The following is a 107,911-nucleotide window of genomic DNA, read 5'->3' on the forward strand; positions in this document are numbered from 1 at the left end:
CCTAAATCAGAAGATGAGAATAATATATAATACAATATAATGTAACATCACATAAAGAAATATTATAAATTAAATTTGCCAACTAAATTTAAAAGAAACTGTGAAGAGGGTAGAAACTATCACAATTGGTGTAAAAGCTGAAATATCTCTAATCATCTGTTCATTTATTCACTCAACTGTCTTGGATATATGTTACCCCAATTCTTTTTCAATTCTTTATCCTCCAGTTACCCCGTGTTGATGTAAAATGATCGATATACCTAAAGATTTCAATGGGAACACTTCACTGGAATGGATGGGCAGTTAGGAAAATACACAGCTAAGGGAATACAAAGAGCTATAAACAACGGATTCGTACAATGTAATACAGAGGATGGCCCCAGAGCCTGCATCCTCTTACTCTTTTCAGCCTCAAGTCCTCTTTTCATGCACCAGCCCTGCTGAAATTCCATGCATTCTATCCCTGTGTTTCCATCAAGATTAACAACTCCCCTGGCGGGTGAAATGCACTTGTTTGTGCCTTTTACCCATCCGAGTCCCCTGGTTCTGCCTTGTAGATCAGTGGTTCTCAACCTTGGCTACACAATAGAATCACCTGGGGAACTTAAAAGTCTCAGTGCCCAGGTAACACCTCCTACCAATTAAATTAGAATCTCTGGATGTGGTACAAATTATCAATACGTTTTAAAGCCCCCAGGTGAACCCAATATTGAGAACCTCTCCAGACCCATTTTGTGACATTCCAGTCACTTTACAGCAACAGAGTTTTAGACAAAAAAGTAATATGCAAGAGCTCCCCAAGCCTCCCTTAGTTTTTTTCAGACAAACTTCCTAACCCGATCCTAACCTAGAACTTAAACATCCCCTTCTGTTTCATCATCTACTACATTCCTCAGCATCCTGGAGTTCCTTTAAATAAACTTGCGTTTGCTCACAATACTCCAAGGTGGTGCGACAGATGTAGCCTAGGTTTGGGGCTAACATTGCATATCACTTCTCTAGAGGTGCAGCAAAAGGAAGAGAAGGGCTGGTAGGAGCATTTTGAGGCCTTGACTTGCCTCACCTGAGACTACCTGCCGCTAGTAAAACCTCACCTTTGACAGGAAATAATAACGAAGGAATCTTCTTCAGGTTTCACCTGAACATTGTTCTTCATGGTATCTGTTATTTTCTGGCAAAATACATTTTAATTTGTAAACATATATTCACTCATGTAGCTATTTGTTTATTGCTTGTATCCCCTACTAGATTGTAAACTCCATCAAAGTAAGCATGGTATTGACTGCTTATTTTTTTTTTCAGTTTTGATCTCTAGATACCCAATATTACCACAGAGTAAAGCACACAGCAGATGCTTAATAAGTACTTTAAGAAGATAAATAAATATTGAATGGATAAATAGTGTCTGAAAGTTTCAATCATAATATCCTGTAATTTTCCCTTCTTCAGATTACCTATGCTAAATTCCTTTAGATATTCAAAGTACCTGATTTTTAATTTCCTTACCACACATCCTCATTTCAGGGTATCATAAGGATAGTAAATCTAATATGAGTCCACAATGTGATATGCAGCTTACAACAAATTAATTGGTTTTATACTTTGTTAAAAGTGGTATTTTATTCAGAAGATAATATATTCTGAAATGTCCATTTATAATTCTATGCTTTCTTTTTTTTTCCAGCTTGCATTGTCTTTCTCCTCCTTGTTAGCTTTTTGAACCCCTACTATTATTCATACTTAAAACTTTCATTTTATCTGCAGATTTTTCTAGCACTATTTAAGCAGAAATAATAACTTTTTGATCTATGACTTTACAATATTTTATATAGACTTTTCCCATTTTATTAGAATTAGATTTATACCTCTATTCTCTCTGCCATAGTTTGGGTTCTTTTAGGATGAGGCTTGTTTCTAGGTCATCCTTGCCTCCCCAGAATTTCATGATTCTAACACACAGACGTGATCAAGAATTCATGAATTAAAGAAAGCATGAACATGTTGTTCAGGACCATAACTGAAGTACATTCAGTTTCAGGTTACATACTCTGGATCAGAGTTAATCCAACTGGGACTCACCCAAAGGCAAGGGTGTCAATTCATATAAAGAGCATTGAAGGAAGCGGTGATGCTTTGTTTCAAGAAGAGGAGACTGTAGAAGAGATTGGTGGGGATGGTTGTAAGAGGTGGAGAGTGATAGGTGGAGAGAACATGGAGACAGTTTGGGGCTCAGATAAGGAAGATTTTTCTAAGAGTTAAAGCTGCAAACAAGATAATATCTCTCTGGTCAGTGGAGATGTTCAAGTAAAGACTGAACAACCCTTGTTTGGAATGCTGGAGGGAGAATTCCAGCATCTGTAGAATTGGGATTAAAGGCCCTTTCAACTCTCCTTCTGCCCCCCGCCCTGATGTTCCAGGCTGTCAGGGTGTCTCTTCTTCTGTGACACTGAGAATACCATGGCTGTGGATCTGTGTGGGACAGAACAGAGGCAAGCTCTCAGACCCTATTGTGTGATCATCATGTGTCTTTCACAGCTGAAGCAGTCTCTGGCAGCCCTATCTGAAGGTGTTGGGGAGCATACAAGGGAGGACACATATTGCTTTCTTTTGTAGAAAACCAACATGAAATCAGATTTGGAAATTTTTTGTCTTAAACTTCTCCATCCTAGGCCAAACAGTATTTATAATTTATTTGAGGTTGTAGAACATTTCAATAGTATTTGATAAACTCTGTAAGGGAGAAATGTCAAGAACCCAGGGTATCACAAAAAAGCTCAAGAGATTAGGAAGAGAATTGCATGGCAGGTAAAACTTGTAATGAGCATTAGAGCTGTAGGACTCACCAGGAAGAGTTTTAGGTGGCAGAATTCCCTGCAGAGGAAATACTGTGGCCAAAATCACAGAAGCACAAAGGTATGAAATGGAGTATTTGTTTGAGAATCTGCAAGAAGTTCAGTAAGACAGGTACAAATATTGTAAGGCTTGGAGTGAAGAGAGAGGACTGGAAAGAGAAGCAGCAAATTGTCTTGTATATACTCAACAGTTGCAATCCTTGCAGAGGGAATGGTTTGATGACAGAAAACATACAAATCCAAAATCGCATACTACAGCTCAGAAAATGGCATTTTGAGAGGAGAAATTTCAATCTGCTAGGAGTTCTGGATGTGCTGGAACAGAATTTTAAAATGGATTCTTCATATCTCAAAATGGCTAGTACATGAAGACAATGAATACTATATTCTGAATGGACAACCATGGGGAAATTTCGAATTAGTTTTTAGAGAACCGGTTAGCTGACTGTTAAACACCTTCTCTGAATTCAGTGGTTCTCAACCAGTGGTGCTTTTGCCCCCTTGGGGACATTAGGCAATGTCTGCAGGCATTTTTGGTTGTCATAACTGAGGTGGAGCATCTATTGGGTAAAGACCAGAGATGCTACTAGATATCCTATGATGCGCAGGACATCATACTACAATAAAGAATTACCCAGGGGCTGGCCCCGTGGTTGAGTGGTTAAGTTCACGTCCCCCGCTGCAGGCAGCCCAGTGTTTCATTGGTTCGAATCCTGGGCACGGACATGGCATTGCTCATCAGACCATGCTGAGGCGGCATCCCACATGCCACACTAGAAGGACCCACATGAAGAGTGTACAACTATGTACCACAGGGCTTTGGGGAGAAAAAGGAAAAAATAAAATCTTAAAAAAAAAAAAATTACCCAGCCCAAAATGTTAACAGTGCTGAGGTTGAGAAATTCTGTCCTAATTAAAGGCATAAAAGTTATGAGCTAGAGGATTTAAATAAACCTTTCTAAAGAGATCCATTGGAAAGAGCTAAGTCTCCCAAACCACATCCCCTACCCAAGAGAAAGAGTTAGGAGGTACATCTCGGTTTACCTTGAGTCAAAAGAGAGGAGACATATGTCCCATGAAATCTGGGCAAAGAGAGAGACAGCAGATGGGTTCCTTACTTATCCTTGGAAATCTAAATGGAGATATGAAATTTACTTTGCTGTTCTGGTAGAAGAATTGAATGAAAGACTATTGCTATTTTAAAGTAGTACATTTGTTTCAATAGAGGAAGGATGACCATTTCCTAAATGGGCTACATAGAGGAGCCGGCATGTGTTATCTTAGATCTTGTCCAGAAGAATGTATGGTTCTAGAAATGAGATTTTGACTGCAGATGGGATCATAAACAACCATATTGAGTAGGACAGTTTAAATCAAATGGAGAAGAAGAAGAATACGGGGATAAGTTTCTTTGAATAGTCTATGAAAACACTCAATGAAAGAAAGAGTCAGTTTTAAAAATTTAACACATTTAGTAACATGATAGTAGCTAACTAAACAACTAATGAGTTAAGAATCTTCCACTTCGCCTTCTCTCTCTTTCATGGAGGAGGAAACTGAAACCATGGTTAGCAAGTGAGGAATGAGAAAAGAGGAAAGGCTGTAACACTGAACACTGGAAAGTTTGAATGTTACATGAGGTTGGGCATTCTAATTACTCGCCAGAGGGTGTTTTGTTATCTAAATGTGACCGGAAATCTTAGGGAACTGAGTTTTCATCCATGAGTAAAGAAAGAACTAGCCACTTTCCATACATTCAAAGGAATAATAAAAATAAAAATAGTTGTTTTCTAATTATACTTTATTTGCTGGGCTTGGTTAACATATTACATAATCCAGTGATCTTTTAAAAGATAATGAGCTGCTCTCTTATACGCCTGCCCATCCATCACCAGATGGTGTCTTGCCTTCGGTAAAGAATTAGTCTGGCATATTGCTGAGTTATTTTCTGCTGAAAGAGCAGATGCTTTATCCTCAGGAGTCATTAATGACCTCAAGAGACTTAAACCTTCCCCATACATTTTAAAACACAAAGTCAGCATCACTCCTCTCTCTTCTGGGGCTTAGAGTGAGATATAAAAATGGCAGCATGAATTCACTTTAGCAGATTGAGAGGACATGCTGTTCTGTGGGTGTTGGCGTCTCTCATCTGTCTGCCTTCTGGTGAGTTGTGAAACCCTGCTGAGGTGGGCTAGTCAACTCTCCTGAAGACTGTTTTAAGTGACAGTAACTGAGAAAGGGGTAGAGTAAGGTGAAGAAGGAGAGCCTGGGTGGTGGATATCAGACAGCAGCATCTTAGTAGAGTGAGCAGAGTAGATGGAAAAGTCCCTGGACTTGGGGTTCTTCTTCTGGCACTGCCAATAACTGATTGCATAACTCTGTGTAATTCACTAATTCTCTAGATAGCTCACTTTCCAGAGTAATTTCCAAGGGATCAATGTGTCCATGATTCATTAACATTGTTGCAAGTTCAGGGAGGAAAGCAGGACTCAGAGAACAGGAAACGTTCAGAAATTCAGGAACAAAGTGATCACGCCTATTCCATGACTCAGACTAACAGCTCAGCCAGCACACATGGTCTAACTTTGTTCTCATCTTATGAAACCTGAGATACAGTATGTAAAAGTGCCCAGGAGATTAGAAGAGTAGGAGGAATCAGCTGGTTGTAAACTTTAGATGAACTGTCAATAGCTAAGCATTTCTAATCTTTTACCATTTATGAGGTAAAGTAAAAACTATGGTCATTAGATGGGCCTTTCTGTACATCCGTCCAACCCCATCTATACCTTATTTTTGCCTTCTTTCAGTACCACTGCACATCTTCATAGGCATTCTTTCTTTGACCAGAAATTAAAAACTAAAAGAACTTCAGAGCCATAAGGGATCTTTGAAAATATGCTTAAAAACAGTTATAAAGAAGATGACACCAAGGTCTGGAAAGAGAAATAGATTTTCTAAAGCTCACATGGCCAGGGCATGGCAGGACCAGGGTTGAATGACAAGACTACTGACCCCTAGACCAGGACCCATTGCCCTAAATGACCTTGGTTCCCATATGACTTCAGCTAAAGGAAAGGTTCTGGGTTCCAGGACCAGGAGAAATTGAGTCCAGCATTGAAACAGGTACTTTATGCATCATTTTCTCCACATGAATCCGCCTTTAGCCACTCCCTTTGTTCAAGCATACTTGAGAAATCTTTGTCCAGAAATGTGTACCTCTGTTTTCCTTTCAAATTCCTAACACCTTAGTGATGCCTCACAGACCTCAGTCAGATACTAGAGAGTCCTACAGCTCTTTTTTAAATTGAGGCTTTACTACTTACTTGCCATGTACTATGAGGCAACCTCCCTCTGTGGGACTCAATTTCCACATCTGCCAAGGATTAAATGGTGTACAGTTCCTTGCAGAATATCCAGCACATAGCATGTGCTCAATAAGTATTGGTTTTCTCAAGTTATTCTTTTCTTCACATGCATCCAAGACCAACCCTCACAGTCAGCGGCCACTGGGTTGCATAAAGAATGTGATCCTGGGACTGTCAGGCAGCCCTTTCCCCACAAATACTAAAGCTTGATTCTCCATATCCAGAATGGCTTTGGCCCTGCCCTGCAAGAAATCCTGCTTTCATTGACACCTGTTTCTTCTCTCTTCTCTTTCTGTCCCCTTTATATTGGCTCATTCTCTTCTGGTTTTGCTGGTTATCTCGTATAAGAGTCTGTGTGAAAAATGGGAATTGTAGTCAGGTGGGGGAAATAAGAGACAAGCAAGGTTGTTCAGTCTTGTATCCCAAGGATCACATTTCTGGAGGGGAGACAGGCAAGCATGGACTGAGCTTGAAGACCAGAAGGAATGCCATCAATCACCGAGAAGTGCCCCGGCCTTTCTGAGAACCACAGGAAAATCTGAGTTGCATACAGCCCGAGAAAATCCAGGAAAGTTTCCAGAGTGATAATGCTGTGTTACATACCATTCCAGCATATCTGTGGGCTTCAGACACCTATGGTTCTCAGGTTCCCTTCCTCCTCCATTCCCATCAGAAAGGACTCTGAGATTATGTTCTGACCTGGCTTTGTAAGATGTTGGAGAGGAGGAAGAGAGGGAAAATAGTCATATGTATTTTTGGAGTTCTTCTCCCAGGGAGGGTGCCTTATAAGCCTGAAACATGTCTGCCAGGTGAAAATCCCGCTAGCCTTCTCTGTCTTCATTCACTACGAGGGAATGAATGTGAAAGGATTTCCAAAACATCAGGATGATAGGAAATCAAAAAATATAATCACTCTCATGGAAAAGTGTTTGCAGTTTAGTCTCTAGGAATTGAGTAAGTAATATGTTAAGTGCTAATATAAGAAACTGTAGGTAAATGCCATACCTCAAGGAAAAATAGTGCCTGTGTGGGTGAACGGGTTAATGACCATGGGAAAGTAGGAGTGTGTTGTGTGTGTATACAAGTCTACACGTACAGGTGAATGTTATGCATATATAATGCTGCATATTTGTCCAAGTAGACAGAAATTATGAGCATGACAGGACACGTGCATGTTAAAGAGTATCAAGGTCAAGAGGGAGTGTCAAGTATATTTGCATAATAAGAGTGAGATTGTGAGAGAGAGAAAGAGGTGTGGGTGAGGCTTCTTATGAGCACGACTGGCATACAGTATGAGGCTAATGTAAAGATACATGAATGTGTCTAAGTGAATAATGGATATTCTGAGAGTACATATGATTGTGTGAGGGTGAAAGTCTGTATTTGGAACAATGCTGTCCCAAGGCTGAATATTAGTGTACCTAGAGAATAGTTAGGGGAGAATTCACAATTTTTCCAAAAACAGGAACAGGTTTGTGTCTTTGCACAAACAGATGGTTTCTTTGTTGCTTTTTTGCAGCAACTCTGCCAATGAAAGGCTGATGTCCACAATCAACTTCCTCACATCCCATCACCCCTTCCCCTCCCTGACCAAGCACACATCATAACTCAAACTACCTCTCGGGAATGCTGCCATTAATCAGTGACACATCAGAATTCAGCAACATTTTCAGGAAATATTTAAGTACTTCCAAGAGCTATTGATAATTCAAATTCCTGGTGTCCTTTTATAATAACTATCTATGAATTGTAGTTAACATATTTATATTCAATGAAGCTTCTAAAACACATTGAAAGTGTAGACAATATAGGTTAGACATTTTCTTTGTAGCTAATTGTATTTTTGAAGCGTTTCCCAATTTCTTCCTTCTTTCATAAAACAGTGGGAAATATTAGCCCAGCCCAGGGCCTGTTGATCATAAAATATGAAGAAGAGAAGTTTGTCTGTATTTTCCCCAAACCAGTGACTTCATGAATGCATCAGTTTCTAACTGTGAGACACATCTGCTATGTGTCTTACTTCCTGGTTTGTGGTCCTGCAGTAAGTACAACTCTCAGAAGTCTGCAGTTCAGGTCTGCCCCTCAAAAGTGCCCTAGCTTCCTCCTGTCATGGGATTGTTCAATGTCACTCACCCTGCTTCCTTCCTCCTGACTGGTATCCCTGGTTTGGAGAGCTCTCACTCCTGGCTAGCAGGGCCCCTCTGTCTGATGTATGCCGTGGCCCTGGGGGGCAACACAGTGATCCTGCAGGCTGTGCGAGTGGAGCCTAGCCTCCATGAGCCCATGTACTACTTCCTGTCCATGCTGTCCTTCAGTGATGTGGCCATGTCCATGGCCACACTGCCCACTGTGCTCAGAACATTCTGCCTTAATGCTCGAAACATTGCTTTTGATGCCTGCCTAATCCAGATGTTTCTCATTCATTCCTTCTCCATGATGGAGTCGGGTATTCTGCTGGCCATGAGCTTTGACCACTATGTGGCCATTTGTGATCCCTTGCACTATGCCACAGTGCTCACCAATCAAGTCATTGCTGGAATGGGTTTAGCTGTGACTGTTCGGAGCTTCATCATTCTTTTTCCTCTTCCCTTCCTGATCAAGAGGCTGCCTATCTGCAGGTCCAATGTTCTTTCCCACTCCTACTGCCTTCACCCAGACATGATGAAGCTGGCCTGTGCTGATATCACTATCAACAGCATCTACGGACTCTTTGTTCTTGTATCCACCTTCGTCATGGACCTGCTTTTTATCTTCCTTTCCTATGTGGTCATTCTGCACTCTGTCTTGGCCATTACTTCCCGTGAGGAATGCCTCAAAGCTCTCAACACATGTGTGTCTCATATCTTGGCTGTCCTTGCATTTTATGTGCCAATGATTGGGGTCTCCACGGTGCACCGCTTTCAGAAGCATGTCCCACGCTACATACATGTCCTCATGTCCAATATTTACCTCTTTGTACCTCCTGTGCTCAACCCTCTCATGTATAGCGCCAAGACAAAGGAGATCCGCCGAGCCATTGTCCGCATGTTTCACCGCATCAAAATGTGACTTTCACATTTGGCTTTAAAACCTGTTGTTTATTGTGTAGCCATATGCTGTTATCCATAGTGTCATTATCACCACTGTCATCATGTTGACCCTCATCATTATCATATCATCATCAAGAATAAGGTAGAGATATGTATTGGGAAAAAATAAGAGATCAGGAAATGGAGCTGCAAAACTTAAAACAAATGAGTAGCACATTCAACAAACATCAGTGGCATTATGAGAAAGATAAATATTGTAGATAAAGAAGTAATTAGACTGGACTTTAAGGAGAAGAGTTAATCTAAGACAGAAAAATCTTTTTCATAGTAACAAATATTACTAATATAATAATAATACATTTTGTCCTTAGAAGTGCTAGACTCTGTTCAAAATTATTTATGTGCATTAATTCATTTTATATTCATAACAATCTTATGAGGTGAAGAGAATTACGTAAATTGTTCAGAGTAACATAGATAATATGTGATCCAAGTGAGATTCAATATTGTTCAGTATTTGCACCCCATCATTGCAAATACTGCTTCTCTGTCTAATTGGCATCACTATTAGCATTACCTTTACTATCCTTGCACCACCGTTTTCATTCCCAAACATTCATGAGTAGTTTTAACTTCACAAATTGAAATGTGATGTACTCTCAAAATTTGCCAAAGCTGTATGAACAAATATGACCCTGGAAAGATGATGTCTAGAAGAAGCTGCAGACTCTTCTTCACTTCCTTTACCTGCCCACCACTCAGTCCTCTCCCAAGGAAAACAAAGTTGAAGAGCTGAAACATGAACCTTGTTTTTGACATTGTACTAGATGCATGATTTCTCTTTTTCTTTCCTTCTGGGTTTTTCATTTTCTTCCATACATTGATATGATAAGTGATGTCAGAAATTATGTCCTTCTAGGATTTCCAGCTCTAAAAAGGCCAAAGATAGGCAAACTAGAGAATCTATGATTTAGAAACTAGAAAATAATTCTTGAAGACCTTATCTTAGACTGATTTACCTTACATATTCTTTGTCTGATACCAGAGAGGTAGGGTACAATAGGAAATTCCTTGGCCTGATTTCAGTGCTCTCAGACTAAGTCTGAGCTTACATCTAGACTAAAATAAAAGAGATTCCCTACAAAGTCTAACCTAGCTCACCAGGGAAACTGGGCCAGACCTCATAGTATCAGAGCATACAGTTATCAAGCGTTTCTCTCTGTACCAAGCTCTATTGAGCAAACATCAAGGAGAATTGCCAGGTGCCAGAGGGAGGGAATTATTTCTAAATGGATATGATTAAGCAGTTGGAATCCAGATTTCCAAAAATGCCCGTAAATACAGTTAAGAGACTCAAGCTTTTCTTTGAACTCTACATTTTTCTTTATTGAAATGGTAGAATACTTGGATTTTGGCCTAGAAAAAGAGGAGAAAATAAATTCTTATACTTCTTTTGTTTTAGGTCCCTAAGGTTGCCTCTAACCAAAGAAAAGAAAATACTAAAGATGCTTCAGCTAAGCTTTCAAGGGAACTATTTTGGAGTTTATAAAAAAACAAAATCAGTGGGTAATAAAAGTCACACTTTTGTCTTGCTTTGTCATAGGTGCATATCTCATGCTCCAGGGCCCGTGTGGTGTGGGTCAATGAAGAGAGAAAGAGAAGAAACTAGAACAAGAGTCACCGTAGCATAAGATTATTGATCTCTGTGCCTTATAGTGAGAATCATAGAAAAGCCAGTAAAACTAGAATGTAATATGGAATGAAAAAACACAAACCCATGTTTCATGAACTAAAATGCTTTCAGGTTTGATAGAAACAATAAACAGCTTATGAAGTTGGTAATTACTTTGTAAACTATCCACTTCCTAACCTCAATTAATCAAGAGGCACTGCCAAGGAATTACCCTCTGCAGAGGAAGAGGAGGACTGCTAAGCAAGTAGTCGCTCAACATGAATGTCAGAAACCAAGATTTGGTCCCATGAATTTGTCCGAATAGGGGAAGGTGTATGTGGTTTGTGTTCATATTTATGAGTTAAGTGGATTTTTTGTCTCCTTTTCCTTTTCTTCCAATACCCATGGAAAACTTGTTTATCAAATACATGTAAAAAATAAATAAATAAAAGAGATAAATTATCAGTTAAGTGAGTATTTAATTTTAGGCTGTTTGCTTTGTATATCTGTAACTTGGGAGTCGGCTGACACCACCTAAACATTGGACATTTTCCTGACATTGGCACAAGCCTAAAACACTCCTCAGTGGAAAGTATAACCCCAGACAAAACGTCCATAAATTTCTAGAGTCATGTATCACTCATCCAAAGCACTGATGTGAGGCAGAGTTTAGTAAAAGTTTAGATGACAAACTAATCTCCACTAATATAAATGCAAAAAAGGAGCTGGTTATTGGGCAAATTTGTTCTTAAATTGTTTACTGCCAGTCATGGTGTTCATGAAAATTTCTCCCTAAAGTGTTTCTCAAGCTCTGCTCCTCATAGCAGAGACATATAGTCACTCTCCTGTACTCAACATCATGTTAAAAAAAATGTGGAGTTTTTCAGGAAGCATTAATATAATTCTACTGGCAATCTACTTTTCACATAAGCTTTGCTTTCTTTTAGTCTCCTTATAAAAAAACCCCAACAGTCATTTATTTGTTTATTCATGCAAGAATATTTATTGAAACCTACAACATACCAGGCACAGTGTTAGGTTTGAGAGTTGAGTGATTATGGAATTTCCTCATTAGCGTTTGTGAGAAAAACCTACCTGAAAAAAGATGGAAGATGTATGTCAAAGTCTCCAAGGACATGTTAACTAACTATATATTCCTTTTCAATACCCCTTTAGAAAGCTACATCACGTTTTCAATGGCTGCAGTGCAATGCAGGAGTGTTACTGCTGGAAACGTGGTCAATGTTCATGTGAAGTGTGTCAGGATAGAATTAATGCTGATAACCATGAGGTTATATATTTAAGGCAAATATCCCATATTACAAGCTAGGAGAACAAGTTTTCTAGGTGACAATCTGTATTTTCACAATGAAAGACAGACTATAAGCTGCAATGGCTTTCAGTCAACTTTAATCATTAGTCTTAACAGTCAAGCCAAATGTCTCTGACTGAAATAAATTCTTCCGTAAATGTTGAACAGCTTAGAACTGATAGAGTGCAAAGTGGCTTTTTCTATATTTGACATTACACTGTGAAAAGAAAATCTGTTGTGTGATTTAACACAAAAATCTCAGCGTCAGCAATTTGTGAACAATTCTTTGACTAAATGTAGAAGAGGCAAGCAAAATAAATCTGAAACTCAAAGAAAGAAATTCCTGCTAAACATATATACTCAAAACTTTGTATAACTGGGTGACAGGCACTAGATTGGAAATATGTCTCATGTCTATTATTCAGCAAGGTATGGAGAATGATGGTTACATTCAACAGGAAATACCACTCAACATTTGGAATTCAAATATCTACAAGAGGATTTTTACAAATAATGTGGAAAACAAGTGGATGGTTATTAGGGGAAAGTAGAGTATAAGACACAACTCAGGTATAAAATTAACAATTGGGCACTATTTTTAAAGAAATCCTGATATATTCTCAATGTAATTTCTTAAAGAACTCTCTTACCCTTAAGTTTACAGAAAAATATTATAAACAAGCTCGTAATTTACCATTTAGTTAGATGTCAGTGCATCACTTACATATATATTTTACCAATTTGAAGAAATACAATTTATCTCAGGAAGAAAAAGATTTTTTTTGCAAGTCTGTTAATTAGGAAATTCATCAACATTTAAAAGGCAGCAGTAAGACATACTTATGTGCATAAATATATATGTAATATGTTATTTTTTCTATATTAAGAAAATAAGAGCTTTGAATTTTATGCCTCTTCAAAATATGTTTCTATAATCTATAGTCAATATAAACCAGTTGTATTAGGTGTGTGTGCCCAGACAGGAGTGGCCCTTATCCAACTAAGAGCTGGAAAGTGAGTACTTCTCTGACGCTGAAAGAAATTTCCAGCACCGTTTTGTGCAGTGATCCCTTAGTTTTTCTTAACTTAGCTCAGTATATCCATATTCAACTAGTTAGACAGATGCAATGAAACATCTCCCTATGTCACACACTCTTTGTTATCAGGAACCAGGCCCCATCTATCTCTGCATCCCTGGTGCTTAGCACAGAGCTGGGCTCACATTAGTCATTCCATGTGTGTTTGATAGGTGAATAAATAAGGGAAAATTGCACAGAATGAGGAGAGAAATACTTTCAGTGATGCAGTGGTACTCATTCTTCCTGTTCTCTTGCCTTATTCTGTGACTTCTCAATTGTGTAGTTGAGACTAAGAGATGCATTTAAAAAAAAAAAGAAGAAGAAGAAGAAAAAGAAACCTAAAAGATGCTAAAGTCAGCAATGTGGTTTGTAATATCCCGTCATAGATACTGAAGCATTAGAATATAAAAAGATTTTTTTTTTTAAGAAGGAAGATTCTCGTTGCAAGTATGACTGTCAGAGCTGTAGGTTAACGTTTTTCCTTGATTGTTTTCTTTCACTTTTACTCTTAACTGCGCAGAGTGAGCTTATATTCAAAGTTTCTCCCCATATAAGGGAAGGGTGATTTTCCAGGGTGACTCAGAGGAGGATTCTCTGGACTGGGAGGGGATAACAGGGTAGCATTGCCAGCCTCTTGGCTCTCGGGCTCCCTCTGTTGTTGTGCAAAAGGTAAAGCAGCACCTCTCTTTGAGGCCATTTGTGAGTCTCAGAGGAAGTCTGTTTCTAGAGGATGTTTTGCTCCCTCCCTCTGTTCCAGCCCTGGGCCTCTACAGGCCTGAGGAGTTTGCTTTAGCTGCTGTAGCATTTCCTTGCATCTGCTTCCTCTACAGCCTCTTCCCCATCATCAGAAACTTTTTTCTCTCTTACTCAAGAGATCTTTGTTTTATGTGGTTTCCTCCAGGCTGATGTTCCATCCTTTTGGAAAGCTTTTTTGCTGAATATTTCTGAGATTCTCAAATGCTTAGGGCAGCTACAGCACTGCTGGATCCTCTTAAGCACACGAGAACTTAGACATTGTAGGGATTGTTCCCAGTTTCACCAGTCAACCTCAAAGTCATCTGCCCAGGTGTCTGCTTAGGGTATAGTGTCTCCTATTGAGAGTGAGTGAGTGTGATTTGGGGAGGTTTTAAATTCTTGTTGGATTAAGATTTGTTATTCATCTTTACTACATTGATCCTCACCACACAATTTCTAATCTTGTTGCCCTCAGTGGTTTGGCTATATCCTCCTGTTTCTAGGATACTTGAGATGTCCCTGTCACCTAGTACTGTTGAAGATGTTGCCTCTAAGTTTTTATTCTGCTTTTGTTTTGATAATAGTTGGTTAATTTGTCATTCAGGATGGGTTTGGGGAAGATTGAAATCTATACTGCTGCTATGTTTAGGTTGTGACCATGTCACTGGGTCTCTATAGATTTATTTTATAAAAGTTATATTATGAATAAAACATGGAAAATGTGTTTCTTTTCAAAAAAAAAAGATAGCTTTTTGCCCCAGTGTCTGTTTTCCCCAATCATTTAACAAGATTGAATTATGCCATGACCTGTCCACTGCCTGGTGAAGGTCACCACACTATTCTGCTTCCCTCTGTCAAGTGGTTGCAAGCCTGTGTGGTCTGTGCTGTATGAGCTTTGTATGAATTTGCAGAGGGTTTCTCTCCCTTTATGGCTGTTACTCTCTAGGGAATATGCTCTGTGAATTTCCTTATATCCTTCCTCTACCACCTCTCTTCTGCTCTAGCATGTGCTGAAGTCTCTGTGCTTGGTTCCTCACTAGAGGACATGAAACTCCACATTACAGCAGGTCATCGGCTAAAGTGACAATGCTACTGAAGTCAACTTGCCCAACATCTGTCACTAGTACCTATTAGCCTTTCATTTAAGGTGCTTACCATCTTCCTAGAGAAAATTGATCTTCACCTTGGTCATGCCCAAAGGATGCTAACATACGATATTTTCCACAAAATTTTTCTCCTGCTTTTAAACTTCTGAATTTCAGGTGTTACATGATTTATACTGCAGAATCAGCATAGCAAGCATGTAAGTTCCATTTATAGGACTCAGGAATGCTCTTATTTCAGAAATGTAAAGTTGGTAACAGTTATTGAGTATCTTTAATTTTTAAAGTTTAAAGATATTCGAAACTATTATTCCTTTAAAAGATCTTGAGTGATTTCTATGATCTTAACATAATCCTCAGTCATAACACAGTTTATATGTATGCATTAGCCTTTGTTTTTGAGACTTACTTTAAATCATAGATGGTACTAATATGTTGGGAAAAATAAAAGGGTCTAATTGGAGAACTTCTTCCTTGTCAGGTCTGAGACAAGTCATTTGTGGCAATCTGTGACATGGTTAATTACCAGTAGAGGAGCCTGATGTTTCAAGTTATGAGTTATAGCCAGGCTATTCTATACAACAAATGGCAGGTACCCAATCACAGATCCATGTGAAGAAGGAGATTGAAACCCTCCAATGGACTAGCCTGGTACACCAAAAATCAGCAACAACAGCAAACTCCTAGGGACCTGCCTTTCTAGGACATGTCACTCTGATTAGAATTTACTTCCCAATAACATTTGCATAGCCCCTTACAAATCTCCTTAGTCTTAATGGAACACATAATTCGGTTAAGCATTGGAAGCACAAAGAGGTACACCAGGGACATGAATATATGCACATACTCAAGGGCATGCTTCCCAAATCAAGGATCCATGGACATACTAAGCATGGGCAGATAGAAGATGAGCACAGGACAGATGTGTGACATACGTGTGTTGACTATCTTAAGCCTTTCCTCCTGGAAGGAAATGGCCAGCACAGAGTGCAATATAAGCAGATAGGAGACAAAAGTGAGCATTGAATCTAAAGCAAAGGCAGAGAGGACAATGAACAGTCCATACATGCTGTTGATGGTGGTGTGGGGACCTGGAATTGGCCACCCCAAGATATGTCTCTTTGGTATCAGGACTATTTGAGGTTGATCGCTTTTGATAAACTGGGACAGGGAAGGAGGTTCTGAGGAATGGAACTTGCCCTTTGTTAGGACACGTTTACATTTGTAAGGTAAATCTCTATCTGTAAAAGTTGCCTCCCTCTCTGAACCAGGAAGAAGAAAGGAGATGACCTTCTCTCTAAAAACTCTCAATCAGTACCAAAGGCAAGGACTTAAAATCTGCATTTTATTGTGCTAGTCTGGTAACCTCCTGTAACTGACTTCCCTCCCCCTCCCAACGCTGGTGTCTCCTTAAAGATTAAGCATCTTTCTTTAGGCTGGGAACTGATTGCGGTGCTCATCTGTGACCCCCACCCCCCAGCCCGAGGCAACACACCTGCCACCCCGCGGCGTTCACTGGGACAGCAGACCTATCTGTCGTTTCCATCGAGTTCTGTGCTGACAGAGTGGCCTCGTGACTATTGTAAAAGGGACATTTCAATCACATGTGAAACACCCTGTTTGGGGGTATATAACCACTATGTGCACCCCACTTCTTCGGTGCCCTTTCTTCCTTCGGGAAGAAAGGCCCCAGGCCATGGTTCCTCATAAAGCTTTGTTTAATTTTCTCTTGCTATTCTGTCTCATGTGAATTTAATTCGTTCTCCAGCCAGACGAACCCCCATTTGGGGAGAGGAAATGTCCTCCTCCCCTACAGTGGCATCTCCACAGGGCAGGCAGATCATGCCTGGGGTAGAAATGAATCAGCACATGGGATTTACAAAAGAGCAGCCACTTCAGAAGGAAAGGAAGTGGGAAGACCATACAGAAGCTTCAGATGATGATGGATATGCTCATGTGAGCCATACGAATATTAGTGAACACTGTAGAATAATGAAAGGGGTGACAGATGGCCACATAACAATCAAAACTCATGGCCAGCAAGATCTCAGACTCTGTCCAGGACAAAAAGTGGATGAAGAACATCTGGATCATGGAGACATCAATGGCAGACTCTGGGACATAAAAGCACAAGGCAGCAGTACGTGGGCAATGTGGAAAAAGACACACTCAAATCATTGCCAGACAATAGAGATAGGAAGTAGTACACTGGCTAGTGCGTGCAAGTTCTGCTCCTCCTTTATGATAAAAAAATTAGGATGTTTGCAAGGATGTAGATAGTATAAAGCAGCAAGACAGGGCTGCTAAACAGTGTTCCACGCCTTTCATCTCTGGGAAGCCTGATAGTATGAAGCTGGTAATGCTTAAGATATTAGTCCCATAACTTTCCATGAGGGTCTCTGAGGGTCTTTTGGGAAAATACAACCAGAGTAAAGTCAGATCAGGTAGTGGAAGATGTAAAGATCAGGAGTGGTCACTGTCCTCTGGATGGCAGGGAAAATGATACTTAGATTCCATATGAAAGATCATGAAAGGGTCAGGAAGGAACAGCTTAGGGGTCATTGGTTACATCTCAGGTCTTCTATAGCCTGACCATATCACCCAACTGAGATAGACCATGGGATCAAAATCCTTCTCCATGAAAATCCTTCGACTTTTTTGGGGGTTGGGGGGGTCATTATTCCTCATTCTTCCTGTCTCTACACTCTTTACAGACAGGTTAAAATCTTTCTCCAATGGCGGAAAGATTTTTCCCTTTCTCACTACCAGTTTTTAGCCACCACCTTCTTCCACAAGTGAAGTACAGTCTGTCTTCCGTGAATCTTTCCTAATACTCTCCACGTATTAATGGATTCCTTCTTTTATAAGTGATGACATTTGTTGCCTATACTCTGAACTGTGTCTCCCCTCTTGCCTGCACTCAAGCATCATTCCACCTCCTCAGTCTCTCTGTTGCTTGAGTTCCTCATTTATTCAGCAAGAGTCCAGAATCTCAGTGTCCTGCAGTCCTGATTGCTCTTGGTTTTTCTTTCCTGCATCTTCACATCTTTGTTGCTCTGTTTGGGTTAAGGATTGTCAAACTGTGCTGTCTGTTAGATTCATTTGAGGAGCTTTAATGAACTCTTTGCCTGGACAAAACTCATACCAATCAAATCAGAATCTCTGATGGTGGGACTCAAGAAGCAGTATGTTTTAAACTTTCTAGGCAATTCCAGTAGACAGCATTGTTTACGAATCAGGGATTTAGCTGACTCTTATCAGATTCAGATATGTCTGACACCCCATCTGCTTCTGCCTTACTGTGGATCAATTTCAGAGTCTACTCTCCTAGGAAACAAAGAAAGAAAAACAACAATAAAAACACTCTTTACTTCCCCAACATATTCTTCTAGTAATCGCTCCTTTCTCTGTTCTCTTTCATAAATAGTGTCTTCAAAACTATTTGCTACTTGTAATGTCCTTCTTATGTGTCAATGTTGCGTCAATGATGTCAAATTATGACTCTAGCTCAGACTTATCTTCTAGCTGTAGACTCAAGCATCCAACTCCCTATTGGATTACCAAATGTAACAGTTTATCAGCATCTCAAACATAACAAATGCAAACTAGAACTTTTTGTTAATCACTATACTTGATCCTCTCCAATATTTTTCATCTCATAAAAATGCATCACCATCTATCCATGTGCTTAAACCAGAAAAACTAGGAGGCATCTCTGATCCTTTCCCACTCCCAGATGTAATTAATCTGTGACTATCTTTTCAAAATACACTTAACACTGACTTTCATCTCTGCCTCACATTCAACTGTAATCCACCCCTCAGCATCTTTAGCCAGGATGGCTGCAGGACCTTCCTTGCTGATTCCTCAGTTTAAGGTCATGCACCTCTCTAATGCATTCTCTACCAAGCAGCCAAAACATTTGTTTATAATAAAAATAAAGTAATGTTACCCTTCTACTGAAAATCTTCCCATGGCTTTCCTTAGCTTTTGAAACAAGAATTCAAATAGAATTCAAACGTTCTCACCGTAGCATCCAGCAGCATCAGCAGCACGACTTCGTCATCTTCCAATTATTCTAATCACTCATTAATTCTATGCTCACAGTTGAATGGCCCTGGGGTACATCCTCACACATATTTTCTTCAAGACTCTTTTCACTTTAGAATTATAAGGAATTATTTTATATCCCTTCGGTTATTTGATTAGTTATCTCTCTCCTCATTAAGTTATAAGCTCCCATAATTGTCTATGTTTCTTCTCATTAGGGTATAAAGGTATGGACTAGGACCCTGAGGTTACCAGCTCCAGTTCTTATTAATTAAATAGACAAACTGTCTTAAGAAGAAGGTATTCTGAGCTACACATTTTTAAGTGTAAAATGAACTTAAGTAAGTTAAATCTATCCTAACCTCTAATAAGTGAGTTTTTGTCTCAGCTTTGCCACATACCAGCTATAAATTTAGTTTATTTCTTCATATTTTATTTTCATGTCTATAGTCTAGGGAGAAACATACAAAGTAAAACACTTAAAATTCATTTTCAGGACCCTGGTGTCAGATATACAGTGAATAAATGGGAACCAATAAATTGGTAATGAAGAGGGATATTTAGGGGCTGATGTCCCCTGATCCTCTTTCTATACCATCTTCCCACTTTTGGATCCCAAACAAAACATCTCTTCTTTTGCTTTTTATCCACCTCCCAATGAGAATATTGGAGTATAAGTTAATCACACTGAATCATTCACACTGGACAAGAGCTTCAGAAGATTCCTAGCTGGGTGTATACATGCTGGGAACCCGAGTTAAAAGCTATAAGAATGAGGCCAGGATAGTGGAATTTCAAGCACCAAGAGACACAGATGGGGAGTACGGATTTGGGGACCAAAGTGGAGTGCAAGGAAAATCTCTACACTTCCATCACAAATAGCCTCTTCTCATTAAAATGTTTGTACTCTAATCACTGTAGGATTTTGAAGCTATGAATGAGGTTCCTACAGACCTCTGGGAGGGAAGAATTGAAGTCCCAACTTACTTCCGCAGGGCAGCTGTGGTGGATGGGAGGAGAGAGGTAGGCAAAGTGTCTACTAGAGAAAAACTGAAGACTCTGTACACAACTTCACTGACACTCTTTACCCTCTTCTTGCCCTGAGCTCTGTAAAGCCGCCTTATAGGAGTCCCCTTGGCACAGCAAGTCCCAGGACTCAGAGAGGTGACTGGGACAGCAAGTGTGAAAAAATTTTGAGCAGGTGGCTCTTCCGTTCCTTAGCATCTCTCCCTTAGAGGTTTTAAAGAAATTAAGAGTCAGAACTGTGTTGTCCATTATTTTATAGAAGAAGAACTGAGGCCCAGAAAGAATCTATCCAGTAAGTGAAAAACAGAGCTGCACTGAAACGCAGATCCTCTCACCCTCGCTAATTCCTAGATTAAGTCTTTTTCTATTTACAATGTCACAATCCAAGTAGACGTCAATAATCAAAATAGCATAACCACTAGGAGCCTAATTATCCATAGACAGCAACTAGAGTGACCATCTGGTTTGCCTGGATCTATACTGGTTTTATCACTGAAAATCCGGCACAGGGTAAAACCCCCTGGTTGCTGCAAACTGGGACAGTTTGTCAGCCTCTGTTCAGATCTGGATTCAAAACCACTTCCTTCCCTGTCTCAGTAAATGTCCTTAAGAAAATATTTTAATTTGTTCAAGTTTCAAATTCCTCACTTGTAAAATTGGAGTACAAATACCCAATGACGCAGTTGACTGTGAAACATACTATCACGTAATAAGTGCTTATAAAACAAGAGCTACTTTAATTACTTGCCAGCTTTTCATCTGCCAAAAAATAATTTGAATAGAAGATGGGAGAGCCAGTTGGCTCTGGGGGCTCCGAGGGCTGTGAGGACAGGTTGATTCCTAGACACTAAATCAAAGGTCTTAAAACTAGGAGAGGCTTTGGGCCATTTTGTATCACACCCAAACTTTTATAATGAAGAAATTGAGGGTCTAAGGGGTAAGAAGCTTGTTGACATGGACAGAGAAATTGTTTACAGAATCAGAACTTGAATATAATTATCCCGATCCAGACCCCAGTGTCTATCTCCACTGACCACAGTATTTCTTATTATCAGGGTTTTGGGAGGGAGAGAATAAATGAAATTTGTTGAGCACCTACCAAGAGTCTGTGACCATCTAGACAATCTGGTTGAATGAAGAGATCAAGTGGGACTAGTCTTGACATCAGGCCTGCCATAGATAAATTTTCTGACATTTTGTTTTAAATTAATTATCTGAGATTATCCTTTAACTACAGAATAAACATTCTGCCTAGTATGGGTTTCTGGTGAAGTGGAATATGGTGAGTGAATGTTTGGTGTGTTCCCAATAAGCACCAGGGGAAATGAGTCTCTTGGGGCCCAGAATTAGGCCCCCATGGGTGATGATATTGCCCCTCCACAGCCCACAGCCACTCTGGAAGGGAATAGCTCCCCTAGGGAAAGAAATCTTTATCCCTTGAGATGAGCAATTGAAAAGCATCTTGGTACCAACACTCAAACCTCTCCTCTCTGAGGCTCACCTCCCAGGAACTCTCAGATTATCTCATTTGCCTGCATCTCTCTCATTCTCTCTGTTTCTCTCATTTTATTAAAAACATAATGTATATGTTTTATAGAAAGATAGAAAAGCAGATAAATAGAAAATTAGTCTTTCCCAGTTCTTACTAACCAGACAACTACTAATATAATTTCTTTATTTCTTCCAAACACTTTTTCATGCAGATGTATGATTGTTTAACAAAAATATTATGCTTTTTTCTAAGAAAAAATTGTCAGCATGCTATAAATACTACTTGATAAAAGCTTTTATTTGAAATATTACTTTATAGTGGTTTATACATTCTTCTAAACTATCCTAGGCTAAAAATCTGTCGCTGCTACCGTACCTTCTATTTTAATTAGCTTAGCTTTTTTGTTTTTTCCTTGATATTTTAACATTTGGGATATTTACTCTACTCCAGTGCCACTGCTCAACTTTTTAGAATTTTCAAGGAACAACAATCTCACTTGTACCAGAATTCTAAAACGATTTAAAAATCATGTTGTTGCATTCTCCAAAATGTTCAGAATTAAGTAAATTGAATTGGGAAGAAACGACAACTTCAATATTTTTTTAATCTTTCCAATTAGTAAACACATGTTATTGTGTCCATTTGTTCAAGTTTATTTTTAAACCTATGAATAATACTTGAAGTTGTCTTCCTTAAAATTTTTCATTAAAGTATTAGTGAATAGAATTAATTTTTTAAGTTTAAGAATTGGAATAATTATTAATCAAAATATTTTCTCTGTTTTTGAAATTACTTTGTGTTATTTTATTTGCCAAATTTTCTCAATTTTTGGAAAGCTTTCCCATTAAGAACTTTTTTGTGTGTGTGTGAGAAAAATCAGTCCTGACCTAAAATCTATTGTCAATCTTCTTCAAGAAAAAGAGGAAGATCATTGCCGACCTAACATCTGTGCCAATATTCCTCTGTTTTGTTCGTGGGATGCTGTCACATCATGGCTTGATGAGCAGCACACAGGTGCATGTCCAGGATCCAAACTTGTGAACCCCAGGCCACCAAAGTGGGGCATGCAAAGTTAACCACTATGGTCGCTGTTGGGTCAGCCCCACATTTGTATTTTTTTCATCCACAAATTATATTACCTACAAATAGTAATAATATGATTATATTCATTCATTTATGCAGTCATAAGTATTTATTGAAATCTACTATGTAATTAGTACAATGTTAAGTTCTGAGGATAATGTTCTTACTATAAAAGTTAATGTTCTCATTACTGAGTATTTATTATAACTCAAGCAATGTACCAACCATCTTACATACAATATCTCTGAACTTTATAGATACACAACCATCTGGTTATTTTTGTAGCAATTTTACAAATGAATAAATTGAGGTTCATACAGGTTGGGATCTTTTGAAGGCAATGTTCTGCCCTGCACAAATTTCACACTCTTTCTAATATTAGCAAACAGCCCATTCCCTCAAGTCTTAAGATTTAAATAGAGAGCTACCTTTAGAGAAACGCAGAATCATATCTAAGTGCTGTGGTATGATTCTAGACAAATACATTAGAAGCATAAAATAATAAATTTAATTACGCATTTTTTAAAACATTGTAGGGGAGCAAAGTCTGCTGCTCCAAAATGGGTCTCTTTGGCTTGATTATTTTTAAGAATCAAAGACTCAGGAAGAAACTTTTTGACCTTCCCCCTGGCTGTCTAAAAGAATTTAAGATAGAAAGCTTGTTCTAGGAAGGAGCGATAAAAATAGACCATTATAGTATAATATGAACTGAGTGTGGTAGACAAGGAGGAACCTAGCAAGCTCATTTGATCAAAGTCCTCTCCATGTCTCATTGTCTCTGCATGGCACGGCAAACATTTCTTTACCAAACATTTGCTTTTCTATCTCCATGTGAATTGCCTTCCTCCCCTTTGAAGTTCCAAACCACTAGCCCAACATCCTCCTTTATCTTTACCTGAAGATGGTATTTAAGGTGGTGGCTTTGGTCATTTTGGCAGGTTACCCAGTTTTCCTGGGTTTCTCCCTTGTACACATGCAAGTAAACTTTGTTTGATTTTCTCCTATTACTCTGTCTTATGTCAATTTAATTCTTGAACCAGCCAAAAGAACATAGAAGGTTAGAGGAATATTTCTTCCTCCTTACAGTGGAAAATGAGATAAAAGAACAGTAAACAATAAGATCAGTTTGGAGGATATTACCAAGATGAAGTGAGGGGCGATAATGAAGGATGACAAAAAGTAGCCACAGTGGTAAGGTAGAGGCAAAGATTGGATAAGTCAAAGTCTAATTAGAGTTGTCAGGATTTAGTATCCAATTACAGATAGGGGTATGATAAAATTGTTCATTTCTGTCTCAAATTTCACTATATTGCTCAAAGATTCCTTCAAAATAATAAGTAATGGTGGCCAAAAATAGCAAAATTGTTTCTCCCTATTTTAATCAGAAAGTATATTATCTAACACACTAAAAAGATATACAGAAACATTTTTAATTTATTTTTATGTACAATGCATTTTAGGTTTCATTAGAAACTGTTTCTGGAATCTACTATTGCTTACATATTTATCTTTTCATCATCTCACTCATTAATATAATAAATTTTCTTGAGGAATTTCTGAAAAATTAGTCATTCTTTTAGTCCTAGGAGATATGTCAATTATTCTTTGTCTCTATTGTTTAGTGGTATTCACAACTTTTAGTATTTACACGTATGTTTCCATTAGTGTGTTTAGTCTACCAGATTTTGCTAATATAAATATTTTCCATATCACATATCAGGATTATATTTGCCCTTTTGCATAGTCTTCCAATTTTTTTTTTTTTAAAGATTTTATTTTTTTCCTTTTTCTCCCCAAAGCTCCCCGGTACATAGTTGTATATTCTTCATTGTGGGTCCTTCTAGTTACGGCATGTGGGATGCTGCCTCAGCGTGGTTTGATGGGCAGTGCCATGTCCGCGCCCAGGATTTGAACCAATGAAACACTCGGCCGCCTGCAGCAGAGCGCGCGAACTTAACCACTGGGCCATGGGGCCAGCCCCTATAGCTTTCCAATTTTGTTTATGATTTAAATTACACAATATGAGAAGAATTATCTGTTTCTTGAAATTTTCAGGCAAAAGTAAAGAAAAAGACTTGTACTATAATATGTTGGAGATGGTAGAATTATGCTTAACTTTCAATTTCTTCCTCAATTACCAGTTAATTCTTCATTTATATATTATAGTTTCCCCATATCAACAGTTTATTCAAGATTTCAAATTATTTATAGACTGGCAATTTTAAAAACACCTCCATCTAGTAGTATATGTGATTCTGAAGCTTTATTTTCCATTTGAGTATATCTTTCAGAGTTTGGTCTATTTTCTGAGCTGGCTAAATGATTAGTTATTAGTTTATTTTCACTCTTTCCTATTCACCTTCATTCAGTGCTTTCATTTTAACCATTTTCAATCATTGTATGCACTTTTTTTTCTTTTTCTGAGGAAGATTTGCCATGAACTAACATCAGCTGCCCATTATCCTTTTCTTTTTAGTATGCGAGCTGCCATGACAGCATGGCCACTAACAGAGGAGTGGTGTAGGTCCACGCCTGGGAACCAAACTCAGGCGAGGGCCATTGAAGCGGAGTGCACCAAATTGAACCACTAGCCAACAGGGGCTGGCCCGTATTTTATATTTTTATAATGAATAAAACGAATGCTTCATTTCTTTTTTTTCCCCCTTTTGGTTATTTCTTTCTTTCTTTATTTTAAGATGTACATCATAATATATTTCAAATTCTGTGGAGATTACATCATGTTCACCAGCCGAAAACTAATTATAATCCTTCCCGTCACATGTGAGCCTAATCACCCCTTTTGCCCTCCTCCCTTCCCCACTCATGGGCAAAAGATCTGAACAGAGATTTCTCCAAAGAAGATATACAAATGCTTCATTTCTTAACATTCACTATTTTTTGTTTTAAAAAAAAATTATCAAAATTTACCAAATGTTAATGTTGTACTGAAAGTTACATCAGCTAATACAATTTATATGCAACTACATTTATTTCAGCTTAAAACCTGGATGAATCTTGTGTGTTATTTGAAATAAATATTGATGTGCATAGCTATGGCTATTATGTCATATATATATATAATTTTAACATGTTCTTTGACATAATCTCTTTATTTATTTTATTATGGTAAGAACACAACATGAGATCTATCCTCTTAACAAATTTTTAAGTATGCAATACACTATTTTGACTATGGTTACAATGTTGTACAGAAGATCTCTATGGCCCATCCATCTTGCTTAACTGAAACTTTATGCCATTGATTAGTAACCCTCATTTTCCCCCTCCCCCTAGCCCCTTACAACCATCATTCCACTCTTTGATTCTAGGAATTTGAGTATTTTCTGTGCCTCATATAAGTGGAATCATGCTGTATTTCTCTTTCTGTGACTGGTTTATGTCACTTAGCATATTGTCCTCAAGGTCATCCATGTTGTTGCATATTACAGAATTTTCTTCTTTTTGAAGGCTGAATAGTATTCCATTGTATGTATATACCACATTTTCTTTATTCATTTATCAGTTGATGGACATTTAGGTTGTTTCCACATCTTGGGTATTGTGAATAGTACTGCAATGAACTTGGAAGTGCTAATATCTCTTTGAGATCCTGATTTCAATTCTTTTGAACAAATACACAAAACTGAGTTAGATTATATGGTTATGACACCAAAAGCACAGGCAATGAAAGGAAAAATAAACAAACGGGGTGACATAAAACTAAAAGGCTTCTACACAGCAAAGGAAATCATCAATAGAGTGTAAGGTCAACCTATGGAATGGGAGAAAATATTTGCAAACTATATGTCTGATACTGGGCTAATCTCCAAAATATATAAGGAACTCCTACAATTTAGTAGCAAAAGACTAATAACCTGATTTAACAATGGCCTATGGAGCTGATAGACACTTCTCCAAAGAAGACATATAAATGGCCAACAAATATATCAAAAATGCTCAACATCTCTAATTATCAAGGAAATGCATATTGAAAGCACAATGAGATATCACCTCACACCTGTCAAGATGGATATTATCAAAAAAATCAAAAGATAAAAGTGTTGGCAAGGATTTGGAGAAATTCGCTCACTTTCACACTGTTGTTGGGAATGTAAAATAGGGCATCTATTGTAGAAAATTGTATGGAGGTTCCTGAAAGAACTGAAAATAGAAGTACCTTTGCCATAGTCTTCTAGAAAAGAATCCTTTGCCCATTATGACAGTATCTCCATAGTAAGAATTAATTTCCTTTGTGATGATTCATGTTAAACAAGGATAATAGTAACATATTGTCACAAAATGAGGGACTGATTATGAGGATGTAAATTTTGGGGTTAAGAAAGAGGAAAATTAAGAAAATAATTTTTCTAAAGTGTGACCCAATTTACCTCACCAAATCCTGTTGGCTTGAGTCTTAACTAGTACCAGGCTGTCATCAAACATCAAAATAAGTCTCAAATCTGTGGAGTAACAGTAAATATCATCTGAATCTTGGCCTTTCAACATGACTCCTGTTAGAACTTTGTTCCCAGTAGTATTTTGCAAAGCCTCCGACGAATCTCTTTGGTTTTGATGGAATAGATGACAGGGTTGAGCATTGGAGGCACAAAGAGGTAAATAAGGGACATGAGTGTGTGCACATACTGAGGGGCATGCCTCCCATAGCGAGCAGCCATGGACACACCAACCATGGGCACATAGAAGATGAACACAGCACACATGTGTGACACACACGTGTTGAGTGTCTTTAATCGTTCTTCCCAAGATGCAATGGCAAGTACAGAGCGCAGTATGAGTATATAGGAGAGGAGAATGAGTGCAGAGTCCAGACCAAAGGTAGAGATAACAATGAATAGACCAAAAATATTATTGACGGTGATGTTGCCACAGGGCAGGCGGATCAGATCTGGATGCAGGCAATAGGAATGGGAGAGGACATTGGCTTTGCAGAAGGGCAACCTCTTCAGAAGCAACGGGAGTGGGAAAACCATGCAGAAACTGCGGATGACTACAGATATGCCCATGCGTGCCACTTGGGTGTCAGTGAGCACTGTGGCATAGCGCAGTGGGTTACAGATGGCCACATAGCGGTCAAAGCTCATAATCAGTAGGATCCCAGACTCCACGAAGGAGAAGAAGTGGATAAAGAACATTTGAACCATGCAACAATCAAAACTGATCTTCCTTAAGTGTAAACAAAATGTGGCCAGTACTGTGGGCAGTGTGGAAAAAGACACACCTAGGTCGTTAATTGATAGCAGGGACAGGAAGTAGTACATAGGCTGATGCAAGCTCTGCTCCTTCTTGATAATGAAAAGGATGAGGGCATTGCCCACAATGGAGACAACATAGAGAGTGCCAAGGAGGAGAAACATCCAGTGTTGGGAGGTCTCCAGCCCTGGGAGCCCTGTCAGGGTGAAAGGAGGCAACTCTGAGCTGTTGTGGGGGTTACTTCCCATGCTGGGATTATTGCTTAGATTCTAGGACTATTAGCCTGTAAGGAAGACAAACACACAGTCTTATCCATGGCCAACACCTAATATTTTAAGACTCTCAGATACTATCCAGCCCCTCACTTTATAGCATTAATTAATCTTTTCCACCAAATCCCTCATCCTTGTTTTTCAATGTCACCAAGATTTCTGGAATTGTTTTAGTTTTCTCAATTTTTCCAGCTCACTAAACAGGTCACATTGCCTTCCTTTACACTTGTGCCTATTGCCACCATGCTCTTTCTCACACTCAAAGCTATTAACTCTTTTCTTATCAATCTATGAACATCACTATGCTCAAGACCTAAGGAAAAAAACTCTCCTGATCACTCCTTCCTTGATTATTCTCCCCTCTTTCTGAGTATTCCACCTATTCATCAACCCATCTAATTTTCCTCTTTCCATTCTTATGCTACTGAACATTTACCGCCTCATCATGACTCCCCAGCTTTCCTATGTCTATATAGTCTCTCAGCTCTTCCATTCATTCATGCAGACAGAAGATAGATGGAGAGAAAGATATTCATCCATGGAGATCACCTTCCAGACATTCATCAAGATGCTCTAGACTCCCATATTTCCACTCATCTTTTTATTCTTCTTTCAGTTTAACTCATGACACCACTTTTCTTCCCGAATAATTAACTTTACTGAAAGTCATTTCTTAGTCATTTCTTCAGAACTGAATAGCACCTACCTACTGAAAGTCACTGGATTAATAATCATCCTCTTGACCATGAAACTCCTTCTCATCTCTGTTCTCCATTTAATTGAATAATAATATCATTTTGCTTAATATTGAGACTCAAAATTAAAACATCACTTTGACACTTCATTTATTTTACTACTATGTTAAACCACATAACAATCGATGAAAATGTTGGCTCCAAAGTGCCTCTTTCTCTATTTCCTTCCACCTGCAGTCTCACACTTTGGCCTCAAGAAACTGCATTCTTGTACCATAATGACAGCCTCCTAATAAATCTCATGCCTCTCTCTATTTCATTTTCTAATCTGGAATAGAAATAATATTTTTTAAAGTCAAATCTAAAAATGGCACCATACTGTCTAGAAACCTTGCATCCTCCTTCATTACCAAGGAAACCATATCAAACTCATTAGCCTAGATTAAAGACCTTCTGCTTTCAGTGCTAAATTGAGATTTCTGGTCTCAGTTCTCAATATTTCCTTCCTTACAGCTTAAGATACACAGACTGGTCTATTTTCTGTTATCCAAACATGAACCACAGCTTCTCAGCTCCCATGGGTTGCCCAAAATGTGTGAACATACCCATTCGATTCATATTTCAGGCCTTATGGTTGATGGTGCCCTCCTCCGTGAATATTTGTCTGGTCATTGCCAGTGTTGGTAAATTCTCTCCCAACACTCTCGTAGCTATAGTTTTGTAACTCCTTCTGTGCCCATTTCTCTGCCTCCCCTACCTTATAGCTTTGTGAATCCTATCTTCCCTCCTTCCTCACCAGCTCCAAGAACTCAGCCCTGACCCTTATTCATTATTTCAGTCCCTGTCATGCTTAGTGTAAGGTCTTGAAGAGGAGATGCACTCAGTAAGTCACTGATCACTTCTGGGTTTGGGCTTTCTTTGTTGTAAATTGATATGCTAAGAAACTTAGCTAGTGAGGCTGTGAATCCCAAACTGCACAGTTGTGAAAAATCTTAATACCAAAGACTTAGCAAATCTGAGTTCTAAAGCCTGCGCTACACCCTCACTTCCAGGCTTTCATCAGCCTTTGCTCCTTCATCTGCATCCAGACTCCTCTGTCCTTTCTTCTCTGGATGCAGGTTTGTCTCCATTCTGTATTCTCAAGACCCCTTTGTCTTCTCTACTTGAAAACTCTTCCTAAACATTGCTGTTTGCCTTTTTATACATTATGCAGACATCTTTGATTTTAGAGTCTCTTAACGTATTAAGTAGGGTCCTGCCGAGTGGCTTCCAGAACAGCCAGTGCGTTTTTATACATCCCCTCATTCAAGATTATTCTGAGAAAAGTGTGGGGATGCTATTCACACTAATGCATCTACAACAGAAATATAGCTTGGTGGATTATCCCAGCTGAGAAAGTAATGTCTGAATCAGGAAGCGTGGCAGGATTTCAGAAAACAAAAGGAACAGATAGAAAATGTAAACTGGCAAGGTGACAAAGATGTAAGCATGCAGGAAAAAGGAAAAACTGATTGAGAATAGACATAGCTTTCTTTCCTTCAGAATGTCATACTGTAGAACTCAGATTTCTAAGATAGGGGCAGTGTGCCTTAGGGCTTCTGTCGGGAGTGTCTGACACCCCAGCTTACCTACCTGAAAGAGCTGTAGAAAGTGCAGAGGAAGGAAGGGCAGTAGTGGGGGCCCTGCATGGCCTGTTATCTCTGCCAACTGTTATCTCAGCCTCCTGTTATCTCTGCCAACTCCCTGGTCTGAGCAATATAAGGCTAATCCAGGAAGAACCTTGAGTTTATATCAGCTCAGGTGTTCATGGACTGCTGGGAATATGGAGCATCTACAGTGCTCCACACCCCTCTGACAGTATGTCATCACTCACAGGGGTAGGAATGCAGGAGTAGGAATGACCAGACCTGGAAGAGATCTGTAAGAATATTGTATTTAGCCCCTGATTTTTTAGAAGAGGTCATGAGAGCCAAAAAAGGAAAGCAGATATTTCATATTTATACAGCTTGTTACTAGCAGAATATTTAAACCTAAATCTTTTAACCTAGCTTATGTGAAAACGATCAATATCCACAAGAAATGTTGAATCCTATGAAGAATCCATAAGTCCCATAGAAGTTAATTTTAGCATTTGAATTATTGGAACATGTGAAATTCTCACCTGGATTATACATGCAATAGACCCTAAGTATTTTAAAAAGCACTGGTAATTTTGGCTGACCACACACATAGTATAATTATAGGTCAAATTATAGAAAGTATTTGCCCTGGTTTAGAAGGTGCCGATGAAAATAATCCATAACCAATCTATAAATGAAAATTTGGGTGAGTTTATTCTGAGCTTAAATCTGAGGATTATAACCTGGGAGAGTCTTTCCACAAAGGAACAGAGCACTCCAAAGAAGTGGGGGTATCAGGGTGGTGATATACCCTCAAAGAGTATGTTTCACAAATGATTGAAATGTCCCTTTTACAATAGTCACGAGGCTGCTCTGTCAGCACAGCGATTGATGGAAAGGCAGATAGGTCTGCTGGGAACGCTGCGGGGTAGCAGGTGTGTTGCCTCGGGCTGGGTGGTCACAGATGAGCGCTGCAATCAGTTCCCAGCCTAAAGAAAGATGCTTAATCTTTAAGGAGATGCCAACATTGGGAGGGGGAGAGGAGTTGCACCTTTATCTCAAGGGCCTTTGTTCTTGCCACAGGGAATCTCTAAAGCAGATATACAATGCATGCTCAACTGCCTCAGTCAGGCCCTTTTGGAAAGACAAGGTCAGGCCGAATTAGGTTTACACAAAATGGCTTCCTCATATACTCCAATATATCCTATTACTTGCCATTTTTATTTGTCAAGGGTGATGAGGACCCTGAGCTATGCTGCTTTTTTCTCAAATGTTTTTTCAGCACTTAATAGAGAATCAACCTAGTCAATAAGGATTAGCTGATAAAGTTTTGAGCTAAGTGAATCTGAGCTTGAGTCTAGGTTCCACCCCTTGCCTTGAGAAGGTTTCTAACCCACATACAGCTTTATTTCTTCACCTGTAGAATAGATTATACCCATACTTACATCATAGAATGATTAGGATGATTGAACAAGATAAGTCATGCGCAGCATTTAGCCTATTGGCTGCCATATATCACTTAATAGATGGTAACGGTTACGTTTAAATCTCAAACATTGGGTCTTGAAAGTAAAACAATTGGGAATGGATATTGACCTAAGTACACAACACAATAAAAATAAATTCTTTTTTTTGAGTTTGAACAACTCATTTCTGGGATAATACTAGCAGATATAGCCAGAAGGAATAGTGATTAGTAACAAGAGATACATACTGAACCAGATCAGGGACGACAGGAAAAGAAGCTGGGTTTAGAAAGAACCTCTCAGATACCTAATGTTTGTCTGAGACCAAGCAGGCTGGAAATGCTGTGGCTTTTCCAGAATCCCACTCAGACAAAAGTCAGACCAAAGAATTCAGTGCATCACCTAATAGACTCCTAGATCTTCTCACAGTCACACTGATTGTCATGGGAAAAGTTCAGGAATCACCCAAGCCCTGTTCAACCCACGTGGATTTATCTGAATTCTATGTCTATTGTTCCTTTGCCATAAGTGTATCTCCTTAAATTTTCCCGTACAAAAAAAAATATATAAACTGTCATTTCATTTATGACAAGGTCACAATCTCTACCCTAAAAGTCTATGGTATAAGGTGTATGTTAATAAAAGTAACTATAGGGGCCAGCTCCATGGCTGAATGGTTAAGTTCGTGCGCTCCGCTGCAGGCGGCCCAGGGTTTCGTCAGTTTGAATCCTGGGCGCGGACATGGTACAGCTTGTCGAGCCACACTGAGGTGGCGTCCCACATACCACAACTAGAAGGACCCACAACTAAGAATATACAGCTATGTACCTGGGGGCTTTGGGGAGAAAATGGAAAAAATAAAATCTTAAAAAAAAATTTTTTAAGTAACTATAAATCGAGTTATTCATTGAACATTAGACATGATCTTAGTCATGGGAATGTGTAGAGTTTTGTTGTTTTAAGCTGCTGGTTTGTGATAATTTCTTACAGCAGTACTACGAACTATGAAGTGAGCCTCACACAGAAGGGAAAGGACAGGGAGAGAACAGAGAAGGGTCATTCCTGGCAGACGTGAAAGTGAGAACACAGCTACAAGTGCTTGAATGGGAGCGCTGGAGGAGAGGGTGCCAGAACAAGGAGGGGTTTATAAGGCTTAAAGAATGAGTGGGAAATTAGTGAGAAATTAATCTACAAAGGCAGGACTATGAAGACTCTCAAGTATGGGGCCAAGAAATTTAGAGAAGAAAGATGCTTCCACCTTTGTTGTATGCAGGAGAAAGAAGTGTTAAAAACAAGAAGACAGGCCCCAAATTGAGTGACTTATGCTAAGCTTCATATCACCAAACTAAGACTCAATTACAGTTTTGCTTCTCCCAGAAATAGCACCTTAAACCAGTCGGTCAGGAATCCCATGATCAGGAGAAGTTAAGTAATCTGTCAGATAGACCCCTGCCATCCCCTAAAAGAAAGTAATCATGCAATAACCAACCTGCCTTTTTTGCCTAGTATAACTTCCTTGTTCCCATTGCCTTCTGCCTATGTCTGTTCCCTATCTGTCTTTCATTTCATACAGCTCCTTGTAGCTCCTTTCTATCTGCCAGATTGGATGCTGCCCAGTTCAAATCGATTTTTGCTCAAATAAACTTTAAATTTTTAATATGCTTCAGTTTATCTTTTAACAGAAGATAAGCCCAAAATTAGCTATAGGAAGTTGAGAGTTCCTGTCTAATCTTATCAACATTCTTCTGAAAAAAATTAAGGTCATTAGCTGGGAGTAAGAGGTTGGGGAAACAGACGTGAGTGATTTGAGAAGAAAGAAAGTATGAAATGGGAAACACAGAGGCATCTATGACCACTGTCGAGTGTCTAATACCATTTGGGCTAATTGATGAAACCACTGAGTTTATCATTGCCTCAAATTTGACCACTCTCTTAATCACACTAGTCTCAAATCAAACACTATTTAATTTTTTTGGTAACTGCTCCCAGTAGCCCTGTTGTCTTGCTTCAGTCTGGATCAGTTGCTTCCCAGGTCCCTTATCCAGCAGCTGTCAAGGAATTTGTCCTACGGCTCTCCTGAGTTAGAATCCCGTTTCTTGGATCACATGTCTTCCTTTTTTTCATCTTCTGTATTTCTTTCCTGAGGATCTTTCTCTTTCACACTTTATTTTAGGAACATATTTTTATTAAATTGCATGCCATGTTTTTCATTTCTATGCAATACTGTTTCCTCTCCTTTCTCCAACTATTTTTAGAGAAACTTTCCTATGCCATACACTATGCTAAGTGCCTTGAAGGGCTGGTACCAATTCCACTCTGTAGGCAGGTGGCGGATAGATGTGGATTCTATTATGTAACAGTTGGTTGTCCTACAATTCAACTCAATTCTGACACTAGCATCAGATCCCACAGGTTAAGGACTTACACAAGACTGTCAGTTTAGATGCCAATTGCAAGCTCAGGTCGTTACTGTGCTTCTGAATGACTGGCTATAAATCAGAGATTCACAGACCCCCCCCCCTTCATTTGACTACCTTTCTAGAGTAGCTCACAGAACTCAGAAAATCTGTTTACTCACTAGATTACTGCCTTATTACAGAGGATATTAAAGGATATTAATCAATGGCCAGATGAAGAGATACATAGGACAAGGTTCCAAACAAATGATCTTTGTCCTTAAGGAATTTGGGGCCCAGCACAGTAACACATGGAAGCATTCTGGTTCCCAAACCTGGAAACTCTCCAGACCCCCTCCTTTGGGTTGTTATGGAAGCTTCATTACATATGCATGATTGATTAAATCATTGGACTGGTGATTGATTCAACCTCCAGTCCCTCTCTGCTCCCTGGAATTTCGAGGATGGGACTAAAAGTCCTACCCCTCTATTCACAGTTGGTTCCCAAGGTAACCAGCCCCAATCCTTAGATGCTTTCCAAAAGTCACCTTATTAACATAAACCCAGTTTTGGTAGAAAGGGGCTTGTTATGAATAACCAGACACCCATTTCACCTTTATGGCTCGAAAATGTTTTTCAGAAACTGAGGACAAGAGACCCAATATTACAACAAAAGATGCTCCCATTGCTCTTATAGCTCAGGAAATTTCAAGAGTTTTGGGAGCTGTGAGCCAAGAACTGTGGGTGAAGACCAAACATATGTGAGAAATATATTTTTGTCATTTGATTTATATTTCTTATAAATCACAATATCACACACCCCCACAGGGTTCATATTTTATTTTGGGATATGTAACTATAAAATGATATTATGTAATAGTCATGACGTTCTTCTCCTTGGATGGGGACAAACTGTCACATGTTTTTCAATGGACTAATTATGAACATTTTCTCATCTGTGAAACAGAATATAGAAAGCAGATAAGACTGTGTGTTTGGGGTGTTTTCATTGCTCTGAAGTCATTAATTTAGACCTGACCTTTGTTTCTGTGTTTCTACCACTGAATGCATTAAAAGTAGGAGAATTAGAGGGAGTCCCTTAATGTATGTTTGAGGGTCCACATTGGAAGCACTTCTTGATGTGGAGTGAGGTGTGATACAACACCACATATCCTCAAACAGCAGTGTGAGATGTGCTGTGTAGAACCTGAGGGAATTAAGCACAGAAGTGTACCATGAGACCAGAATTGAAGATTCTCAATTGTGTAGATATTTAGTCAGAAAGGCAAAAAGTCAAATAACCCCACATAGGACCCAGATCTCATTCGTTAATGCTACCTATGCCCTATACTCTTCCAATCTCGTGATCTAGGAAATTCTTCATGAAGCAGCACCAACATGGAAGGTGTCCTATCCTTTTGTTCCATAGAGTAAATATCCTGGCTTCTCTTCCAACAGTTCATGCAGACACACAGATTGAATGGTCCCTGGACCCACTTCCAGCCCATAACAGGTGGGATGATCTAGTCTTACCTAAACAGACAAGCTGCAATTCATATTATAGTTCTAAGGGAAAGTTCTAAAAAAACCAGCAAGATGACCTGTGGAGTGGTGGTTGATTTATAAGAAAAGGTTAAAGAAGACAAGAACTCAGATTGAATGCATCTGATAACCTGGTAGACAGAGCCCTGTGATAGTAAAAGTATCATTGTGATCACAGCTCTCATCAGAGAACTAGGAAAACAGTCTGAGATTGATCTCCGTATTGAAAGTTACAGATCCAGACAGTGTCATGAACTTGCTATTTAACGGACTGAGTAGAAGAGGACTGTCACTAGCAAGTGTCTGCTGAGACCCTTTAAGACTGGGCAGATTTCTAAGGTCAAGATGCTAAGTTTCTTAGCCCAGAAGTTCTCAGACTGCTTTTTACAGGTACATAAAAGAGCCAAATCATTGTTTCCAAGTCCTTCAGATTAAAAGGAGCAAGCAAAAGTACCGACATTGAAAAAATATTGTCCATTTATTATGACAGTAACTTCGTTATAAGACACATACATGAAAGAGCCAAAATCATTAAACAGCAATATTCTTTCAAAAAATATTTATCTTAAGCACCTATTAAAGGCCAAACACTGTTAGCACTCTATTTAAATTGCCATGGGTACACTCTCTTTATAGTATATAAGGTCTGAGCAATACAAATATGCAAGGTACTTTTGTGACGTGCTTTAAAATTTCAGGTACAATTAATTTTTATTCACTCTGGTTATATCCATAATGCACATAGTATTAAACTATGATCAATATCAAAATATTCATATAAAATCGTTAGTAAAATTATCTATTTTAGAGTAAAACATTATAGGATACAGTAATTGATTGAAGTATACAGAGATAGCTGGTATACAAATATGTGCAAATATAATCATATATTAATTCATTCCCCAACTATTTGTGTGTCTATATGTCCGGTATATTTTAGGCCTTATGTTAAAGACTGAAGAGTGTAAATGTAAATGAGACAAGATTCCTGCCCATGAGTTCTTACAGTCCCTGTAGTCTAGTGGAGGAAACAAACTACCCAAACCAACTGATAGGATTAAAATATGTGCCGAGTACAGTGGGCAGTGAGCAGTTCTACTTCATGTTCAAGAAAATCTTACACTAAATAGTTCTTTAGCCTATGGCTTATGCACATGATATTTAGAAGCTAAACATTGAATTTTGCATTTATTCATGCTGAATAAAAACAAGATGAGTAAATTATCTATATGTATCATTATTTAATTTTTAGACCAGTTTATTTTATTCACTCTTCAGAACAAACATATGAGGTAGATAAATCAAAGATTGGTGTCCTATTTTAGAGATGAGGAAATTCAGACTCAGAAGTTCAGACCACTTACTCAAGATGTCACCTTTTTGGATGGGTTAAGCAACCTTATTGTGATAATCATTTTGAAATATATATGTGCTGCCAATCATCACATAGTATACATGAAACTTATACAATGTTATATGGTTATATGTCAACTAAATCTCAGTAAATCTGGGGGAATAAAAAGAATAAAGAAAAAAAGAAGGATGCCACCTCTAATTTACAATTCTCTCTATAGGGAAAGTTGTGAGGTACAGAGAGAGAGGGAATGTTTCCTGATATGTGATTCTGATTTAAGGAAATTCATTATTAATCCATATGTTCATTCATTAATTTGCTCACTCATGATTTCCTTCTCTTATTTATTCATTATTATTTATGAATTGTAAGGAATTGGCTCTCACAATTTTGGAGACTGAGAAGTCCAGACCCAGGAGAATGGATGGTATAGTTCCAGTTTGAATTCTTAAGAACCAGGAGGGCCAATGGTGTAAGTTTAGGTCCAAGCCTGAGTCTCAAGGAGGAGAAGACTAGTGTCCCTGCTCAAAAACAATCAAAGAGATTTCTTTCTTAAGTACTCAGATATTTATTCTTTGTCAGGCATTCAATGGATTAGATGAGGCCCTCACACACCAGGGAGGGCCGTATGCTTCACTCAGTTTAGTGATTCAAATGTTAATCTCATCCAGAAACACCCTCACAGAAATATCCAAAATAATGTTTAACCGAATGTCTAGACACCTCATGGCCAAGTCACATTGACACATAAAATTAATCATCATGGCTGTCAAACTCCAGAACTTAACAACTTTTCAAACAGCATGACTGGAAGAGCTCTGGCTCCTTGCAGCATTAGAAATCTACCACCTAAGCTAAATTTGCATATCAGTAATTATGTGCAGATGATACTCAGACCATAATTTCCCCATCTGTGTCTCTGCCTTTTTCGGAGTTGTGCAGTCCCATAACCAGAAATCCCAGCAATGTTACCATGTGTCCTCAAGTCAGCCCCTCCCTCCTCCAGAGAATAATGCCACCCTGGAGGGATGCTTGGCATTCTCCTGGTTATTGTTGAAAAGAGACATTTTTCTGTCTCTGGAGAACATAGACAAGTTGAGTTCTTGATCTATCCCAAGGTTTTACTGGCAGGTACAGGCTCAATATACTAGACTAAATGATTGACCTCATTGATCCCAGGACTTAACGGTGCATCACTAAGATCCTCCAGATGGATCATTTCCTCCTCTGGTCTATGGTTGACTATGCCCCCAACACCAAATCTCCAGGACGTCTAGATCTACCAAAGAGTCAGAACTTACTCCTGAAGAACATCTTGAGAAGCCTGTGGCGGATCTCCTTTGTCTTAATGGAGTAGATGATAGGATTGAGCATGGGAGGCACAAAGAGGTAAAGAATAGACATGAGGATATGGACAGCATGGGGCAGGCCAGCACCAAAGCGATGCACAATGGACACACTCACCATGGGCACATAGAAGATGAGCACAGCTAGGATGTGGGACACGCATGTGTTGAGTGCCTTGAGGCGCTCCTCTTGGGAGGAAATGGCTAGCACTGATCTCAGGATAAGTATGTAGGAAATGAAAATGAGTACAGAGTCCAGGCCAAAGGTGAACAGTACAATGGACAGCCCATAGTAGCTATTAAGGGAGACATCAGTACACGCCAGCTTGATCATATCCACATGAAGGCAGTAGGCATGGGAGAGGATGTTCTTGCTGTGGCAGAAGGACAGTCTGTGCAGCAGCAATGGGAAGACCAGAATGAAGGCAAAGCTTCGGACGACAGTACATAGGCACATTGCCATAATATGGGCATTAGTGAGAATTGTAGCATAGCGCAGTGGGTTGCAGATGGCCACATAACGATCGAAGCTCATAGCCAGAAGGATGCCAGACTCTGTCCAAGAAAAGAAGTGGATGAAAAACATTTGAGCCAAGCAGGCATTAAAGGCAATCACCTGGGCATGGAAGCAGAGGGCAGACAGCACAGTCGGTAATGTGGAAAAGGACACCCCCAAGTCATTGACTGAGAGTAGAGACAAGAAGCAGTACATGGGTTGGTGCAAACTCTGCTCCTGCTTAACAACGAGGAGGATCAGGGTGTTGCCCACAATAGAGATGGCATAGAGCAGAAGCAGAGGGACAGATAGCCATGCCTCCATGGCCTCCATTCCTGGGAAGCCCGTCAAGATAAAGGTAGGAGCATCAGAGGTATTGATCTTGAAGTTGCCCATGAGAGGCTGGGAACATTTGTCATCAGCCAGCATGACTTAGTGGATAAATTACTCCATGCGTCTAAGATTACTACTCTTCCTAGGGAGAAATAGCAACATTTATGTTTATAAATAGTAATTATATATAGATTTTATTCCTAAAATACTCTGGAAGAATGATCAGCAGGTCATGATACGTTAGCTGAGAGAAAGCCTTCTTTCTTAGACACCTTTCAGAAAAATATGTAGACTAGGACTCTTCAGGATGGTTATCTAGCTCACTCAGTCTCATTGGTAGCCCTCTGGACACCCTCTGTATGGTCATTATCACAACTCTCTTTCAACTGCCTTAAATTTCATAGTCATGATATTAGCTAATCCCTGAGAGATGTTCACACTTAGACCCAGTCAGACAAGTGAAGAACCAAATGCCCATGCAAAGAAAGGGAATTACTCTGGGTTGTCTTGGGCAGCAGTTACATGGCTAGAACTAGAATTCAGTAATCCAACTCCCATCCTTAGGTGCTTGTATGGTCCAGAGCCCCACATTTCACACTGGAAGAGTCCATGCAGGAACCCTGGAAAATCAGTAGGCATCGTATTATACTAGCTAAGAGCATGGAGCCAGAACATGCCGGATTTGAGATCCAGTGTTGCCACTTAATAGCTGTGACAGGCAAATTTCTTAAACTCTCTCCTGTAGTTCCTTTACTTTCAAGCTACGGGTAAAATAGAGTTGCCCAATGTATCTGCATACATGCATATGTAAGACAGAAAGAGAGAGAAACAGAGAGACAGCGAGAGAGAGAACTTTGACTTGGAACAGGTCCTGCACAGAGTAAGCATTATAGAAGCACTGCTGTTACCGTTATTATTTAAAAGCAATTTAGATGGAAAATAAATTGTACATTGTGCTTTCTTTGACAAAAGTCATGAAATATATTTATGTTGAACTTGATGTATTTTTACACCATATATCATCACATAATAGATTACGGTACAGAAAAACAATAGTAAATTGCAAAAGTTTAAGAAAAATTAAGACAGAAAATTTTAAATTGAAACATTCTACTACCTTATTTTTCCTATGAGTTGTTAATGAATGGCACTATTCCACTTCTGTAATAGACCTTTGTTTTCCCTTTCACAGACTTTCAAACTCGGATAGGAGTAGAACATGAGAAACATTGCCTTAGCCCAGCCCAAAACAGGTTGTGAGACGAGATGATAAAGAAGTAACTCAATGTATTTTACATCTTTGCTCACTCGCTTCAGAATTTCAGAACAACCATCTGTTGTTCTGAATGTAGAAGCTACATTTAAGAATATTTAATAATATTTGTATGGCATGTCAAAAAACCCTTTCATCCCCTGTAGATAAGTGGCTTCGCCTACTAGTTTTAGAACTTAGGTGTTCATTCCCCTCTACCTCTCATACGTAATTCCTAACACATGAGTGTAACTGCCAACACTGAGTAACTTATTATTTAATATGAACATTTGGGGGAAAATTTCTTTTACTCTGGTTTAAGCTCAGTATTACATCAATGAACAATCAGACTAGAAATCAGCGAGAAATTCTCCACCACAGGGATATGGGTCTGAGACAAAGTTTCAGGGCACTACTGCTGAAGGATGGGGATGCTGAGCAGCAGCATTGGATTTGAAGAGATTGGGAAGGTGACCCAGGTAAGCTCCAGGAAACCTGTACAGGATAATGAGCTCCCATTAGTCCCACACAAAGAGACTGACTCTGAGGATTTTAGAGAAGATGGTCTCAAGGAAATGCATGGGTCACCCACTTCTTAAGCACCTTGACCTGGATTTCATTCGGTCATGTCATATGTTCTGCTATAAGGAAGTGTAAAATTGTCTGCACTACAAACCTGCTGCTGCAGAATAAGGTCAGTTTTAGTACCTCTTTCTAATTAGAGATGATAAAGTTCAGCTGAGTTTTCATCTCTATTCCTTGATATATTTTCTCCATGTTCATGCCAAGCAAAAAGCAGGAGCAGAGGATGAAGAGAGAAGTGAGAAGGAGATGGAGAAAAAGGGATAAAGAATCTAGGGTAAATGATATGGAAATAGGGAGGGTCAGGTGAGGGAAGTAAATGAAAGGCTAGAGAAGGAATTTTAGGGATATGGTGACTAGAACATTGAACATGGAATGGGAGAAAGAACAGAAGACAAATAAGGAGACCGAGAACATCCACAAGGCAAAGTCCCAGCCTGCTCCAAGTGCTCCAGGAGGAATGGGCTGTGTTTTCCCTTGTTAGGCCAAGGCTCTAGAGACCCTACACACACCACATTTCACAGGAGCTTCCTCTCAGGCTCCGAGCAGTGAAGGAGCTGGAAGCTATAATATCCCCCAGACAAACCCTGTTGGGAATATGCTCCTCACAGTGTATCCCAGTGGATACTTCATGCTATCTATTCTCATGGGTGATTCAGAGCTGTCTGCAAAGGCCAAAGCAACATCTGCTCTCCTCCCAGGTGAGCAGGGCTTACCTGCCCCACACCACGTTCTCTTGCCTTCTGAGATCCTCTCACGGTTGAATCCTAAGGACCCCCTGGCAGACGAGGAGTAAGAGTGCCAAGGGGTCCAGGGATAGTAAATGGTAAACAAAGAATATAACTCATTCATTTTGACCTTCAGCTCCAGGGTTTCATTTTCCCAAGCCAAGTGCCCACTCCAGGACCCTCTTCTTAGGGGACTGTTCAGATGCCAGAATGTAGTGCTGGTTAGAGTCATAGGTGATAGAAATATAATAATCATTGATGAGATTTAATGTTTACAATATTCTCTGAACTTCATCAAGAACTTTATGGGCACTGTCTCTTTCAATCCTAACAACCAATTTCAGGGCTTGCTTCCTTGTCTATACATGTTTATTTTAAGAATAATATGTGGCTTTAGAGTGGAGTATTTTGGCAGGATTTGGAAGTTCTGAAATTAGAAACGTTGTGCTCTGCAAATAGGAGGCATTAGATGCAGACTGAAAAGCTGGAAGAAGGATAAGAGATTTGTTTTTCCTATTAGTTTTCTATTCTTGTCATTGTCACACAAGCAACTGTTTTATCCTTGGCAACAGCAGTGGATTCTAATAGAAGCAGTTGATTCCAGTTTGTGGTGCATTTCTCTTACCCTTACCTCAAAACAGCCTCATCACATTGCTCAGCTACACCTGCATCAGCTCTCTGTGGCCCATCCCTACAAGTTTGGGTCCCAGCTCTGTGGGCATTCTCTTTTGAGTTTCTGATAACCAGAATCTAGTTTCTTAGAGCAGAAGTTGATTCCAGCAGTTACCAATTCTGTTAGAGCAACGTTCCCTGCAATGCAAACTCCTTCCACTCTCAGCTGAGTTATTTCTATGAGAACAAAGGTTCTCAGAGAATAGTTTTATAGAAATTAAATTAAGAATAACTGTGGGTGTGGGGTCGGCCCCGTGGAGGAGTGGTTAAGTTCTGCTGCTCCACTTCGGCTGCTCAGGGTTCACTGGGTCAGATTCTGGCAGCAGACCTACATACTGCTCGTCAAGCCATGCTGTGGTGGCATCCCCCACAGAAGAACTAGAATGACTTACAACTAGGATACGCAACTATGTACTGGGGATTTAGGGAGAAATAAAAAGAGGAAGATTGCCACAGATGTTAGCTCAGGTCCAATTTTCCTCACATACACTCAAAAAAAGCATACCTTAAAAAAAGAAAGAATATCTGTGGGTGAGTTTTGTTTCATCCCATCAATATTGATCTTTTAACATATAATCTAATTGAAGGGAAAATAAGAAATAAGAAAAACTCCATCTATCTTATTCAAGACTGTATTTAAAAAAATAGGTTTACATTTAGCAATATGAAATTAAAGTTTTTATATTGATTATATTAATGTGCAATTAAAGCAATGGTAATTATAGAACATTTTAACACTTGGAGCCTATTGAGTAAAGAAAAAAGTAAATAATTCCAATTTGCATATATATTTTCAATGCAAACAATGATGTAGGAGTCATCATCACACGATTTTAATCATAAAAATTGATATATGGGAAAATGGACCAACTTCAAGGAGACAAAGCAGTAATGTTGAATTTTTGACAGTTGAGAAAACCTTGTTCATGTATTTTTAAAATGGATAACGGGGGAAGAAAATTTCTAGATATTCAGATTCCATAGGATACACTTAAAAGACTGATGGGACAGTTTTATTTTAAAATGTCACTATTCACAATATACTGAACATTATATCTTTTTCTGCTGTTTAAATATTAAATGACAAGCATTAGATGCCAACTTAATGTTTTTGAGGAAGTGTATACTACTTCAAAATTCTTTTAGAAAGTACCTAGACAAAAATTTTGAATACCACTGGTTTATATTCGTATGAGAGGAGATATGTGTGGACAAGGGAAAAGAATGCAGTGCTCTGGGGGCTTCGATGGAAGGAAACCCTGGTGCAAAGGCTTGATGGATGGCTAATGTCAAAGGATTTGAGCAGATCTGGCTAGAGGCCTGATGTTCACTCCCAGGGCTAGCTTCATTGCCATGAAACCTGGGCAGTAGCATAACGTCCGTGCTCAGAAGGGTTCTGTAATTCAACATCTTGCGGCCATGTTCTTGAAATTCATAATAATTTTTGAACTTTTGTTTGTAATATGAAGGCTGTGGGACAATGGAGCATGGGAATGTCCAGAGCCATTTCTTGCCACTCTATTTGCATATAGCATTAGTGACGTGGAACACAATGGGCCCATGATGTATAGAATTTCAGTGAGATACACAAAATTCAGGAGGAAAGCAGAGAAAAAGAAAGAAGAGAGAAAGTAAAAGAAGAAAACAGAAATAAAAATTGGTAGATTTTATTTTCACTTTTCTTGAAAATTCCCTATGGAAAATCTTCCTCATTTCTTTCTCCCCTTTCCACCCCCTCCTCGTTCTTTCCTTAAGAATGAGCATTATGGATTAAATCCTAAGAGCAATCCCCCCGGGTTTTCATACCTGAGTGTCACCGAGACTCAATAAATAACGTCCCTTACCAAGTCCCTTGACCAGAGGAGGCTGGAACCCTGAACTAAGCTGAAGACACTCACTGAGCTCACACAGCTGAGGATGGATCAGACATTTCAACACAGATTACACACTCAGACCCCATTATCCTCCAAATCACACCCATACAACCTGCACAAAAACACTCTTTTCATGTCCCTAAACAAACCATCTCATTCAAGTATATATGCATCATCTGCACTAGCTTTTGCTCCATCACTCTCCCACACAGTCTCACACTCACATATGACACCTGTTACAGTGTTCCAATCTCAGCGTGCCCAACTTGTGAATGCATATCAGTGACAAAGGTATGTTCTTGAAGTCAGATTCCGCAAAAATTTACATTCAAAGAAAGAAATCATGTTCAATTATCGAAATCTAGGTCTAAGAGGGAGACTTCAAATACTTAGCCGTCATAGCAACCCAGAAACAAGGCTGAGTGGGACAAATCTGGGAGGATGTTCTCTCATTCCCCTGAGAGTGTTGCTCCAGCTCAGTGTCTTTTTCCCATTGTTTTCCCTGGAAAACAACTTTGCTTCTACCTAGTATTTCTGGTATCATGTCGAAAGATGCTCAGAGAGTAGCAGCTTCCTTACAATAATCATTTGAAATCTTCCTTTGCTGGCAATAATAAGCTGGGAAAAGAGGGGAAGAGAAGATGATAGTGACTCCAACTCTCCACTCTCTCCTATGCAAACTTCTTGCTTCTAGTGGCTGCAGCCATCAGTGAAAGTTCCCAGGCAAATAAGAGGAGTGCTCCACTTATATTTGTTTCTTTGGAATCCAAATGATTAAAGTGATTGCAGTATTAGATATTGATATTAGAATGCCTTGCAATACAGATAAGAGAATTCAAGTATTGGCCAAATAAATGAATAGTTAAGTGAGGTTAAAACTTCAAACTTTGAATTAGGAGACTGGAGTCCTTATTTCAGTTCTCACAGTAACATGCTTTGTGATCTGGATTACATCAGTTCACTTCTCTGAATTTGGACTTTCCCTAGTAAGACAGAAGTCAGAATGGTTATTATACTCTGTACCACACCAACCTGAACCTATGGGACAAAGAGCTTATAAAAATGGGGAGGGAATTTTTTTTTGGTATCCAACCTTTTTAATTCCAGATACTTTACTCCTTCTCAACTACAAAAACTGTGAGATAAGTAACCCAAGTGCTTTTGTCATTTCCAATCAGTAAATGAGGAAATTGAATCTCAAAAAGATCGTGGGACTTATCGAAGGCTAAATAGTGAATAGGTAGAAAAATTGAGACTAGGATTCCAGAATCCTTGTTCTTTGTAAACCAAGACTGCCCAGAAAAGGGAAAAGATTTTCTCAAGGTCATACAACATTCTTGTGACAGAATCAGGACTAAAGTTGGCGATTTCAGTCATCCTACAAAGGATTCTTTTAGTTGTACAATGTTAATGGGGGAGGATGTATATAATACTAGCTCTCTACAGCAAAAATCAATTTACTCTTCCGGAATGTCTACAGAAGGTGAACTCCAAGACATTCCACTCAGTCCTTCAGTCTGCCTCTCTCAGCATGTGATATCTTATCTGGCCATCACATTCAGTCATTACACTGGTGAGAATATAGGACTTTGACCTGGCTTTTGCATAGCTGGGAGTGCTGTATCCCCAGCTAGCATGTCTGATAAATCTCTTGCTTTCTTCTATTGTACCCACATGTGTTCTAAAATCACTGTAGATAATTGATCATGAGACATTTGAGCATACTGAGGTTGTCTAGCCTCTCTATAGGCACTTCCGGCGAGATATAAAAAGAAAACATTTTGTGTGTATCTGGGCAGATATGTTACAAACTCTGATTAAATGAATAAAACATATGGCACTAAGTCAAGAAGTCAATGGTATTTTACTAGGAATTACCAGAATTTAGTCTTTTAGTGAATATTGATAAAAAATTTTAGATAGAAACAGTCATATTGTGTGGAGGTTGCAATTGTATAAAAATGTAGTCCCAGCTCAATAGGATTTGCAAAGTAGCAGATGGATGAAAAATATAAAGATGATCAAGAACTAGAGAAGTAAGTCTTTTGCGAAGCAGAGATACTTGCCTTGATGTTTAAAAACTAGAGAGATAGAAAATAAAAAGAAAAGGTTTCTTGGGAAAGCGGAGTGGTATAGACTAAAATACAACTCAAAAAAGACAAGTGAAAGATGTGCAGGATGTATTGAGAGAGAAGTCAGGAAAGGTTAGAAGGGCAAATGCTTAAATTTCTAGCTTAGTACTTGGAACATAGAATTCAAACCATGAATTTTTGACTATAGAATATGTCAGAGGGAAAAAATGAGTTATAGGTGATGGAATCTTTTAAGATGCAAGAACAAGTTAATAGCAATAAATATTTTTCTTGGTCTAAAAAAGATTACTTCACAGGAAGGTTATCATTTTATATGAGTGAACCAAATACCTGATGTTAAGGACAGGTGCACTGTCACTCCTTGGTTAGAACCCTTTGTTTACCAAGCAGAATGTCAGTTACCAACATCAGTGACCACAGGCCCCCAGCCACTCTCTTCCTGACGGGGATCCCAGGGCTGCAGTGGGCCCACACCTGGATTGCCATCCCCTTTTGTCCCATGTATCTATCTGGTAGCACTGGCCAGGAAGGCTGCCTTCATCCTGGTCATTGTGACAGACGGGGCTCTTCATGCAATCATGTGCCTCTTCCTTTGCCTTCACTCACTCACCAACCTGGCTCTCAGCTCCACCACTGGCCCCAAATGCTGGCCATTTTGTGGCTGCAGGCTGGTGAGATTTCCTTTGGTGGATGCCTGGCCCAGATGTTTTGTGTCCATTCAATCTATACAATGGAGTCCTTGATGATTCTTGCCCTGACCTTTGATCGATACGTGGCTATCTGTATCCCACTGACGTACATAACGATTCTCAATCATACTGTCATTTTTCTGTCCCTTCCTTATTAGATTCATTACACTTTTCTTGGGTTTATTATAATCTTATCCCTCACTTTGTCCTCTCCTTCTAGCTAAGTTCTAGATATCTTTTCTGCATCACCTAGGCTTCAGCATAAAATTTAACAAAAAAAATTTGTCTTTTACATTCTATTACCAATCTCTCAGACCAAGGGAGAGGACTGATTCTCATTAAAACATAGATATACTACTAATCAATTACTAGCAGTGCTTACCTTACTCATTGCTATATTAACACATCAATCCTCCTGGAAGCAATGACGGATTTTAACATACTGATTGTCAAGTTATTAATGAAATTTTAGTCATCTTATTAATAACATATTGATGTATTGACTGGCTAGTATGCTGATGGTTAAAGTGATTTATATCATGACATTGACTTCTGGATAATGCTTACTGATACTCTAACTAATTTATAAGCTGACTGATCCAAGCACTGCCTTTTCCCAAACAAATGTCCAGTTAAGAATCACCCATAACTTACCAACTACCTGCATATGCGGTAACCATCAGGCCCCCCAGAGTCCAGTTTTTCCCCAATGGTGGACATGACTGATCAGTTGTGACTGTGTCTTACCCACAATGTAGTTCTTATACAATGATCATTTCCAAGACTTAAGGGAACAACAACTCTTAAAGGAAGTCATTGAGGTAAGAACACACACGTAGTTTTCCTATAACTGAGAATTAGCCAAATCAATGAAGGCTAAAGGCACAAAGAAGAGGAAAGAGAGGGCAGAATGATAACAAGGAGATGTGAGAGAAGGTAAACCGAACATAGAGAACAGCATCAAGAGGAGAAGATCTAACATAGAGACCTACATGTGTCATGATGACCCCGCACTGCACATTCACTCCCAGCATCAGTCTCTCATCCCTTCCCTGCTTCTTCCAAAGAATATTCCTGTTATAGAAAAAATATTCTTGGTAGCCCTGAGCTATCAAGAAAGTCTAGGTAGCAACCTGGATCTCGATTATTCATATAAACACCCATGACAGAAATAAAATCACTGCTTATCTCTGAGGTCTCGGTATTTTCCAAGGAGTTGAACTTTCATGTTGCAATCTGTTACAGTGGACAGAATCCGTGGAGTCAGACAGCTTTCCTCAGTTCTCTGTTTACCGTCTCGCATCACCTATGTGAAGGAAGAGTAGTCCAAGAAGAGCAGTCATTTTTTCTTTTCCGCTCTATTATCTCTATCTCATTCTTGCATGGTCACCAGAGCTATACCTGGGGCACCAGGAGTTAAGGAGAGGGGTAATCGCCACATCTTGATGTAGAACCTGGTACAAATGTTATCTTTGAAGACTCCTAAGAGGATTAATTGGTGAAGTTATTTGAATAGTAAAATGGTTCGCCAGGATCCATCTGGCTGCAGATAATTAGGCTCCTGGGATAGTTTTTCCTGGCCTCCTCTGCGAAGGAGGTGGGTCCCCAGAGCTGTATCCTATAACCCCATATTTTTATTGCAGACAGAAAGCAGAAATATAGCTTCATCTAGTAGATGGAAGTCGAGCTGACAAATCAACTTTGCCCTTTCTGATTTACCCTCAAAAGAGAAGATGCCATCAAAAATGTGTTTGACTTTGTCATTCCTGAATCCTGGAGCAGATAACCTCACTAAACAGACAAAGTTTGATGATTCCCTGACACTTGCTTTTCCTCGGTTTCAAATGAGATCACTCATTATAGTACTTGACACATGCATTCTTAAAGTAATAGTTTTTTCACACAGGGATGTAATTGTTGATAAATTCTTTCAAACAGTAAGCTTTTTATCTGTCTCTTGGTACGAACTCCTATATGGAAGCATGTTTGTGGAGTAGAAGGAGGAGAAATCTCAGAATTCTAAAAGCATGGTAGAGTACAAGGCAGAAATGAGAGTCGACTTGAGAGAGACTATTTCAGTGGAGTACAATTGATACTGGCCTTAGAATTAGGTATGAATTTGAATCACAGCTATACTGCTTATAAACTTTATGTCCTTGGATGAGATATTTAACTTTTCCCACCTTCAGATTCCTCATTTATAAATTAGTGATAAAAAAATCTACCTCATTATATTATTATGAATAAAATAAGTGGTGGATATGGTGGGTAGAGTAGGAAAAGTTGAGGAACAGTTGACAGACACATGTTTGGTTTCATGGACAATTGAAAACAGGACATAACTTACCATCACACACATACTCACACTCACACTAACAATTTAGTATTCAGATCATGCTACTTGGATGTCACAGAAGATGAAAGAATGAAAAAAATTAGTAAAACATAAAATTACTCTCTTTTTATAAGCTCAATCCTTCCAAATTAAATTTCCTGATAAAATAGGAATGAAATGAGGTCTGAAGCTTTCTTATGTTGAACTCCCTACAAACAAAGCCAGAGACAGAGATTCACATGTATGTCATTTATTAATGAATGCTCTCAGGACACTGGTGGTGAGGAAAAGCAGGGTAGACCAGGGAAGGAGATAAGCAAAGACATAGAGTTTAATGTCAGAAGTTAAGAGGGTTGGTATATGTCCATGGCCTGCTTCCTGGGGACCAGGGGCTGTAGTCTTGGTGAGGCAATTCTAGTTGAGTTGAGAACAATAACCTGAAGAAAGCAGTAAATGTGAGCTATGAGCAACCAACACTCACAGGGACAAAGAGTAGGTGGATAGTTCCTAACAGATACAGACGAAGCACCAATGACACCAATAACATCTTATATAAAGTTCCTTCTCTTGGCTCACCTAGTTCCTTCTCTGCTCTGATTGAGATGTAGTGAAGACACAGCTTCCACCCTTTGAGATTGCTTTAACTTGAGTTTCAAGTCCTTTCCTAACTCATCAGAATACTTCAATCAAATAAGAAAAGTGTTACTTTATTTCTTGAGATAGTCATACTTGTAAAAGGGAGTCAGGATATATATACAAAAATACACTATTCAAAAAATATGGAAACCTATTCTTTCAGTCCTGCAGGCCTTGCTCATAGTAAAAATAGGGAGAAGGAACTATCTCCTGCTCTCAGAAATACTAGTTAGCCACTGATAGATGCTCGGGAGATGGCAGCAACATTAGAGCTAAATATTTGGGTAGTAGCATAAGAAAGAGGGTAAAGAGAGAAGGAGGAGCTAACTATGTCTATTTCATCTTATTTATCCATGGTTCCTCTTATCACAATTTTTCATAAGTAGGTACTGCCTAGGGGAATAAATATATCATTCATGAAATAAATTCATGATCATTTGATGGAGAAGGGAGGAATCAATGAGATAGTTGGGATAATAAGTGATTACAGCACTAATCAAGGAAGAATACATCCTTCATTAAGGGAAAATTCTTGAGCTTCAGTGATCAAACATATAGGGCCTCACAATTTGTGTGCATATCTCTGGGAGAATTCATGGGAGCCAGAAATTGAATTGGATATAAATAGACCAAACTTTTCTCCATTTCATCCAAACTGACTCATAATTTTATATCCTTATAACTGTTTCTGTCTGCCAGTTTTCTAATCCCAAAGAAATATATGTTAGATATATTATAGACAAAGCTATAAACACTCCAGGCATTGTTATCACAAGACTTGAATGGCAAACAGAGAGAAAGAGAGTCAGTATACAGAGGTTTTTAAAAAATATTGCACAAGACGTGGGCTTAAAGAGATACTTTACTGCAAGTTGTAACTCTTTTAACAATTATTTTATCAAGATCATGGGTGACTAACATGAGACTTCTTTGCTCCCCTGCCAAAAACCAGAGATCTCACATTCTGTGTAAGGGACTGTGATGGTTAGAGATCAGGCTCCAACTCTATGGGTGGTGAAAAGATAAAGAATGCCACTCTGGATCTGCTTGGTTTTGGCACTGTAGATTACAGGATTCATTAGTGGAGGGAACAGAAAATACACATAGCTCATAATGAGGTGGACAATATGTGGAACCTGCTTCCCAAACCGATGAATCAGAGACAATCCTATCACTGTGATGTAGAAAACCAGGACACAGCAGATATGGGAGACACAGGTGTTGAGGGTCTTGGCCTTCTCTTCTCTGGAGGTGATCCTCAGAACACTCTTGAGTATCAACACATAGGAGATAAGGATGATCACAGAATCTAGCACAAATATAAGGACTACAAGCACAATTGGATACAGTCGATTGAATGTGGTGTCTGCACAGGCCAGTTTGATGACATCCTGGTGAAGGCAGAATGCATGGGAAAGGACGTGGGAGTGGCAATAGGGGAAAGAATAGAGGGGTAGGATTGGGGGGACAACAGATACAAATCCTCTCATCATAACTCCAAACCCAATTTTCACCACTTGAGTATCAGTGAGTATAGAAGTATACCTTAGGGGGTTGCAAATGGCAATAAAACGGTCATAGGCCATGGCAAGCAAAACACCAGACTCTACAAAGGAAAGTGAGTGTATAAAGTAGGATTGAGAAAAACAGGCTACATTTCCAACCTCCCTGTGATCCAGCCAGAGGACTCCCAGCACCGTGGGCATTGTGGTCAAGGTCACTGCAAGGTCTGTGGCTGCCAGCATGGCCAGGAAATAGTACATAGGCTCATGAAGATTGCGATCTTCCTTAACGAGAAATAGGAGGATGCCATTGCCAAAAATGACAGAAATGTAGATTAAAAAGAAGGGTATGGAAATCCAGTGGTGAGCTGCCTCCAATCCTGGAAAACCTGTCAACAGGAAGGAATTGAAGCTGCTGTTGGGCCACATGTTGGGTTTGCCAGAAGGAACGTCCTTTTTGTCAGTTATTACCACAGAAATGCAACTCTTCTTTCAGGGTATTGCTCCAAGTAAGTTGTTTCAGAATTCTTTCTTAAGGGTAATAATGAAATCAATATAAGCCATTGCTTCTAAAAACATATTTTTAAGACAACCTGTATCTTTTGTGTTCTTAAATACATATTCCATGGATGACCCTTTACTTACATAATAAAATCCTTGGAGTTTCATATGGTCACCCACATTTTAACAAGACCCCCAGGAAATGTGTGATGCACACTACAGCTTAGAAACCATTTCTATCACCCACGCATCAATCAGATTTCACAGAAGAATCCAGTCTTGAAAGATTTCAAGGAGCCCAGCCCTAAACTTATTCTAATCTACTATCCAAAGCTGTAATTGCCTTCACAGTAGTGATTCATAACTGACATTACCCCATGTATCTACAACTTCTCTGAATTCTCAACAAGTCAGGAATCAAAGAGAAAAAAGTATGTAAAAAGAAGCTGTGCCACTACCACTGCTGCTAAGGAGCCGACGGATATGAGGAGGAGGCACTTTGCTTCCAAATTTCATGCATGAGTGTTGAGAAAATAAAAATTTTCACCTTATTAGCCTCGGCCTGAACACTATATAAATACTCACTATTTACTACAATAGTCCGGAAGTTAGATGGTTGTAGACACTCAGGCTGGAATAAACGCATAGGTCAGCCAACAATGTGGCTCATGATAGAATTTATCCTTCAGTTTGAAAAAATTTATCTTTTCTTATTTCCATTTAGTTTATTTCTCTTTCCCCATTATTTTTCTGTAGGTCCACTACAGCAACTCCCCAGAATTTCTCTCCTTTCAAGTTTTCCAGTTGTATTCAAACAGCCATCTTTGTGACATCCTTCCTTTTATATCTAGGCATAGGCTTCCAAAACTGTCCTACCCAGTACTAAATGAGAGTTCTATTGCTGCTTAAATAACGAGTTTTCTGCTAGTGGAGGAAAGAGATATGCTGTTTAAGAAGATTTTCACATCTCTTCTGCCACAAGATTGTGGGCTTCTTGCATATAGAAACCATGTTTTATTCACTTTGCCTAACACCTAGCAAAGCACTTAACATACGGTATGCACACACACTCATATGTTACATATAGACATCAATTATATATATATATATATATATATATACACATGTACATATATACCTATATGTGCATATGTACAAATACACGCATACATATCCACGTATGCAATTATAGATGTATACGTTAATTCACTCAATATGTTGTGAGTGCCCACTATGTGAGAGACATGACATTTTAAGCACTGGAATTAAATGGCAATAAGAGAAAGTCTCTAGCCTTATAAGCCACAAAGTAAGTTAGAAAATAAATAAGAAAATTTAGATACGTATAAGTGCAATTTTACAATAAAACAGCACTATTTAATAGATATTGATTGGGATGGTATTGAGTATCATAGTTTCCATGATCTGGGAGTGCATCTTTGAGGATATGTCATTTGAGCTGAGGCCTGAATAACAAAGAATAGCTGCCCATAGGAAGTTCTAGAGGAAGATTGCTTCTTTGAGAGGGGAAATTAGCCTATCTGGAGCCTGTGAACAAACAAGAGAGGGACAATAGGTCATGTCAGAGATCTATGCAGTGGCCAGGTCTCATAGAGCCTTGTAGACAACAATGGGAACTTTGTCTTTACTACAAAGGTGATGAGAAGACATTGGAGCATTTAAAAAAAACACAGTAGAGGAGGGGCCAGTGAGGTATTCAAATTTGAGTTTTTAAAATATCGTTGGACTGCTATTTAAAGAATTAGATAATCAAGTAAGATGAAAGAAAGGAGAGTAGTTGGAAAGCTATTAAAACAATCCAGATGAAGAGTGATGGTGACTTTGACTTGGAGAGCAGTGAAAATTAAGAAAATGTAAACAGATAAGAATACTTTTTTTGAGGTAGTACCAAGTGTTAATAGTATTTTAAATGGGAATGAGGGAAACACAAAATGAGAATGAATATTTCTTTGTTCATTTATGACTTAAGCAATTGGAAGATGGAGAAGTCATTTATTGAGAACGGGAAGTCTGAAGGAGATACATATTTACTTGTGAGGAAATCAAGGGTTATCAGTAAATATGTCTGAACTGGAGGAAATGAATGTCCAATTTTTTTTCCTGTCACGTGCCATAACAGTTTCTTCAGTCTGTTTTTTTTTTTTTCAAATTAAAATGATCTTCTCATTCATATGTGCTTCTGGGAAGTTATTTTGCCAGTGAAAGCTACCACCTTTAAGATACTTCCAGAGATAACCATCCTCTTACCTTGTCTCTATACAGATGAGATTTACCTGGAAGTTTTTAGCAGTGAAGAGATGCCTGGAAACTGGGCATGAGGCAATGATTCAGACCTTTTGGCCTGACCCTAATGGATAGAAAACTGATGGAAATGCTTCTCATTCTCCATACTCAATTCTCAGGAAAAAGACATAAACCAAAATTTAGTGCTGACTGAAAATATAATGTGTTATTTATTCTTCCATCACTGGATGCGAAGATAACCCCACTCTCCTCTTCTTATGTGTTCTAAATACAACTTCATTCATTTTACTTCTCTGACTTTTCAGCAATGTTCTTTAATCCAGTTGCTTAAGGCATTTTGTGAAGAATTCTCTCTTGTAAAAGATTATATAACACAAGTAGTGAATCACTACAGAGAACACTACCCAAAGTGGAAGCAATTCTATTTTGCCAATAACCTTCAACTCAGGTTCCTCTTCTCTATTCCCAGAAATTCCATGCAGAGCTACCTTTACTTCATGCAATGGGGAATTAGCATGTCTTCAGTTAGGAGCTTCTCTTGGTTTCTGAGTAGAGGGGGAGCTTGCGGGATGATGCAAAAGCTGAGGAAAGACCATGGGGAATGAAAGAGGTTATGAAGGTTGAGGAAAGAACCAAGAGGAAGAATCTATAGCTGAGTATGTCAAAATTCAGATAACCTTCTGCCATTTATGGCCATAACCCTTCTCTGTCTCATTTAAATCTCTTGTTGGATAAGAGATTCCTCTGTGTTCATCCTAGAAAGGACAAAAGACACATGGGATGGTTAACCATATTCATACTACTGGACATGACAGGTCTTAGGTACTCATGCCTAATTCTCTTTTCAAGTGCTATCAACTTCAGACTCACCAAGAGCCATAGGCTATAAAGATCCGCTCCTTTTTTCCCCACCCGTCCTCTCTTTACACAGCTTATAGAGGGGTCTCCCTGTACCCTCTTTCTGCACCTGCTGGATGTTTTCCCATACTCACATGCACCATAGTTTGGTTTTTAGGAAGGAGGAGCAAGGTTCTTGGGTCTGGCCTGAAGACTCAGATCATATGGCTCCTTCTAAAAGTCATCTAAGAGAGCCAGTCAGTGAGGTTATTGACGAAGAAAGCATGTCTTCAGAGTTTTTCCTTTTCCAGTAAATTGGGATCTTAAGAAATATTTTCTCTATCTTAATTCCTCCTATGAAGGAGATGGAACAATTAATTAATCTCCCCAAGGTCTTAAAGCAGCTTCTACAAATAAGGTACTGAGCTAATAGAGTCTCACTTGGCAGCTTTATGTGTGAGAAGTCAGAGCTCTTGTTTTTATGGCCCCAGCAGACCCTGGCATCACCTATAGGAGGCTGTTTATCCTCCACATCTACTTCAAAGTTCAAATCACTCCCTGTTGCTCTCAGGGGCAAACAAGCGTCTTCTTGGCCTGAGTCCTTTGAATTCTAATTATATGTTCTGCTTGATTTATCTCAAAGCTAGCTTGAGAGTGGACAGTTAGATGGACTAGAGTCAATATGGTAAAAGTCAGTCAGCCTCCCCTAATACCCAACATGAACCCACAATCTGCAGTTCTTACTATTCCTTTATTGAGTTCATCTTGCCAGAATTTTTCTCTTACCCTAGAAATGCAGTGAACATACTTGTAACACAGTGCTCCAGCTAGGCACACCTCATCACTTTAGTCCCAGGAATGATAATATCTGTGGTTTCCCCTTCAACTCTGATAGGAACCATCCTGCCAGTTACTGGTTTTAGCGGTAAATAAACATATATTATCAGAAAAATAAATTTCCTGTCCCTGAAGAAGTCTCATTTTTACATGCTTTGTTAGAATTAAAGTAACATGTAATGCAAATCAGAGACACAGATGATTTCTGCTGGAATTATCAACTGGTTACTAGCTGTTATGGGCTGAACTGTGTCAATCCAAAAAAACTCAGATGTTGAAGTTCTAACTCTCAGTACCTCAGAATGTGACTGTATTTGGACACTGGCCTATAAGGAGGTAACTAAGTTAAAATGAGACTGAGTGGGCCCTAATCTAGTCTGACCAGTGTTCTTATAAGAAGAGGAAATTTAAGCTCACAGAGATACCAGTGTGCATGGAGGAAAAAATATGTGATGGCTCAGGGAGAAGATGGCCATCTGCAAGCCAAGGAGACAGGCTCCAAAGAAACCAGCCCTGCTACTACCCTTATCCTGGACTTCTAGCTTCTACAACTATGAGAAAACAAAAGTCTGTTGTTTAAACCACTCAGTCTGTGATACTTTGTTGTGGCAGCCCTAGGTAACTAGTACACTAGCAATGTAAATGTGGACAAACTACATAATCTCTTTAACACAATGTATATTTAGGTATAAACTTAAAAAATGTACAGTGCTGGATGCTACAAATTACAAAATACTGGTCAATAATATCAAATGGAGAGACATATCATTTTTATGGATTGCAATACTCAATATAGTAAAAATGCCAATTTTCCCCAAATTCATTTATAGTTTAATGCAATTCCTGTAAAAATCCAAGCAAAGCATTTTAGAGACATAGACAGGCTTATTCTAAAATTTCTGTGGGAAGACAAAGAATCTAAAGAGCTAAAACAATTGTGAAAAAGAATAAAATGCAAAGAATAACTATATTCAATGTTAAGGTTTATTGTATAGCTATAGTAATCAAGACTGTATGGTATTGATGGAGAGAGAGACATTTGAAACAATAGAACAGAGTCTAGAACCCAGAAATAGACCCCCATAGATATGCTCAATTGATTTTTTAGAATTTTTCTCTTAGCTTTTATTTTTAAAAATTTCCCCAGCTTTATTGAGATGTAATTGACATACAGCATTAAGTTTAAGGTGTACAATGTGATCATTTCATAACATATCTATCGTGAAATGATTACCACAATAAGGTTAATAAACACCTCTATCACCTCACATAATTACCATTTTTTTTTGTGGTGAGAACATTTAAAATTTACTCTTAGAAACTTTTAAGAACATAATACACTATTGTTTGTCATCGTGCTAACCATGCTATGCATTAGATCCCCAGAACTTATTCAGAGTCAATCAACCACTGGGTAGGGTCTATCACTTCATCTATGTACTTTGATGATTTGAGAACCTGATCAAAATCAGGCTGTAAGATGGTCAGAAAATCAATTTGTATGTGAAGGGAAAATGATCTTTCAATGACTCAAAAAGAACACACACTATGTGTCAGGCATTGTGCCAAGATTAAACTACTGAGAATGGAACCACGGGAAACCCTACAGATAGAATAATCAAAATAATAGCTTAAAAATTTGAACTATCCAGAAAGGAATGTTAAGGACAAAGCTTAGGAGGTTTAAAAACAATGAAGAGAGAGATTATATATTTGAGATAGAGGAGAAAGTGTCAGGAAAAGTGAAAGAAAAGAGTCCAGGAGATGGTGAGGGAACAGGTGAGAGGTCTGAGCAGGATATCTGGGTGTCTGCATGGAGCCCACAGCTCATGTGGTGGGGTTGGAGACTGGAAATTAGTTTCTCATCAATGAAAACCCAAGTCCGCTTTAAGACAGATATTCTGGGGGATGATGGGTGGCTGCAGGGATGAGGCAAAAGTCTAGGGCTTTTAACCCCTCTAGAACTCACAGCTAATCTCTCATATCAAAAAAACAGCTCAGAGTAAATCAAGTACAGCACTCAGCTTTGCAGTATGAAAACAGAAAAGAAAGGCAGCAAGCTTGGTTGGACTCCTAAATACTACAAAGATTTCTTCCTAATTCCTGGAATCTTCCTAATCCACCATGCCTGGAAAGGACTGTGTCATTTGCTTAATGTGTCACCTTGGACTTGTAGCCAATACAACTCTGTAAAATGGGGGAAATAGGCTATTGTGAGGATTTTACACAAGAATGAGGCACATGTAGTATCCTACAGTCCTGATACATAATGGAAACTCAACAATTATTTGTTCCTGCATTTGCCTTTCCACTCCATCTTCCCTGTCTGGTGCACCAACTCCTGCATCTTTAACTCTCCATAAGTTGAATATTTTCTGAGCCTTTCACTTACAGGCAGGAGTCAGCTATTCCTTCTCTTCTCACCCCTGTGAAGACAGAGCTCCTTTTCCTTCAATCTAGTCCCAGACCTCCAGGCTTTCTGTCGTCCTTAGCTACCATCAGAAGTCCCCACACTCACCCACCACTCTCCATCTTTCATTTCACCTTCCACTCATGTTTTATCCACTGCTCAGATGAACTCCAGTTTAACACTTTCAGTTACAGTCAAAACCAGGCTCCTCAAAACCCCATCATCTTCTATCTCTTTCCCAAGCTTCTTAAGAAAATTTGACACATAGGGCGAATGAATGATCCTCATGCATACCCACCAGATAGAGAGCGAAGTGTTCTTCTCAGTAATAGTAACACAACTTCAAAAGCAAAGAGTAATTTACTCCTTGCAAAGCACTTCTCCTTTGGCAATTCCATTCCATTCTCACACCCTGTGTGAAAAGTATGACTGAGAAAGACAGAAATTACTAGGACCATTTAAAGATAATGAAACCAAAGCTCAAGATAAAGTGACTTTCCCAACATCATTATTGTTACAAAATAGTGGAGCTGGAACTTCACCCATATTCTTCTGATGGTGAAAACTCAGTAATCTTCCAGACTTTTTTTTCTTTTTGAGGAGGGAGACTGGCCCTGAGCTAACATCTCTTGGCAATCTTCCACCATTTTGTATGTGGGATGCCACCACACCACAGCCTTACAAGTGGTGTGTATGTCTGCATCCGGGATCCAAACCTGTGAACCCCAGGCCACTGAAGCAGAGGGAGCAAACTCAACCACTAAGCAATCAAGCCAGCCCTTTACAGACATTTTTTCATGGGCCAAAAGGGGTCCTGGGAGTTATGCATTAAACTCATAGCAAGATGTTCTTTTCAAAGCATGTGAAATGTACAGCCCATACAAACCATAACAGAAAGTGGCCCCATTTTTCTCTGGCTGATGCCACCAATGCATGCTTCCTTTACTCCCAGAGATTGGCTGCTTGTACCAGATGATACCTTAAAATTCGAGTGTCACAGAGCCTTCTCACTTTTGCTAAATCTCATCAGACTCCATAGCTTTTTAAAAATATTCTCCTTAGGGGTCTGGCCCCATGGCATAGTGGTTAAGTTCAGTGTCATGGGATCACAGCTTCAGATCCCCATCCTAGACCTATGCCATTCCTCAGTGATGCTGAGGTGGCGACCCACATAGAAAAAAGAAAAAAAGGATAGAGGAAGATTGGCAATAGATGTTAGCTCAGGGAAAATCTTCCTCACCAAAAAATATATATATATGTATGTATGTATATGATCTCCTTAAACTTGCCTAAGTAACTAATTTCTATCTTTGTATCTCCAATAGGTGATACACAACAGTAATTTGTCTTCTGCTGTTAATAAATAGTGCTCTCAAATATCTAGCATAAAGTGCACCCTTTACTGTTCATTTTTGTATCTATATTATGAAATTTTGAATTCTATGAGACACAGCACATCAAAAACTAAGATACTATGATTCCAGACAACATAGATCTTGAAATTTATGTGTTTTGGAGATGAACACATATAATTAATTCATATCATTTTGTATTCTCCCAAAAGTCTCCAGAACTTCATCAACTGGATTTTCCCTCCAGAAATATTGAATATTAGGCACTCCCTCAAATCAACTAAGTCTATTTTATTTTATTTTATTTGCTTATTTATTTATTACCTGTTTTGCCATAGAATGTTTATACTTGCTCTTCCAACACTGCTTAGAATCAATTTTCTACTGATCCTTTAGGTTTCATATTTTCTGGGAAAACTTTACATCTATCCTCAATATCACCAGTCAAGAAAAGGAGCACCATGAAAACGCCCACTAAGTTCCAACACCATCAGGGCACTGTTTAAGTAGAGTGATTTCTTCTTTCATTTTGTTTTTATTTTCTTGGTTGTATAATTTATAAGCACATCAACCAGGTTTATTCTGCATACATTGCTGTATCCCTGGCATGTGGTCCTATAAACTTATTTATAGTCAACCCTGAAAAATAAGTAGAATTGTTTTTTATACATTCTATTCCACTATACCTAGGAATCTCCAGGATAGTACTAAATTACCATCCTTGCTAGCAGTGGAAGTCAAGACTGATAAACAGCATATGAACAGGCAGCATACTCAAGGAGACTTCTACAGAACTATCACTTCTATTGCATCACCTGAAGGGAATATTTTCCTCTTTGCAAGGCCTGTAATGTGGCTCAACACCACTGCTTAACTCTTTCTACTTACTGGCTTCCCAGACATGGAGGAGTCACATCACTGGATCTCCATCCCAGTATTGGTGGTCTACATCTCCATACTTCTGGGCAATGGCATCCTTCTCTTCCTCATCAGAGATGATCATAACCTCCATGAGCCCATGTACTATTTCTTAGCTGTGTTGACAGCCACAGACCTTAGAGTGACATTGACTGCAATGCCCACAGTTCTGGGCATCCTTTGGTTGAATCACAGAGAGATTGTCTGTGGGGCCTGCTTCTCTCAGGCCTATTTTATCCTACTCTTTCTATTGTAGAGTCTGGTGTTTTGCTTGCCATGGCCTTTGTTCCATTGCCATCTGCAATCCCTCGAGATACACTTCCATCCTTACCAACACCAGGGTAATGAAGATTGCAATGGGGGTATTCATAAGGGCCTGTCTGTCAATTATGCCAATAATTATTGACCTTCACTGGTTCCCTGTTGTTGATCCCATGTACTCTCTCACGCTTTCCATCTACACCAAGATGTCATCAAGTTAGCCTGTGTGGACATCACTTCCAATCATCTCTATCCAGTTGTGGTCGTATTTGTAACTGTCTTATTGGACTTTATCACCTTCTTTTTCTCCTACATTTTGATCCTCAAGGCTGTCATGGGTATTTCTTCTGGAGAAGAAAGGGCCAAGGCCCTCAATACCTGTGTCTCGCACATCTGCTGCATTCTGGTCTTCTATGTCACTACAGTTGGTCTGACATTTATCCATATGTATGAAAAAGAAGTGTTCCTCATGTGGTCCACACCAAAATGAGCTACATCTACTTCCTTTCCTCTCTTTTCTGAACCCTGTCATCTATAGCATTAAAACAAAGCAGATCCAGAGTAATATCATTCACTTATTTTCCCTGCCTCATTCTAGAGTATAACTTTGACTTACTGCTCTCCAGGCAATAGCTCAGGGAACCTAGACAAATTGACACCTTTGTTGTTAGCAGCAACTGGAGACAGGCATGTTAGTAGAAACCAACCTCTCTGCTATTTAGAATATCATCTCATCCTGCCCATTTATTGCTGAGTTCTATATGACATAAGATATGTACAACACTAAGCGTGTTCCTCAAATGTCCAACTAGTTGACTGTTTTCTTAGGTAACGCATCCTATTTGGTGAGCCTATTGCACCTAATATATGACTGTTGGATCTATGGTATGGGTCACCAGTGTTTGAGTCAAAGCCCATAGTTTTTCCACATGTTCTGCATGTATTGGCTCTGGTATACCTAGCAATGGCACTCTTGACCTCAAACATTCATCTAGTTTTTTGCTTATATGGAACTAGTTTCTATTTCTAGAAAATTACACAAAGTGAAGCAACAAATCTTACCCTGTCCTCAATTCAATATGGCACCTCTAAGTAAAGTATATCTAGTTATATCTAAGTCTGTTCAGTTAAGTTTTTGATAAACATCTATTTAACATTATTATTGTTGTTAATAATATATGTATAAGTATATGTAAATAATGTAGTACAGAGATATAAATATATAATAATTAACAGAGATATAATTTCTAATCCAGCTCACCATTGTCTTGGTGAGTTAGTCCTAGATACTGCTGAACAGAGATATACACTTTCAGGTAGCAAATTGTTACTAAGTTCCAGATTGGAAGTACATTATAGATGAGGCTAGATGGGTGTTCCTGGAATGTGCAAAATAACAGAGTTGAGAAAAAGTTGGTCATATGTGTGAGAGGGGAGGAAGGGAAAGGATGGAGGTAATTCTTAGGACTAGAAAAAAAAAATGGTCTCTTCTGGCTCCACATATCTATCAGAGTTAATTTTGTTCACAGTGAAGGCATGAAGAGAAGGAGTTCATGATCCTATGGCCAGCTGAAGAGCCAGTACCAATGACTCAAATGACAGATTTTAAAGTAAATCAAAAAAGACATTATGAACAGAAGATAGACTATGAAACATTAGGATTACAAAGGGGCTCCCCAGTGACTAGTCATTTCCTTTCATGTATACTCTGTCTCTGGGCTCTGTCATACAGGCATTCAAAGTGGTCTCTGACTCCTGCACCTGCTGTTGGTCACAGAAAGGTGAGAATCTCCCAGATCTCCTGGGATTTATGAGTAAGTAGGAGAAAGCAAATGTGAAACCAGATCTTTAGAGCATCTTCCAGGCTACTAAATGATCTTTACTATATCAGCTCAAGGGACTATTTGTTTGTTTACTCATTCATTTATTTATTTATTTTTACTCAACTCAGCTGTATGTCTGTAATTATGTGTGACATTTGTGTTTCTCCTTTCATAGCTTCTAGACTGTGTACTGCACGAAGATAATGATATCATAGGTCTTATTCCCTTTTGTATTACAGAAACATGGATAATTTTTAGTAAAATACAAATTTTTACTAAAATGAATAAAAGTGACCCATGGATCTCTGTATATCTATGTCTATTGGTTCATCTGATTGGTCTCTGGATATGCATGTCCCCTGAATATCTCTGCTATTGTGCCTTGCACTGCATTCAAATATTTAGGCATCCTAAGCTGTATTCTTGTCTAACACCCTCAAAAACATAAAATCACAGCTCATTCAGTCAGAATTTGTTGTTTCCTTGTGCTCTTGAAAATGAATTTGGAGGGATCTAAGCTACAACAGAGGAAATCTTTCTTGACTTTCTTTCTAGGCCCCGTGATCCTGGGGCCTGTCATAGCAGACTAATATAAAGGATATTAGAGTAGCAATATCTTTTACAGAGTCTTCAAATGGCTACATTTTATTGGCACACTCAAAAGTTTCTTTATTTCCTTTATGTCTTTCCTTATCTTTCACAGATAGGATGGAGAGGTCAGAGAAAGAGCTTATAAGAAATAAAGGACTGGGAACTTCAGGTAGTTTTTGATAGAGCTCAATTCTAGGAAACAGAGCAGAGCTCTGGCATCATGGGATCATGGGACCAGCTGAATATCTCAACAGTCAGGTCAAAGGAGGTAGAGTGAGGAGCTTTTCCTGAGAGATCAATTTCACATCCTGCTCTGAGCCTTATATTTACACATGCTCCAATGTAGAGGCCAAGTCCTGGGATTTCTCGAAAAAGCTGGAGCAAAAAGACCATCTTTCCCACATTTTCTTTCCGACTGGTATGTAATGTTTAAAATTAAATGGTGACAAGGCCAGACAGAGCTAGTATTCACTGGCAAGAAGGTCAGGAATTTAGTGTGTCCATAGATCAGATGATCAATTCCTGGCTTTGGAAAAGTATAAACATTATGTACTGAGTCTTGTAATGGGAATTTGGTAATTAAATCAACTCTATTAGATACCGTGTATTAGAATAGATAGTATTGTTAGTTATAAATTACCTAGAAAGACAGCAGAGAAGAGGTCAGAAATACAGAAGATAAGAAGAAAGGGTACAAGACAGAGTTTGGGGAAATGAAGGTTGGAAACAAGAGGAAAAAGAAATTGCAAGAAAAAGTAAATGTAAAATTTGTTACATAAATATCTGGGTGATGTTCCTCCATGAGAAGACACTTAAGAGCAGAGAGACACAGAGAGTCTTCTTAAAGCCTCCAAGTTTCTGGAACAGAATGGTTACTTTGAGGAAATAGATTTCATCACCATAAGATCTCAAGGTCTCCCCAGGGATGGACCCTCCCACCGTGAGTTGATGGATCTACTTTTCAAGCTCATGAAACAACAGTCTTAGAATTATGGGTCTTTGTAATATTAAAAGATAATGAAAGAAGACTAATTAGGTGACACAAACAAGCTTTGTTTAACACTTCATGTGAAGTGGACAGTCTCTACTTGGCAACTGCCAAATGGAGCAGCAGGCAGGAAGGTTTTATAGGATAAAGAATAAAGAATAAGAAAGGGAAAAATTGAAAATATCTGATTGGCTGGGGCTACATAGGCAACTTCGCTTAAGGTGAGAAGACCCAGCATTGGCTTGGCCTTTGGGGACTGGCTGACTGGATATACTACAGTTATGGTCAAGAGGAACATTTACAGGGACATGAAAGCTGTTTAAGTTGCTGACATGACACCTCATGCCAGAGCAACTCTATCTTGGGCCTATGAATTTATTTCAGTAGCACCCAACTATGTCATTGAGCACATGACCTTAATTAATAAGCAATTCTTCCTCCAACTCCCTAACTTCTTAACACACACACACACACACACATACACACTCACACTCACACATCATCAGCACTAAGCTCCACAAAATAGGCCCATTACTTTGAACCAAGCACAGATATGCAGTCTTTGAGTGTGAACACAGAAAGAGGATATATTATATTAAGCCTGGTTTTTCTCAGAGATACTACTGAGAAGATCACAATTCTGGAATTCCCCTCCTCTAATATGGTGCAGGAAAAGGATAAATCTGCTATCTTCTTGAATTTTAAACTTGTGAGGGGGTTTTAATCATTTTCAGTATCAGTTGTTAAAAAATGGGAGAGTAGGTTTGTGTACATTCTATTTAAAAACAGGAAGCATATGCAACACATGCAGACCGTGTTTGTGTATAATAGAAAGCATTTGTGCTCTCTAGCTCCATCTCTGTCTTTTCTCTGTGGTCCTCCTGACTCAGCATGGCATAGGAAATAGCAATGACTAGACTTGTGAAAATAGGCCACTCAGACCCATCCCTATCAAAACAAAGTTTATTTTTCTTGTTTTGACTTTTACATTATGCTCTTCTCTTACTGACCTCTACCAAGGCAAAGTTTGCCCGCTCCTACCACCACAGGAAGCCAATGCTTCAGGCTTCAGTGGATCCTGTTGGCACTTACCAAAGGGCTCCTCCCTTTTTCTCATTTCCTCCTTCTCCCCCCACTCCACCACAGACACCAGTAACCTTTCACTAAGCCTCGCTATTCATTTCAGCCACTGCCATCCCATGCCTTCTTAAATCCCCATTATCCTAAACCTTTTCTCAAAATATTTTGAGCAAATGGAATCAATCAATGTATCTGAGTGTGAGTGATCACAGCCTGCCTCTGCCAAACAGAATCAGAATGACCCTTTACAAAAAATGTAACAAAAAACTCATGCATATACATAGTATCTCACCACTTACAAAGTGCTCTCCAAAATACTAATGGATTTAGGGCTCACAAGGCAAGGCAAAGTTAACTAGCCACATTCATTTTCAGATGAGGATCGTAGGTTGTGAGAGTCAAAGGAATTTGTCCAAAATTACCTGGTTAAAAATTGGAGAAGATGGAACTTCAACTATGAAGTTGTCTAAAAGTGAAAGTCAAGAGGTCTTGGAGGGTTTATACATATGAGTAATGACCTTACTCTAGAATATTCTTCTTAATGCCCATGGTGATATATTGGCATTTCTTCATGTCCTAGCTTAGCCCAACACTGACAGAAGTATTTACAAAGCATAGATGTTTAAGTGTTGTGTGTGTGTTTTTTTTTTTGAGGAAGATTAGCCCTGAGCTAACTGCTGCCAACCCTCCTCTTTTTGCTGAGGAAGACTGGCCCTGAGCTAACATCCATGCCCATCTTCCTCTGCTTTATACGTGAGATGCCTACCACAGCATGGCTTTTGCCAAGTGGCGTCATGTCCTCACCCGGGATCTGAACCAGCGAACCCCGGGCTGCTGAGAAGCAGAACGTGCAAACTTAACTGCTGTGCCACCAGGCCAGCTCCTGTTTAAGTGTTTTTGAGTCTTACCTGTTGTAAGAGGACTACCATGCTAGCCCTCTTGTATGATGTTTTAGAACCAATAAAACCTCTACAATCTAGTCATTTGTCTCTCTCATCTTGATTTCTCTAACTGTGTTGAGTATCATTATTTCTTCAAGTTCATTCTTGCCTTAGGAGTTTCTTCTATTCTCTTCCCTCAGAACGAAGTTCCATGCTTTTTACCTGACTGATTCCCATACATCTGTCAGATACTACATACTCTGGGAAGCTTTCCTTGACTGTGCCCAAACCTTGCCAGATTTAATAAAGCAGGTGATGTAAATGCTCCCGTAGAATCCTGTAAATCCTCCATCATAATTTTTTTATATAACTATTATTCTTTGTTCTTTTCCCTGAATCTATTTCAAGTTTTAAGTTCTAGAAGAACAAGAACCAAATCTGTGTTATGTACTCACTACTGTATATACTTGCCTGGTACATCGCCTGGAACATTTATCAGGCACTGAATTTGTAGTTGTTGTTCATGCTATTTTTTTTTTTTTTCAATCTTTAAGATTCTTCTAAGAATATATGCTCTGTTTCTTTGGAGTCACTGCAGTTCAGGGAAGATCTACACTAAGTAAAATAGTGGAAGCCACTAAAGGAGAATTTCCAAAGACCTACAGACCTATACATAACATGTCCTTAAGAGAAGATTAATCCTATTATAATACTCATCATGGAACTCAACACCAGTGCCACATCTTTTCTTCTGATTGGCTTTGTGAGCGTGGAAAAGGTACACCACTGGGTCTACACTCCATTATCTGTTGTCTACATCTCCATACTTCTTGGCAATGGCATTCTCATATTTCCTATTAGGGATGACCATAACCTCCATGATCCCGTGCACTATTTCTTAGCCATGCTGTCAACTACAAACATTGGGATGACCCTGATTACCATGCCTACAGTGCTGTGTGTTATGTTGATGAATCACAGGGAAATCAGCCACAGTGCCTGCTTTCTCCAAGCCTACTTCATCCACAGTCTGTCTCTGGTAGAGTCTGGAATTTTGCTTGCCATTGCCTATGAACAGTTCATTGCCATTTGCAACTCACTGAGATATACTTCCATTCTGCCCAATACTCGAGATAAGAATTGGAGTGGGAAATTTTATTAGAGGATTTGTTCTCATCTTGCCCCTGATATTGCATCTCTATTGTTTTTCTGGTTGCAGATACCATGGCCTTTCTCATCCATTCTGCCTCTACCAAGAACTTATCAAACTAGCTTGTGCTGACATTACCTTCAATTGCCTGTACCCTATTGTGGCAATGTTTTCTATGGTACTACTAGACTGCATGATACTCTTGTGCTCCTATATTTTGATTCTCAAGATGGTCTTGAGCAGTGCTTCTAGAGAGGAGAGGTCCAAGGCCCTCAACACTTGTGTCCCCCACATCTGCTGCATCTTGGTCTTCTATGTCACATTCATCCACCAATTTGGGGGGAACGTTCCTCACCTAGTACACATCACAATGAGCTACATTTATTTCCTTTTGCCTTCTTTTGAATTCTGTCATCTATAGCATTAACACTAGGCTGATTCACAGTAGTGTACTCCAGTTATACTCTCTGCCTCCATGAAGAACCTGACGTTCTTCATGAACACTATTTCTTGTCTGAGAAAGGACTAAGAAATTATAAACATAATTATAACTGGACTGGCATAAGATTCTAATAAACACTTTAAAATAAATGGACAGATATCAGGAAAAAATATATTTCAGATACAACTGTTTCTTTTGCCACTCCTTTTTTTCCAGGAGGATGAAATACAACAAGCCATAGAAAGCACTAAACACAGAGCAAGGTGCTTATCATGCATTCAACTGATATCTATTTTGTGCTCAAATACTCTCATTCTACGAGTAGCAGCTCTGATGTGACTCTGAGTTCAGTGACATAGTCCAACAAATTTAAGACAAATTCTATTGGTGGCTGTTTTTTCTCATATGGACTGGGCATCCCTGCAACGATTGACCTTGATTTTTTTTGTCCCTTGTGGAAAGCTAGTTGCCTTTTCTAGAACATTGTCATCCCGAAGCAGAAAGTCTGAGCTGATTTATAATTGATTACTATTGAACACCATATAAACATAAGACAATTGTACATCTAAAATATCAACGTTTAATGTTTACACAGTGAGTGTACTAAAATGAAGAAGTAAACCAGTTTCTGGTACAGAGGAAAAAGTCATGTTTTGAATCTTGGGGAGAGAGTGCTAATCAGAAATTATGAATAATCAGGGCCTGAAGAGGAATTTAATTCAGATTGGAACTAGACATGCATGGAACTTGGTGTATATTCCTCATGTGTGCAAAACACAGAGGTAATATAATAAATGGTAGGCTTTGCGTGTACAGTTAAGTGGGAAAGAAAGAAAAAGGAGGAGACACTTGTGCTAGGGGTAGAAGAAGGCCTGGGCTGGAGAGAAAGGTGTCCTGGCTGTAGGGATAGGTTCCATGCACATATCAGCGGAGGAGGATCTCTGGGCCAGATAAGATCCCACTCTCCGTGGTGGCAGTAAGGGTGGTTATAGATTCAGCATAGGAAGGAGAAAGAGTAAAATTACCAGAGTTCAACAAGCCCTGAGCAGGCCACTTAGAGGGAAATTATTTCCCTAAAAAATGACGACATCAGGGTGCTTGGTTCTGTCTAGACACAGAGGAACTTCTGACTTCTGTACATTCCCTTGCCCTTGATCCTCAAAGCAAGAGAACTTCGCTGAATCACTGGAACATGGGATAATATGGGGGCATGCCAAACATCAAATGTGTGACCATGGTGAATGCTCTGGTGTAGTTTACAAGCTCTGTAACGCATCATGTGTGTGATAGGCCCATGAGATTGGCACATCTTTCTGTTTATAAACACCTACCACACTTGAACTTTCCTCTTTCATGTCTATCTCTCCCTCTCCCTTGCTGGATTATGAAACACACTGTATTCCAGCTCCAAGCACAATTTTTTGAATAGAGTAGGAGCTTAATCAAATGTTCTTTTATGAAATGAAATAATAAACTATAATGTTTACAAATGATGTTCCTGTGTCTCCCTATTTTTATCATTCCTGCATCTTCATGTATATCTCTGATGTCTCTGTACACTCTGGGACATCCTTCTAAACTGTTTGCCCATCCACTATGTGACAGGAGACTCCAAAAAGTAAATGACCAAAGTCTCATGTGCACAGGGTCTGCCCATCCCTTCTTAAGCAGGTAATCTGGGTATACTGAAGCCAACCTAACAGGACATCTTTTTCAACTGTCTTAAGTTTCCATTGGAGAATTCTCATTTTAATATGATTATATGAAATGTTGATTTTTTAGTGAATGATTTTCAGTCGTTGTGATCTCTGGGTTTTCCTAAGAGCTGCTGGATACACACAGGGGAAAAAAGAGAGAAAAAACAATAGAGAACAGGAGACTATAAGACAGTTTCCCAGGCTATTGCTGCTTCTTCTCCTCTTTGCCACAGCAGTCTTCTCAGTGTGGGGCAAATAAGAGACCTTCAATAAAACCAATTATATTGATAATAATGCTTGTAATAACCTTCAATTCAAAGGGTGGTTTATTGCAGCTGACAAAGAACATTTCTTTTATGTCTGATGAGGTATTCTGTAGACATTTAGACCACTAGAACCAGTAATTGCCTAGACCTTAAAATAAAGTGTTTATTACGCCAATAATCCATGGAGGTATCTAGTGAAAGTGAGGGACCAGAAGTCACTCAGCAACAGGTTTAGTGCCTTGAAACCAGTGTCATTTTAGCGCCTTTGGTGTTTGCCAGCTCTGGAAACCATGGGATTAGAGCATATAGCGATGCCAAAGACAAAACAACGTTAGGCTTGTTCCAGCCTGGCAATAAGTCGTCAAAGTTATCTTATCCCTCCTTATTTTATAAAAAATTTTAATAGATAAGCATTTTAATACATATTAAATATATATTTAATATATAATAATTTATATAAGATAAAGCATGTGGTAGAAAATATTGTGAAGAGATGCATTTAGATAGAAACAGAAGAACAGCCCAACGTATTTGGACTTACCAGTCAGCAGCAATCTTCTTCTCTACCCATGGGAGTTGATAAGCTTTTACTACCCTGAAGAAGTCCTTCCATAAATCATATTAGTATATTAAAACATTAGTGACATACACATGTCATCTTGTTGCCCTGACAAGGCTCTGGGTGTAACTCTGACTTCAGACCATTCCAGGTATATTGAGCCCCTAGTGAGACTTAACATTTCAATAAAACACACCTGATTGTATTCAACACAACCTGATACGCTTAAATTATACACTAACTAAAAAAAATTAGATATAATGTTGGAGGTCAGGAATTATGATCCAGGCATCACCTACACTTAAATCAACATTCTCTATCACATCATAGATGTGGCTTGATGTTAGGATGAAGTTTACATCCCTAACCATTTTCAGAGGACCTCTGCCCTCTCTGGGGACCTGAGGGTTCTGGCTGTGGTTAGAGAGGCATGAATGTAAGCTGGAGAGGGGAGCCCAACATCATCACCAGTAGTGGGACTCGCATAAGTCAAAGCACTGCTTAGTGCTAGTTAGAGAGGGACTTAGAATCAACCAACCACCCCGGGGAGAAGCCAGGCCACTAGCAAGTTTGTGGGCCAGCTGGTAACAAACCAGCTTCTAAAGGACATCCATTGTTTGTCCAGCTTTGTGCTAAAGATTAGGTGACTTAGCCCAAGCAAGCAAGATAAGAAACAGCGAGTAAAGAGGACAGAACCAGCCTCAGGTGGGAAGCTAAATGTCAGTAGAATGGAGAGGAAGGAAAATGAGAGAAGGTAGTGTAAAAGGCAGAGGAAAGAAGGCCAGGGAGACAAAAAGAAGGATCAGAAAAGGAGCCCAAGGGAAGCTCTCTGCATGGGTGGGATGTTACAGGCAGGAGGGAAATCTGGGTGTTCCACTGGCACCCAAAGTCTCTGCAATAGAATTTTAAATTCAGAAGAATAATTCATCATCAGTCACTAACACCTATCCATCCTGAAGCAGGAGTTCCTAAGCAGGCAGGGTTGAAAGTGTTGAGGTGGGGCTTCTATCTGACCCTTGAGACAACAGGCCCAAACTTTTAGCCCCTCCCAGGACTTGGAGTCTTATCTCTTGGGCACATGCCTTATGGTCTCCCACCATCCCCCTCCCAAGCTGAGCAAATACTGCCACCTCCTCCTACAGTGAATGAACCAGGATAAAGGCCTGTAGGAATGGGGTGGAGGACAGTATCTCCAGTCTCAATATGGTTCAGATAGAAGATAAGCTCTGACACTACAGGAGTGCAACCTTGCGAAGTCATTTAACCACTGAGTGTTAGTCAATTCGTTAACTGGAATAAAACCATATTTAGAAGTTTTTGAAGGTAAAACAAAAAAAAATGCTGCTTCTGATGTGCTGGTATGTCATACAAGACACACTGGCACATTATGTGCATTCAAATGAATTCCTTTACTTATGCATTCTCCATTTATCTATTTTCATTATCTAGTGCCTCACCTCTAAATCTTGACCAAGACTAAGAATGTACTGGTCATTACTCAAAGTTAGTCAGGAGTTAGTAAGGAGTCAAGAATTCTTCAAAGTTTTACCAACCAAGGCAGAACTACCACTTTATTACACCTTACAAGTAATCCAAACTTCAATTGGCCCTTTGGTCCCTATGGAGCATCCAGCTCACTCACGTTTGCTGCATCTTTAACCAATTACTTAATTATGACCCAGCCTGGTTAATACAGCTATGACCTCTCTCGCTGTCTAAAAACCCATTATTTCACATTTCACTATACACAAACCAGTACAGTAGTTTTGGAGTCTAACAATCTGATTTAAAATGTCAGCTTCCCTTTATTGGCTGTGAACACTTTGGCAGATCATTTCATCTTTCTGTGCGATGACCTGCTCAACTTTAAATGGGGATGCCAATAGTATCTACATTATTGGATTGTGTTAATGTTTAAATGTATTAATATATATATATAATGCTCTTAATAGTTCCTGGCCCATAGTAAATACTATAGAAGTTTTAGTTATTAGTATTATTGGACATTTTATGGAAATGGGATCATTTGACATGCGAGTTGAGAAAGGTTTAGTCTGCCAAAGAAAGAGAGAACTTAGTAACAACTTGCTCACAAGCACAATGCTTGACAGTGTGCAAAATGTCCTAAAGTAAAGACTTGCATTCTGTTTTCACAAGGACTCTGAGATAGCTAGACATGATGAAGGTATTAGTTCTATTCGTCAAAAGAAGATTTTGAGATTCCGAGAGGCTGAGTGACTTTAGGTGTTGAGTTTAGAAACTAGAAGAAGCAAATGTGTAGAGCTGGTGGTGGCATTCTTCTGTAAGCCACAGTGTTCCTGGAAGTAGAACACTGAATTTGAACATTGTCATGAGGATTCAGAGGAATTCCTGAGGATGCTGGAAGCCTTTACTTAGAATCGTTTCCTTTCCTCATGGCCCTCACAAATCAGGTACAGACTACAAGAAGGCTAAACTATGGGTCAGCCATGTAGACCAGAAGCTTTTTGGACTCCTTCTGAGATTGAGCAATCATTCATCAACATTTATTGAGTGCCCTTGAAGCAGAATCTATGCTAAAGTGTTTGAGTTATCAAAATATATGTGGCCATATGACCAGAATCTCAGATTAGACATATAAGGAGGATGAAGTCTTTAAAAGTAGGTATTCATTCAAACATTCACAAATATAACCTGAGCACCTGTTTGTTATCTAGTACTGCATGAGGCGAACATGATAGAAGATGATATGTGTGTGTATGTGTGTGGGATCATAGGCACAAAATGATGGTCTAACAAATATTAATCGAAATTATTACTAATAGTTAGTCAAAATCTATTAGCAATAGTATTTTAGCAGCCACTATATGCCAAGTGCAGAACTATTAGGAGATTTAAATTTATCATACCTCAGTAAAGCTCTATAAAACATAATGTTTTACATCTTATTTTTACTGATAAAAAATGAAATCTGAATTTGAGAAAATTTTCAAGACTACATAACGAGTAAATAATTGTTTTACAAAATTTCCATGAAATATCTTAAATTTTCCTATAATATAAATATAACATATTACATATACTTCATATATATTAAATGTAAAGTGAAAAGACCCCTCACCCCTACCTTCCTGTCTTCCTTAGAGACAATCCCTCTTTATAATCCACCATGTATTCCTCTGCACCTTTTTCTACACATTTACATACACACATACGAAAATATTCAAATATATATTCTTATTAGTCGATGGCAGAGGCTGTGGGTGGCGCTGCTATTTCCATCGTGCTACACTAAGAGCAGCGCTAGTTGTGTGCATTCTTGGGTGAGAGTGAATGTAGACTAAGACTCCAAATAAGACAATGGTTTTTCAGTGATGACTTCGTTGGCTTTACTGTCAACAATAGAGAGAAAAAGAGAAGACATTGTCTTGACGTCTCCATTCAGGAAAAAGAATTGTGGAAAGAGACCTTAGTTTCCTGTCCCTAACCCTCCTTGTATGGTGTCACCAAGTTCTTTCTTCAAAGTTCCCTCTGGATGACCCCAGGAGTCAGTTTTTCCTTGAACCACTCCAGCCATCTTGTGTCTTCTGTAGCATCTACAGGCTGCTCCTGGAGAAAGAAAGGAAATGAGAAAATCAAATGCTAGAGGCCACCAAATAGTGAGTTAAAAAGTAATAATGATAACAGTAATCGCTAATGTAGTTATCATTTATTATTCTTATCACTGACAGTCTCAGTCTTTTATAGTGAATCCTAAGTTCAGAGTTTGGATTACCAATGCTATGTGACATTAAACACATGAAGAAGATCTCTCTCTTATACTGACTGGTCAACTGGAGCCACTACAGTAAAGTGACACAGAAATTTTACGTGTATTATCCACTTAGAATAAACTAAAGTGGCCAGATTCTCAGATCAGAGTGATTTATAGATAAAGTTAAATTCAAATCCCTAGAAGGGCACATTTCTTGATATGTTACTGTCCTGTCAACTGAGCATTGAAATCTAATGAAAGGAATATCTAATCAACTTTTTTAATTTACTTAGTTAAGGATAATCACTTTATTTATTTAATGAGAAGCTGCTATATTTTCCTAATTACTAGGTTCTAAGGATATATCGGTACATATATTCTCTGCCTCTATGCTGCTATAGTTTAATAGGGGAGACAAATAATTTAAAAAAACAACAAAAATAATTACAACTTTATATAACTAATATGGAAGAAACAAAAAGTTTGATGCAACAGAGAATAACAAAGAAAGACTTGCATAAGCTAGTGTGACAAAGGAGGGCTCTCACAGCTGGTAATAGTTAAAGGGTGACCTGACAAAGGCAGAGATAGAAAAAGCTTTGCCGTATTACTATTGGTCCTGGTGTTCTAGTTCAATGAACTGAAAGGGGAAAAAGTCATAGGACCGTATTTCAGAGAAGAGACTCTGCAAAATTCTTAGGGCTACCCAGAGGGACTGCCTTTTCCTGAGGGCACATAGTCTGAGTGATCAGAATAGTGATTGAACCCTCCCTTCTGCTGGCCTTAGTGATGGATATTGAAGGAAGAACTTTGTTCTAGACATAGTGCCCTACATTTCTAGCACATACAAGGGCACTGGGACATGACTATAAAGTCCACACCACATTCTGACGTTTATACACTAGTCCTCAGAGACCTTTGCCAGGATCCAGGGTCTTTCATACTAACCTTTTTTTTCTTTAATCAAACACAAACATTCAAAAGAAAATATGCTTCTCACTTTCTGTGGTCCATAAAAATTCAGCAGAGAAATTGACCAAACTGTGAAAATCTGAGTTGTAGCCTAGAGATACACAATTTCATCACAGAGAATTAACAGAGTAACCAGAAGCGGAGGTGCCCCCAAGAGATAGGGATGACAATAACTAAAGAGATAGAGAAAAAAACTATATCTCATTATTTCCAAAGCCTGACATTAATGTTAAGAGTTGAAATAACACAACAGATAATAAACAATTAGGGAATCCAAATTTGATTTATTTTAGATAAAAGCCTTAAAGTTCATGAATGAGTCGGCTTGTTCAAAAGATACAGGTTCAGGTATATATTAAATGTCTTAATTTGCATCCTTCTCTATAATTCATTTATGATTGAGGCCACAGTGTCTATACCCTTTAGGTCGCTGTGATACTGGGATTTACAGTAAGATATGTATTCAATCTTTGTTATCTTTTTTGGCACAGAGCTACAAATACTTGGAATTTCTCGAGTGATAAGAGCATAAAGGTGTCTTTGTTATACTAATGAGGTGATTTTGAATGCCCATCTAAGAATGAGGGCTGGTTGCCAGAAGAACCAACCTTGTGTTTAAAGGCCTGGAACTGTCAGGCTTATCTCCTTGACCTCTGGGGAGGAGAGGGGGCTGAGGTTGAATCAGTTGCCAATAGCCAAAGATTTAATCAATCATTGCTATATAATGAAAGCTCCATAAACAACCCAGAAAGAAGGGGTTCGGAGAGCTTCCGTGTTGGTGAACATGTGGAAGTGCTGAGAGAGTGGCAAGTTTGCCTGGGGAGAGCATGGAAGCTCTGCGCCCTTTCCCCATACCTTGCCCTGTGCATCACTTCCATCTAGCTGTTCCTGAATTGCATCCTTTTATAATAAGCTAGTGATCTAGTAATAAAATGTTTCTCTGAGTTCTGTGAGCTTCTCTGGCAAATTAATTGACACAAGGAGGGGGTCGTGGGAACCTCTGATTTGTATTCAGTTCGTCAGAAATACGGGTAACAACCTGGACTTGGGATTGGCATCCTGATATAGAAGGGGTTCTTGGAATCTGCAATCTGTAGCTGGTGGGTCAGAAGCAAAGGCAGCAAGCTGGGCTTGCAACCGGCATCTGAAGTGGAAGACAGTCTCGTGGGACTGAACTTTTAACCTGTGGGATCTGACTCATCCTACTTCACCAAAACCTAAAAAAGTCTAGCATGAGTATTAATTGTACTGTCACTCCCCAAACAATGAGACACAGGGAGATGAGATTTTATTATAATGCATCTTTTTACCCAGAGAGGACAGGGGAGGATAAAGCTAGAAGCAAGTGAAAACTATGCCTGACAGAGGATGCTGTGGGTACAATTAGGAATGCCATGAACTAACAACAAGTGACAGATAAGAATACTAATAACCAAGTAGAATTAAGAATAGAAATTTCATGAGTAGATGCAAGCCAAAAAGAAAAAGTTGGGAATTATCATTTACAGGAAATTTGTGTGCAAAAATATCGTGTAAATGAAGAAGCTCCATGATGTGTCAGTGATTCAGCTTAGTTTAAACTACAGATTCAGGAAGCATGATAATATATTTAACTCTTATTCCTGCTTTTTGCTTTATATATCACTGGACACTCAAACCATATCTTTCCAAGTTTCCCAAATTCTCTTTTTAAGGGATAGTACCAAAACCCCACTTCTCCACACTCTACTACAATGGTCTATGAGAGAAGAGGTGAAAAATTCCTTGATGAATCTTGTTTTAACACTGTAGATAACGGGGTTCATCACAGGAGGTGATAGTAGCCAGATGTTGGCCATAATGACATGTACAATTGGAGGGGCATGCTTTACAAAGCGGTGAGTCATGGACTATCCCACCATGGGCACGTAGAGGACCAAAACAGCCAAAATGTGGGACAGACAGTTATTGAGTGCCTGGAGCCTTCCAACCTGGGAGCCAATTCTCAGGACACTTTTCAGGATGAGTGCATAGGAGAACACGATGAGCGGGGGGTCCAGTGTAATAATGAGCAGAGCTAGAACAAATCCATACCAATTATTGATAGTGGTGTCAGCATACACCAGGCGAATCATGTCTTGAGGGAGGCAGTAGGAGTGGGAGAGATGATTGGAGCCACAAAAGGGAAGTGATTTCAGCATGAAGAGTGGGGAAAGAACAGCCACAGCACAGCGGCAAATGATGGCTATACCTATTCTGCTGCTCACCTAGTTGGTGAGAATGGAGTCATAATGGAGGGGGTGAGAGACGGCCACATAGTGGTCAAAAGACATGGCCAACAACACAGAAGACTCCATGAAGGAGAATCCATGGAGGAAGAAGAACCGAGCAAAAAATGCCTCAAAGCTGATCTCTGAGGCACTGAACCAGAAGATCCCCATGACCGTAGGCAGAGTGGTAAGGGTAAGCCCCAGGTCTGTCAAGGCCAACATAGGGAGGAGCAAGTACATGGGCTCATGGAAGGAGGAACTCAATGGGACTAACATGAGGCAAGGTGCCATCTAAGGAGCAAATTTAAGGAGGCACTCAGTCTCAGGGTCTTGAAATTGCTGACCATGCACCTGCACAACAATGAGAATGAGCGCCTCCTTAAATTTTGCTCTCTAGGTGACTGCCTTGTTTATCCTTGGCCTGACCATGATGCTCATTTTGTTTGAGTGAAGAGGGGAGAGCAGCTACCTCTCACCAAGATTTTATAAGAAATTGTTTCTCTGCAGGGAATTTCACACTGATGCTGAGATCTTGTTAAACTAACGTTACCTCCTTGATCATGGCTCAGGTGAGAATATGCTTTTGATGGAGAGGAAAAAACAAAATGATATGAGAATCCTGATGAAGCATACTTAGAAAGTTAGTAAAAGATCTTAGGAGGGAATACTTATCTCTAGGCTCAATATACAGATTATTATAAAGGAACTGGGAAAGTCAAGGTAGTTAGGTAAACTAGAACTTGACAACAAGACCTCAGACATAAGATAATTTGAAGATATGTTTACTTGGCTTCAGTGAATGAGTCCAGACTGCTATGTGAGGAGGTGTCAATATGTCAGTATATCAGACTTTATTCACACTTGATAGTCTGCAAGTTGTGTAGATTGCTCTGTTTTAACATGTGCCTCATTGGTCTCCTCTCTTTGCCTATATTCTATGACTTTGTTCCTCTCTAATTGGAATTGTCATAAGAATTTCCTAAATATTTTCCATTCTTCAAGCATCCTAACATGGATGTCTGTTTCAATTGTTCTCCTTAATGCTTTCTAAGGGCTTTCTAAACTCTTAGTATCATTTTTCCAACGTGTTGCAAGATCTACTCATTGTAGGCAAAATCCACTTCTTTATCTTTCTATAACACACAGTACAGGGAATGTACGGACCTGAAATATGCTCACAACAGACTCATGGCTACTGATTGAATAAAAAAGAGACCAAACCTGGGGAACTTGCCTTCTCTTTAACAAGATTTGTGGAAGAGACTATGGAGTGACTTAGGAAAATTTCTGTATAATGTCAGACCTGCGTTGGTGAGATAGGTGTTTGAGTTTTCTGAGCTTGATGGGCCATGAGAAGAGACAGACAAATAAAACAAGACAGGCAGGCCTTAGCCCAAGTTGGTTATGGTGGTGGTATGGTGGACCCTTGGTTTTGCAGAAGAACCATCTGAAAAATTTTGGCAATGAGAATGAAAATTGGATCCTCTCAGAATGACTGGAAAGAGAGGATATAAGGGAAAAAGAGCTTTCTGAAAGGATTGCTGTGGGAAGATGTGGAACTTTCTTCTGAGGAAACATTCCAAGCTTTGTACTCACATCCAGGGGGGCAGAGGAATGGACAAAATACACTCCAACATGAAGCTCTCTGAAGGGCTCTGGACCAGGCTAGAGGATCAGTTTGGCAAACTCCAGCTCTATGGGTCTTTCCAGCCTGAAAGCTCCGCATTAATCCCTCACCATAAAATGCAGTTCATGCAGGGAAGCTCTCGTTCAACAGGCCTGGACCTTGGCTAAGGGGAAGAGTGAGCTGACTCTATAGTCATTTTCTGTGATAGAGACCCCAAAATGAGTCTGTGCATCTGGAGAGACTGAGGACCCTGAGTAAGGGTTTCATTTAGGTCTGTGTCTCATCAGACTGGGGATCCAAAGACTGGTCAACATGACTAGCACCGAAGGCCACACAGAGAGGTCTACATCCTATGAGGTTATCATCTTTCTCCATCAATTTCAGGATTTTACGGGGGGTTGTGTAGATGTGAGTATGCCTGTTTTGCATATGCAAGAGATTGAGACAGGATCATCTTTAGAGGAGGAATATGCTGGCTGGCAGTTTTCGGAGCTGCGTAGGAGGTACACAGGATCTGGGAAGATGGTGCTGGAAGGGAAGATCCACTTTCTCCACGTGTTGGAAACCGGGGTAAAGGGTTTAAATTTAAGGCCATCTTTAGGGCCGAGGGCTCCCCCTGGTGGTTACATTGGAAAACTACAGGTGCGTATTAACCACTTGTTTCAGGTCTGGAGCAATTTCGTACCCCCCCAAGATTGGCTCAGTGAACTAGGTATTAATTCTGGGTAGAGGGTCCCTTAAATATGGTTTATACTGGGACTCTGAAAAGAATACCAAGCTCAAATATACACCTGACTTTCTCTCCCACAGCCTTTCTCATGCTCTGATACAGAATAGGCTCAGCTGAGCTCCTTGTGGACAAGGAGATGAGCTAAGACAGTCATGTTCTCACAAACACACTGAGCCAGAGGCAAAGAGATATATCTCTGCCTCTCACACTCTCTCTTTCACACACACACACAGACAAACAGATTGAAAATAGTATTACACACTAAAAACCACTAGCACATATACAAATAGGCACAGTCTTGCGTTGATACTTTTAGCGATGGATTTAGATACTTTAGTAAAGGATTCTAATGCATTCAGAGTTGAATGACTCACATCAACATATAGATACTCGCCCTCCTGGACCATCACATACTAACATTCACTTCACTTCACATTCAAAAGATTCCAATGTTTCCTAAGGGGGCAGAACTGGGGCAAAGGACTGTTCCTTTGTCACCCCTGCCACCAGCCTTCAGAAACCTATTCTGCTTCCCCAGCCTGGGATAGGCACACTGTTGGGAGAATTCTGTTTAGCAATCTATTTTCATTACTAGATGGGAGCTTCATAAAGGCAAGACTATGTCATCTTTACCTGTGCATCTGCGAGGTCCTTCTCAGGGTTTTTAAGAGTGGGCACTTAGCCACACAGTGAATAAAAATTGATAAAGTTATTTGATCAAATTTCAGTCTTCATTCAAAGAGGACTGTTTCGTGATGTAATAAAATAAATCTAAAGATCATTTAGAGGAATAAAAAAACAAAAAGATCTAAGAATGTTTTGTATTGTTTTTAGATAACTATTTCTTAAGCACCAGTCCTTCGATTATTACATAATTCAGAAAAGCAGAGTAGAAATCTGACATATAGATGATAGTAAAACATATAATAAGGCAAATATTACAAGTCTCTAGATAAGTGGCAGGTTATCCATTAAACAGTCTTGCTTAGCTATGTGAAAAGCTATCAGTTAAATATCCTCACCGAACTCCTTACACCAAATAATGTCTGTGTCCAGTGCAGACTTTGAATCCTTTCTACATATTGCTAACAATATACTCTACAAAACATATGATAAGGTCATTCTCTGCTTTCTGAAACCCAGTCGTCAAAATGTATACAGTCTGTGACACATCATATAGACCCTTCCAGAGTCTTGAGCCTGCCTACCTCACTGTCTCATTCCAAGACATTACCTCTCTTAAATTTTATATTTGAGTGTTGAAAAATTGTATAGTTCTCAGAAAAATTTCTTCACCTCTTTGCCCTAGCTCATGCTACTCCTTCTTCCCAGAAATCTGTTTTTATAAAGACCCCTTTCTTTGTTAATTCTTACTTAGTCTTCATAGGTCAGTTTGCGTACCTTCCTTGGGCCTCCCAAGCGGGCGGGTGACCACCCAACCAAACTCACGTAACTGCTTTGTTCATCTCTCTGGTTGAACTTATGATGATTGCTTCATCATCTTATATGTGATAGATGACCTTAACTACTATCAATAGTTGTTGTTGATGGTAACAGTAACAGCACTGTTGCTGCTATACTATCCTTAAAATGACTGTATATCCTAAGAATCCTTAGGATATACATCCTAAGACAAGGACAAAATTATGTTCTTAATAAAGGCATAATTTTCTCAGATTTTCCTGGTACAATTTCCTCTCTTGCAAATCTAAATGGGAATGGTCAGCTCCCTCCCTTTGCACTGAGCAAGAACTCTCTGCATCAAATACAGTTTGGTAAGATGTCATTCTGTCTAAATTCTGTCCTGTCACCTTGACTCTGCCTGCCTACACTCTGGCCATAATTAACAGTTATTTACCTTGTCTAAGGAGGTACCACTTCTGTTTAAGTGTGTTTTGAACACAGTGGCATGTTATAAGTTTCATGGGCATCTGTCCTCATTTTGGATCTATATGCCCCATTTTGGGTTTCACCCTCACCCAATTCTGATCAACCACACTCAGTTTGAAAGCTATAATCATATAACACCTTGCTCATGCCAGTCTCCAAGTGTGTGTGTGTGTGTGTGTGTATGTTGAAAAGGGAGAGAAGTATGCATGTGACTTGACCACATCAATTCAGGTTCTATAACATAAACTGAGGAAGAAATACAAATGATCTTTCTAAAAGATGCTGGTATTTGCCACCAGAAGAATGAAGAAGGCGAGAAAGGAGGAAATGTTGGAGGAGACTGCTTGTGTTAGGGCTTGTTTCAGGATTGTCCCACACATTCAGAGTTGAGTGGAAAAGCCTGAGGTGCTGGCCAGGGCATGTGTGTGGGATGGCAGTATATGCAGAGGGTTTTAACCTGACTGAACTCCAGGCTCAAAGATAAGTGACTGGCAGAGGCAAAGGGCAGAAGAATGATCTTGTACAATTAAATACAGAAACATGCATGACAATGAGTGCAAGAGTGAGAGGTGCTCGGGGCAGTTATAGCTGTGGCGCTTCAGGGAAGATGAGCAATTGAGAGCTGATGAGGAAGTTGTTTGGATAATCTTCATACACCATATCAAGCTCCTTGGAAAACTATGGATGCATTCTAATGAGCAGAGGGACAGAGTGAATGAAGTGACAGGTGACAGGGATGGGTTTCTTCATAAAGCAGACAAAACGGGGGAGGCAGTACCACCTTTCCTGCAGCAGACATCTGTTAGCAGCCAAAGCCTTGAGATCGAACTCTATAAAATTAGGGCTCTTCAGCCTCAGGTGAAGCCGTGGAAGGAGAGAGGGATGAAGGGCAAGAAGAGGAGAATAATGACGGCTCCTCTCCACAGAGCTCCCAGCCCTGGGGACTTTTTGTTTGTCCTCACCTTCTCCCAGCTGGAGCCAAGGTGTTTCACACGCACAGAGTGAGAAGGAGGATAAATCCTTCCTTGACATCCACAGCCTGATGCCTCTCCCTGACTCTGGTGTCATCTCACCTACCCTCTTCCTTGTTCAGTACAGATCACCTCGGCTTCACTTCCTAGATTAGCAACTGCTGGTGAGTCTTCCACTGCTGTCTTGTGCCAGTTTCCAGGGGTGGATATTAGGGGATAATATGAAAGGAAAGAGAGAAAATGCAGGAAGATGGGCATGTACAGGTGTCTAGGAAAGTAGTGATCTTGGAAGGAGGTGGTCTGAGTATAATTCTGGCTCCTCCTCAAAATGCTTGAATGACCTTAGGCAAGTGTACTCCCCACACCGAGCCGTACTTAGTTTTTTCCTTTGCAAAATTATGTCTTGGAATCCAGGATCCCACAGAATCTCCTCCATTTCTGATACTCTCCAAGTCTGTGCACAGAATCAGAGCCAGAGACATGATCAGGGCCTGCTTTCTGTGGGGAAGAGGAGAGAGCATCTACAGTATTCTGTTACTAAGGCCATGAGGAGGCACTGCCTGGCTCTCACTGACCAGGGACTACATGGCCTAGCCAGACCCTTCTTGCTCAGGAAATCAGCCTCCCACTGGCATCAGGGTGTCATAAACCATCTGGTCTTCATAGACTCCTCCTTGTCAAGCTGTCTGGTACACTCAGCTTTCACTTTTCCTCTTATCAACCAAACAGCTATTCATTCATTCGATACATATATTCAGAGCATTTTATGTGCCAGACCAGTGAACATGGCAGAGAAGGTCCTGCCCTCAATGTGCTCATATTAATACAGACAGCCCCTCTGACCCCCCCAGTGTCCAGGTTATGCCCTCCCCTCTTGCAAAATCCTCTGTCACTCCAGTCACAAGAGGCATGCTTACAGATGTGTTTAAACATTGTGGGAATGTTCTCCCTGGGTCAAGAATGAGGAATCTGGTCCAAATCCATATGCTTAGGGATGGCTGTATTTGCATATTCTCCTATTCATAAGAAACAGTGGCCTCCATTGCTCATTTGTTTTAAAAAACAGAAAATATCAAATTGAACATAAGAATATTTGGAATACATGGGTAAGGTCACCATCTAATTGCTCATTGCATAGGGAACATTCCTTTTCAGGAATTTCCTCTTCAGGTCTCACCTGTCCCTCCGCTGCTGTGAATATTGTAACTACGTTGCCATTAGATGTGACTGTGTGCTGATGAGTGGACTCCTGTTTTTCAGTAGAAATGGAGAAACATCTCTCACTCCCTTAATACAGATAATTGTCTTTCATTTTCAGAGAAATTCACCAGAACTTTTTTCCAGGAGGAATAATCCTAGCCCTGTCATGCTCTCTGCATAGACTTTTCATTCCCCTCATATTCCTCTCCCTGTCCTTCTTATTCTGAAGTCACTGAAAACAGGACTCATCATCGAACTCCAAGCACTAATCAGGACAAGAGGTAAGCACTTGATTCACTCACTCACTCATTTAGTTTTTTGTGCAAAAATATACAATGGTGCCTACCATGTGTTAGACACTGCTCAGGGCTCCAGGGGTCTTAGAGAATAGCTTCAGTTGGTACAAAATGTGAGTTAAATCATAAGTCATAAACTCACACACACACTCATATCAGGACTATATATAATATACAAACAACATATATTATATATACTGTATAGAAGATAAATATATATATGAATATACAAGTATAAGGACATGTTTGAGTATATATTTTTACCTGTATATACTTATACTTTTTATACTTATATATAAAGAAAATCTATATAGTATATAAAGGTATATAAAAGTATATTTTATATAAAGTATATATAAGAAAATCCAGTTATAAATGTTATTTATACTCATACATATTTGTACTTATATATAACATATTAGTAGATACTATATATAAATATAAATAAGTACATATATTTATGTATATACAAAATATAAAATACGTATGTGTGTACATTTACACTTTATTAGCGCTACAGCAAAGGTACTACGTGAGTACAGAGAAGGATTTGCCTAACTCTACACAAGGATGTCAAGAGAGATTTGTCAGAGTAAATATTTGTGCTGTCTTAAAGGACCAGCAAATGTTCACTGGTCAGAAAAACAAGGGTGGTTAATATTAGGAAAGCAAAATATAAAGCCATATAAGGAATACAAGCAGGAAAAGTGCATATGGGGAATTGTAAAAAGAAGATATGGTTTTGTTGACTGTGGTAGAAAAAAGATGAGTTTGGATAAGTGCCAAAGCAGGAAGGGCCTGACTAAAGATAGAGCATTACATTGGATATGGACCAGACACTTTGGAATTAGGCACGCATGGGCTCACATCCCATCTCTGACAGGAGCTCACTGTGAGGACTTGGGAAAGTTCTTCACATTTGCTGTAGTTTCCTCCTCTGTGAAGTGGGGGTAAAACGCTTCATGGTTATGAGACATATACACCATTATGCTGCTACAAGTTTGAACTTTAACCCGGGGAAAGGGGAGCTATTGAAGGACTGAGTACAGTGCAGTGACTGACAGAGTTAGCATTCTCTGGATAACCCCCATGACTGCAGTGGGGAATGGATCAAGGAGAGGGGCTGTCAGGACTTGCAAGTTAAGTGACATACAGTCAGTTAAGCAGGTAGAGAAAAACTAAGAAATATGACAGTGAGCACAGGGGTGGAGACAAAGGAATAGATTACAGGGATATTTAGGAGGTAGAAAATACTTAACCTGGCTAAAAATTAGATACGGGAAGAGAGAGAGTGTCAAGTAAAGCACAAGATCCAAAATGTTTTCTTGTATGACTGGAAAGTGGTGAATGATATTATAAAAAAATGCATAAAAAGGAGAATCACATGTGGAGAGGGTAGATGATGGGCTCAATATTAGACATGTTGGATTTAATTGGCATCCATTTGGAGACATCTAGTAGGAAAGCAAAAATTCGGACGTGAAGCATAGCAGAATTGTCTGGACTAAAGATAACATTTAGGCATCATCAGTTTACTACTACTACTACCATTAATAATAACAATAAGAAGAATGGAAAATGCAATGAGCGAGAAAGTGTCCAAGTTCAGGAGACTGAGTAACACAAACATTTGAGCAATGGATGAAAGGGACTGAATGTGAACTGTCATAACAAAAGACAATCAGCAAGTATTGGCATAAAAAATTCAAGAGAAAGTTTTAAAAAGGAAGGCACAGCCATAAACAAAATCTTTGCAAAGAAATCAGGTATGATTAAGAGTCCATTGAATTTTGCCGCTAGAGGTCACTGGTGAATTTACAGAACATTGCTTTAGAGAAGTGGTTTAAAAACAAGAAATCATTGGGTGGTTGGTTGAGTAGGGAATTGATGGGTGAAGAAATGGAGAGTGTAAGTGTGGAGAGTTTTCACCCTCTTGTCAAGTGATGAAGGGCTGGCTCTGGTCTTCCTGAACATGTTTTCTTCATGCTACCTCTTCCCTCAATCTTTTCTGTTCATGCTAGCATGCATTCTCACTGCTATTCCTCCACGTTGCATGCACCAACCACCTTTCCAGTCATCACTTTATTCACCGAAGATTTTTGCACTGATGCACTTTTCTCTTTCCGTTACTGATCCAGGCATAATTCTCAGTGACTTCAATAGTCCCTCCTTTGATTCGGTCAGCAGCCTGACTCTCTGCTCCTTGATCTTCTCTCATCAAAGATTTTGTCCTTTACCTTAAATCAACAATTCAATCCCATCACATACTCCAGAACCATGATCCCTTTTTACTCTCCCTCACTCTCTCGTGTTTTAACTTTTCTTTTTATCCAGTTTAGTGTTCACAGTACATCATCATAATCACTCCTTTGCCTGTACCCTTAACTTTAGTCATGCTGTCCTATCCTAACTATGATTTGGTTAAATTCAACTCTCTGCAAACTTCTCTCCTGCATTTGAGCAGGTAAATGTAGTGATTAACAACACACTAAACGCTGACTGCTTCCACTGTGAATTTCTGAACAGCAAGGGGACCTTCATCACTGCCTGGAATCCTAGTACATTGCCCTAGACCACCTGTTCTCTCACTCTTCCAGTCCTCTCAGGAACACTCTTTTTTTTTTTTTCATATAACTGATTTATTAGTACTTCAAGGCTGGGCGTGGTTGTCCACTCAAGTTGTCCTGCAGAAAATATCTGGGAACTGTGGCTGTTCTGGCCCAGAAGCGGCCATGATCCCAGCAGGGGGAATCAGAAATCTTTTTTTTTTTTTTTTGAGGAAGATTAGCCCTGAGCTAACTGCTGCCAATCCTCCTCTTTTTGCTGATGAAGACTGGTCCTGAGCTAACATCTGTGCCCATCTTCCTCTACTTTATATGTGGGACGCCTACCATAGCATGGCTTGCCAAGCGGTGCCATGTCCACACCCGGGATCCGAACTGGCAAACCCCTGGCTGCCGAAGAGGAAGGTGCGCACTTAACAGCTGCGCCATGGGCCGGCCCCGGGGCATCAAAAATCTTGAACGTAGCCTTTTTGGGGGTGCGCAGGGATATTTTATATGCACCCACTCCACTGAAACTGCTCTTCTCAAGAGCAGCTGTGACTTCCACATTGCTAAAGCTTTTGGTCACTTAGCTCTTATTACCTTGACCTCTCAGTAACATTAATCCCTCTTGAAATGTATCTAAGGCCACACTCTCTTGGTTTTCTTTTTATCTAACTGGCATTTTCCCCCTCAGTTTCTTCTAGTGGAGTCTTCTCTTCTCCACCTCTAAATTTCAGATTTGCTCAGGGCTCAATACTGGAAACTTTCTATGTTCACTTCTCAGATTTCCTCATTCTACCTGTATACTAATATTTCTCAAATTAATATCTCTTCCTCAACTTATTTCAGAAGTCCATACTTTTACTACTGAGTTAATGAAAACCAATAAATGAAAATTCTTTTGGAGGAAGTGATTATAAGTTATATTTTTCACACGCTTTTGAGATAAGTATGAAACGTTTAGATACAGATGCTCAGCATACTATTAGATATGAGCCTGGAAATCAAACAAAGAAGAGAAGTTATGGAGTATAGATTTGATATTTATCAACATATGCATGGTAAATGAGGTCATAAGAGTGATGATATTGCCTGGGGAGGAAAAGTAAAGTATTGCCAGAAAATTGCCAAGGATGAGAACTGCTATATTTCGGGGATGAGCAGTGAAAAGAAGCCCCAAAGGAGACTGGGAAGAAATAGAAATAATGGAAATTGTAGGTGAGGCTGGGGAAAGTGGTACTATCAAAGAAAGTTTCAATCAGGTAGTGAGGATGATTGAATTGAAAGCAGTGAAGTAGATGATACCAAAGATGATGAAGGCCATGATTCTACTAATAATGGTGTGAATGTTAGTGAAACTGAAGAATTAATAACCAAAAATATCCATTTATTTTCAGCTCAGTCCCTGAGGAATGCTGGCCCAATATCCCCCCAGTCTTCAGCTTATGACCTTGCCCAACATCACTCAGTTTAGCCCCATGCTCTACCTCACTGGCTTTCCTGGATTGGAAGCCATTGAACACTGGATTTTTATCCTCTTTTTCCTTATGTACCTGGTGGCCATCTCGGGCAATTGTTTCATTCTGATAATTGTTAAGACAAACTCTCGTCTGCACACACCTATGTACTATCTACTGTCCTTTCTGGCCCTCACTGACCTGGGACTCTCAATGTCCACCTTGCCCACTACTATGGGAATCTTCTGGTTCAATTCCCATAGTATCTACTTTGAAGCCTGTCAAATCCAGATGTTCTGCATCCACTCATTTTCCTTCATGGAGTCCTCAGTGCTCCTTGTCATGTCCTTTGACCGCTTTGTGGCAATCTGCCACCCCCTGAGGTACTCTGTCATTATCACTGGCCAGCGAGTGGTCAGGGCAGGCCTGGTTGTCATCCTCCGGGGACCTGTGGCCCTTGTTCCCATTGTCCTCCTCCTGAAGGCTTTTCCTTACTGTGGGCCTCGAGTCCTCTCCCATTCTTTTTGCCTACACCAGGAGGTGATACACTTGGCCTGTGCAGACACCACGTTCAACAACTTGTATGGGTTGGCTCTGGTGGTATTCACTGTGATGCTGGATCTGGTGCTCATTGCTATGTCCTATGGTGTCATCCTGTACACAGTGGCAAGACTCACTTCTCAAGAGGAGCGGCTTCGAGTCTTCCAAACATGTACTTCACACCTCTGTGCTGTGCTGGTGTTCTTTGTGCCCATGATGGGATTGTCCCTGGTGCACCGCTTTGGGAAGGATGCTCCACCTGCTGTCCACCTTCTTATGGCCAACATTTACCTCTTTGTGCCTCCCATGCTTAATCCAATCATATACAGTATTAAGACCAAGGACATCCGCCATGCCATAAGCAAGCTCCTGGGTCTTAGAAAGGCAAATGCTAAGTCCTGGGGCTAAAAATTCCACTGGGTATTTTTAGAAGAAGACCCAAAATCAGGCCAAGGATTTACTGCATTGAGTACCAATTATTACACTTCATGTTCCCCAAGATTTTTTCCACTGCTGTAAATAAAATGTAGTGAGTATCTTTCCTGAGTTATGGGTTAGGGATGCTGACCTTCTGTTGCTCGAATTATAATGCCTCTGCCTATATACAAGATCTAGCTATTTTGGTAGCAACAAAAACTGCCCATAGAAAAACTCTGTTAAAGGGTCATCATCAATGTGCAAAAACTAAAACTAAAATGAAACTAAACAAAAGCTAAAAGTAAATAAACAATAAAAATTACCCAGAACAGATCTTGGCAGAGAACAGATAAACGTCAGTTGTTATAATTCACCTCAGGAAATGTACTTCCTCCTGCGGCTCCTTGGGACTGCTTGCCTCTTCTCTTCCTGGCCAGGGTGCTTCTCTTTGGTTTCTATCCTGGCTAAGCACTATCCTTTGATTCCTTGAGTCACAATCTTGAGGGTAGTATCAGAACTCCCCTAATGGCTGATTCAGGCAGAACCCCTCCAAATGTATCTGAAGATATGCTCCCTTCTGGCCTTTTCCATCAAGTAGAAGCCTTTGACACTACCTCTGACTCCTGATCTCTGATTTTACCTTTCCTATGGGCCCATGAGTCCCAAACCTCAGGTCTGACAGTATGGTGAAGTCAGCGTTTGCCTCTAGGCACGTTCGTTGTGAGATCTTGCACAAAGACATGAAATGTGACAAAGTTTCCATGAAAGAAACTACTACAAGCATGTCTAAATCATAATCCCATTGCTCAGGAGGTAGTGAACCTAAAACCTAAAATCAGCAGAGAAGTTTGCCCGTCAATGACTAAATGAAATTCATGTTAGAGTCTCAGCATTGAGGTTGCTTCCTCATTGACATTTTCACTGACAGGCCTTCTCTCTAACACCAGAGCAGATGCTCCATCTGTCCCCTCACAACCCTGTATTTACCACTGTAACATTTGTCACATAGTAATGTACTGCTTTGTGTTTTAGTTTTGTTTGCTCTCTTTTTTTTTTTTTTTTTTTTTTGGTCTTCCAGAATAGATTACTAAATTAAGCTCCTTGGAGGAGTTATACATGTCTCCTTCACCAGTAAAACTGTATAAATACAATGACTGGCACATAATAGATACTCCATAAATAGGTACTAAACGAATTTCTGGATACATAAATGCATAAATTGGGATCTAAAGCTAAGAGACAGAACCTCTCTAAGGAAGCTTTCCCTCTTCACTTCCAGGAAGCCCAAGATGACTCCTTTCTGATGGCATCTGAAGGGGTGCTCCCCATCATTTTCCTGGTCCTGCTTTAATCAGGCCCTCTGGACGCTCTGCTTCCTCTGCCACAGGTTAAAATGACTAAGACCAGGAAGTGATTCCCGAGAGGTGTTCTTCACAGGTCTAGGGCATGGGAAATCTTGTATATAGTCCACCACTCCTTCCGCCTGATCTGGGCCCAAAGGAAAACCTGCTGAATCTCTTTAATAAACTAAATTCTCTCTTTCTCACTATGTACTTCAGAGTTTAGAGGTTCCTAGGGCAGGAATTACCTCACTGCTGCCTCCACTCAAGGCCACTTTTCCTGTCCCCATATCCCAGCCTCCCATGTCTCTTCATTTTTTCTTTAGCCAATGCATAATCTGAGAGAATTCCTTAGAGTGGTATACAGATGGTTGATAACTGCTAGACTGGTTTCTGATTCAGATCTTGGCTTTTGTTCTGTTTGCCTGGTCTAAATGAAAGGAGAGATGTTGGTAGCAGGTAGTGTTGAAGAGATAGTGGTAACAACATTCCAGAAGAAGATCTCCAGATACAATGGTACTTGAAAGGGATAATATTAAAAACAGTTGGAAAATGTGGGATTATTCCATAAACAGTGCTAGCCTATTTTTTATTAATAAGGAAGATAGAATTTGATCTTTACCTTACAGTACATGTGAAAAAAACATTCATTTAAAGGCATAAATGTTTAAAAGAAAATACTGGGGAATAGATAGGTAGGTAGGTTGGTAGGTAGGTAGGAAGGTAGGTTGATAGGTATTAAAATATAGTAAAATAGAAGACACCAAAACAAAGAGACAATACAAACAGGTCTAAGAGATGATATCTACAACTCATGTCTAGGTGAGCAAATTGAGATATAGTGTCCAGGATATATAAAGAACATCTATAAATCAATAAAAAAATAAAGACAAGGAATCCAATAAGAAATTGAGCAAAGATATAAGCAATGCCCAGAAGAGAAAAAGTAATGTGCAAATAAATTTCTGAAAACATGTTTACCTTCACTACAAATTTGGAAAGCACAAAATAAATAACAAAGAGATATCATATTTCACCAATAAAATTAGTGAACATGAAGCAGTCTGATGATACAAAATATATATGAAAAATATTAAAAACGATGTTGAGAATGATAAACAGGAAACTCTAGATAATAACTCTAGGGAAAAAGGCCTTAAAATTTAACTTAAGAGGCCAGCCTGGCGGTGCAGCTGTTAAGTTCCCGTGTTCTGCTTTGGTGGCCACCATGGTTTTGCTGGTTCAGATCCTGGGTGCAGACCTACACACCACTGGTCAAGCCATGCTGTGGTAGGCATCCCACATATAAAGTAGAGGAAGATGGGCATGGATGTTAGCTCAGGGCCAGTTTTCCTCAGCAAAAAGAGGAGGATTGGCAGCAGATGTTAGCTCAGGGCTAACCTTCCTCAAAAACAAAAAAAAAAGATTAACTTAGAAATGGATTCCTCAAGAAAGACTTTTGTTGACTCCTACATGACTTTAGATTTCACTATTATAGTTTCTTTTGTGCCCCATTATTCTATTGAAGTCCTTAGCAAAATAGGTCATGATTGCTTGATTTGTGTCTGCTGTGCTCACTAGATAATTAGCTACATGAGGGCAGGTACCACCATGTTATTTTCCATTATTATTCATTCATGCTTAGCACAGGATTGGGTCCATAAAGTAGAATTGAATCTGAGTTCCACTTGTTGATCAGCATATCTATAGAAAATACGCCAAGATATTGAGCCATGCATGAAAGTGATCTTCAGAACACTGTCACTCATCAATGTTTTACACCTCGCATGGAAATGAGTAAGTTGAACCATGAAAAACAGTCCTTGGAAATGGCAACTCAACATGGCTTGCTCTTGAAGAGAAGAGCTTTCTAATGACAAACAGCTCCCTTTTACACACCAGGAAAACAAAATAATAACACACACCTGAAACTATTTTCCCTTTTGGAGCAGACCAGATTATTCATTCAATAAAAATGTATTGAATGACTATTATTTGCCAGCTACTGCGAGAAGCTCTATCAGCGTCCTTCAGTAAATATCTGAGAAAAATGCCTTAGGCCTTTCAGCAGGGAGAGGAGAAAAGGAAGTATATTCAAATAAGTCAGAGCACTGTCTTTTAACAAGGCCTGCCCTTAAGGGAAACTAATTAACCAGGGCCTAATCTACTGGGCTGTTATCAGAGCCTAACTGACCTGGAGGAAGGGAAATACCCAACTTCAACCCACTCTAACCATACCATGCCACCTAAGGAGAGAGAAAAAAAACCTGAGAAACACTTCTAAGGTTCACTGTCCAGGAGCCCAAACTCACTAAAACATTGACACCTAATCGTAGGACTATTGAATGCTTCCCCTCCACCACATCTCACCATCATATCACTAAAGTCTGTTTACAGCTGTTCCTTTTACCCTCAGCACAGCAGACACAAATCAAGCAATCATGACCCATTTTTCTAAGGACTTCAATAGAATAATGGGGCACAAATGGAACTATAATAGTGAGATCTGAAATCATGTAGGAGTCAACAAAAGTCTTTCTTGAGGAATTTATTTCTAAATTAATTTTTTTTTTTTTGAGGAAGATTAGCCCTGAGCTAACATCTGCTGCCAATCCTCCTCTTTTTCCTGAGGAGGGTATTTTACATCACATCCAACTATCCATAAAATACTACAAGGGATAGCAAAAGGCAAAAAACACAATTTGGAAAAACAGAACAAGCATCAGAACCAGATGTGACGGAGACATTGGAATTGTCAGATTGGGAAGGGCTGTAGGGAATAAAGTACAGCATGTAAGAACAAATGGACAATGTAAGCAGAAATATGGAAATTATGAGAAAGAAGCAAAAAGAAACGAGGAGATCAAAAACACTGGAATGGAAATGAAGAATGCCTTTGATAGGCTTGTCACTATACTGGACATGGCTGAGGAAAGAATCTCTGAGCTTGAGGATATTCAATACCATCCTTAAAAACTGAAAAGCAAAGAGAACAAAGACTAAAAAAAAACAAAACAGAATATCCAAGGACTGTGGACAACTACAAAAGTTGTAACACATGTGTAATGATAATACCAGAAGAAAAAGAAATAGAGAAAGGAACAGAAGAAACATATGAAACAATAATGACAGAATTTCCCAAAACTAATGTCAGACACAAAACCACAGATGTAAGCAGGTCAGCGAACACCAAGCAAGATGAATGCCAAAAATTTATACCTAAGCATATTATTTTCCAACTGCATAAGATCAAAGATAAGATTAAAAATCCTAAAAAAAAAATAAAGAGGATAAAAACATCTTATATATAGAAGAAGAAAGCTAAGAATTACATCCAACTTCTCCTCAGAAACCATGCAGGCAAGAAGAGAACAAAGTGATATATATAGTGTTGAGAGAGAAAAAATACCATCAGTCTAGAACTTTATACCCTGTGAAATCATCCTTCACAAGTGAAGAAGTAAAGTCTTTCTCAGATAAATAAAAATGGAGGGAATTTGTTGCCAAAGATCTGCTTTGCAAGAAGTGTTAAAAGAAGTTCTTAGAGAGAAAGAAAATGATATAGTTTGGAAACTCAGATCTACATAAAGAAATGAAGAGTGCTGTAGAAGGAATAAATGAAGCTAAAATAAAAGCTTTTATTTTTCTTGTTCTTAAATTATCTAATAGATTAGAGGTTTTTGTTGAAAATAATAGCAATAAAGTATTCAGTTATGTATGCTTATGTATAAATAATATATATATGCTTATGTATGCTTATATAGAAGTCAAATGAACAACAGCAATGATACAAGGGATGGGAGGAAGGAATTAGGACCATTTTGTCATGATAAGGTACTCACACTCCCCATGAAGTGGTGTAGTGTTATTTTAAAGTGAACTTGGACTAGTGGTAAATGTATATTGCATCTGAATTGGGTCTAAACTTTCCTTGAGTTCTGTTCATCCTCTTAATTTCTGTAGTTAAACATGAAATAAATTAAGCCCCTGGTTATTTATCTGGTCAACTATCTGTTCTCTAAAACTATTAATACTTTTTCATCTATAACTTACTCACTTATGACCCAGTTTTTACCCATTATTGAAAAAGAATTCAGATTTCCCAAGACCAGGCAGTAACACTAATCTTAAAAGACAGAAATTGTTCCATTTTTCTGAATCTTAAATGTTCATATAATTTTTTAGACATTACTCTACTAATCTTTTAATATCTAACAATGCCTTAAATATATGATAAATGACATTTGAATGAATGGGATTTCTCACTATTAGAGTTCAAACAACGTTAAGAAATTTGTCCAAAATGAGAAGGAAAAATAATCTATGACTGTGCTGATGTCATGAATATTTTGTAAATGGTCAAAATATGAATTCATTCATGCTATAAATGAAAAAAAAAGTTAAATGTGTAATAAGTAGTATGCATTTCAAACTGTTTTCATTATTACTATAACTACATTTAAATTCTAGCCACAGATGGGAGACTTCCAATTATAGCAATGTAAAGAATTCAGCAAATCTTTTCCCCAAACACAGGAATAAAACTGAAAAAAAAATTGTCAAAAGCAACCATTTCAGGACTCTGAAAATTGACCAAACACAAATAACAAGTTGAGGACTATTTAGTCACAGAAAACTGCTAGAACATTTAGTAGGATTAGTGCAAGCCTATGACATTCTTGTCTGGGTCTGCTTCTACTTTCCAACCACTCCCTGTGGTTGGTGAGAACTGTAATTTCTCCAGAATGGGGCTTTGACATCTTGCTGTTGAAGAGCGAAGATGATTTGGGGTAGAGGGTGAAAATGCAGCAGCATTATCCGTAAAAGTGGCAAAACTGGTGATAAATTAACAGGGAAATCCCAGAGATCTACTAGCCCCAAACTGTGGTCCAGGATGGGGCAAGCAGTGAACCACGGAGAAATTTTACATAGAGATTCTCAATTCCAGAGCCTACTCTCCACACCTTCATGGCTGACTGGGAAACTATGAGCACGTGCAGGAGAGACCCAGGAGGCCTAGCAGAAAGTAAAAGTCAGCTTTGAGAACTGCTTGATCTTTGGATGCATTCCCCAGCTCATACACAAATCCATTGACAAGGATGGAAACCTTACTGAGAAAAGGTGTTTGAAAACAACATATAAACTATGCAGACACAGGGGTGACACCCTAGACAGATAGGCTGAAAAAATCAAAATAAGAATATAAAATGTGAGCAGAGGCATCACCAGCCACATACCATAAGGGAGGAAAATCCCTTAGTTTTAGTCCAGGCAAGTTATTATAAAAAGAAACAAAAACTAACAATAACAGCATTCAAGAAAAAAATTAAAATCCAGAATGCTGCAATTTCTTATCTAAAATGTTCAGTCTCAACGAAAAAAATTAGAAGACATGCAAAGAAGTACGTACACGTTACCTATACTTAAGAAAAAAAGTTGATAGAAATTGATTCAGAGTGAGACCAGAATAACATAATTCAATACTGTGAATTGCCACAGGTTTTTATATCAAAGTGTAATTAATGCAATAACAATAAATTAATAGTTTACTTGTGATTCTGATTACCATTGTAAGAATGAGTTAGCATGGTTTTAAATTAATTTATCCTAAGAGCCAAGTTCCTCATCCACAAAATCAGGAATAAATGGTATATCCTTTATAAAGATATAGTGAGAATTCAAGGAGAAAGTGCCCATAAAGCACAGAACAACTTGATTTCTAAGAGCTGCCAGTTAAATAAGAATTGTTAAAAACATAGAAATAACAATGGCCCCCTCCATCCAGGCCCCTGAAGTATGATGATGGGAAAGCAGCCAGAGAAATGAAATAAGTTAAAATAAATTGTTTTTATGAAATATCTTTGCTGCATCTCCTAATCCAGTCTTTCATCCATGACACATTTATCCTCTCTTGATTCCCATTTGTAAAACAGATGTTCTAATTCTTGTTTGACAGATTGTTATGTTTACATAAAGTAGGAGGATAGACTCCTGATAGGACTGACTCTAAGCTGTAGCTGGAACAGAAAAAGTGATCCCCACAAATAAGCTGTTAGTGAACAGAGATCACTTAATCTCTGGTTAATTTCAGGGAAAGTAGAATGGAGCTCTTCTCAGAGTGCAAGCTGAGGTAGCTATGGAGGAGGAACAGGAAATCTTACCTCTAAACGGTTTGTTGGAAAACCTGAGTGCCAAGCATGTAATCAGTCTTTATTCAACTTCACCAAAAGACTTCCTCATCCCAGTGTAGTTGCTTAACCATCAACTCTATGTTTTGGGAACGAGAGATCTTAAATGACACAAAGTGTACAAAAGCAATGACAAGGATGATGTTTCCACACCTAAATGAATCTAGATTGCTGATTTGGGGGAAATTCATGAGCATTTCCTCTTGCAACCAGACTAGGTAACAGATCCTCCTCACGAGCTTTTAGAATAGAACATGAACAAGGACACTGCCATAAGATGAGAGTCTTATGCAGCTAGCCTTTCGAGGATTTGGTGATAATTCAGAACACAGGAGCAACTGAGCAGCTGAAAATGAGGAAATCATCCTGGCAATTCTGGCTGCAAAGACCTGCCTGATCTGGAGATGGAGGATTCTACCTCAGGGGAGGCTGGGCGAGATGACCATTTGTGAAGGCCATCGTTAGAACTAGATCTCAGATGGATGGCTGAGGGGGCCACCAGCAGAGTCAGTGCCTGCTCCAAAACAAAATGTCACTGGTGGTTCCCCGGGGCAAGGGCAAGAGGAGGAGGAGAGTTAGAGAAGGCCAAGGCTAATTCTAAAAGAAACTGGGAATGATTTCTTTGCCAGTGGGATTCTGTTTGCCACGAAGAAAAAGTACTTTGAGTGCCTACTGTTTTTGAGATTTGTTCAATTAAGTTATCTCATTAAATTCTATTTTTTGCCCTTGGAAGCAAGTACAATCATTCCCTTTTAAATAGAGGAAACAGGTTCCGAGACCTTTCATACATTCACAACGAAAAAGTAAAGTTAAAGAGAGAAAGCAGGGGCCAGCCCGGTGGTGCAGCGGTTAAGTGGGCAGGTTCCACTTCGGTGGCCCGGGGTTTGCATGTTCGGATCCCGGCTGTGGACATGGCACTGCTTGGCAAGCCATGCTGTGGTAGGTGTCCCACATATAAAGTAGAGGAAGATGGGCATGGATGTTAGCTCAGGGCCAGTCTTCCTTAGCAAAAAGAGGAGGATTGGCAGCAGTTAGCTCAGGGCTAATCTTCCTGAAAAAAAGGAGAGAGAGAAAGTAGACAGTGCAATCAGGTGCTTCTACTTTGGTACTGTGGGTGATTTAGAAGAGGGAGATGCAGGGTGCAACAGAACTTAGACTCAGCTACGGGGACACAGTGAGTGAGGCTGTTGCTTTCTCAGAGCCCTAACAAGAGGGGAAATTTAGCTGAAAGAAACGTGAAAACCTAATTTATTATCAGAGTGAGAACAATTGAGTTTGAGAGTGAGTCAAATCTGTGGGTGCTGATGTGGCAGAGGCATGTCTGTGAGTTGCTAACCTAAGGAAAGAACCCCCAGATCTGAGTATGAGATACAAATTCAAAGGGCCCCTTAGATCGTGCTTTACCAGTTCGGCACAAGGCATTTCTGCTGGGCCCATAGGACACAGGAATGTCCCTGACCAGTAAGGCTTAGGAAATAAAACAAGTATCAGAGTGTTTTAGAAGGATCTTTAAATAAACTTATGCTATTATACAAATACATATGTATAAAGAGAAATGCAATACATGCATGGACGTACACAGACATGAATGTACACACATCCAGTGATAAATGTATATATGGAAAGATACGCATGCTCATAGATTAATACGAACTTGCAAATAAAATTCTACATAAAGGAGCATGGTTGTACATACACCTGCACACATATGAGTGCACAGGCAAGGGTTCATGTGTACATTTACATAAATTTACATACTTGCATATGTGCATAAAAGCATACTCACAGAGACATGTCCATACACACACATACTCGCTCGTGCATGCGCATGATCCTGTTCTATATTTTCTCAGATTTTGACTTATGGTTCCCCAAGGAACACATCTGAGGATCGTCTGCTCTTGGCCCAATTGTTTCTGCAGGCCCAGAGGCAGCATGTTCTCCTGAGGCTGGTTTGCTTGTGTCTCCCAGGGGACTGACAGGAAAAACCGAGGGAAGGAGAGATGATAAAAGTTCTGGAGTCATGATAAAGAAGAAGACCAGTCAGCCCCTGCCTCCAGCCAGTGAGCTGCAGACTAGCCCTGAGACCAGCTACAGTGAGGGCAGGTGGGCCTTCATAGAGAAGGAGTGGCGTTTGCCCTGGAAGTCCAGCCTATTGGGTCAGAATGGGAAATTTGTTCTGGTGAGCTGACCCTGTGGTTTTTGTTCTGAGATGCAGCTCATTTCCAGCACACACCTTATTTCCCCTTTCTTTCTGTCACAAAAGACTCCTCCCTGGAGGACATACTTTTGTTCAAAAGCCTTGGTGTGGCAGAGGAACACTTAGAATCTGTTTTATCCATCGCCTCTCTGTTAATTCAGAAAACCTGGGGCAAGGAGTCCTCTATTTTCGTCCCCAAAGCCAATTTGTTTTAAATTAGATATTTAATTCTGTTTTTAAATCGATCTTCATTTCTTAAACCTATTTACCCTCTTCTTGTTCACCTTCAGTACCAATATGCCTTCTCCTCTCCATCCCACGCAGGCAGCTACATAAGCTTTAGGGTCTGGTCGCTCTGAAACCCAGTTCCTCGGATGCCCTATGCTTTTCACTCTTCCCTCACCCACCTCTCGGGCTGACCAGGCTCCCATCTCACTCCTTATCACTGGCTCCTCCTACGGCTTTGGTTCAGGATTCCTTTCCCTCCTATCTTTAATTTCACTATTGCCACTGCGACTTTGTCAAGTCACTTCAAATGCCCATTTCTTAGTCTCCCAAGTTGTAAAATGGGTTGATTATGTCATTTTGTGTATATTGAGAATAAATAAGATGACGTATGAAGATAGCATACACAGGGCACCCTTCCAGAGTAGGTGATACATAGCACTAAATCAGTACATTTTCTTTTCTGTTCTCATTGTTCTTACTTGTCCCCCTCTTTTCCAGACACCAGGCTTTAACCTCTCCTTATAATATTTCCCATTTAACCCTTGGATCTCATTCATTAGTGTCAATCTCTGACTTCCTACATAACAACTCCTCCTATACAATGAAGGCAAAGGACATTACATTATTTTTGTGTCCTCAAAGAGGCTGTCATCTGATAAAAGAAGGAAAAATACTTTTCTCACCAAACTCCCAGCCTAGAATAGCATCACTGTAAATTAGTGTGTACCTTCTTTCCTGTTGCCCTCCTTCCCTTTATCCTTTTCCATTTATTAATCCTTGAAGGTATGCTTAAAAATAGTCTCTAGGTCTTCTTTGGAAGAGCTGGAAGACAACTAGGAGAAAGTCACCTAAACAACTAAAGTGCAATGTATGGAACCGACTGATTCCAGAGAGAAGTGCTGGGGGAGGCTGCTGAAGAAAGTGATCAACTGTATGCACTAGCAAGGAAGGACATCATGGAACCTATGTTTGAGTGACATGTTATGAAGGAGTGGTGGAGGTTGTATTTGTTTTAAAATACAATTTTTAGGTGAACTGAATTCTAGACTGCTTAAGAAAAGAAAACAATAATAACAGAAACAAAACAAGATTTAAAAAAAAAATCAGAGGAATGACCAGGAGAGAAAGACAAGTTAGGGTGTGTCAGGATTTAGAGAGGAGTCAAGTCAGGTTGCTAAATCTCCTCATCGGAGTGTCATAGGCATTAGAAGGTGTGCCATTCAGAGAGGATGCATGTATAGTTGTAAAGAATTTTCCTTTTATCTTGTCGACAAAAATAGTCCATAACCGCTCTATAAATGAAAATTGGGGTGCGTTTATTCTGAGCCAAATGGGACGACCATATAGCCTGCGACATTCCTTCCCTAAGGAAGGAAGGACACCAAAGAAGTGGAGTGTACAGAGTGGTTATATACCCTCAAAGAGCATGTTTCACATATGTTTGAAATGTCCCTTTTACCAATAGTCACAAGATTGCTGTGTTGGCACAGCAATTGATGGACACAGCAGATAGTAAGTCTGTTGTCTCTGTGGACACAGCAGGTAGCAGGTCTGTTGTCTTGAGCTGGGTGGTCGACCTGTGGGTGTGCACAGCGATCAGTTCCTACCTTAGGGAGAGCTGCTTATCCATAAGGAAATGCCAATATGGGGGAAGCTGCATCTTTAAGGCCATTTGTTCTTGTCTTTGGGACATAGCCAATGCTTAAAGCAGATATACAATGCATGCTCTACGGCCACAACTGGTGCTTTTGGAAAAGCAAGGTCAGGCCAAATTAGATTTACACTGAATGGCTTCCTCATATACTCCAATATATCCTATTTCTTGCCATTTATTTGTCAGTCTTAAACAGTGGTGTGGGGAACAAAAGTCACTACTTACCTTATTAATTAAAATTGATGGATGATGTTCGGATGCCACTAACCTCCTCTATACCAGACTATTTTGAAGTGCCAGGGGATATCATGCATGTTAGAATCAGTTTGCTTCACTTTTGTTGTTGTAGTCTCCAAAATTAAGATACTAGCTAATAGACTATGAAGATGTCAAACCCAAAGTTTAGGCTGGCTCCTGGACCACTTTTCCCTCCCCAGAGCCTGCATCATGGCCAGGCATATTCTCTCTCAACTTTTCTGCTCCCTTTTACATGGCAGGTGATACTCAGTACTGACAGTTCTATGCAGTGGCTCACTCCTCATGCAAACATTTTTTTGTTTCTTTGCTTGTTTGTGTTTAATACTCAGAGGAGCTTGTGGAAAGCAACAGACTCTTTTAATCTGTGTGAGATGCAGTGTCCTTGAAGGATCAGGAAGCAGTGTCAAATGATTTTCTAGAGATATTCCAGATACTTGTAGTGACGCAGTATAAGACCAGGATAAACGTACAACGCTGATATCTTCAATCTGGAAAATTTTAGGCAGTTAAGAAATTTGCTTATTTGCAAAATAAATTAAAAAATAAATATTATCCATAAGGATGGGGAGCGAATGATCTGAATGAAAAAAGATATAAAAATTCAATGCCTGATTTATATTGATATAATTATTAGTATTATTATTTCACCAATAGTAACAATTATTGAAAATGTAATGTAGGCTAACTGCTCCCTACACATTAACTTGTTTAAGCCTCAAAACAAGTCTATGGGGCTATGTATTATGATTATGTCTGCTTTACAGGTGGAGAAATGGAGACCCAGACAGAAAGTGACTGAGCCGGGATTCCAGCTGAGAAAACCTGACCCCACGGTCTGCAGTCCTACCTTTTATGCGAACTGCTCTGAAATTCCAAAATACATAACGTGAAATGTGGGATCCATAAATAAGGTATACAATTATAAATGAATAGTGCTAAATAATCCAAGGAAATTTCTAAAAATATATCGAAACATCAAGCACTTTAAACAGGAAGTAAATGACTTAGGCTAATAAGATGCTAAATTGAGGCAAGGAAGGGTTGAGTTGAAAGGGACAGTATACCCCAAATATTAATTAGAGAAGAGATCAACCTCAGAGTATCAGCAACATAAGTGGTTCCTAGTTAAGGGACACCCTTATGTCATCACTAAAGTTTATCCCTCAGTGAGAAGGCATAGTTCTTCATTGAAGATCTAATGTCTCCTGAAATGGCCAATGTTCCTTTCTTATAACTGGTGATTACTGATAGTTTATAAAATTCTTTTATATACATTATTATATTGTCTCCTCTTAATTTTTATTCTATGTGGGATTGTCTTCATATTACAGATTTAAAGTAAGTTCACAGAATAGACCACTGGAAAGAAAAAATCAGGAGTTTAAAATCATATCTGCAGATTCAACTGTATCACATCTTTTAATACCTCCAGCTTCCTCATCTCCAGTACATTCCCTCTTATATCATTCTGGTTTTGCTTGTTTCCAGTTGGGGTGGTCAGATCTATTTTCTATATCTGATAAGTGAGAGAGCAATTTTTTCCTCTCTCATTTTTTTTTTCTAGCACAGAAGTTTGGTTGATCTTCCAACCATCACAGATATATCTGCTTGGTATGCAGAGGTCTTTTCTTTTCACCTTAACAGATATATTTGTTTTAGATAATGTAAACAGATACCAGTTGCCTTCCCAGGCAGGGTTCCAGAAGGCATGAGCACTACTGAGGTGGGCCATCATGGATTAAAATTGCCATTATTTCTGCAGTTTCAGACACATGATCTGAAGGCACTATACTCTAGGTCTCTTGTCCGTGTGTCCAAACACACAGTAAGCATTGGTTAATCACATTGCAATGTGTGTATTCACAACAGGAGAGGAATTTTCCAATGAGTAGAATAATTCTTTCCATTGATGGAATTCCATTGGGCAAAATACATCTTTTCATTAACCTTTATAACTAGACTTTTTTCTACACTCTCTCCCACCATGTGTCAAAACCAAAGTAATCATCCAGGAGGTTGTGGGATGAACATGGAGAACTGAGCCCATTTTAAGGATGTTTTCTCCAGGTAAACCTAGATAATTCTGTGTTTCAAATGGAGAACATTCTTTGATGCTGCTTGGACTGGCAGGGATGGATATTTAGAATCTTTATCTACTGAGCAATTCTACACTGACATTGAAATACTTTTGTTCTTAATCCCTGTCCTCATCTGTAAATTAAAACCCAACATGCTCTAAAAGGGAATTATATAATGTCTGAAAGATTACTGCTTTCTTTATGCCGATGTCTTTGCAATGATATCTTCTTTAAACCACACAATAACATCTCTTTATAGGGATGTGAGAAACATTTAATTCCTAACAAATATACTTAGTGAAACCACTATGGGGATAGTTTGAATTATGAATGATAAAATACTCTACCAGATTTCCTTATTCTGGAGTATACTTTTTTGCAATCATGACTCCACATTTTTATTTAGCATTGAAGACCAAAAGCAACTGGTTATGCACGGGAGGAAGGACATACTTCGGCAGATAGTACCATACAGAGAAATTTGTTGGTCCCTCTGTCTTCAATAATCTTTGTGTGTCTCACTCTAGTTTGCATCCCTGGTCCCTGCCTAGGTTGAATTCCCCAGACTCCAGACTCAGGAAAATGTTCAACAGCAGTCAATTCACCCCAAAATATTTTCTACTGACTGGTCTCCCTGGTCTAGAGGACTTGTACTCTTGGTTTATCTTCCCATTCTGCTTGACATATCTTGTGGCCCTTTTGGGCAATAGTCTGATCCTCACAGTGATCAAGAAAAACACCTCTCTGCACCAGCCGATGTACCTATTCCTAGCTATGCTAGCCTTTGCAGAGCTTGGTGTCTCTGCTTCTACACTGCCCACTGTGCTGGGCATCTTCCTTTTCGGTGCCAATGAGATCTGCTTTGAAGCTTGCCTTTTGCAAATGTTCTCCATACATTCATTTTCCATCCTTGAGTCAGGAGTTCTGCTGGCCATGTCTGTGGACAGCTTTGTGGCCGTCTACAATCCACTGCGGTATACCACCATCCTGACCCTTTCTCGTATTGCTGGCACTGGTGCTGTACTTGGACTGAAGAGTATGATGCTCATGTTTCCACTGCCCTTTCTCCTGAAGCGTCTTCCCTTCTGTGGCCACAACATCCTCTCCCACTCCTATTGTCTTCACTCAGATCTAATCCAGCTGCCCTGTGGGGACACTCATCCCAACAGCATTCTGGGGCTCTGCATTGTTACTTCCACTTTTGGGCTGGACTCGCTGCTCATCATCATCTCGTACGTGCTGATCCTCTACACAGTGCTGGGCATTACCTCTGGGGAGGGACGGTGGAAGGCCCTCAGTACATGTGTATCACATATCTGTGCAGTACTTGTGTACTATGTGCCCATGATTAGTGTCGCTCTGTTGCACCGCTTCAGGAAGCATGCTGCACCTGCTCTCCGACTACTCCTGGCCAATGTCTATCTTCTGGTGCCTCCTGTACTCAATCCCATCATTACAGCATTAAGACCAAGCAGATTCGCCAGGGGCTAATCCAATTCTTTCCTCAAAGAAAATATTAAGGAGATTAGGACCAATGAAGTGGTTACCCTCAAGCCAGGTGGTTATATCACCAAAGGTGGTCTGGGAGGGAGGGAGTGCTCATCACTTGGTCAAAATTAGAAGGCTTAATGATGCTGCATGTTACAGAATGTGTAGAGAACAAACATTTTCGTACACTATATGCTGTAATCTGTATTAGTATAGTATAGTGTTTTTTCTGCTATTTTGTTGTTTGTGTCAACTTAAAATGAACATACTCTTTAACCCAGAAATTCCACTTCTTAGCACTTCTGTAGATTTATACTCTTATGCTTGTTCATGGTCACTTGAATAAGAAGTGAATAAGAGACTTTAATTTGAGTAAGAATTTTCATTTCAGCAATGTTTGATATAAGATTTTAAAAAACTGGAAAAACTAACTGGCCACCAATAGGTAAATAGTTGACCCAGATTAACAGGTGTTCAGTCAGCTGGATATCTTCAGTCAGTTGGAGAATATGATGTGTGAGGTTTCAGAAGTTGTACTGAGTTGAAGTCACTGCAGAATAAATGTTAGTGGGGTAACATGAGAGAGGAAAATTTATTGAGAGCCTTATTTTCCTTGGATTTGTAGGGGCCTGGGTTTACATTGTCCCTATCTCCCTCATAGTAGGATGTTAAGGTTGGTTGTCCCCTGCACCCCCCCCATTCTATTATGCATTAACAGCACCTTTTGTTTCTTGTCATTTCTCCCATAAACATGTCACATTTGTAATCAAGTAATCATCTGTATATGTTTTATTTTTTTATTGTCTCTCTAGCCCAGTACATTTTATGTCCATAAGGCATGGACTGTCTCTTTTGCTTACTACATACAGCCAGGGACTCCTATAATGTCTGGAATATTCTAGCTTTTTAATAAATATTTGGTAAATGCATAAATGAATTATTGAATGAATTAATATGGGTCTACACATATTTCTTTGATTCCTATATTTATTTTACCTCCTTTCTTCTGTGTGTATTAACCCCTCCTATATTTATTTTACCTCCTTTCTTCTGTGTGCATTAACCCCATTTGATGACACTATGTATATCCTTCACTCTTTCTCTCCCCTCTGTTTCTATGTTGACTGCATGTTTTTCCCTGTCTGACCTTTTCAGGTTCTCATTCTAAAGCCAAAAGAATATGCTCCTGGCAAATACTAAGCCCTTCAACTTCTCAGTAAAACATTAATGGTGTTAATGCAAAACTCATGCTCATTCCCATACATGTGCTTCAGTTAAACATTCCTAGTGACATTTGGAGACTTTTGGGAAAACATATATGCATGTTTTAATCTTGACCATACATGGAAAATTTGCGATCATCTTTTAGATATAGTATGTGAAATATAAGACTACATTTGGGAAAGAAGTTTCAAAATAGGAAGGGGATGTGTGAGGCTGTTATCAAAGTTATAAACCTTTCAGTATATTTTATGAATCTTCACAACCCTGTAAGGTAGGTTGTTCACATTATACAAGGGATGGTAGATCATGAAAATAAATTTGAATTCACTTATATCTATCTATGATTTAAAATTCCTCCTCCTTAGATGCTTTGGTAATTGGCCTCAAAATGCAGTGAAGACTAATACGTACTGTTGATTTGAATATAGATTCCCTTTCTCTTATTTTTTTAATTATTATTTTACAAGTTTTCATACACGTAGTTTCTTTCTTTTTCTCATGGGAATATCTCCATATTATTCATAATTCTACTTTTTTCCTTCATAAATATATCAATTCTGCCAAGTCATCGTTCTCCCTTTCATCTCTGCCCCACCCAATAGTATCTCTCCTTGTGGGAGGGAATCTGATGACTGCTAACACTGCGGCTCTTTTCTCTCTTTCTCAGGCATAGTGCAACTCAGTTTAGCATTTTGTAGTGTATACATGTTCCTCCTTGAACAGGACAGGAAGCTTCAGAGAGAGCAGTAGGAATAAAAACTATGTCTTTCCCTTCTACAACTTACAACCTTCCTGTGCCACCCTCTTCACTGAAGATGTAATTTTGATTAGTGGCTCATAACAATGATAATTATATACCTCTAATTTGTCTCAAGTATTCATTCATACACCTGTCTTGCAAAATGGTCTTACTCCGATAAATTTGTGGAGATCTCAACTGAACCATTCGTCTAGGGATTGGACTCATCTTTATGGAAGGTATCCATGTGTACTTCTCCATTGGCATCTGTTATCTACTGTTTGTTATCACCTCTACCTACAGGCTGGACTCATTGCTCATGATGATTCCTACATACTTATTTTTTTGCACAATACTAGACACAATATTTGACATTGTGGTGATAGGGCAGAAGGCCCTCTTCATGTCTGTGTGCTCTTGTACTTAGTGCCAATGATTATTTTCTTCCAGTTGCACTACTTTGGACAGCCAGTCCAATGTTTCTACTCCTATAGGCTGCCATTGTCTATGCCTTTTTTTCTTTCTCCATCTGAAATCCATCCCAGTACCTAAAGCATCAAAATTCAAGAGAGATGCAATAGTGTTTTGCTTGGTGGCACTAAAAAAGAGTTAGGAGATATCAAAGTAGAGAGGATGTTGGGTTCTGGCATCCTGGATCATTCTGGACTGTTGTGATTCCAGTTTGGTATTTATACTAGAGCATGGCTTTGTGTCGTCATTGCTGATTTATAAGCTATCATAGATGGAGGAGAAGTAAGAGTAAAAGGTCCTCCTTCACATGAAAGATTGAAGGCGCTAGAGCAAAAGAGAAAGTGGAATGGAATAGAAATCTGAGCTGAGTTTTTCCTGAATGGAGAGAGTAACAGCATCATTAACATTAAACACCTCAAAAACAAATCAAGTATCACTGGAGAAGGTATGACATGGTCCCATGAGGTTTTAGGATATATAGATTTATTTAACGGGATTTGCTGGGTCAATGTATGTGCATAGCTAATACCCTGAGGCCAATCCCTTTCTCCTTTAAATAGCCTACCCTTCTGCACAAACTAGGTGAATCCAAAATGCTAGTGTAGATTAATGGTCAACAAAAAGAGATATGGATTATTTTTTTACTACATCAAGCTGTACTTAGAT

General features: G+C 39.3%; 6 protein-coding genes and 5 pseudogenes across 6 annotated transcripts; 6 read left to right on the forward strand and 5 right to left on the reverse strand.

Annotated features, from left to right (window-relative positions):
* The first annotated feature begins 8,326 nt into the window (after positions 1–8,326).
* On the forward strand, positions 8,327–9,265 carry OR51I2C (olfactory receptor family 51 subfamily I member 2C). Its single transcript, NM_001391390.1, has one exon. It carries the CDS (start codon positions 8,327–8,329, stop codon positions 9,263–9,265), a length of 939 nt encoding a protein of 312 aa, NP_001378319.1.
* OR51A10BP (olfactory receptor family 51 subfamily A member 10B, pseudogene) lies at positions 15,847–16,215 on the reverse strand (annotated as a pseudogene).
* Positions 27,313–28,257, reverse strand: OR51A42C (olfactory receptor family 51 subfamily A member 42C). The gene has a single exon (NM_001391391.1). It carries the CDS (start codon positions 28,255–28,257, stop codon positions 27,313–27,315), a length of 945 nt encoding a protein of 314 aa, NP_001378320.1.
* A 10,386-nt stretch (positions 28,258–38,643) lies between these two features.
* Positions 38,644–39,591, reverse strand: OR51I4 (olfactory receptor family 51 subfamily I member 4). Its single transcript, XM_001498902.2, has one exon. The coding sequence runs from the start codon at positions 39,589–39,591 to the stop codon at positions 38,644–38,646; it is 948 nt and encodes a 315-aa protein (XP_001498952.2).
* OR52D1GP (olfactory receptor family 52 subfamily D member 1G, pseudogene) lies at positions 47,163–47,567 on the forward strand (annotated as a pseudogene).
* Positions 51,382–52,320, reverse strand: LOC100069113 (olfactory receptor 51B5-like). The gene has a single exon (XM_001498924.2). The coding sequence runs from the start codon at positions 52,318–52,320 to the stop codon at positions 51,382–51,384; it is 939 nt and encodes a 312-aa protein (XP_001498974.2).
* On the forward strand, positions 60,944–61,835 carry OR51B26P (olfactory receptor family 51 subfamily B member 26, pseudogene; annotated as a pseudogene).
* OR51B24P (olfactory receptor family 51 subfamily B member 24, pseudogene) lies at positions 67,354–68,249 on the forward strand (annotated as a pseudogene).
* Positions 77,164–77,979, reverse strand: OR51Q10P (olfactory receptor family 51 subfamily Q member 10, pseudogene; annotated as a pseudogene).
* On the forward strand, positions 88,376–89,368 carry OR51M1 (olfactory receptor family 51 subfamily M member 1). Its single transcript, XM_001504294.2, has one exon. It carries the CDS (start codon positions 88,376–88,378, stop codon positions 89,366–89,368), a length of 993 nt encoding a protein of 330 aa, XP_001504344.2.
* A 14,537-nt stretch (positions 89,369–103,905) lies between these two features.
* On the forward strand, positions 103,906–104,814 carry OR51K2 (olfactory receptor family 51 subfamily K member 2). Its single transcript, NM_001391394.1, has one exon. The coding sequence runs from the start codon at positions 103,906–103,908 to the stop codon at positions 104,812–104,814; it is 909 nt and encodes a 302-aa protein (NP_001378323.1).
* The last annotated feature ends 3,097 nt before the right edge of the window (positions 104,815–107,911 follow it).

This window comes from Equus caballus, chromosome 7, assembly GCF_041296265.1.
Source record: "Equus caballus isolate H_3958 breed thoroughbred chromosome 7, TB-T2T, whole genome shotgun sequence".
NCBI classification, from domain to species: Eukaryota; Metazoa; Chordata; class Mammalia; order Perissodactyla; family Equidae; genus Equus; species Equus caballus.

What these genes read in the sequence shown, in the direction of transcription:
- OR51I2C (NM_001391390.1), top strand. Translation starts at nt 8,327, where the DNA reads ATGGGATTGTTCAATGTCACTCACCCTGCTTCCTTCCTCCTGACTGGT.
- OR51A42C (NM_001391391.1), bottom strand. Translation starts at nt 28,257, where the DNA reads ATGGGAAGTAACCCCCACAACAGCTCAGAGTTGCCTCCTTTCACCCTG.
- OR51I4 (XM_001498902.2), bottom strand. Translation starts at nt 39,591, where the DNA reads ATGGGCAACTTCAAGATCAATACCTCTGATGCTCCTACCTTTATCTTG.
- LOC100069113 (XM_001498924.2), bottom strand. Translation starts at nt 52,320, where the DNA reads ATGTGGCCCAACAGCAGCTTCAATTCCTTCCTGTTGACAGGTTTTCCA.
- OR51M1 (XM_001504294.2), top strand. Translation starts at nt 88,376, where the DNA reads ATGCTGGCCCAATATCCCCCCAGTCTTCAGCTTATGACCTTGCCCAAC.
- OR51K2 (NM_001391394.1), top strand. Translation starts at nt 103,906, where the DNA reads ATGTTCAACAGCAGTCAATTCACCCCAAAATATTTTCTACTGACTGGT.